At 36.7% G+C, this 144,179-nt stretch overlaps 5 protein-coding genes across 13 annotated transcripts; 2 read left to right on the forward strand and 3 right to left on the reverse strand.

Moving 5' to 3' along the window:
• The first annotated feature begins 18,660 nt into the window (after window positions 1-18,660).
• Window positions 18,661-24,565, forward strand: LOC117335899. Its single transcript, XM_033896167.1, has 2 exons — window positions 18,661-18,793; window positions 19,909-24,565. The coding sequence occupies exon 2, from the start codon at window positions 20,063-20,065 to the stop codon at window positions 20,804-20,806; it is 744 nt and encodes a 247-aa protein (XP_033752058.1). The 5' UTR covers window positions 18,661-18,793; window positions 19,909-20,062; the 3' UTR covers window positions 20,807-24,565.
• On the reverse strand, window positions 24,343-65,047 carry LOC117335897 (nucleobindin-2-like). 7 transcript variants are annotated; one of them, XM_033896163.1, is made up of 13 exons: window positions 64,893-65,033; window positions 63,494-63,615; window positions 62,195-62,302; window positions 55,419-55,581; window positions 47,944-48,035; window positions 47,299-47,484; window positions 37,017-37,107; window positions 34,530-34,588; window positions 33,696-33,878; window positions 31,797-31,922; window positions 31,270-31,375; window positions 30,764-31,212; window positions 24,343-30,281 (listed from the first exon to the last, which is right to left on the reverse strand). In XM_033896163.1, the coding sequence occupies exons 2-13, from the start codon at window positions 63,599-63,601 to the stop codon at window positions 30,054-30,056; spliced, it is 1,899 nt and encodes a 632-aa protein (XP_033752054.1). In that variant the 5' UTR covers window positions 63,602-63,615; window positions 64,893-65,033; the 3' UTR covers window positions 24,343-30,053. The 7 variants fall into 7 exon arrangements, with proteins under 7 accessions (XP_033752054.1, XP_033752051.1, XP_033752055.1 ...); XM_033896160.1 differs by having other exon boundaries at window positions 31,255-31,375; XM_033896164.1 differs by having other exon boundaries at window positions 30,764-31,170; window positions 31,243-31,375.
• A 113-nt stretch (window positions 65,048-65,160) lies between these two features.
• LOC117335898 (COMM domain-containing protein 9-like) lies at window positions 65,161-76,170 on the forward strand. 2 transcript variants are annotated; one of them, XM_033896166.1, is made up of 6 exons: window positions 65,161-65,326; window positions 70,915-71,046; window positions 71,359-71,443; window positions 72,536-72,625; window positions 73,699-73,802; window positions 75,713-76,170. In XM_033896166.1, exons 1-6 carry the CDS (start codon window positions 65,318-65,320, stop codon window positions 75,851-75,853), a joined length of 561 nt encoding a protein of 186 aa, XP_033752057.1. In that variant the 5' UTR covers window positions 65,161-65,317; the 3' UTR covers window positions 75,854-76,170. The 2 variants fall into 2 exon arrangements, with proteins under 2 accessions (XP_033752057.1, XP_033752056.1); XM_033896165.1 differs by lacking the exon at window positions 65,161-65,326 and adding an exon at window positions 68,811-68,991.
• Window positions 66,845-68,817, reverse strand: LOC117335900 (protein hemingway-like). The gene is made up of 4 exons (XM_033896168.1): window positions 68,690-68,817; window positions 67,829-67,922; window positions 67,583-67,691; window positions 66,845-67,189 (listed from the first exon to the last, which is right to left on the reverse strand). Exons 1-4 carry the CDS (start codon window positions 68,701-68,703, stop codon window positions 67,044-67,046), a joined length of 363 nt encoding a protein of 120 aa, XP_033752059.1. The 5' UTR covers window positions 68,704-68,817; the 3' UTR covers window positions 66,845-67,043.
• An 11,794-nt stretch (window positions 76,171-87,964) lies between the features above and the next one.
• Window positions 87,965-110,575, reverse strand: LOC117335557. 2 transcript variants are annotated; one of them, XM_033895633.1, is made up of 5 exons: window positions 110,462-110,575; window positions 96,031-96,188; window positions 94,318-95,571; window positions 91,095-91,276; window positions 87,965-89,102 (listed from the first exon to the last, which is right to left on the reverse strand). In XM_033895633.1, the coding sequence occupies exons 2-5, from the start codon at window positions 96,128-96,130 to the stop codon at window positions 88,752-88,754; spliced, it is 1,887 nt and encodes a 628-aa protein (XP_033751524.1). In that variant the 5' UTR covers window positions 96,131-96,188; window positions 110,462-110,575; the 3' UTR covers window positions 87,965-88,751. The 2 variants fall into 2 exon arrangements, with proteins under 2 accessions (XP_033751524.1, XP_033751525.1); XM_033895634.1 differs by lacking the exon at window positions 110,462-110,575 and adding an exon at window positions 98,337-98,533.
• Window positions 110,576-144,179: the final 33,604 nt, after the last annotated feature.

The following is a 144,179-nucleotide window of genomic DNA, read 5'->3' on the forward strand; positions in this document are numbered from 1 at the left end:
TCAGTGTGTTCTATTAATTCTTTTCAGATATAAACAATCCGTATGAAAACCATACGGCATGTAATAAGTAACGTTACCAGCCGTACTGAAAGTTCCCATTCATTATTTCTCCTGCATTATCGTCGGTTTCCACCTGCTGCACCGTTTGACAGCTACTCCATTGAATCACGATGTACGTCCTTACCAGTACTCACCGAGTGTTGTCCTCACACCTATAGACTTGTACGATGGTAGTAGTGTCAGTCTAGTTCCTCTTTCCCAGTAGTTTGTTCCGGTGTTATTAAATCCTATGACAACCGCTGTCCTACGCACAACCATATTTCCAATACAAAGTTGGTGCACAGAACCGCGGCTGCAATAGGACGTTAAAGATTAAAATCCGAGAACTTGATGAATGAAGATGTCACAATTGATTTATCATCTTCAAAAAACGATCCTTGATGTATCAGGAGACATTAAAACGTGGAAAAACACCCGAGCTTTCATACCTTACCTATCCAAGTGTTCAGAGGAAACTGAGAGAAATTCCAACATGTGTTCGTTTATATACACCAATGGAATTCTTGGCTATTTATATCGACGTAATCCTGCGTCATCAAAACGTCACAACATTCAGGGAAAGCCCTAGAATATCTTCTGCTGTTGAATTTGCCTTTTTTTAATTTGAAGATGTTGGATTTAAAGATCAGATGTGTAAAATGTCGATTTTATTCATACAATAATCTTGAAATGCATCTTTTTCTTTTCTTGTACAATAGAAAATCTGGGAGTGTCCCTCTTTTGATAGAATGATCTCTGATAAGTGACGTCAAAAGTGTTTTAAAATAGATACTCTCGAAGTGAGGCAGGAAACGACATTCCATATATGGACATGAGTTGGCAGCGACATAAAAACATGAAAAAATGCCTTCTTGTTAATATAAGAAATATCATTTGTTTCAAGAACAGGGCTAATTGATTTCTGTTAATGCATCGAAGCATTCAGATTCTAGTGTTCCTACCTGGAATAAACATACTAAGAGCTCGACACCTTAGTTTTTCATCGGCGCATTATTGAAAATAAAATGGAGGGATGGGACTGGGCGACATGTTTGATAACCACTAGATACTGATCTTAATCCATTCAGTTAAATGTGATTATCTTTGGAAACATTAGTTAATCATCACAAGGTAAACCAAGAGTCAAGTATCATTTTATAAGGTTAGCATTAAAGAAAATCAGTTGCAATTACAGCTTCTATTTCATATCTTTCTTATCGATGCATCTTCTGCAGTCAGTCACGTGACTAAGACACGGATCGATAAGTCTATAGCATGTGGTCGTTGACACTGTTCCAGTGTTCGACTGGCTTCATTTTCTGGTCCTTCTACCAATCTAAAAAATCGCAAATTTGCCATTTGTCTAGGAATTCACTATTGATACATGTTTACTCCCATTTCCCCCTCATAATCAATAAAATTATTGTAATGAATTATGCAGATGTGACAGAATTTGTTATTGATTTTTGAGTATGTGTTTTATTACGCCTGTATTATATGACAACTGTCACCGCTCTCCACCCACATCCCCGCCTCCAGTCTAACCCCTTCCGGTAGATAGATTTCGTGGATGAAGTCTACCCGTGTCAAGGATGTTTACACACTCACAAAGCAGAAGTATTGTCTTTTTTATTAGTGACAAGACAGCGGTCAGTATTAACCAAAGTCACGGTGACTGCACATCCTAAAGTCATTGTGGTTTGATCACTACCTCATTCATGACATTCTGTTTTGTGATCAGTTACAACGTGAGTGACTGACATTATTTAATAATGCACGTGACATGCACGTGATCGGAAAACACCTATTAGTAGTGCAGACATGATGGAGGCGAATGTTATTGTATTATTTACCGGACCATAATGAACTGCTTGTACTTCGTGTTATTAATACATATTAAAATTGCACACCATCATGGTGACAATGTAACACAAATAAATATTCACAATTTATAAACAACAAAGGATCAGTAATAAACGAGTTCAGTATAACTACATACCGCCGATGTAAATCAGATATAAATCGATGTAAAATATTGAATAACTTATAACAAGTGATTCGACCTTTTATACATGTTTTGATGCTTTCCATGATCGTACTGTATATAGATATTAAAAATAAATTCAGTGAATGATACAGTAAATAATGCAGTAAATGATACAGAAAATTATACAGTGAATGATACAGTAAATGATACAATAAATGATACAACAAATGATAAGTAAATGATACAGTAAATGATACAATAAATGATACAGTAAATGATACAATAAATGATACAGTAAATGATACAGTGAATGATACAATAAATGATACAATAAATGATAAGTAAATGATACAGTAAATGATACAATAAATGATACAGTAAATGATACAGTAAATGATACAGTAAATGATACAATAAATGATAAGTAAATGATACAATAAATGATACAGTAAATGATACAGTAAATGATACAATAAATGATACAGTAAATGATACAGTAAATGATACAATAAATGATACAGTAAATGATACAATAAATGATACAGTAAATGATACAGTAAATGATACAATAAATGATACAGTAAATGATACAATAAATGATACAGTAAATGATACAGTAAATGATACAGTAAATGATACAATAAATGATACAATAAATGATAAGTAAATGATACAATAAATGATACAGTAAATGATACAATAAATGACACAGTAAATGATACAGTAACTGATACAGTAAATGATACAGTAAATGATACAGTAAATGATACAATAAATGATCAAGTAAATAATACAGTAAATGATACAGTAGATGATACAGTAAATGATACAGTAAATGATAAGTAAATGATACAATAAATGATACAGTAAATGATACAATAAATGACACAGTAAATGATACAGTAACTGATACAGTAAATGATACAGTAAATGATACAGTAAATGATACAATAAATGATACAGTAAATAATACAGTAAATGATACAGTAGATGATACAGTAAATGATACAGTAAATGATACAGTAAATGATACAATAAATGATCAAGTAAATAATACAGTAAATGATACAGTAGATGATACAGTAAATGATACAGTAAATGATAAGTAAATGATACAATAAATGATACAGTAAATGATACAATAAATGACACAGTAAATGATACAGTAACTGATACAGTAAATGATACAGTAAATGATACAGTAAATGATACAGTAAATGATACAATAAATGATCAAGTAAATAATACAGTAAATGATACAGTAGATGATACAGTAAATGATACAGTAAATGATACAGTAAAGGATAGAGTAAATGGTACAGTAAATCATACATTAAGTAATAGAGTAAATGATATAGTAAATGATACAGTAAATGATACAGAAAATGATACAGTAAATGATACAGTAAATGATACAGTAAATGATATAGTAAATGATACAGTAAATGACACAGAAAATGATACAGTAATGGTACAGTAGATGATACAGAAAATTATACAGAAAATAAGAAGTAGATGATACAGTAAAATAATGAATGAACATTCTTCATAATGTTGTGTCGTCTTTCTCTACTGGAGGAGATGTTTGGCTAAGGAATATCTTTACAGGAAAGTTGAATTCTAAAAGAGTACACATATCCACTTGGCACAACACTAGTCACGTGATATACCAAAATGTTTGTCTGGACATGTGGTGTCTCAAAATCACCAATAATGTGGATTCTGGCATTGTCTTTTGTAAAGTTACTAGCAGGGAGCAATTATAAGTCACACAAATAATCTTACCTGAAAAATAGCCATGCCGTTATACTTACAACTTTTATAGCACGCAATAGGAGCATTTGTTTGACCGTGTTTGACTTTATATATGTATCAACACTAACTGTAACCTTGAAATACAAATGGTGGTTGTGAACTTTTGAATGATATTAGCCAAAAATGGCATAAAATGAGGCATTTCAGACAAAACATCTAGTCAAAGTAAGACGGTTGTTTTCAAGGCATATAGTTAAAGTGCAGAATGTTTGGACTGGTAACTCAGCGATTGAACATTCAGAGATTTTAATAGTGTATCAGAACATTTTGGATGTGTGTATTTGCCATATTTGTCATTCCCAACTGCCATTTGCATTTCAAGGTCGAAATAGAATCAGTGTTTATATGTATATAAAGTCGAATTCAAGCAATTCTCCTATTGCATGTTATAGATACTTATCAGTATGACGGCATGGTTATTTTTTCCAATATATAATAGGCATGAGCTAACATGTGTTAACATGTAGTTTTCGTATGTTTTGTACTAACAATTTATCAAGTTACTTCTGTTAAATTACATTATAGTAGTGATATCTAGGGGTGTAGATGACCCTTAAGTGATAATTGAGGAAATCGGATGAATGTACAAAGATAGATAAAGTAGGTGTGTTCACGTGACTATTGAAGTAACTAGATTGTACAAAGATAACTTATGTGTGTTCACGTGACTATTGTAGTAACTAGATTGTACAAATATAGATAAAGTATGTGTGTTCACGTCACTATTGAAGTAACTAGATTGTACAAAGATAAATTATGTGTGTTCACGTGACTATTGTAGTAACTAGATTGTACAAAGATAGATAAAGGATGTGTGTTCACGTGACTATTGAAGTAACTAGATTGTACAAAGATAAAGTATGTGTGTTCACGTGACTATGTAAGTAACTAGATTGTACAAAGATAAAGTATGTGTGTTCACGTGACTATTGAAGTAACTAGATTGTACAAACATAAATATGTGTGTTCACGTCACTATTGAAGTAAATAGATTGTACAAAGATAAAGTATGTGTGTTCACGTGACTATGTAAGTAACTAGATTGTACAAAGATAGATAAAGTATGTGTGTTCACGTGACTATTGAAGTAACTAGATTGTACAAAGATAAATATGCGTGTTCACGTGACTATTGAAGTAACTAGATTGTACAAAGATAAATATGTGTGTTCACGTGACTATTGAAGTAACTAGATTGTACAAAGATAGATAAAGTATTGTGTTCACGTGACTATTGAAGTAACTAGATTGTACAAAGATAAAGTATGTGTGTTCACGTGACTATTGAAGTAACTGGATTGTACAAAGATAGATAAAGTATGTGTGTTCACGTGACTATTGTAGTAACTAGATTGTACAAAGATAGATAAAGGATGTGTGTTCACGTGACTATTGAAGTAACTAGATTGTACAAAGATAAAGTATGTGTGTTCACGTGACTATGTAAGTAACTAGATTGTACAAAGATAAATATGCGTGTTCACGTGACTATTGAAGTAACTAGATTGTACAAAGATAAATATGTGTGTTCACGTGACTATTGAAGTAACTAGATTGTACAAAGATAGATAAAGTATTGTGTTCACGTGACTATTGAAGTAACTAGATTGTACAAAGATAGATTAAGTATGTGTGTTCACGTGACTATTGAAGTATCTAGAATGTATAATGATAAAGTATGTGTGTTCACGTGACTATTAAAGTAGCTAGTCCAATACCATCGGGTCGCTTTTCGTTCCTCCGAAAAAAATGTATTCATTGGACCCAATGGCATCGAAGAAAATTTGTTTCGGGTTCATGTTGCCTTGAGGTAAAGCATAGTGGAAGCATGCGACTCTTGTCGCCTTAAGTTAAAGCTGGGTGGAAGCATGGGTCTCAAGTTGCCGAGTTTGTCAAAAAACAATCTTCACAACGTAATATATTATGTAATGATAAGGCTCTACAATATGTATTCATGAAGTATCAAACAAGCGATCTAAGTGCACAAAACGAGTCTGAATAATGTTTCGGTAATTGATTTGACCAACTGTAAGGAGCAAACTTTAATTATATTATTTTTCGCGAAATTTAAGAGAAAGGATTATCATTTTCTATATATTTTTTTATGGCATTGTAATTGAACATTTAAACATTTATTCGCAAAGACAAAACCGACTGAAGTTAAAAACATAACATGCACAGAACCAAGACTGACTTAGTATAAAACAAGCAATCTGAGTGCACAAAACGAGTCTGAAAGATTTTCGGTAATTGATTTTACCAAATGTTAAGAGCAAATTTGATATTATTTTTTTGCGAAATTTCGGGGAAGGGATTATTATTTTCTATTATTTTTTTTCATTGCATTGTGATTGAACACTAAAACATGTATCCACAAAGACAAGACTGACTGAAGTAAAACGGAAAAACAGGTCATGCTGAAACAAGATAAACCGAGGTTATAAAACATGACATGCACAAACAAATGATGTGATATTCTACATTTTAACTCACTCTGCTAGAACAAGACATGTCCCACTATTCACGAGTCTGAATGTATGTATATTAAATCATTCGTGTGTCAAGTCACGAAGATTTTTCAAGTGATTTTCACAATTCTGAAAGTAGGAACACCAAATTCCTATTTACGCTCCAAACGTACTTTCAAGATTACTGTAATATCAGTTTGCGTATATGTGTTTCAGGATGGAGTTTTGGTATCGGTTATTATGTGGGGTGTTTGTCGGTACTTCCTCTCCATGACTTCATTTTGTCATACTTGTACAACACTATATTCTTGTTATACTACGGACAGTCTGAGCTCCCACAGCACTATACCCTCCAGCTACCCAGCACTTAATAAAATGATCGTAGTGCAGTATAATACTCCTACAATCTCTTGAAATACAGGTTTTTTGTCTGTCTGTGTGTCTGTCTGTCTTTGAGTCTGTCTGTGTGTCTGTGAGTCTCTGTCTGTCTGTGTGTCTGTTTTCCTGTCTGTCTGTGTATCTTCCTGTCTGTACCTATGTGTGTTCGCACTCGTCCGTTTTTGCGTGAATATGCTTGCGATATCCAACATGACTATTATGCATATACTATATACCGTATTTCATAGTTGCTTAGATTTGATTAATGCGATACAAGTAGTCAAAAATGTTGTTAAGTCCCTAATAGGAATAAATGTATAAATATGTTATGGTTTTTGCATCAAACCTTTTAAATATATCGTCCGGTCCGTAAGTGATTAAATATTTCGGTCGGATAAGGCAGGTTTTATTATACATGTATGATAGTCTAAATGTTAAAATACTTACTTTTATGTCTTATGACATTGATAACTCTGTTTACCAAATACTAGCTGTACGATTTAACTTGTGGATAGGACAATGTTGACTGGTGTATTATTCCGCTGATAATGTCAACTTCTCCATCGTGTTTCTCAACGAATCTCATTGTATACACACTTATATAACACATAATCTCCATCTCTATATATATAACTAGTCGATGTATTTTATTTATTATTAGTACCTTTTCTTTAGCTCAGACATAAATGACTTTCAAAACGTCTACTATTGGAAAATTCGAGTAGATGTATGTCCCTTACTCTTGTGTGAGACTAATCATTATTATGTTCTAAACCCGAACACAAATGTACATAATTATTATGCTACAAATTAGTCAAATGTTGCTCATGGCTATTCTTATCGTGATGTGTATCAATATTAATTACAATGTAAACGTGGAAGACACCGGTTTTAGATTCATCTATATCTTCTACGTTTTTGGCCTTACTTGATGCCATCAAATACAATAACTCACAGATATAAAACCGGTCTCTTCTACAACAAATCCGTTAGATTACCATGTATTTACTTAAAACAGTTGATTTCTGAACCTACTAATTTCACAGAAAACTCTAGTACACTCTTAGATGTCTTCTTAGTAAATAACAGTGACATTGTTGAAAACTGTTATGTTGGAGATCCATTTCTTGGGTGTAACCAAAGATACCATTGTCCAATTTATGCAAAATTAATATTTACTAAACCACCACATGTAAAATGTCAAAAACGCGAAATATTTTTGTATGAAAAATGTGATTTCGTTGACTATCGCGGCACGCTATCAGCATTAAATTGGGATACTTTGGTTGAACAAACTGTTAATAACGCTTCCAAATTTATTGAAAATGTTATTCTTGAAACTGTGTCTACAACCATACCTCATAAATCAGTCGTTATACGAAAGCATGACCCTCCGTGGATGCATAATAACATACGTAAACTTATTAGACGTAGGAAAAGAATTCACTCTAAAGCTAAAACCACACAAAATGCTAACAAATGGGAACAGTACAGACACATTAGAAATCGATGTATCGATGCAGTTCGTAGCGTTAAGGAAAGTTATCGTGTCAAGCTTACAAATGAACTTCAGAATAAAAATACGAATCCGCGTAATTGGTGGAAAATTTTAAACAAATTTACAAAATTTTCTACAAAATCTACTTCTATACCTATACTAATACATAATGGTAAAGAATATTCAGAAGACAAGGAAAAGGCTACCATATTAAATAATTGCTTTGCTCAACAGAGTCAACTCGACGACGAGAACAGCTTTGTTCCTGACGTACATAATAACACTCAATACAAATTAGATAATATAACTATCACTAATGAAGATGTTTTAGATGCAATAAATGTTCTTGAACCATCAAAATCATCTGGTCCTGATCGTATTAATGTTAGGTTATTAAAGGAAGGAAAACATGAGTTATGTCCCTCACTTTGTGATTTGTTTAATAAGTCATTACATGAACAATGTTATCCAGAGGCTTGGAAGCTTGCAAATATATCCCCTGTTTTTAAAAAGAACGACCCTAGTAACGTATCTAATTATAGGCCCATATCATTAATAAGTATTTTGGGGAAAGTCATGGAAAGATGTGTATTTAAGTATGTGTATAACTTCCTTCGCGATAGCAACTTTTTTACTATACATCAATCTGGTTTTACTAAAGGTGGTTCAGCTGTCAATCAATTATTAATTTTAACGAATGACATATGCAAGGCGATTGATAATGGGAAAGAGGTGCAAGTAATATTTTGTGATATAAGTAAGGCCTTTGACCTCGTCTGGCACAAAGGGCTAATTCATAAATGAAAATTGGCAGGAATTTCAGGAACTTTACTGGGATGGTTTAAAAATTATCTTTCAAACAGACAGCAACGTGTAGTTTTAAATGGAGAATTTTCAGACTATGTAAATATTAAAGCAGGCGTTCCTCAAGGTTCTATCCTCGGACCGCTGCTATTTTTAGTGTATATAAATGACATTGTATCTAATATAAATTGCCTTATAAAATTGTTTGCCGATGATACCACTTTGTATCTTGTCGTTGATAACCCTATAACATCGGCAAATATAATAAATTCCGATCTCTCTAAAATACAGGAATGGGCAACGAAATGGTTAGTTAATTTTAATGCAGATAAAACCGAATCCCTACTGGTAAGTAGAAAACATAATAAGTGTCATATGTCTGCTTTGTCGATAAATAACTTAGCCGTTAAAACTGTAAACATCTCGGTGTCACACTGAACTCAGAGCTTAGTTGGATAGATCATGTAGACTCTATTATTTCAAAAGCATCCAAGCGACTCTCAGTATTACGCAAATCAAAATTTATTCTTGATCGCAATTCATTAGAACAAATTTATTTTTCCTTCACTAGGCCAATATTAGAGTATGCTGATGTCATCTGGGATAATTTACCATTGTATTTGATAAACAGAATAGAAGACATTCAGAAAGACTCCGCAAGAATTGTTACCGGTGCTACAAAACTTGTCAGTATTGATTTATTGTATAAAGATGTTTGCTGGGAAACTCTCTCTGATCGTCGTGAAAAACATAAAATCATTCAAATTCATAAGATGATACATCATTTAACCCCCTCTTACCTGTCAAATATCGTTCCCCCCAAACAATCTGAAATACATACTAGAAATACTAGACAAGCAAATGACATATCTATGATTATAACCAGAACTACATTTTTCAAAAATTCTTTTCTTCCGTCGTCCGTTAGTTTATGGAACAAATTGCCAAATGAAGTAAAACAAAGTCCACCCTTTCTGTATTAAAGTATCACCTTAACAAAACTAAAACAAAATCTCCACCATACCGAAATGTCGGAAATCGTATAGCACAAATACACCACGGTAGGATACGACTACAATGTAGCTTCTTAAAATCTCATCTTTTCGAGAAAAACATTATTGATGACCCGTTCTGTAGCTGTGGATATATTGAAGACAGTTTTCACTATTTATTACAATGCGAGAAATTCTCAGAAATAAGAACTCGTTATATTTGGTCTCTGAACTATAATTTTGATTTAGACACACTGCTATGGGGAAACCAGTCTTTGAATAACCAACAAAATGAAGAAATTTTCATTGCAGTTCAAAACTTTATTATTAATAGTAAACGTTTCGAGTGACTTCCAGATTTTAAATATCAAGTTATCATTGAAATATACCTGTATCATTACTATTGTAATACTTAATATTGAATTAATCCATGAGCAACATTTGTTTTTGTTTTTAATTTAATAAGTTTATCAATTGTTTAAATACCAATTCATTCATTTGTTTAATTGTATGTTTAATTAATATAATTCACAGTTGCAATGTTTAAAATACCACTGACTCATGTAAACGCATGCTGAACACAAACAAAGGGAGATGACTTACATAAGCTGTAAGCTTGCTGTCAAATCCCTATTCATTTGGAATTATATGTATATGTTTATTGATGTTTCCACTGAATAAAAATATTGTTTAAACTAAACAAAGAACTGACTGACAATTAAAAATAATATGACATGCACATGCAGTTTTATTGAAAAGTTTGGTATTATTTCGACTACAGAAGTCAAAATGACATTTGAATAAGATTTAAGTAGCGTTGCCGTCCCTGTTGCTGTTCCCATCATGCGAGGTGCTCTTCTAAAGAAAACTTGAGATAGACAGCCCTCTTCATTATTTGTTGTGATGAAAATGAAAAAAAACCCATATTTCCTAGAACTATAATCACAAGAAAAGTTGTGTCGTTATATTAAACTAGAATAACGTTTGTACATTGCTGACAAAAATATGAACTTTTTTTCCATTAGTACATAAGACATGACATCAAAGCACAAGGCATTGTTATGGTACAGACACCACTAAAACTGTACATCTCGGTATTATAATGGTACAGACCACTACTACTGTACATCTCGGTATTATAATGGTACAGACCACTACTACTGTACATCTCGGTATTATAATGGTACAGACCACTACTACTGTACATCTCGGTATTATAATGGTACAGACCACTACTACTGTACATCTCGGTATTATAATGGTACAGACCACTACTAGTGTACATCTCGGTATTATAATGGTACAGACCACTACTACTGTACATCTCGGTATTATAATGGTACAGACCACTACTGTACATCTCGGTATTATAATGGTACAGACCACTACTACTGTACATCTCGGTATTATAATGGTACAGACCACTACTACTGTACATCTCGGTATTATAATGGTACAGACCACTACTACTGTACATCTCGGTATTATAATGGTACAGACCACTACTGTACATCTCGGTATTATAATGGTACAGACCGCTACTACTGTACATCTCGTTATTATAATGGTACAGACCACTACTTCTGTACATCTCGGTATTATAATGGTACAGATCACTACTACTGTACATCTCGGTATTATAATGGTACAGACCGCTACTACTGTACATCTCGTTATTATAATGGTACAGACCACTACTTCTGTACATCTCGGTATTATAATGGTACAGATCACTACTACTGTACATCTCGGTATTATAATGGTACAGACCACTACTACTGTACATCTCGGTATTGTAATGGTACAGACCACTACTACTGTACATCTCGGTATTATAATGGTACAGACCACCACTACTACTGTACATCTCGGTATTATAATGGTACAGACCACTACTACTGTACATCTCGGTATTATAATGGTACAGACCACTACTACTGTACATCTCGGTATTATAATGGGACAGACCACTACTACTGTACATCTCGGTATTATAATGGTACAGACCACTACTACTGTACATCTCGGTATTATAATGGTACAGACCACTACTACTGTACATCTCGGTATTATAATGGTACAGACCTCTACTACTGTACATCTCGGTATTATAATGGTACAGACCACTACTACTGTACATCTCGGTATTATAATGGTACAGACCGCTACTACTGTACATCTCGGTATTATAATGGTACAGACCACTACTACTGTACATCTCGGTATTATAATGGTACAGACCACTACTGTACATCTCGGTATTATAATGGTACAGACCACTACTACTGTACATCTCGGTATTATAATGGTACAGACCACTACTGTACATCTCGGTATTATAATGGTACAGACCACTACTACTGTACATCTCGGTATTATAATGGTACAGACCACTTCGATCGTAACCTGACCAATAGTCACCATTGCAACAACGTCATTCTAATTATGAAATAGCTCAGCTTCCAGGTACAATGCAATATTCATAGCTCGGATACTGGTCTAGTGATGACGTCACTTATTCCCAGGAGACTGTTAATCCTTAGGCCTGTCCGTCAACTGTTGTGCTTTACCGAATCACGGACCGAAAGTGTACTGAATACTGAAATCGAAACGCGAAGTAGAAAATTCTCACAAACAGATGTATGTATATAAAAAGCATAAGCTAAGGTAAGACCAGGTTCGCTTTGATTTAATATTTGTGAGAAAATTCACAGCCAGGCGTCTAGCATGTTGATACCGAAAGGAATGAGATGAAGTAATTGTAGGATATTAGACATTGTCACCTGTAACATATTGGAAATAATAGTGATATCACTTTATGGTACAGTGTTATATACAATACAAACATAGATTTCCTCAGCTCTCGGCATACCTTCATGTTACATTGGTCCCTGAGGTTTATTTCCTCATAAATATAACAATAATACATACAACAATAATATAACAATAATACATACAACAATAATATAACAATAATACATACAACAATGATATAACAATAATACATACAACAATGATATAACAATAATACATACAACAATGATATAACAATAATACATACAACAATAATATAACAATAATACATACAACAATGATATAACAATAATACATACAACAACGATATAACAATAATACATACAACAATAATATAACAATCATACATACAACAATGATATAACAATAATACATACAACAATAATATAACAATAATACATACAACAATAATATAACAATAATACATACAACAATAATACAACAATCATACATACAACAATAATATAACAATAATACATAGAACAATGATATAACAATCATACATACAAGCATTTAAACACAATAAAAATTAAACACAATTAACGAACGTTTATACACAACGAAAGTTTCATGTTATACATTCTCATCTATACGAAAAATTAAAAATATTGTGTAAAAAAATATAAAAAAACTTGAGACTTCTTCACATGCAAGGATAATAAAAAAAAATAAGGGGTGGGGGGGTTGGGGGGGTTGGGGGGATTTATTGCCTGCTTATTTTAAACCAAATTTGTTCAAATTGGCCTTTTGTCCGTCCTTAAACAATTGCTGAAATTCCACAACTTTCTTCCCCATGATATGAACATTATATTGTGAGATTCATCTGGTGGAACCAATATGGCCGCTAGGTTAGCAGTATTTTTTTAAGAGAAGAAACTGTTTAGCTCTACTTCTCACACATTACCGAGGGTCGGATACCAAGATGGCCGACTGACAGCAATGTTAGATTTTGACAGTTTATTGATATTCGTTAGCTCTAACATTACTGAATGGATGTTTCTCAGTATTGCTGATACACGGCCATCTTGGATTTCATCTGAAGTTGATATTGCTATTTCTCATTGTAATGAATAAAAAATTGAAACGTTCGCATATTGAAAGTGTACAAGTTCTTAAGTGTTATACAGAGTGTTCAAACTTAAAGATATACATGCTAGGCGCTGTAGGTGCTAGGACAAAACCAGTATTAACTGTTTACATTGATAAATACAATGTTTCCTGGTATATTGATAACTTGATTTAAGAATTATTTAAGATCAGGGTCACTGTACCACATTATTAATATGCAAGGTCTTGTCCCACACGAAATTAAATTGAACTTGATTTTGTGAACACTTTGAATTAGACCACTAACGTAGTAAAACAAAGTTTTGTTCGAAATGATATTGGAGATCGCTAAAGGATGATGGGATAGTTTAGTTGGAAGCTGACGATGTCGTGTCCGCTGCTCAACAGGTGTCACCACTGTCCATCAGATAACTATAGCTATGACGTGTTACATCATCACTCGTATTTTGTGTAGATTGTAAATGATGTAACGGCCAGTCCAATGTGGACGATGTTGTCATGGTGACGTCAGCTTGTTCACTCCCCCGCTCGCGACAGATGGCTGGAATGTATGCAGTTTATGGTGCAGTATGTCACAGTTGGCGCCAACCGCGTGTCATTTACTGCGGTGTAGAATTAAAAGCTTCAGAATGCACAAAACATATATAGTACTAATCAATATACGAGAGGTTTATACGCCGTGTCCGATATACAAGGATCACATTCAGCTATAAACGAAATGTCAAAATGGATCAGTTGGACACAAGTTGACAGGAAAGATCCAGGGATACAATATGTGCGCCCCCTTTCAACAATATTTCTGGAATAAAGATTTATATCTATATATATATATCTTTTTATTCACGTCAGAGATAACTTTATTTTGACATGGCTGATTCATTCTGTCCTAGAGGAGATCAAGAATACAAATGCTATTGATAAAAACGGTTTATTGGATGTGTATTGTCAATAGCTTAAAGTTGCCGTCGGTAACAAACACAATGCAGTACTGTATATATATGTTATGGTGGTTCCTAGCAGAAAAATGTAGGCTAAACGATTTTTTCACTGAAAGTTATAGAAAGTTGAACATATCCCCATATCCGAGAGACATCCTGATGACCCTCACTATTTCATGTATATTTGTGTCGAAACTGTTTTTGAAGGTGAAGCATCTTATAGTTGGCAGGTGAGTCGGTCAGTAGTGGGAACAAGAAAAAAAAAGACCAACAAAATGTCTTCGGCCAACCAAAAAAGGTAAATGTGTCTTAGAAGTATTTTATAACATTTAATATGATTTAAAACTCAACCAAGGGACCTATCTTTACGTGAATTAGTTCGCGAATTTGGGTCGGCCATGCGCAATAAGCAAAATGGCGGTTCACCTGACACGCGCCAATTTATTCTGCGTCACATGACAAATGGCAAATATTTCACGTCACATGACACACGCCGAATATTCCGTGTCACGTAACACACACCGAATATTCCGCCTCACATGGTACATGTCTAATATTCCTCATCGATAATTTGTTAGGTTGCTAGGGATGAGATTAATAGAATCTAACTTGGGTCTGTTCCGTGAACAGGGATATCTCAACCCGAGTGTAAGAGTTCGGATGGCCAGCACTCGGCAAGCCTCGTGTTGGCCATCCGAACTCTTACACGAGGGTTGAGATATCATTGTTCGCGGAACAGACCCATGTTTGATTATTTTTCGCACATACTTGCAACCAAATGTAAGATTTTATGAAAATTTTGCATCGCGCCATCTTCAATATTCCTTGGAATGTGCATCAATATTAATGACGTCATCATTTACGACTTGGTTACTCAACGTAAGATGATGACGTTACGTTATTGTGAGCAGCGTCATATAGCGCGTGCCGATTGTCTTTACCCCCTGTGTAAGGTTGATTTTTCTCTTACCCTGGACAAAGATATCCGCAGTTTTACCGGGGTGAGATTTTCGTTTCTCTTTCCCTGTCACGTCAACATTTCCTTGCATTGATGTAACGTCAATATTAGATACATAAGACGGTAAACAGTGTAAGAGAAAAATAATCATTCACCACCATGGAAGTGAAACAGGGGAATCTCAACCCTCGGGGTAAGATAATTAAGCTGCCAAACACTCGGCAAGTCTCGTGTTTGGCAACTTAAGAATCTTCCCCTCGGGTTGAGATTCCCCTGTCTCACCCCCACGGGGATGAAAGATTCTATTAATCTCACCCTAGGGAAAAGAAAAGCTACACGTGCTCTTTTCACGTTCTCAGCAATTGCATTTCGTCACGTCAACAATACCATGACGTTACGGCAACAGTAAAATGGCGTCACGTCGACAATATCAATCACGTCACGTTATCATTTCCTTGCATTGATGTAACGTCAATATCAGATGCATAAGAAGGTAAACAGGGTAAGAGAAAAATAATCATTCACCCCCATGGAAGTGAAACAGGGGATTCTCAACCCTCGGGGTAAGATAATTAAGCTGCCAAACACTCGGCAAGCCTCGTGTTTGGTAACTTAAGAATCTTCCCCTCTGGTTGAGATTCCCCTGTCTCAACCCCACGGGAGTGAAAGATTCTATTAATCTTTTCCCTAGCAACCACCGGATAACCCTGTGAAGTATGTGAGAGGAATCGATCTCATACGTGGCAAGAAGACAGCTGGCACGCGCTATGACGCTACTTACAATAGCGTAACGTCATCATTTTATGTAGCGTAACCACGTCGTAAACTGATAACGTCATCAATGTCGACGCACATTTAATGCGACAATGATGACGCGATTAAAGGGTTTCGCAACTTAAAAGCACCTTACCTTATAGTTTGTTGCTTTTTATGTATTTGAGAAAAATAACCGACCATCGGCCTGTATCGTTGACTATGACACCTGGAAAAAACAGATTGGCTAAATTTAAATTAACGACGAAAACGTCTTGTCACGAAAGTGTTGCCGACGGTTGGCAGTCAGTCGAAGTGTGTAACATAACCTCCCTAACGACGGTTGGCAGTCAGTCGAAGTGTGTAGCATAACCTCCCTAACGACGGTTGGCAGTCAGTCGAAGTGTGTAACATAACCTCCCTAACGACGGTTGGCAGTCAGTCGAAGTGTGTAACATAACCTCCCTAACGACGGTTGGCAGTCAGTCGAAGTGTGTAACATAACCTCCCTAACGACGATTCCGATAATGATCAAGAGTGTAGATGGATATAAAACGGCCGCTAATGAAATGTTTAGATGTAAATATTAAAAAAAAAAAAAATACTTAGAAATCTCAATTTTCTTTTCTTTTTTAATTGACGAAGACAGAAAATCAATAGGCTGAAACAGATATGAATGGGAGGTCGCCCTATTGACCATGATAAACTTTGAGTTGCCAAATGATTTTTGTAAAAAAAAACACAAAAAAAACTACAAAATAAGAGACTGCGTTATAATGGAAAGTTTCAGGGATAACATGGCGATGCGGAGATACAACAATAGATACAATTATTTTCTTCGGTGATTACTTACCATTTTGACGAACGCTCACGTAGAATGAAAATAATTTAGTCTGTAAAGTCAGTATTGAATTTGACCAATTATCAAGAAGTTGTCGGTTTATCATTTCATCTAATTATTTATTTTATGTTGAATAAATTGTGTATAGTTAATTTATTGTGTTGATGAATTTAAAGACTTGTAACCATGGATGATTACTCAGTTGAACGAAGCACTTCCCAAAATACAAATGTACACAAATTGGCCACACAGTTTTAATATTCACATCAATGATGTCAACTGTAAGCTCTGATGTTTAAGATTTTACTAAAATGGTATGACAATATTAGTTATAATACTCAAAACTTCCGCAAGGGCCTCTGGGTTAAAACGTGATCACAGCGATAAAAACGTGTACGAAACTTAAACGACAGTTTTAATCCGACACTCGCCTCGCGTCTTACCGTGTTACACGGCAATATACAACTACTTCTGTAATTAGATTAGTGGATTTCGGATTATCGGCGTAAAGGATTAGTGGAGAATTAGTCTCTAACGAGTACTCGCTATGTACTACATTGCCGGACAAGTCTGTTGCTCAGGCCAATAATCCCCTACACACATTACCTCACATAACTACAATACATGGCTTCTCAAACACATACTTTTTAATCTTCAGATATTAATAATGGTATCTGGCAACGTATACTGTGTAATATAAGCTGGTACCCCAACTGACCTTTTCTTGTACAGTGTTACAGTGTTAACAACTTCATGCGAGTTTCTTCACAACATAGCCAATTTAACTCCTGTCTGTCTTCAATGTTGTGTTCTTTTTACGGGTAAGGAAGTGATTATCGTCCTGCAGGACCATCTTGGTGTTCCACAATATCAGGAGAAGTCGAATCAACGACGGAAGTGTTTTGCCTAGTCGGGTTTCTTTGTTCTCTGGTAGGCAGCATTTATATAAATTCCACCATGTCTTGCAGTCACAATGCCTTCGAAGGACACCACAATACCACACTTTCACCGTGACCATGGGTATGGCAAAGTGAAATATGGAATTTTGAGAATTAATACTGGAAACTTTTTTTTCTCTGCTAATTCGTTTGTTGTCTTAAATAATGGATGGCAATAGGAGGGAATTAACAACGTAGAATTTATATTTGTTTTACCTGTAGACTGCAACCATAGGTGTGACTTGTAATATTGAGGATTTATCATGGATGCCTCAGAGTATCGGACTCTGAATGTGATTGGGCTGGGAACCTCAGGGCGTGGCCTCAAAACTCTCAACAATAAGAACAACCTGGAGGAATTGTACCTGAAGAAGAAGCTCGACCATTACAAAGCGAGAACACACCTACTGCATATCACACTTGGACCGTGATAAATTTGATACCCACGACTTCCTCAAACATGTATGTCAGATCGAGTCGGACTCGCATCCTGCCGCTATCCAGTAAGTATCGAGAGTCTGGGTCTTTTTAAAGACATTGTATTTAACATGTTCATATTCTCCGTCATCAGAATACAAATTTACCTTCATTTAAATGATGTTATTTAACTTTGCAATTCGTTTGTCACGCATGAGAAACGTGACTATTGTTCTGTTTATTAACATTTACGATTTGTAGTTAATATAAAGCTTGGGGGTTAATAAAATAGAATGATATGTACCTGTCTTTCGTCACAACAGCTTCCCGTAAAATACTCTGCAATAAGAGGTCCCTCCAGATAAGGATTGTTACTGCTGTCCTAAACGCATGGTTTTAAGAGGCGACTAATGTGGGATCTTCTCTATCCCCTCCTTTTTAAACAACTTCTTCCTAATGTCTCTCTTGACACTACCTCACTTCTGCCATTTGGCGTAAGAATTGTACTTGATGCTCCATTACTTAGTTCGAAAGTGGCAACTTAAGTTGGAATCTTATCTTTTCTTTCTAAACAATCCTTTTCTTCCTAATGTCTCCCTTGTTTCGGACACATTTGTTTAGATAAGCATTATCCCTTGTAAAGAATGTCCTGGCTTATCTCCCCTAGTAGAAACAAGCCAAAATCCATAAAATTTGTGTCTGGTCTCAGATTGGCGTTTAGCTTTAAAGGTTGACATGAATGACTAGTTCACCCGTTGTCAGTACTACCGCGTTTCGGTGTGGCATTTCAGTATGGTGACACTATAAAAGCGTAATCAGTTACCGTCATCCGTGGTACCAAGGTCCACATTTGGGTGAACCTAACATGCAATATTATTGTTGCCTAATTGCTTCCAATGTTTATTCTGATCAATGCACACGAAGCATAATCTGTTGGCATTTTACTGTGTTCACATCTTCGTGCGAACAGGTTTATTATTTTATCATTTTTGCAATTAATAAATAGGATTAACAAACATAGCCAATATCCATTTAACTGTAGAGACACACTGTGAAATTCGTTACTATCAATGCAGACACGTATGAATCATATTTACACGTCGTGGCTCCATTAAATATGAGTGGAGGTTTAGGATTCGATTTATGTGTTGGTTAAGAGTGTCCGCCAGCTTATGATTTTTATTCTTCATTTTCCGCACAGATATCTCGGGAGGGACCCCAAGAAACCGACCCGCCAAGGCCCAAGGCGTCACCGGACGGCCCCGGGCGATTCTGAACAAGATTCTGACAGCGAACATCAGCCATCCCCCGTTCCAGTACGGACACCTAACTTCAACCAAGCTCGTAAATCTCTTATGCTTCCACCTACCACGCAAATAGTGCTGCCAGAGAATCGGACTCGGGAAGAATCGGTGGCCGTAGAGGATCAAAAGTGTACCATCAAAAAAGAAAGTCTCCCTTCTCTGGACAGGAAGAAGTCTATATACCTCCAGATCGCGGCAGTGACAAGTAAAACAGAAGATAACACGTGTGCCAGCAGTGACTCAGAGTCGGAACACGACTCCGACAGCGATCTGTTCCATACCGATGGAAAAAACAAATCGTTCATGGCGTGGATGCAAGATCAGAAAAGCGACAAAGACAAAATTGCCCTGGCACGAATTCAATTTAAGCGAGTAGATCCTCTTGTACATAGAAGAAACGAATTCCACAAGTGGTTAGCAGATAGAAAAGAGCGAAGAGATCGAAGTGAACGTAAATATTCTCATCTTTTAGAACCGAGCGGCCATGGCGACGTGAATCATTTGTTAGTACCTCAGAACCTGGCCACCAGCAATGGGATGTCTTCCCTATCACCAACGGTCAGGCAATTGCCATCTTTTCACAGTGTCGGCAAAATGGTAGGTAACATGGCAAACATGAAAAAGCGCCCAATCAAAGACAGAATGAGTGAATTCTGTAAAAAGTGTGACGATCTGAAACTAGAAAACGCAAATGTCGAATTGACGGACGCTCAAAAAAAGAGGCGCTGGAAAATGATGACCAAAGGAGTGCGAGCCGCTCTCGCCGAATCTAGTGATGATGATGACGAAGTGTAAATGGTGTTTGATTAAAATTCTCTGCGGATATAAGTGCTTTACAGAATGCTTTTAATGGACCACGTCATGGTATTGTTAGACGAACCGTAAAGTGTTCCGTTGTAAAGTGAATGCAATACATTTGAGATAAATGCCTTACAATGACCATCAATTTGTGTAGTACTTTGACGTTACGGAAAACAGTGACGTTACAGTCTACGACAGTAAACAATGACCTTACAGCCTATAGCAGTAAACGGTAACGTAACAGTCGACAGCTGTAAACAGTGACGTAACAGTCTACAGCAGTAAACAGAGACGTTACAGTCTACAGCAGTAAACAGTGACGTTACAGTCTACAGCAGTAAACAGTGACGTTACAGTCGACAGCAGTAAACAGTGACGTTACAGTCTACAGCAGTAAACAGTGACGTTACAGTCTACAGCAGTAAACAGTGACGTTACAGTCTACAGCAGTAAACAGTGACGTTACAGTCTACAGCAGTAAACAGTGACGTTACAGTCTACAACAGTAAATAGTGACGTTACAGTCTACAACAGTAAACAGTGACGTTAGTCTACAGCAGTAAACAGTGACGTTACAGTCTACAGCAGTAAACAGTGACGTTACAGTCTACAGCAATAAACAGTAGCGTTACAGTCTACTGCAGTAAACAGTGAAGTTACAGTCGACAGCAGTAAACAGTGACGTTACAGTCTACAGCAGTAAACAGTGACGTTACAGTCGACAGCAGTAAACAGTGACGTTACAGTCTACAACAGTAAACAGTGGCGTTACAGTCTACAACAGTAAACAGTGACGTTACAGTCTACAGCAGTAAACAGTGACGTTACAGTCTACATCAGTAAACAGTGACGTTACAGTCGACAGCAGTAAACAGTGACGTTACAGTCTACAGCAGTAAACAGTGGCGTTACAGTCTACAGCAGTAAACAGTAACGTTAGTCGACAGCAGTAAACAGTGACGTTACAGTTTACAGCAGTAAACAGTGACGTTACAGTCTACAACAGTAAACAGTGGCATTACAGTCTACAGCAGTAAACAGTGACGTTAGTCTACAGCAGTAAACAGTGACGTTACAGTCTACAGCAGTAAACAGTGACGATACAGTCGACAGCCGTAAACAGTGACGTTAGTCTACCTCAGTAAGCAGTGACGTTCCAGTCTACAACAGTAAACAGTGACGTTACAGTCTACAGCAGTAAACAGTGACGTTACAGTCTACAGCCGTAAACAGTGACGTTAGTCTACAGCAGTAAACAGTGACGTTACAGTCGACAGCAGTAAACAGTGAAGTTAGTCTACAGCAGTAAACAGTGACGTTAGTCTACAGCAGTAAACAGTGACGTTACAGTCTACAGCAGTAAACAGTGACGTTACAGTCTACAGCAGTAAACAGTGACGTTACAGTCGACAGCAGTAAACCGTGACATTACAGTCGACAGCAGTTAACAGTGGCGTTACAGTCTACAGCAGTAAACAGTGACGTTACAGTCGACAGCAGTAAACAGTGACGTTACAGTCTACAGCAGTAAACAGTGACGTTAGTCTACAGCAGTAAACAGTGACGTTAGTCTACAGCAGTAAAGTGATGTTACAGTCGACAGCAGTAAATAGTGACGTTAGTCTACAGCAGTAAACAGTGACGTTACAGTCTACAGCAGTAAACAGTGACGTTACAGTCTAAACAGTAAACAGTGACGTTACAGTTTACAGCAGTAAACAGTGACGTTACAGTCTACAGCAGTGAACAGTGACGTTAGTCTACAGCAGTAAACAGTGACGTTATAGTCTACAGCAGTAAACAGTGACGTTACAGTCTACAACAGTAAATAGTGACGTTACAGTCTACAACAGTAAACAGTGACGTTACAGTCTACAGCAGTAAACAGTGACGTTACAGTCGACAGCAGTAAACAGTGACGTTACAGTCTAAACAGTGACGTTACAGTCTACAGCAGTAAACAGTGACGTTACAGTCTACAGCCGTAAACAGTGACGTTAGTCTACAGCAGTAAACAGTGACGTTACAGTCGACAGCAGTAAACAGTGACGTTAGTCTACAGCAGTAAACAGTGATGTTACAGTCTACAGCAGTAAACAGTGACGTTACAGTCTACAGCAGTAAACAGTGACGTTACAGTCTACAGCAGTAAATAGTGACGTTACAGTCTACAGCAGTAAACAGTGACATTACAGTCTACAGCAGTAAACAGTGACGTTAGTCTACAGCAGTAAACAGTGACGTTAGTCTACAGCAGTAAACAGTGACGTTACAGTCTACAGCAGTAAACAGTGACGTTACAGTCTACAGCAGTAAACAGTGATGTTAGTCTACAGCAGTAAACAGTGACGTTAGTCTACAGCAGTAAACAGTGACATTAGTCTACAGCAGTAAACAGTGACGTTAGTCTACAGCAGTAAACAGTGACGTTACAGTCTACAGCAGTAAACAGTGACGTTAGTCTACAGCAGTAAACAGTGACGTTAGTCTACAGCAGTAAACAGTGACGTTAGTCTACAGCAGTAAACAGTGACATTAGTCTACAGCAGTAAACAGTGACGTTAGTCTACAGCAGTGAACAGTGACGTTAGTCTACAGCAGTAAACAGTGACGTTAGTCTACAGCAGTAAACAGTGACGTTACAGTCTACAGCAGTAAACAGTGACGTTACAGTCTACAGCAGTAAACAGTGACGTTAGTCTACAGCAGTGAACAGTGACGTTAGTCTACAGCAGTAAACAGTGACGTTAGTCTACAGCAGTAAACAGTGACGTTACAGTCTACAGCAGTAAACAGTGACGTTAGTCTACAGCAGTGAACAGTGACGTTAGTCTACAGCAGTAAACAGTGACGTTACAGTCTACAGCAGTAAACAGTGACGTTACAGTCTACAGCAGTAAACAGTGACGTTAGTCTACAGCAGTGAACAGTGACGTTACAGTCTACAGCAGTTAACAGTGTAATATTTTTGAAGATAAAGATTCAAATAGAGCTGAGAAGACTTTGAATGATTTGTCAAATATTTTAGCTTCGGCATGATCAGGATTGTGTACACCGATTTCTACATTTTATACGAGATTAAGTTAATTTTGATGTTGTGATATTCTCACCTTTGTCCGGATTGACTGCAGGAAGAACGCTAACAGTAGTGCCACACATCCATTATATTTAATAGTTCAAATTGCTTTATGGATAAGACAATTCACCATATATCACAGTTGTTTTGATCGGTCAGTCATGAGTGTCTTAGACAATGGACAATTCATAAACAATGAGCTGTTAGTCTTGCTCTAGTGTTAGGATATGTTTATAAGAATCGGTTGGTCGATTTCTGTACATCTCATAACCCGGTGAACTGTCATTGAGGTAATGTATTACCTTGCATGGTTCAAATTTATGTTATAGTCAGAGAAGTTTCAATTTGTATGCACTAATTATCAATAAAAACGTTCAGGCCACAGATCATGCTTGGTTTAGGGTTTCTTTAATACACAACAAGAAAACTAATATATAACTAAAACAACCAGGTATTTATCACATTTTATTTTTCTTTTACATTCCGTTATCCAAGCCAATGGATAATACACTGAACATTTCACATGAGACGAATTCAACAAAGGGAGATAATGCTTTATGGAATGTTTCCGTTTCCCATGATTAGAATTTAGAAATTCAAATAAAATAGGGCAAAATGAATCCTTACTTGGAAATCGTAATGTACTGATCATTTAAATGGTATGATTGGCAAAAAAAGAAAAAAAAGAAACAACACTACTGTGGGTTGAATTATCAAACACAAGAGACACAATTTTCGCACAAAAAAAAGAGTAAAATTATATCAGTTGTATTATCTACAATTCAAAATACTGAAACAATTTATCACAAAACAAAATGAACACCGATACTTTGGTCTGTTGCTCTAGTAAGTATTTTCCTTTGCCAAGTTTGTATGAATCAACTAAATCAATTTAACATCTCTCATGGTTTAAATCCACTTTAAAAGTTCACTGTGTTCCAGAACAGATCATGAACAAATAGAATCTCAACTTAATTGCATTAGAAGGATGTCACAATCATGCCTTGTATCGTACCGGTAACTAAGGTTTTTATAACTTTCTATTTCCACAGTTTCTTTCACAAAATGAACACATGTAATTTTTGGGTAATACTCTCTAATATATTATCTTTGAAAAGGACATCAAATTCAATGTCTCTTTGCTACAGTATCACCACAATATGTTTGGTGATACATGTAGCCAAAACATGTCTGATTTTAAATGGTGCGATTAGACACCAGTATATTTATTAGTAACAAATTCTAAAATAATGTTGCAAAATAATTGTGACATTATAAAGTAAATGTTTACCTCGTGATTGTAATTCATTACCTTCATAAAAATACAAATACTCAATACTACATGACATTACAATACTGCTGTTTTACCAGTAACTGGCACAACACATTGTAATTTAGATGGGAGGCTGTTTTTTTTACATGAAGTTGTAATAAGGAAACCATGGAGACTGAGGAAGATAAAAAAGCTACAATATTACCTGATCCAGTGCCATAAGATAAAAATAATAAATATTCACAAAAGAAGGTGAATGCATTTCAAATGAATTGAAATTCACCAATATGTACATACCTGTCAAGTCTCAAGATTTGGATCAGAGCCTCTAATTTATTTCATTATCAGTCTCCTACCTGTCAAATCTGAAGTTTTGGATCAGTCCCCAATTTGTTTTATTATAAGTCTCCTACCTGTCAAATCTCACATTCTGGATCGCAGTCACCAGTTTATTTCAGTAAATTTGACAAATCTCACATTCTGGATCGGAGTCGCCAGTTTATTTCAGTAAATTTGACAATCTCAAGTGCAAAAGTTTGGTCCCAAACTTTTTTGAAAATTAATTATGTTATATTTTCTAGTCTTATATGTTCTTTATCCTTAAAACTGAGCTGTTTACAGCATGTTTAAGTGACAAAATAATTGTCAATGTCGACTTTCCATTCTACAGCCCTTGACAAGTATGAATACATCATTAAGTGTTGCTTATACAGAATTGTGGAGATTTAATTCTATCTAAAAAGATCATATGAAGTGTCCATGCTTCACAATAAGAACCTCATCAATGTAAACTTACAATACCTCTATAAACTAACAACTGTTAATTAATTAGAAATCATCAAGGGTCTTAAAGTAGAATTGATAAAATTAGATATCTTGATAGATTTTTAGAATAAGAAATGAAATGCGTATACATACAATATGTAGGCACTTTATAATGGGCAAGACTAAAAGTAGCACCAGTGTGTTCACTCACAACTGAGCCGATGATACATGACCGTACCACACTGGTTAGTGGGAATCTTTCTGGCAGTGTTACTCAACATGGCAATGGGTATTTCAAATTACACAAAGTTATATATTCTCACAGCTGAAAATGCTCTGTAATATGACAATAGCGTTATTAAAGTGATCACAGTGCACATCTAGATACCTGCTTCAGTTTATATGTATTTTTTATCTATTTACAGAAATGTCACATATGTAATGTATCACATTAGTACAACGAATGTTAAGAAAGGACATATATCGGTAAACACAAATTACCCTGTAGAGTTTAATATTGACACCACAGATGCCCCAATATTCCGTCACTCCTTAACTATCACTGATTACAGCCTTACCAGGGGAGTCCTTAACTATCACTGATTACAGCCTTACCAGGGAGTCCTTATCTATCACTGATTACAGCCTTACCAGGGGAGTCCTTAACTATCACTGATTACAGCCTTACCAGGGGAGTCCTTAACTATCACTGATTACAGCCTTACCAGGGGAGTCCTTAACTATCACTGATTACAGCCTTACCAGGGGAGTCCTTAACTATCACTGATTACAGCCTTACCAGGGGAGTCCTGAACTATCACTGATTACAGCCTTACCAGGGAGTCCTTAACTATCACTGATTACAGCCTTACCAGGGGGTCCTTATCTATCACTGATTACAGCCTTACCAGGGGAGTCCTTAACTATCACTGATTACAGCCTTACCAGGGGAGTCCTTAACTATCACTGATTACAGCCTTACCAGGGGAGTCCTTAACTATCACTGATTACAGCCTTACCAGGGGAGTCCTTAACTATCACTGATTACAGCCTTACCAGGGAGTCCTTAACTATCACTGATTACAGCCTTACCAGGGAGTCCTTAACTATCACTGATTACAGCCTTACCAGGGGAGTCCTTATCTATCACTGATTACAGCCTTACCAGGGGAGTCCTTAACTATCACTGATTACAGCCTTACCAGGGAGTCCTTAACTATCACTGATTACAGCCTTACCAGGGGAGTCCAGCAGCCTGACTGATAGTACTGTCCATATGAAGATGGAAAGATCCATTGTTGTACAGACTATTGTGTATTAGCCATAACACAATACATTACACATTTCTCTACCGACATACAATGGATTAATACCAATTAAAGGTTTAAACATAAATATATTTCAACTTTTATTGAGCATAACAACTCTCTTTCATCCACACATTTAAAACTAGGTTTCAGACATAATATCAAATATACAGACGGGAACTTCTACTTCAAACATTTCCTAGAACATTTTCCTTTTTTGATAATAAATTACTAAAGTTTAATTTTTGTGTTAGTACTCTATAAATCAATATGAATGACTCAAAATGTACTAACAGTAAAAATGACTAGTGTATGCATAGATTTGTTCATTACAGAAGTCTACTGTACTATGGTTCTATACAGGAACTAATAAAATTAGTTTAGTTTTTTATATGATGTCCGAAAAACTGCAAAAACTCAACAAAACTACAAAAAACAGCGTAGGAATACTGATATATGATCTACATAAAAATACTTGTAAACAAATTTCAAACAAAGTACAATAAAATATAATATTTTTGAATAATTTAATTACCTATATGTGTTCTATGTAAATACCTAGTTACTGTGTTAACCTTTCCTACCATTCTATCATGTAACATGGTTTTAAAAAATACACCATCTTGATTTTAAATCAAAAGATTTTGTCATATCAGTTAATATCTTACAATAATTTTTTATCTCCCCTGATATGTAAAACCACATGCAATTTCTCACCAGGCATCATAACATTTTCTTCCAATTTATTACTATATCATTAATTTTCTACATTACTTAATAAAATAATTGATAACATATCTATTTAGAATCTTAAAAATAAAAATATAAATACATAAAACTCCCGCGAAGCAAAAATAGTAATGTTATGTAATTATAAATAATAAAGCATCTAGTGAAACAAAAAAAGTGTGGCAATGTCATCATAAATAAATAAACATCATATAAACATCTGTAGCAAGTTCTACAGGACTCGGACACCAGCTACCATATAACTAACAATATGTCTCTAACATTACCGTAAATGTCCCCATACCAATCCTTTCAGAAATGACTAGAACGGTTGTAATAGCACTTCAAATAACTATTCAGGAATTGTTGTAGTTAAAACCTGTTTTGCATGAAGTTTTAAATTTCATGAATGAAAGATTGTTATCAATTAAAAGTTAACAACTGTGCTATTGTGTACATTTCCTTTTTGAATTGGCGGCAATAAATTGCAATGTATCTTTTTCCCTATCATTAAAATTTCTGTCTTTTTCAGAGTGTCAAAATTATTTCCTTTTTTACATCTTTAAGAGCAAAGCAGATTATTTTCTTTTATTTTTTCATATTTAAGAGCACTGTGGATTGTTTTTACCAAAATATTTATTTGGAATATATAGCATAAGAAATATTTGATTCAGTAAATAGAGAGCGTGTAATTTAAGCCAGTTTACAGTGGAAGGCACATTGGGATATATACGGTAACAATTTAAATCAGCTAAGTTATTTTGGCAGTAAAAGTAATATGCAACTTCAACACAACAAAAAACAGTTTTAGTAGTAGCAAACGAAAATGAAAGTCTATATAATATCTAGTTCCAGGGATATACTAACATCCCTTCAGCCTTGATATGGTTTAACATTGTAGAATACATTTTCATTCTTAATACAGAAATATCAACATCAAAGTCTAATACAACAGTAAATTTTGATTTGCTGTATTTTATCGTGGCTTTATCATTTCATGGAAGTTCAAATCTATTATTTCTACATTAAACATCTCTAAATTGGTTCTTGACATCATGAACCAGAGCTGTTCATGACATCATGAACCACAGCTGTTCATGACAAAGAACCAGAGCTGTTCATGACATCATGAACCACAGCTGTTCATGACAAAGAACCAGAGCTGTTCATGACAAAGAACCAGAGCAGTTCATGACATCATGAACCAGAGCTGTTCATGACAAAGAACCAGAGCTGTTCATGACATCATGAACCACAGCTGTTCATGACAATGAACCAGAGCACTAGTCTTACAACTAGACTTCTGAACTAAAATTCACACTGGTTCACACTATCAGGAGTTAGCACACACAATTTGTTTCACGCTAGAATTTAAAACAAAATCTTACTCACACTCTATTACTGACCAACTACAACCAGGTGTTCGGTTCTCAGATTGTTAAAAGTTGTTTTTGGAAAGGGTTCAATTTTAGCTGTTTTGAAGCAAAAAGGATATATATTTTCCCCAGAAATATTGAAGCGAACAATTTTTTTGTTCTATTTCCCAATTTTTGTATTCACACTGTCTAGCAAAAAAACTGAAATATTGTCATATGTAGGTACATGCAGCAAAAATATGAATAAATGTAAGACCAAAAATAGGTATACAGGTTAACATTGGTTATTTTTAAAGAGACAAATGAATGGCCAACAATTTTGATGTTGTTTTTTAAGACATCTCTGATTTTATAAAATTGTAAGCTCAAAAGTAAATTAAAGCAGATGAATATTTGTTTTATAGCTTTTTATAGTAGCTTTGTATTTCCTACAGCTTCCTCATAATGTAATGTTCTATATTAAAACAGCTGTATAAATCTATTAATTAACAGAAAGTAGTCAAGAGTAGATCAATGTAGAATCAATCTTTAAAGAAAAAAAATCTAGTACAAAGTCCAAACAGTTAATATCCAAAGAATAAATAGTCAGATTCTAACAGACCTTGTTATATAAGCCACTTCCTAATTTAACAAAAATAATCGACCTATTATTAGACTGGATAGTTCATATTTAAAACGATAGTCATCCTAGTAATAATTATAATGTCAAAACTGATCAGTGTTTTGGTTGCTGGGCTTGTGCTTGTCCTGCTTGTGCTTGCTGTCCTGCTTGTGCTTGTCCTGCTTGTACTTGTCCTGCTTGTGCTTGCTGTCCTGCTTGTGCTTGTCCTGCTTGTGCTTGTCCTGCTTGTACTTGTCCTGCTTGTGCTTGTTGTCCTGCTTGTGCTTGTGGTGCTGCCTGTGCTTGTTGTCCTGCCTGAGCTTGTGGAGCTGCTTGGTTATTCTTCAAAATTAAGATATATGATTTTATTAGTCACCTAGGACAACACATTAAAATGTGTAACATGGGGTATAAATGATACACTTTAAACAACACGTGGCAAGGTGGACAGATATTCTTGTCAATGTCAACTTATATTATCATGGATAATACACCCTGCCAACAGCTATGGTAATTTAAGGACAGTCAAGTTATTGGGAGTTCCCCCTGTCATGTCAAGTTATGAGGAGTTGTTTCCCCATGTCTTAGATCATGCCATGCAGAGTTATTTCCCCTGTCATATGGCCATTTCAGAGGAATTATTTCCCTGTCATTACCATGCTGTTTCCTGGTGCCCCTACATCTATTCTCAAGTCAAGATATTAAGAGTTGTTCCCTTGTCCTTCACCATGATATACAACTAAGACAACAAGTGCTTGAAAAGTTCACGCTCAAAGATGGTTGTTATGTTAAAATCTGTATAAGATGGTTTATCCTCCTCTTACCTGCACTGGTACCTGACCTCCCACTACAGGTTGTCCCCCTGCAGCTGCTGGTGCCTCCTGTGCCTTTTGCTGCTGAAACTGGTTTGCCTGATGTTGTGCTTTGTTCATCATATCACTGGCTTGCTGCTGTAGATCATCTATGGCTTTGCCCATATCAGCTGGAAAACCCTGCTGCGCTTGTTTTGATGCCTCCAAATGAGCTGCTCCCTGTTGTGGCAATCCCTGCATGTGTTGTTGTTGCTGCATGAATTGCTGTTGTTGATGTTGTGGCACCTGTTGTGGCATTCCCTGTTGTGGCATTCCCTGGTGTGGCATTCCCTGTTGTGGCATTCCTTGCTGTGGCATTCCTTGCATATGTTGTGGTATTCCCTGATGTGGCATTCCTTGTTGTGGCATTCCTTGTATATGTTGTGGCATTCCCTGATGTGGCATTCCTTGTTGTGGCATTCCTTGTATATGCTGTGGCATTCCTTGTATATGCTGTGGCATTCCTTGTTGTGGCATTCCTTGCATGTGTTGTTGCTGCTGCTGCATGAACTGCTGTTGCTGATGTTGTGGAATTTGTTGTGGCATCTCCATTTCATGAACATTGGGGTGTTGTGGTGGGTGCATCTAAGGAACACAAAACACAGATTTTACAGTTACATAGTTTTACCATAGCAACACAAAGCATACATTTTACAGTTACATATTTTTACCATAGCAACACAAAGCATACATTTTATAGTTACATAGCATTATCATAGCAACATAAAACACAGATTTTAAAGTTACATAGTTGGCCCTTTCCTGGACTTAATTGGTATGCTATTATTGTTTACAGTGATTTTAAAAGTTCACCCGAAGATTTGTTCATTCATCATTCAAGAAACCATGTATTTCAACAATTATACAATTCGGAAACCAAGATGGAGTGTATTTCATGTTTGTCAGTGACATTGTGTTTACTTGAAATCGTTTTATCAGTTTACTGACATGAGACCAATTGCAATACTGAACAAATGATGAACCTCTCTTATTTGTTTTAATTTACCACAACTCCAGGTTGAGCATGCCCATCCAATGATCCCTGTTGTCTCCGCATATCCTCCTCCTCCCGAAGCATCTTCTCATACTCAGCAAATTCTTCATCAGTGTATGGTTCCTGTTCATCCAAAGTCTACAACAAACAATTTGTTCTCCTTTAGTTTCATAATATCTTTCTATGTTTAAAATATCCAAAGGCAATTATCTTTTTCTAACATCCAACTCAGATACCCTAGCCCTATTTATCATCCTTATTTCATGGTCCATTGTTACCTCCCCTTATACCCTAGCCCTATTTATCTCCCTTATTTCATGGTCCTTTGTTACCTCCCCTTATACCCTCACCCTAACCCTATTTATCATCCTTACCTCATGGTCCATTGTTACCTCCCCTTATACCCTAGTCCTATTTATCAATCTTACCTCATGGTCCATTGTTACCTCCCCTTATACCCTCACCCTATTTATCATTCTTACCTCATGGTCCTTTGTTACCTTCCCTTATACCCTAGTCCTATTTATCATCCTTACCTCATGGTCCATTGTTACCTCCCCTTATACCCTAGTCCTATTTATCAATCTTACCTCATGGTCCATTGTTACCTCCCCTTATACCCTCACCCTATTTATCATCCTTACCTCATGGTCCTTTGTTACCTTCCCTTATACCCTAGTCCTATTTATCATCCTTACCTCATGGTCCATTGTTACCTCCCCTTATACCCTAGTCCTATTTATCCTCCTTACCTCATGGTCCTTTGTTACCTTCCCTTATACCCTAGTCCTATTTATCATCCTTACCTCATGGTCCATTGTTACCTCCCCTTATACCCTCACCCTATTTATCATCCTTACCTCATGGTCCATTGTTACCTCCCCTTATACCCTAGTCCTATTTATCATCCTTACCTCTTGGTCCATTGTTACCTCCCCTTATACCCTAGTCCTATTTATCCTCCTTACCTCATGGTCCTTTGTTACCTTCCCTTATACCCTAGTCCTATTTATCATCCTTACCTCATGGTCCATTGTTACCTCCCCTTATACCCTCACCCTATTTATCATCCTTACCTCATGGTCCATTGTTACCTCCCCTTATACCCTAGTCCTATTTATCATCCTTACCTCATGACCCTTTGTTACCTCCCCTTATACCCTATTTATCATCCTTACCTCATGGTCCATTGTTACCTCCCCTTATACCCTCACCCTATTTATCATCCTTACCTCATGGTCCATTGTTACCTCCCCTTATACCCTAGTCCTATTTATCATCCTTACCTCATGGACCTTTGTTACCTCCCCTTATACCCTAGTCCTATTTATCATCCTTATCTCATGGCCCTTTGTTACCTCCCCTTATACCCCAGTCCTATTTATCATCCTTATCTCATGGCCCTTTGTTACCTCCCCTTATATCCTCACCCTATTTATCATCCTTACCTCATGGACCTTTTTTACCTCCCCTTATACCCTAGCCCTATTTATCTCCCTTATCTCAACTCTCCTTGTTTTATCTGCACATACTGGTGCATGCAACTTTTCAATGGCCCTGGAATTTGTTTTACAGCTGCTAGCCCTTAATGGCATGGTAACCAGAAATCAGAAACTTTCAAATGATATTTAAACTCCCAATGTTTGGACTAAACTATTACCAACATCATCCAACACGCCCATTTTACTACCTGAGCCTCTCATTCCTGTTAACTCACCTGAGGGTTCTTACTGTGGTAGCCTCTCATTCCTGTTAACTCACCTGAGGGTTCTTACTGTGGTAGCCTCTCATTCCTGTTAACTCACCTGAGGGTTCTTACTGTGGTAGCCTCTCATTCCTGTTAACTCACCTGAGGGTTCTTACTGTGGTAGCCTCTCATTCCTGTTAACTATCAATATCTTGTCCCCTTACCTCCCAGCCTTCATCCTTTTTGAATTCCTCCCCGTGTGTGTAGGCCAGAAACTCATCAAGAGACACCAACTTATCCTTGTTGTGATCAATCTCGTTGACAACATGTTCTCTCATGCGTGCCATCTCTTCATACCGCTCATTCATATCATCCTCTGGGGCATTTTCATCATACACACGGTCAAGCTAAAATACAATGTAGATATAATCATCAATGTTTATCAAACACACGGTCAAGCTAAAATACAATGTAGATATAATCATCAATGTTTATCATACACACGGTCAAGCTACAATACAATGTAGACATAATCATCAATGTTTATCATACACACGGTCAAGCTAAAATACAATGTAGATATAATCATCAATGTTCATCATACACACGGTCAAGCTAAAATATAATATAATCATCAATGTTCAAAACAAGCATTTTTGTGTCTCTTTACAAGGAATTATCTAGTTTCAAATCAACATAATGCATCAAATAATATATTATCTTATATGTTTCTATTAAACTAAACATAGAAATATTTTTTCGCATCAAAAAAATATCTATTACAATGTTCTTGACAACTGACATATTTGACTAAGTTTGAGAGAAATTAATTCTATAAATATTCTAGCATTGACAACAGCACATTTATTTCATCAGTGGCTAATACAAAGTTTGTCAAAGATTCTATATGACATCAGAAACAACTCTGAAACTTAGAAATTCTTAATTATCTCACTGGTTCATAACACAAAATATTAATGACTGTTACACCTTTGATAAAAGGATATTTCTATGTTAGAACAAAGACAAAAATAAAATCAATTTAAAACAAATTTTACCTCTTTTTGGAATAGTGCTTCCACCTCATCTTCATCCAAGAAACCATTTCCGTCAATATCTGGGGGGACAAACCATTGATTAATTTTTTAACTTCATATTTATGTTATGCAACAAGAGATTCACAGAACAATTAAGTCTTTTTGTATTAAGATATTGAGAATGTACTTTTGAACACACAGGATCTATGATATTTACTCACAAAAGCATGTTTTTAATTGATATTACTTTATAATGTACATGTGTAATGAAAACGAAAGAAAATTCCTTTTTTCCATAATCATGACGCGAAAAAATGCAAATTTTAGTGTTGAAAAGGTAGGTAATTATAATCAAAACGATAATAATGAGATGGCGAAAAACGATTGCAAATATCTCCTTGATTACAATTGTGACCTTGAACAAGTTATTTGATGTCATATGGCCATGGCATAAATATTGTGATGTCGTCAATTGCGTAGGTGGGCAAATTATCAGGCCTAGGTTTTATTATCAGATCAATGTCAATTTCTATTTAAAGATGATTCCAAAAAAGTACAATCATATTAATGCTCATTACAGATACAATTTCTTTTATATTTCTAGTGGTCTGAATCTTTTCATCAATTTTTAATAATCATTTTAAATATTTATGAGTTATAAAACTAGATCTATATAAACCTGTAGTTTTGGTGATATAATCTATTATATCTGTGTATTTTGTTTAGCGTCTATTGATACAGAACGTATTGTTTCAGTGCCAACAACACATTCAACATATCCTCTGTTTGTCCTACACAACACCTAACAAATCCCAATCAATATCTTATCCTGATGATGACGAAGGCACATATATACCTCATAAATGTCTGTATCACATATCACCTGTTATAGAATAGTCCTGTTAATGACATGCCATTTCCGTACACTGTAACTTCCTGTTTAGGGCATCCTGGGGATAGCACTATGTCAGTAAAATTGGTCTGGTTAATGACGATGCAAGCTGATCAGGCTCCCATCATTCACTAAGTTTTCTAGCATTTTAGATGGGGGGGGGGGGGATCTCTCTATCATCATATCCTAGGGTGTGACAGATTGCATGTGTTGACCTTTTGAACTGGAAATATGTGACATCACAATACGAGTGACATCACAATTCACAAAGTACATGGAAGTGCACTTTCCAGAATGATCATTACACTTATCAAAATTACACTGTATTGCAAGAGAGTTACATAATATTACATTTTTTTGAAATCATGAATGGTGTTGATTGTACAAAATCAAACAAGGAGCCGCAAAGCTTAGCATTATCCCCCGCGCCCCGCAGTTGGTATGAAAACCCAAATACATGTATATATCAAGCTCAAAGTAACTGTTATTAAGGAAACAGTAATTTGGTATTTTTGATTAAGTCTCCATGGTGACAGAAAAAATACCGAAAATGGAAGGTCCGCAATAGCAAAAGGCACAACTAGTCTGATATATTCAGAAAGTTTCAAGCAGCTGCGTTGAACAGTTTTGGAGTTATAGCCCAGAAACAAAAGGAAACAGAAATTTGGTATTTTTGATTAAGTTTCCATGGTGACAGAAAAAACACCGAAAATGGAAGGTCCGCAATAGCAAAAGGCACAACTAGGGCACTAGTCTGATATATACAGAAATTTTCAAGGAGCTGCGTCGAATGGTTTTTGAGTTATAGCCCGGAAACAAAAGGAAACAGTAATTTGGTATTTTTGACTAAGTTTCCATGGTGACAGAAAAAATACCGAAAATGGAAGGTCCTCAATAGCAAAAGGCACAACTAGGGCACTAGTCTGATATATACAGAAATTTTCAAGGAGCTGCGTCGAACGGTTTTTGAGTTATAGCCCGGAAACAGTAATTTGGTATTTTTGACTAAGTTTCCATGGTGACAGAAAAAATACCGAAAATGGAAGGTCCGCAATAGCAAAAGGCACAACTAGGGCACTAGTCTGATATATACAGAAAGTTTCAAGGAACTGCGTTGAAAGGTTATGGAGTTATAGCCCAGAAAAGAATCTCGGACAGATACACGGACGCACAGAGCCCAATTTAATATCCCCCGCAAACGCGTTTCGCGGGGGATAATAAAACTAATGGAACTAAGAGGTTCCAATTTAATGACAGACCCTTTTTCTATCGCGTGACTCTATCAATAAATTTTGATAATAAAAACCTTTGAATAATTTGAGTAGTTGGTTCACACCCTTTATTTACTTCATTTATGAAGCAAGCCCTTGGTCTGGAATCCTTTATACTAACAATATAATTACTGCTATCATAGTATGAAAGGGGTAAGCGATGCTGTGCTGGCCCATGTGTTAATTCCCAATCTTATCATCATAATAAATTCTCCTAGAAATAATCAGTGACATCAAGAAGGTGACAGGTGCTAGATGATGTGTTATTTGCCAATCTATTCATTATGATAAACTTTCCTAGATATAGTCACCTTTGACCCTAAGTAACATCAGGCTTGTGCTTACCATGAAATTTGAAGAAAGTTTTGGGTTCAAAAGAGTCTGGGTCGAGGTGGTCGGTATTCTCCCATACATCCTCCAGCTGTTTCTTGCTACCCTAAAAGGTGAAAAGCAAACACTATAGGAAGTTGATACACTCATACAATATATAAATATTCTTATTACTATTAGAGCTGAATTTGTCTCAACAACTGTCAATGACTAGTGTTTAGCTAATTTCTCAAGCTGGGATCCTAGTATGGCCCAATTTTCAATTTTCTCTTATGATAGTGTGCTTGACAAATCCTTGTTTCAGGTTTTGGGTGTAAATAGATTTGTCTTCCAAACAAATTTTCTTAGATAAGCCAGTTGATAATCGGTGATTATACAGCTTACTGTATTTGACCTAATAAGGGCGCAGGGCGCGGGTAATTGACAGTGGAGGCGCCCTTATTAAGATTAGTTATTCTGAAGTTTTATGAAACAGACTATACCTTATAGCAGAATACCCAAGGCTGTGGAAACGGTCAAATATTCAGTCATAAAAATATTCCAGATGAAGATATCTATTCATTATCATATATTAAGCTTAAACATCACTTGAATATTCCTGTAAACTTGTAAACCGTGCCAGCTGATCTTTAGACCAGAGAATGTGTGTTCCACCATCTATGTTCAAATGGAACTCTTTAGTGTTCTATATATAGACACAGGTGATATCCCAGATAATATCCGACATCGTTTTCTTTGACCTAATAATTGATTTACAATGTCTCTTACTAGCTTTCTGTTCTGAACAAAAGTTATTTATCAACAAGCATGAAGTCTTTTACTTTATCTTCAAATAAAGATGGTAGGTTATTTTTGTATGTGTGTTTAGTTTCGTGTGCTCTTTGCACTGACATGTCATCTGTAGGAATAGACAAAATGTGGCGAAAACTTGTGTTTCAGTTACTTAATTTGCTGAAGAAAATTGAACACATAAAGTAGCAAAACTTTTCACATTAATTATTACTTTTGAACACTTTTTGACACTCAGTCAGATTTATTTCCTTGAAAAAAGGTAGGGGCGCCCTTATTAGGTCAAATACGGTATTTAGTAAGGACTTCAGAACCTTGGAACCCAGAACTACAAAAACTTATGGTCAGGGTTTTGTGTATAAGCAGCTGTATGTTGTCTATAAACTTGATTTTTTTGTATTAATTTCCATCAAAATCTATCAAGAATTGATGTTGTTTTTATGATGACATTGAATTGGTTGATGATTTTCTATAAATAGCATCAGTGACCTTGTACTTGAAACCATGAAACACAACAATGTCAGATGTATACCCTACTCATAATCGTCATATATAGTCAGAAGTATACTTGTACTTGAGATATGTTGAAAGTTTGATGAAAATCTATGAAAGAATTTTACTAGGTGTTAAAACTGAAATGGTTGATGATTTTCTATATTTTGCAAAAGTGACCATGGCCTTGACCTCTGAATCCTGAAATACAACAAGAGGCCCATGGGGCCTGTATCGCTCACCTGGTTGGATTAGACCAAATGTCAAAATAATGTTCATATTCAATTTGTTTTATTTGTAAATCTCTAACAATGCTATATATGGTTATAGTGTGGGAATCCGAACTGCTTTAAAGATTAATGAAGTCCAGACTCTCTAAGGTCTGAAAGACCTCAAAAATTGTTTTTAGAACATGCATGCATTCATCACTTTATGACTAGTAGCGATTTAAAGGAATTACCTCTATTTCCCCTATTGGGCCCCACCCTTTTGGCCCCTCGGGGGTCAGAGTCACCAATTATGCAAAATCTGTTCGCCTTCCCCCAAGGATGTTTATGACCAAATTGGGTTCAAATCCATTCATAACTTTATGACTAGTAGCGATTTAAAGGAATTACCTCTATTCCCCTATTGGGCCCCGCCCCTTTGGCCCCTTTGTGGCCAGAGTCAGCATTTATACAAAATCTATTCCCCTTCCCCCAAGGATGTTTCTGACCAAATTGGGTTCAAATCCATTCATAACTTTATGACTAATAGCGATTTAAAGGAATTACCTCTATTTCCCCTATTGAGCCCACCCCTTTGGCCTCTTTGGGGTCAGTCACCATTTATGCAAAATCTGTTCCCCTTCTGCCAAGGATGTTTCTGACCAAATTGGGTTCAAATCCATTCATAACTTCATGACTAGTAGCGATTTAAAGGAATTACCTCTATTTCCCCTATTGGGCCCCACCCTTTTGGCCCCTCGGGGGTCAGAGTCACCAATTATGCAAAATCTGTTCGCCTTCCCCCAAGGATGTTTATGACCAAATTGGGTTCAAATCCATTCATAACTTTATGACTAGTAGCGATTTAAAGGAATTACCTCTATTCCCCTATTGGGCCCCACCCCTTTGGCCCCTTTGTGGCCAGAGTCAGCATTTATACAAATCTATTCCCCTTCCCCCAAGGATGTTTCTGACCAAATTGGGTTCAAATCCATTCATAACTTTATGACTAATAGCGATTTAAAGGAATTACCTCTATTTCCCCTATTGAGCCCGCCCCTTTGGCCTCTTTGGGGTCAGTCACCATTTATGCAAAATCTGTTCCCCTTCTGCCAAGGATGTTTCTGACCAAATTGGGTTCAAATCCATTCATAACTTCATGACTAGTAGCGATTTAAAGGAATTACCTCTATTTCCCCTATTGGGCCCTGCCCCTTTGGCCCCTTTGGGGTCAGAGTCACCATTTATGCAAAATCTGTTTCCCTTCCCCCGAGGATGTTTCTGACTAAATTGGGTTCAAATCCATTCATAACTTTATGACTAGTAGCGATTTAAAGGAATTACCTCTATTTCCCCTATTGGGCCCTGCCCCTTTGGGGTCAGAGCCACCATTTATGCAAAATCTGTTTCCCTTCCCCCAAGGATGTTTCTGACTAAATTGGGTTCAAATCCATTCATAACTTTGACAAGTAGCGATTTAAAGGAATTACCTCTATTTCCCCTATTGGGCCCCGCCCTTTTGGCCCCTTTGGGGTCAGAACCACTATTTATGCAAAATCTGTTCCCCTTCCCCCAAGGATGTTCCCGACCAAATTTGGTTCAAATCCATTCATAACTTAATAACTATTAGCGATTTAAAGGAATATATCTATTTCCCCTATTGGGCCCCGCCCCTTTGGCCCCTTTGGGGTCAAAGTCACCATTTATGCAAAATCTGTTCCCCTTCCCCCAAGGATGTTCCTGACCAAATTTGGTTCAAATCCATTCATAACTTTATGACAAGTATCGATTTAAAAGAATTACCTCTATTTCCCCTATTGGGTCCCCGCCCTTCTGGCCCCTTTGAGGTCAGAGCCACCATTTATGCAAAATCTGTTCCCCTTCCCCCGAGGATGTTTCTGACTAAATTGGGTTCAAATCCATTCATAACTTTATGACTAGTAGCGATTTAAAGGAATTACCTCTATTTCCCCTATTGGGCCCTGCCCCTTTGGGGTCAGAGCCACCATTTATGCAAAATCTGTTTCCCTTCCCCCAAGGATGTTTCTGACCAAATTGGGTTCAAATCCATTCATAACTTTATGACTAGTAGCAATTTAAAGGAATTACTTCTATTTCCCCTATTGGGCCCCGCCCCTTTGGCCTCTTTGGGGTCAGAGTCACCATTTATGCAAAATCTGCTCCCCTTCCCCCAAGGATGTTCCCGACCAAATTTGGTTCAAATCCATTCATAACTTAATAACTATTAGCGATTTAAAGGAATATATCTATTTCCCCTATTGGGCCCCGCCCCTTTGGCCCCTTTGGGGTCAAAGTCACCATTTATGCAAAATTTGTTCCCCTTCCCCCAAGGATGTTCCTGACCAAATTTGGTTCAAATCCATTCATAACTTTATGACAAGTATCGATTTAAAAGAATTACCTCTATTTCCCCTATTGGGTCCCCGCCCTTCTGGCCCCTTTGAGGTCAGAGCCACCATTTATGCAAAATCTGTTCCCCTTCCCCCGAGGATGTTTCTGACTAAATTGGGTTCAAATCCATTCATAACTTTGACTAGTAGCGATTTAAAGGAATTACCTCTATTTCCCCTATTGGGCCCTGCCCCTTTGGGGTCAGAGCCACCATTTATGCAAAATCTGTTTCCCTTCCCCCAAGGATGTTTCTGACTAAATTGGGTTCAAATCCATTCATAACTTTGACAAGTAGCGATTTAAAGGAATTACCTCTATTTCCCCTATTGGGCCCCGCCCTTTTGGCCCCTTTGGGGTCAGAACCACTATTTATGCAAAATCTGTTCCCCTTCCCCCAAGGATGTTCCCGACCAAATTTGGTTCAAATCCATTCATAACTTAATAACTATTAGCGATTTAAAGGAATATATCTATTTCCCCTATTGGGCCCCGCCCCTTTGGCCCCTTTGGGGTCAAAGTCACCATTTATGCAAAATCTGTTCCCCTTCCCCCAAGGATGTTCCTGACCAAATTTGGTTCAAATCCATTCATAACTTTATGACAAGTATCGATTTAAAAGAATTACCTCTATTTCCCCTATTGGGTCCCCGCCCTTCTGGCCCCTTTGAGGTCAGAGCCACCATTTATGCAAAATCTGTTCCCCTTCCCCCGAGGATGTTTCTGACTAAATTGGGTTCAAATCCATTCATAACTTTATGACTAGTAGCGATTTAAAGGAATTACCTCTATTTCCCCTATTGGGCCCTGCCCCTTTGGGGTCAGAGCCACCATTTATGCAAAATCTGTTTCCCTTCCCCCAAGGATGTTTCTGACCAAATTGGGTTCAAATCCATTCATAACTTTATGACTAGTAGCAATTTAAAGGAATTACCTCTATTTCCCCTATTGGGCCCCACCCCTTTTGCCCCTTTGGGGTCAGAGCCACCATTAATGCAAAATCTGTTTCCCCTTCCCCCAAGGATGTTTCTGACTAAATTGGGTTCAAATCCATTCATAACTTATGAACTAAGTAGCGATTTAAAGGAATTACCTTCTATTTCCCCTATTGGGCCCCGCCCTTTGGCCCCTTTGGGGTCAGAACCACTATTTATGCAAAATCTGTTCCCCTTCCCCCAAGGATGTTCCCGACCAAATTTGGTTCAAATCCATTCATAACTTAATAACTATTAGCGATTTAAAGGAATATATCTATTTCCCCTATTGGGCCCCGCCCCTTTGGCCCCTTTGGGGTCAAAGTCACCATTTATGCAAAATCTGTTCCCCTTCCCCCAAGGATGTTCCTGACCAAATTTGGTTCAAATCCATTCATAACTTTATGACAAGTATCGATTTAAAAGAATTACCTCTATTTCCCCTATTGGGTCCCCGCCCTTCTGGCCCCTTTGAGGTCAGAGCCACCATTTATGCAAAATCTGTTCCCCTTCCCCCGAGGATGTTTCTGACTAAATTGGGTTCAAATCCATTCATAACTTTATGACTAGTAGCGATTTAAAGGAATTACCTCTATTTCCCCTATTGGGCCCTGCCCCTTTGGGGTCAGAGCCACCATTTATGCAAAATCTGTTTCCCTTCCCCCAAGGATGTTTCTGACCAAATTGGGTTCAAATCCATTCATAACTTTATGACTAGTAGCAATTTAAAGGAATTACTTCTATTTCCCCTATTGGGCCCCGCCCTTTGGCCTCTTTGGGGTCAGAGTCACCATTTATGCAAAATCTGCTCCCCTTCCCCCAAGGATGTTCCCGACCAAATTTGGTTCAAATCCATTCATAACTTAATAACTATTAGCGATTTAAAGGAATATATCTATTTCCCCTATTGGGCCCCGCCCCTTTGGCCCCTTTGGGGTCAAAGTCACCATTTATGCAAAATTTGTTCCCCTTCCCCCAAGGATGTTCCTGACCAAATTTGGTTCAAATCCATTCATAACTTTATGACAAGTATCGATTTAAAAGAATTACCTCTATTTCCCCTATTGGGTCCCCGCCCTTCTGGCCCCTTTGAGGTCAGAGCCACCATTTATGCAAAATCTGTTCCCCTTCCCCCGAGGATGTTTCTGACTAAATTGGGTTCAAATCCATTCATAACTTTGACAAGTAGCGATTTAAAGGAATTAGCTCTATTTCCCCTATTGGGCCTCGCCCTTTTGGCCCCTTTGGGGTCAGAACCACCATTTATGCAAAATCTGTTCCCCTTCCCCCAAGGATGTCTCTGACCAAATTGGGTTCAAATCCATTCATAACTTTATGACTAGTAGCGATTTAAAGGAATTACCTCTATTTCCCCTATTGGGCCCCGCCCTTTTGGCCTCTTTGGGGTCAGAGTCACCATTTATGCAAAATCTATTTCCCTTCCCCCAAGGATGTCTCTGACCAAATTGGGCTACAATCCATTCATAACTTTATGACTAGTAGCGATTTAAAGGAATTACCTCTATTTCCCCTATTGAGCCCGCCCCTTTGGCCTCTTTGGGGTCAGTCACCATTTATGCAAAATCTGTTCCCCTTCTGCCAAGGATGTTTCTGACCAAATTGGGTTCAAATCCATTCATAACTTCATGACTAGTAGCGATTTAAAGGAATTACCTCTATTTCCCCTATTGGGCCCTGCCCCTTTGGCCCCTTTGGGGTCAAAGTCACCATTTATGCAAAATTTGTTCCCCTTCCCCCAAGGATGTTCCTGACCAAATTTGGTTCAAATCCATTCATAACTTTATGACAAGTATCGATTTAAAAGAATTACCTCTATTTCCCCTATTGGGTCCCCGCCCTTCTGGCCCCTTTGAGGTCAGAGCCACCATTTATGCAAAATCTGTTCCCCTTCCCCCGAGGATGTTTCTGACTAAATTGGGTTCAAATCCATTCATAACTTTGACAAGTAGCGATTTAAAGGAATTAGCTCTATTTCCCCTATTGGGCCTCGCCCTTTTGGCCCCTTTGGGGTCAGAACCACCATTTATGCAAAATCTGTTCCCCTTCCCCCAAGGATGTCTCTGACCAAATTGGGTTCAAATCCATTCATAACTTTATGACTAGTAGCGATTTAAAGGAATATATCTATTTCCCCTATTGGGCCCCGCCCCTTTGGCCCCTTTGGGGTCAAAGTCACCATTTATGCAAAATCTGTTCCCCTTCCCCCAAGGATGTTCCTGACCAAATTTGGTTCAAATCCATTCATAACTTTATGACAAGTATCGATTTAAAAGAATTACCTCTATTTCCCCTATTGGGTCCCCGCCCTTCTGGCCCCTTTGAGGTCAGAGCCACCATTTATGCAAAATCTGTTCCCCTTCCCCGAGGATGTTTCTGACTAAATTGGGTTCAAATCCATTCATAACTTTATGACTAGTAGCGATTTAAAGGAATTACCTCTATTTCCCCTATTGGGCCCTGCCCCTTTGGGGTCAGAGCCACCATTTATGCAAAATCTGTTTCCCTTCCCCCAAGGATGTTTCTGACCAAATTGGGTTCAAATCCATTCATAACTTTATGACTAGTAGCAATTTAAAGGAATTACTTCTATTTCCCCTATTGGGCCCCGCCCCTTTGGCCTCTTTGGGGTCAGAGTCACCATTTATGCAAAATCTGCTCCCCTTCCCCCAAGGATGTTCCCGACCAAATTTGGTTCAAATCCATTCATAACTTAATAACTATTAGCGATTTAAAGGAATTACCTCTATTTCCCCTATTGAGCCCGCCCCTTTGGCCTCTTTGGGGTCAGTCACCATTTATGCAAAATCTGTTCCCCTTCTGCCAAGGATGTTTCTGACCAAATTGGGTTCAAATCCATTCATAACTTCATGACTAGTAGCGATTTAAAGGAATTACCTCTATTTCCCCTATTGGGCCCTGCCCCTTTGGCCCCTTTGGGGTCAAAGTCACCATTTATGCAAAATTTGTTCCCCTTCCCCCAAGGATGTTCCTGACCAAATTTGGTTCAAATCCATTCATAACTTTATGACAAGTATCGATTTAAAAGAATTACCTCTATTTCCCCTATTGGGTCCCCGCCCTTCTGGCCCCTTTGAGGTCAGAGCCACCATTTATGCAAAATCTGTTCCCCTTCCCCCGAGGATGTTTCTGACTAAATTGGGTTCAAATCCATTCATAACTTTGACAAGTAGCGATTTAAAGGAATTAGCTCTATTTCCCCTATTGGGCCTCGCCCTTTTGGCCCCTTTGGGGTCAGAACCACCATTTATGCAAAATCTGTTCCCCTTCCCCCAAGGATGTCTCTGACCAAATTGGGTTCAAATCCATTCATAACTTTATGACTAGTAGCGATTTAAAGGAATTACCTCTATTTCCCCTATTGGGCCCCGCCCCTTATGCCTCTTTGGGGTAAGAGTCACCATTTATGCAAAATCTATTCCCCTTCCCCCAAGGATGTTCCTGACCAAATTTGGTTCAAATCCATTCATAACTTTATGACAAGTAGCGATTTAAAGGAATTACCTCTATTTCCCCTATTGGGCCCCGCCCTTTTGGCCCCTTTGGGGTCAGAGTCACCATTTATGCAAAATCTGTTTCCCTTCCCCCAAGGATGTCTCTGACCAAATTGGGCTACAATCCATTCATAACTTTATGACTAGTAGCGATTTAAAGGAATTACCTCTATTTCCCCTATTGAGCCCGCCCCTTTGGCCTCTTTGGGGTCAGTCACCATTTATGCAAAATCTGTTCCCCTTCTGCCAAGGATGTTTCTGACCAAATTGGGTTCAAATCCATTCATAACTTCATGACTAGTAGCGATTTAAAGGAATTACCTCTATTTCCCCTATTGGGCCCTGCCCCTTTGGCCCCTTTGGGGTCAGAGTCACCATTTATTGCAAAATTCTGTTCCCTTCCCCCGAAGGATGTTCCTGACCTAAATTGGGTTCAAATCCATTCATAACTTTATGACAAGTATCGATTTAAAGGAATTACCTCTATTTCCCCTATTGGGTCCCCGCCCTCTGGCCCCTTTGAGGTCAGAGCCACCATTTATGCAAAATCTGTTCCCCTTCCCCCGAGGATGTTTCTGACTAAATTGGGTTCAAATCCATTCATAACTTTGACAAGTAGCGATTTAAAGGAATTAGCTCTATTTCCCCTATTGGGCCTCGCCCTTTTGGCCCCTTTGGGGTCAGAACCACCATTTATGCAAAATCTGTTCCCCTTCCCCCAAGGATGTCTCTGACCAAATTGGGTTCAAATCCATTCATAACTTTATGACTAGTAGCGATTTAAAGGAATTACCTCTATTTCCCCTATTGGGCCCCGCCCCTTATGCCTCTTTGGGGTAAGAGTCACCATTTATGCAAAATCTATTCCCCTTCCCCCAAGGATGTTCCTGACCAAATTTGGTTCAAATCCATTCATAACTTTATGACAAGTAGCGATTTAAAGGAATTACCTCTATTTCCCCTATTGGGCCCCGCCCTTTTGGCCCCTTTGGGGTCAGAGTCACCATTTATGCAAAATCTGTTTCCCTTCCCCCAAGGATGTCTCTGACCAAATTGGGCTACAATCCATTCATAACTTTATGACTAGTAGCGATTTAAAGGAATTGCCTCTATTTCCCCTACTGGGCCAGCCCCTCCGGCCCCTGCGGGGTCAGAGCCACCATTTATGCAAAATCTGTTCCCCTTCTGCCAAGGATGTTTCTGACCAAATTTGGTAAAAATCCAATAATAACTTTATGACTAGTAGCGATTTGAAGCAAATGTTGACGGACGGACGCCGCGCCATGACATAAGCTCACCGGACCTTCGGTCCAGGTGAGCTAACAATGTAAGAAAGTATGCTCATACTTGACTTTTGTATAAAGTTTGATGAAAATTTGTCAAAGAATGAAGTTGCTAGGTGTTAAAATTGATGGGACAGACATGGTGGAGGCATAAAACAGTCAAATCATAATTCTTTTCAGGGAGACACAACTTCATATCATGATCATAATATATGCAAAATTTGGAAAAGAACGGTATAAAAATGTAGAAGATTGCCGCCGAACTGAAAGTTTACGGCAGCCGGCTGGACAATGCCATACCATAATACTCCTGCCAAATTTGATGGGCTTACAAAAATCAAAACTTTGTATATTTAAGACCATTCAATATTTCCCTAAAATACATTTTTCTTTATATTTGTGACATTTTTTCTTTTGTATACATTGGTGACATTTACCTTTCATAGGCAGTGGTACCAGAAAAAAATATTTCCTTTTAAGTTTTCCAATCTTCATATCCAGTTAAATCACTTCTTAAAAGTACCACTATATCCAAAGGAAAGTTAATCTAAACATCAAATATACAAAGACAGTGTACACATCGGTCAATGGAAAAACAGTGTATAACTTACGGGATGGTGAAGTTTGGGGTGATCTTTATGCTTTTTCTGCAGTTCTTCATAATGTTGTTCTTCCTTTTTCTGTTCCTCTTCTGACATATTGTGTAATTTTTCCTTTCTCTCATGTTCCTTTGCCATTTCATAACTTTTGAATTCCTCTCTCCGCTGTTTATCAATGGCTTCTAAATCTTTGGTAGCCTGGAATGTTGATACAACATATTTTTTACTGTATCATTTGGACTTTAATTACATGTATATTAGTTCCCTTATGACACAATTACAAGAAGCTTACATATCTACATGGCACTAGGTTGTTCCAAGAATTACGTTGGTAGTGATGATACAGTACATCTGAGGTCACAAATAGTACAGAATACTAAATGGTTATAGAAACATTAACTACAACAGTCAAACCTTGTGATCTTGAAAATCTGCTAACTCGGAAGACTCTGCCTAACTCAAAGTAAAAATTCAGATCCAACAGTAAGTTTTTATGTAAAATAGACTTGGTTATCTCATGGCCCCGATTACTTCGGAATAACAAGGTCAGACTGTAGCTATGGAAAAAATATATTGATATTCATTTAAAAAATTCTGCTTTTTTTCCAAGCATGTACTGCATTTGTACACTAGCAAAATAACACATTGTTTTCTTACTTTTAATATAAGTTTTTCTAAATCAGATACTTCAAAGGAATGCTGATTATCTGTATCAACATGATGAGCTGCAGCATCCATCTTCTGGATTCCTGAAAATATCAATTGTTATGGAAACAATTAGATTCTGCCTTTTGTATACGCAAGACCAAAGTATCAAGATGAAATTAAAATACAGTTGAGAAGAATAAAGTCCGATAGCATGCCATTTATCATGAATATCACATCCATTTAGCGGTATAAAAAATCTTTTCTGAAAATAAAACAGTATTCGTCAATATTTTCAAGAGCAAATTTTTTTTGACATACAATTCATCTGTTATGTGTTCAGGCTACAACTTACACACAATTATTATAAATTATCTTATGAAAAAAAAAAAAAATTATTATAAATTATCTGATGTTATAAAATTTAAACATTATACACAATTAACTGTATTAGAGTTTATACTGCATTATTATGTACCAACATGTTTCATGTATAGATAAGATGTAATATGGAGATGAGAGAAACCTTATACATATAACCTTTGAATGACCTTCATCTGTTAATCCATGTTAGCAGCATCCAAATACAATATTAATTGTTTTGTTATGACAGAGAAAATGATAAGTTTGATTACATAGCTAAGTAAGATTTAGGAACGCAATGTGTAGCTATATGATTGACTATTATTTCTATTAATTAAGCATTCAGAATATTGAAATCTGATCCTCATTTGCAGTATGTGGGGACAGATTACAGAATTTATTCTACTGGCATTTGATATAGTAAAATGGGGTGTGGTAAGATGTGTCTGTCTGGTGTTAAAAGTTCATTTGTAATAGGTATAATGTTACCATTCACACATTAGGTTATAACACCCTTCATCACCCAGCAGTCCCCTTGAGGAGCCCCAAATCTTCCCTCTACTCCAGTCAATCTGGGTCAGTTGTCAGTCACTTCCACATGCCTGTCTTATCTTAGGGAGTAGGAGGGGGCCCCATATGGGGAAATCAATCAAACTATGAATAGGACAGATGACCATACTTTAGTAATCTGCATGAATCACCTGCCATCATTAAAACTTACTCATCTTCCAAATGTTTAAAAATATACTAGAACCTGTCTGCTTACTGTAACTGATATAGATATTCAGCCACAGAGATGTATCATTACTACAACATATCGCACACCTAACATATTTACATTTAAAATTATTTCTAGTATCTAAAATGTCGAGGTAGGAAATGTGAGTCACAAAGACCTGGAGTTGACAATTAAAACACTTGTTGAATAATTATCGTGGTGTGGTACGGTTACCATGGCAATCATAATTCATATTCACCATGTTAATCAAGACGAAGTCATAAATATTTTGCAAAGAAGATGCAAACAAAAACTTCCTGCTTTAACAGTGTCAAGGGCAGATGGCTAGCATGCAGCTCTGTGTGTACCTAGTCAACTACCCGCTTGTATAAAGTTACAGCCTTTTATCATACAACTCAAGTGTTTTATTCCATCCCGAAATCATAGCAGGAATAGCACACCTTAAAAAAAGCTTGATGACAAACAATTACAAATGATCACTTTCAGTTTAAATTTTAAAATTTGATATGCTATGTATTGATTAAACACACTCCGAAATTAAAGTACATACACCAATCGCTGTCATGGATTGAGTGACGCATGAGTAAGTTTTAACGGTAAGAATTTAAATGTGGACTCCTCTCTGTATTGGGAAGAAATTCAAACAATTGCATCTTCATCCCCATGATCAATAACCAGATTCATTCCATCTGGCAGTGTGGCTGTGTGAGAGGAGAACCGGGGATTTATTTGTCTTGTGTGTACAGTCAAGCCTAGCATGGATAGGCTGTTTCTCCAACACAGCCACACAAAAAAAATCAATCAGGGGCTAAAAATAGAGTAGAGTCAGGTGAATTGAAGACTGGGTAAATGGACTCATACTGTAGTTTTCAGAGGAGTCCCGATACCAGTCATCACACCCCACAGTGTTGTACTGTTTTTTGTCATACAGAAAATGAGTGGATATCATGAGGATGATATATTGTGTGGATGAGAGTGTGAATGATAGTGTAGATGATCTAGTGTAGATGATAATTATGATTATATACTGTGTGTGGGCAATCTAATATGGATGATATTGTGATTCTAGTGTAGATGATATAGCGTGAAAGATATAGTGCGGAAGATATAGTAAGATATAGTGTGTGGATATATAATAGCGTGGATGATCTAATGTGGATGATAGTGTGGATGATCTAGTGTAGAAGTATGGAGTCTTTAGATCACACACATTCTCACCAGGTGTCAGCACCTGTATACACCTGTATACACCTGGGCACACAATAAAATAAATTTCCATCTACAGACAATGGGGTTTATAACCGAGATCAGTACAGTGGAAAGAGGTCATTAACAGGGATGTTCAAATTGATCCGATTAATTTTTATAGGGGACTTTTATGCCATTGATTTATAGAACAGAATCTAAATCTTTTTTGACTGTATTTGACATTTTCATAAATACAGATTCAGAGTAAGCACCACAAGACAAACACGATCTATAGAAACCACAAAAGAGGAATAACTCAAGCAAACCATAGAACAAAAAATAAAAGGTGAATGTTTTCATGTTTCAGTAGAAATGATATAGAGAGGGATCAGCTTCTACATTACTATAGATAAACCATCATCTATTGACAGACACATCCTCAGATCCTGGCACTAGCTCTGTGGTTTCATGGATTGGCTGTAGATAATATCATTGTGTATCTATCAGTGTGTCCAGTGTTAAGGGTGTCTGGCAGAGACACACAGACAGACATTGTGTCCAGGTTGGAGGGTCTCTGATATGGACACACATACAGACATTGTGTCCAGTGTGGAGGGTGTCTGGCACATACACACAGACAGACATTGTGTCCAGTGTGGAGGGTCTCTGATATGGACACACATACAGACATTGTGTCCAGTGTGGAGGGTGTCTGTTACAGACACACATACAGACAGTGTGTCCAGTGTTAAGGTTGTCTGGCAGAGACACACAGACAGACATTGTGTCCAGGTTGGAGGGTCTCTGATATGGACACACATACAGACATTGTGTCCAGTGTGGAGGGTGTCTGGCACATACACACAGACAGACATTGTGTCCAGTGTGGAGGGTCTCTGATATGGACACACATACAGACATTGTGTCCAGTGTGGAGGGTGTCTGTTACAGACACACATACAGACAGTGTGTCCAGTGTTAAGGTTGTCTGGCAGAGACACACAGACAGACATTGTGTCCAGTGTGGAGGGTCTCTGATATGGACACACAGACAGACAATTGTGTTAAGTGTGGAGGGTGTCTGATACAGACACACAGACAGACATAGTGTCAAGAGTGGAGGGTATCTGTTACAGACACACAGACAGACAATTGTGTCAAGTGTGGAGGGTGTCTGATACAGACACACAGACAGACATTGTGTCCAGTGTGGAGGGTCTCTGATACAGACATACAGACAGACATTGTGTCCAGTGTGGAGGGTGTCTGATACAGACACAAAGACAGACATTGTGTCCATTGTGGAGGGTCTCTGACACAGACACACAGACAGACACTGTGTCCAGTGTGGAGGGTCTCTGATACAGACACACAGACAGACATTGTGTCCAGTGTGGAGGGTCTCTGATACAGACACAAAGACAGACATTGTGTCCAGTGTGGAGGGTGTCTGATACAGACACAAAGACAGACATTGTGTCCATTGTGGAGGGTCTCTGACACAGACACACAGACAGACATTGTGTCCAGTGTGGAGGGTCTCTGACACAGACACAGACAGACATTGTGTCCAGTGTGGAGGGTCTCTGACACAGACACAAAGACAGACATTGTGTCCAGTGTGGAGGGTATCTGATAAAGACACACATACAGACATTGTGTCCAGTGTGGAGGGTCTCTGGCACAGACACAGACAGACATTGTGTCCAGTGTGGAGGGTCTCTGACACAGACACATAGACAGACACTGTGTCCAGTGTGGAGGGTGTCTGATACAGACACAAAGACAGACATTGTGTCCATTGTGGAGGGTCTCTGACACAGACACAGACAGACATTGTGTCCAGTGTGGAGGGTGTCTGATACAGACACAAAGACAGACATTGTGTCCAGTGTGGAGGGTATCTGATACAGACACAAAGACAGACATTGTGTCCAGTGTGGAGGGTCTCTGATACAGACACAAAGACAGACATTGTGTCCAGTGTGGAGGGTCACTGATACAGACACAGGCAGACATTGTGTCCATTGTGGAGGGTATCTGACACAGACACAGACAGACATTGGGTCCAGTGTGGAGAGTCTCTAATACAGACACACAGACAGACATAGTGTCCAGTGTGGAGGGTCACTGACACAGACACAGGCAGACATTGTGTCCAGTGTGGAGGGTCTCTGATACAGACACACAGACAGACATTGTGTCCAGTGTGGAGGGTGTCTGATACAGACACAAAGACATACATTGTGTCCATTGTGGAGGGTCTCTGACACAGACACATAGACAGACACTGTGTCCAGTGTGGAGGGTCTCTGACACAGACAGACACTGTGTCCAGTGTGGAGGGTCTCTGACACAGACACACACACAGATGTCCACATTCTTATCATGCATGGTCCACCTACAGTCTACAAATGATCAGGGGCAGTGACTTCAGGGTGACCTTTTTATAGCATGTTTATAGCTAACTATTACTAAGAGGAAATGTAAAGAATGGCATCTGGATGAGTAAATATATTCACTGTCTGTGTGTAAACAGTTTCAATTAACATGAAAGGGTTTGATCACAGATCCTGGAAATCTTGATACCTGATGAGATAGAAACAATATTGCTGTATATTGGTGTATACTCTAGTGTGACCCGGAAGGTGTGTCTCTCTTTCTTTAGTACCCACCACTGTATTGTAATAATTCATGCCATGAATTTTCCCTCCCGAAAAAGAATATGTTGACCACCTGTGGTCACTTGTACACCTTTATTCTATGATTCACATCGGTTTCCATTGTAGTAGGGTCCATTCAGCAAAGGGCAGATGTTTTCATCGCTATTCATAGCTTTTGAATATGGCTTTTCAAAGGAACCCCCCGTCACATCAATTTCATAAATAATGATCTAAAAACATTTTAAAAGTTTTTGTTTCTAGAACTAAGTGGTAAGGCATTTTATGTCATAAATCTTTTCCCATTCCATATGTTATCTAATTATCCTGCCCGCTGTACAGCAAGGGTGTTATCATAGCAGTGTAGTTAAGGATTTAACAAAGACAGGAAGGTAAAGTAATCTGATCAACGTGTAGGAATGAAATAGGGAAGTATTGTTAGGTCACAGAAATTATATTGTCCTGAATTAATTCATAAGAATTTCTATTATTTTACACCTCTGATGTCACCATACCTTTAAGATTTTGCCTATTCTCTATACTCCAGGGCCAGGGTAAAGATCAAATATGATCTCTTCACCACTGGAATCTCTCATGAGAAGAGCATAATTTTAATGTGGTCCCGGGAATATTAAGGATGTATTTTGCCTATTGTGAGAGTTTGAAATACATTTAATTTTGTTTAAAAACTGCAGGTCATTATTAAGATTAACTTAATGATGAGAGGAATGTATATGGCCAACTTATAGGAAGGACAGGAGAGTATATCAACTTATAGGAAGGACAGGAGATTATGTCAACTTGTAGGAAGGACAGGGCAGTATGTCAACTTGTAGGAAGGACAGGGCAGTATGTCGACTTGTAGGAAGGATAGAAGAGTACCGGTATGTCAATTCACAGGAAGGACAGGAGAAAAGGTCAACTTATAGGAAGGACAGGAGAGTATGTCAATCTATAGGAAGGACAGGAGAGTATGTCAACTTGTAGGAAGGGCAGGAGAGTATGTCAACTTATAGGAAGGACCGGAGAGTATATCAACTTACAGGAAGGACAGGAGAGTATGTCAATTTATAGGGCAGGAGATATATGTCAATTTATAGGGCAGGAGAGTATGTCAACTTATAGGACAGCGAGTATGACAATTAACTTATATAGGAATTACAGTGATGGTTTAATTGACATTCCTCATCCATGTCTATATATGTCTGTCTAGCATATTTGAGGTTTGTACCCTATCAACAAAAGTAACTATTATTATTGCATCATCAAATCCTTCTGTAACATTATAAACTATCTAGATTTTAACTCATTTTAATGTTCTCTCACTTCAGGAAAATTGTCTTTATAACATAATCGTATAATTTTGTAAATCTGCAGCCTTATCTGTGAAAATTATACATCAACATGGAAATTCAAATAAATGATATCTATACGTATTTAACACTACTTTTTAATGTAGAAAAGACCTTTAACAGGAAATGCCTTGTACCAAACCTGGCATGTGTGATATGCTACAGCCCACTTTAATCATTACTGTAAAATGGTGTTACATAATTACATAACTAGTATCCTAGCAACCAGGCAATGATTGTGTAAACAACATTGGCAGGGATAATTCCTTTATCATTACAAGAATCGTAATTTGATATGTAATGGGTTTAATCTCGTTCACTGTCAGACAACACAATTGAGTCTACCTGCATTACCATACAGGGGACTGTGAAAATATAAAAAATAACACAAAAGCAATGAAATCAAACAAAACAAAAGTGAAAAGAAACTGTACAATATTCTAACTAAAGTACTAGTGTCAACATGCATGCTTTCTTTTGATATAAGACAGTAATATTTCAAAGCTTTCTCGTAAGCTGTGGATATTAGAGTACTGCAAAACTAGCAAGAGAAAACAGAATTAATCACAGAACACAAAAGCTCCTGGTGATGGAGGTAGTTAAAAAATCAAACACATGCAAAAAGCAGCCATACATATACAGACAACAGCCAGATCGTCAACTTTATCTGTCATATAGTGTCATAACATTAAGCTACAACACACAGATATTTCAAAATATCAAAATCATTAAATTTCATAATGAATTCAATTTAAAATTCTTTTTGCTGTTCCAGAGTATGGATACTTTTACCAAATTATGAAATACATGTTACAGTAAAGCTGGATATGAAATAGAAGAAATTTTAGTCCATCAGTTCAAAACCTCGTTATTAAACAATTCTTCATGTGAAATTAAAAATGCATACTGTTCAGAAACACTAGTAATAAGGAAATCCATAATGATAACTACACCCTGAGTATATTTGCAGGTTTAAATCAGATTGATAAAAAGCTTTAATATTTTTTATATCATTATTATTTTGAATTGAAACCAAGTTTGTTGCCATGGTAACAAGGTTTTGAACTGGACCTACAAGTTAGCAGTCTGATCTGGTCAAGCTCCGAGTACAGTGTACTGTGTAGTGGATAGGATTAAGTCAACGCCACTACAAACTGAAAGAGACAACAAACATTGATATCATACCTCCGAATTGAGCAATGTATTTCAATACTTGCGTACCATGCATGGTCTTCATCTTTTCACGAGCCAACGTTTTTAGTCGGCTGATTTCCCTTCTCTTTATTTCGTCTAACCTTTCTCTTACATTGTGTGCCACCATGTTTAGATGACTTGCAATTTTTCCACTCTGAAAAGGCAGAATTTATAGATATAAGGATATTTCATACACATGCATCCTTCATCAGAGGCAAATTATTTTCAAATGAAAAGAAGAATAACAATAAGAAGGAATTGTATTATTTATTTTCCCTTGTATATTATTAGTCTGCAGATTTAGCTATAATGAACCTAAATTCAGGAACTGAACTGATAACACAACATGTAGAATATATTACTATTCACTTTTTTTGAAAAAAAATATTTATATCTCAATTACCAGCTTAAAAAAAAAAAAAAAAAATGAAATAAAAAACAAGCAAAACAAAATGTCTAAGGGACATAAAACTTAAATCACATTTTTAAAACCTTATTTTGAAGTGAAAGAGATATATCAACATATTATTTAGCCAATGCTTGGAGGTCACAGATAACTAGGAAATTAAGGTGAATGCCATACAATCTTGCAGCTACATTTAAAGTCCTATTGAGGTTAACCAGTAGCCAGTTTCATGTAAAATCTACTCTTAAACTTCATACAGTGCTCTTCATTGTGAAAGCATGAGAGGAATTAAAACGACCCTGACTTCAAACATGCTGAAAATCACATTTTAATTGAATCTTTTCCTTGACAGAGATATTTCGTGAAGATTTTCGTTCAAACTATCCCAAGCGAAATTGCTGAATCTAACAAAAGGGAAGAAACGTTGAAGGAGTTTAAATGTAAATCCATCACCTTGCATGCAATTTTATATTTGTACATAAACATTTAAATCAAAGGTAAAGTTAAATTTGCGTTTTTTTTTCTTTTTTTTTTTTTAATATCTGGTATCTGCATATGTTTATGTGAACATTTAAAGGAAAACTATAGGTAACCATGAGTTTATGTGGACATTTCAAGGAAAACTACAGGTAAACAAGACAAGCACCTCTTATTTAAACCATAATATATACACTGTACCTGTGTCGAGTAGACGAGTCATAAATATAAAAACACCACACGGAAGTTCTTTAATAACAAAATCTGCATATCATAAATTAAACACATCAGACACTGAATTAAGATTTTAGTTTTTTTTATATATTTTCTCAAATCAATTTTTCAGAACTTAATTGTACACAGCGAAATGATAACGTATATTGATGGTACATTTTTACTTTTTCATCGTTCAGAGGGTAGGGCTGGGGGTAGAAACAAAATCAGTGTTTCAATATATAATTTTATTTCCATTGCCATGTTTATTTGTATTTTGTTGGGAAACTTTTACAGAATAATTCTTTGATGGTATAACCAAGCAACAGCTACATTACAATATATATTCTGCTTAGGTGAAGATCTGAAGTGCTAGGTTCGACGTTAGCTACCCTTGTCTGTTTGTGTTTCTCGGAAATCTGAGCGGCAGGCTGGTCTGTGCTGTCATGATTTTGTCCTTGGGAAAGACACTTTAACCTAATTATATAAAATTGCTCTGGATAGCATGCAACGAGTCTTCCATATGTTGTTGATTGAGGTAGTCACCAACTACTACAAGGATGCCACACCTCAAAATAACACTGGCTGCATGTTCACAGGTCGACAGACTCAGCAAACATACAAACAACATACCTAGTAACTGAAACACACATACAGCTAAAACTATATCTATGAGATGTAGAATCTCAAACAAGAACAGTCCCAGACACCAAATTCATAATTTGTGATAAAATTTATGCTTACAGCTCAATACCTAAAATTATTGTTTAAGTTTGATGGTGGTTTCCCGTTACCTGTAACCAGTTTGTAACTGATAGTTCAAAATTTACCTGAACAAATAAGAAGGAAGATAACGGTGGAAATGGATAGCAAGGAATAATGTTAAAATGTTTTAAAATCTGGGATAGTCATTTGATAAATACTTACATATTTCTGAGACATGAGAAAAAATGTATAAAAATCAGTACAAAATAGCACACAATATGACAATGTTATTTGTATAACACATAGTACTTTGGCTGCTATACATTGATAAATGTATCGGTGTATTGTAGTGTGAATTTACAGATTTTTCTTACATGTGATTTGAAATAATCTGTGGAAATATGATCGTGTAGACAGAGAGGGACAGACAGACAGCTGACAAATAAACAGACATTGGCAGACAGACAGGTGAGAAATACCTCGCAGGAGTTTCAATGATCCAGGGCCTTATAATACCTATAGGATCATGATGTGCATTTGCATATCAATGATTGATCATCAATCGTTTGAGAAATGTCGATGATCAGTCATAAATATGGAAGTGATTTTACCAGCAGTATTGTAACAATCAAGCTTCTGTCACATTGAATCTGATATATACTGTTTCACAGTAAACATATACCATTTTACAGGTAATGTTGTATTCAGTAAAACCCTACCTGTATTTATTGAGCATAAATACTATTGTTTTCTCGATAGGATCCTGTGGCTATCAAACACTATGTAATGTGACAGGTATATTTGCTGTGATGTTGATAACCACAGCCAGTTTATAGGCCTCAGGCCTTTTAGCTCTAATAATAACACATGATAAACGACTCTATAATTAATGGATGGACCTGGAGAATATCCACAAATCTACCTCTACCTGTGTACACAACAGAAAAATTCCCATCGGTGGTCAGAATATTGCCATATCTATTGATTATATATGCTTACACTACTATGACATTACAGGTGCCCCCACTAATTCATCAATTAAATCACTTTTTAATTGTCCTATCTAACGTGTGTCTATATATCTATCAGGGCTTCTACAACTGTACACTTTTGAGTACAACAGCTATAACAAGTTCTGTAATTGCGGGACTGACATGGTGATGTGAACGCTGTGCTCTGTTCTGACACCACGTAAATGTGTTAGCTGTAAATCTATGACAAGATCAGTGATTGGGACCTGATGAAATATGGAAATGAAGCATTTTACACAACAGATTTCCATCTGATCAAGTCTAAGTGTCGACCTTTCCCTTGTCTTGTGGGATAAATGTTGGGCCAGGCCTAGATCAATTCTATTTGAGCACTAATTATAATATAATTGTAATACCCTGTATCTACATAGTTTTACAGCAAACTAGAACTATACACATTCATAAACATACCCCCCCCCCCCTTTATTTTTTTACAAATTGTTTTGAACCTGAAAGTTTGCTTCCTGTAATGGGGATATATCTATTGTTTTTGATGTTTTCAAATACTTAGGTCAAGCTGTACAAATTTTGGACATTTATTCTCTATATCTATTGAATCAGACACCATATTACAGCTAGTTTATAATTATCTCAGAGTAAAATATCACTGACTATAATGAGCTATACCTATCATATCAAAGATGAAACAAATTTTAAGACGTCCAGGATACATGGATGGACCAATTAATTAATGGCAACACTGGGAATGGGCAGTTAGAGAGAGGAGACCAGTCACACTGGGAACAAATCGGCAGTTATACAGAGGCTACAAAGTGTTGGAGATGATCAGATACCATCAATGGGGTTCATCTCTCTGTCAGGAATGACTTGTTAACTTCACACATCAAGCTTCCTGTGTATGAATCTCACACACTGACAGAAGCTAACTGATTAACTGCCCAATATCTGGGATTTAAACCCTGACAAAAGATTTTATAGAGCTGGTTTGTATTACACACCCATGTCTGATTTAGTTTGTCCAGCTTATAGACTCAGTGACAGTACACAGGAAATTATCTAATAGAGGAGCTACCTCATGGGCAGCTGGTATAATATGTTGTACATAAACCCACAGATAACATTTCTCTACCAAGATTAACATACCTTCACCAAATACCTGTTAATAATTATATAACTTATAACTGCATTACAGTAATAAACTTTGAGGAAAATGAACAATAAATATATTGCACAACTTACTGATCTTGATTCCGTATTTTTAGTGACATTATTTAATTTAAAGAAATTCTGATTACTTTTCACCGAAATGAGACCGTTTGCTTTGTATTATTTGTATAATATTTTTCTCACATCTTACGTAAGTATATATAACTGTCCACTTAAGATATACATACATGTTTAAGTGTATAGAGTACCGACAGACAGAGTGGTCTGCGTTGTAACAGGAAAAGTATTAGGATACAACAGGTCTAGTCCTTAGAATGTTACATGTAAACAAGATGTAGGACTAAAAGTTTGTTAATTTTTATATTTCTACCTTCCTGTTTCAATAAACTATCACCATTTATCTTAATAAGCACCAACTGTTTTCATTTTTTAATTACAAAATCATCATTACTGTGATAACAATTGTTAATTTTACAAATACATGTATAAGAAGAACCTGGTTGTTAATTTCAACGAGCCAATAAGTGTTGAGATTATATGTGTAACAGTGTTACACAGGTTCAAATAATAAGTTGGGCAGGGCAAGTCACAAGGAGTTTTGTAGATATTGATTAGTATAAAGGTAAGTTTGTTTCCTACGTAAGTTGGATCATTATGAAGCTGAAGTGCTGACTTGCTGTATTTTTGAAGCTACATGTACCCAGTAGAGACTTTGTGTATTATTTGCTGGACAGTAGAGCGTAGGTCCAACTTACTGAAACCTCACCATTTTCTGATGTTTCATGAAGCTTAGCAACAGCTGTACAGTATGATATATATTACTGGGTAAATCATAACAAAACCAAATCACCAGGCCGATGAAGTTATTAACCTGGATTATATACTGGGTGTATTGACAGACTGGGGTTAGTACCTGTGAAATAAATGTGTATTAATATAAGATTCATAGGCTATCTTGAACACAAACCTTTTAAATTTTTTTTTGAAAGTGGTCAAGTACGAGCTTTGACCACTGACCATGACCAATGATCACCAAATTCTAATCGTGTTTAGAACTTGATGGTGTGACATTATTGTTGAATATTAGATTTCTTTTTATGCAAGATTTACATGAATGTACACAAGCACATGAATGGTGACAGGAAATAAACAATATCTAATATCAAAGGATACTCAGTGTTGCTGCTTCCAATGCTCTAATATCTAGGAGGAGGATATAGGGATTCACAGAATCAGTCTCACATTTTACCACCAAACAAAACTTAAATTTTAAATTTTAAAACCAAATTAATTTTGTTCCAGTACATAAACTTACAGCTATAATGTGGTCCCATATCTTCAAGTTCATTTTTGTTGAATCGTGTTTATGTTTTTTTGTTTTTACTAAAAGTAAATTGGACATTCTTTATCTCACTGTGTAATGAATAGATAATCAGCCATCAAATCAAAATCATGAACTTCAAATCATTGAACTGCTGGTACATATAACCATTGATCAGCCCAAATTAGTTCATCTTTCTTTCCAAGGGTCACGATCCTATCATGATTCCACCACATTCCTTTTAGGCTCAATTTGGAAAGAAAATAAGTGCATTCAATGGGAAGAAAATTTTCATGATTAAAATTACAATTTTGTGAATTTGGTCTATACATGAAATGATTTTGATTGATAGTTGGACTTATTATCACTCCTAAAAAGCCCTCAGGAACAACTGTGTGTGACCGTTACTAGTTTGATTCTTACAATTGACAGATAGACAAACTGTGGATCACACTTCCCTGACATCAACTTATATGTAATCCAGTCAATTAGCACTGCTCCACAATTCATCGCTGAATTATCATATCCATAGTGAAACTGTACATGTATAGATATGACTGACGTAGATTGTAATCTGCCATGTATCACATTTCTATTTATAGTGGCAGCCTCGATAGTCTGTTAAAATTACATCCATCAAAATCTGCTTCTAATCTTATTCATCTATAGATTTTCTAACTCTACATGTAATAGGGAAAAAAAACCATTTTAAATTGTATCAGCTGGATATAAAAAATCTACTGCTTTTTGATAAATAAAAACCTTTGAATGATTATAAGTTGTGTGATACACAAAATATTTATATAAGTTTTTGTTGATGTTAAACACTGGTTTTAATTTGATTACATATATAGATGCCAATATTCATTTACTTTCTCATTTTTATTACCAAATTGAAAACAAAGTTTAAAAAATTTCCACAAACAATAGGGTTTTGAATTGTGTTTAGATTCTTGAGGCTTTCATGCAAAGTAAGGTTTTGCCACAAAGTCTAAAATCTTAATACCTATTTTTTCAGATGTTCTAGTAGGTTACTCTACTGATAAGTTGCTACAATCCTTATGTATCTCCTTCCATCTTCTACTAATGATATTTTAGAACGATATCCTTGTCCATAAAGGGAGTGGGAGACCCCACGTTCGTGCAAAAAGTTCAGTAGAGTTCTGTGACACCCAGCAGACAAGATTCCATAAGGAATTTAAAGTGTCCAGTCATAGTTGCAGATCTAGATGAATCAATAGGTTGAGAAGACCATAACAATGTCTTACTTGGTGACGACACCCATTAGTGTTGAAACTAGCCAACACTTCATGTATTAAAGCCAAACTACCCAGCAAGATGCTGTTAAGTTTATCTCTATCTATCCATATATCCTTGCACACTTTATTTAGTGATAGAGCTGTTGCTCCTTAACTCATATTAATTGATAATAATATGGTAACTTATACGAGATGATACACTATATTTTTGCTGTTTAAACACTTACCTTTATGTCTGTAACATTGGCCTCCTCCAACTTCTTCCTAAAGTGGGGATCTTCTTCAAGTACCATAATAATCTCCTTCAGATAGCGATCATATTCCAAACCTGTGTGCTGCAAAGGTAAAAAAGTTCAACATAAATTGAAGTTTTTGATCAAATTCTTAAATAATTGGCAGGCAATTTGATAATAGCTTACCTGAATAATAATATTATACAATATTATTTATATACATGTATATAGAAATCATGATCACATGCCACAGAGTCATTGTGGTCTAGTGGTAGGGCTTGAGTCTACGTGACTGAAGGGTGAACAGACTCTAGTTTGAGTCTTGTTACAGACAGTCAACTCAGCTGTAAATCAGCATGTTGTAGGGCAGTACAAGAAATGTCAAGTGTAAACTGATTGCGCTGAAATGGCAGTTCCAGTTGTATGGTCCCCGGGGATTTGAGAATGACAATGGGTGGCTGATGAATACCAAATAACCAATAACTAACTATTGCTGTGATATAGTCATATCTTAATCATTATTATATTATCATCCTTTAAGCTTTGAAATTTAGAAAAAAACCCATTTTATTTGAATACTGAAGTTTGTCACTAATAGTACATGTATTTTGTATAGAATTTATTTCACTTAATTGATATCAGCTTCTGTCTTTGTATACTGTACATAATTACCAAGTTTTCTGATCAATTACGTGTACAGTATGTAATAGACTTTATTCAACTTATTAACAAATTGACAAACAGTTAGACAAGGAACAATATGCTTTGTCAAAATTTTGATTGATGTGTAAGGTAGGGACATAAACATGGGAGTTTTAATTACATCTGTCAAGGGTAAACACAGGAAAACTGACGATCTCCAGCTTTGAAAGCAGTCTGTTATGTTATATAAATTTTACCATTATTATTATAACCTCATGCACCACCAAAGTTATAGAATTTGAAACCCCCCAAAGAATGTTACACTATAGCTAGATATTTTCAAATTTACTGAAACAAGTCAATTCAGCGAATCACAGTCCCCATCAGATGTGAAATTACATGCCAAGAATGTACAGATAATTACTTTGTGTTGCAACTAATTCTACAAACTGATTGCTTGACAAACAGTATTTGAATTGCAGTTGGTGGTGGTGGTGGTGGTGGTGGTGGTGGGGAGACTTATATACTGGAGGTTTTTACTTAAAATGGGAGACTTGACAGATATGGTTATTTTAATTGGTTTTGACACAGGAGATGACTCTAGATGGAACAGGAAGGCTGAACTAGAAAAAAAAAACCAATGTTACTTACTTCATCGTCATTCTCACTTCCACCTTCTTCTGGCTGTGTTTGTACAGGTGGACAGATTATACCAGATAAACAAGTTAATCCCAAAAATAACACCAATAGTGTTTTCATTTTGGCAGCAACGTCTGAAAATGAAAGTTATGAAAATTCATAGTGAGTAAAACAACAGGCTATAGATGAATTATTGCCCCCCCCCCCTTTTTTTTTATCTAACTTAAAATTTTTATTTTCCAGATATGGTACATACATTACACTTTTTATTTACAGTGACCATATAATAAGTTACTTTGCTGAAATATCATGCTACTATTAACGCCTATAATCTTGTTTAATTGCAACAAGTATCCACAGACCGTGCAGTTTGATCCTCACATTACGAGATATTTCACCACTAAAGCATTCTTTTGAGTACCCAAACCCCTCCCATATCATAACACTATTAATTTACTTATTAGATAAGTGCATGTGGCTTGTACATAAGCTATTACCAGCTGTCCCCAACTGGCAATTGATCATGACTGAACATGCTTCTATTATGCTGGGGTCACTGGATTAGCATGCTGCAATCTTGGATTTGATACCAGAAATGGTGTTCCACAGTCAGTTAGTGTGTTAGTAACTTGGTTATCATTACTGGTTTACTGCCTACATGATTCCTCCTTTTGCTAGGTTTTGTCTCACTGACTAATCATGTTCTGTCAGTGTGGCTTATACTAAAGTACATGTATTCATATATACTGAGCATGCATGCTTTGATATAGCCATTGAATGATTGTCAAGCCGAGGACCTAGGTTCGATTCCTGGCAAGTCTTATAAGGCAAGACTTCAAAGGTTTCTATCATGATTTTGAAAATTGACTATCGGATCTTTACATCTTTTTTTACTTGTCAAACCTCTTCCTGTTCCATGAATAACAAAAATGTAAATATCCGATAATTAATGTTGAAAATCTCTATATGAAACTTAAAATCTTATATTTAAAAGACTAGATTACATGCCAAATATTTGACATGTCCATCCACCTACTACAGTGTATACAGGTATTATGCTATCTCTATCTTTATCTTCTTACAGTGAATGCAACATTAGCTTATAGATATAAATATACTTTATTACAGGTATATGGAACACACCATCACTTATAAATATCTATACTTTGTACAGAAACCACTGAAAGTTGATTTAATTTTACGCTGATTCTCTATAAACTAATCCAGCAAAGCAAGTCGTGTATTGTTACATTTGGATCATTTCTGTAGCAATGCACGGATTGTACAATTGTGATTACAGGGTCCTACATGACCAGAGACAGGGTTATGTCAATATTGGTCTTCAACTCACAAACTGGACAGCTGTCTCTATATAAACACACAATTCAATCGATCTCGAACCCATTTTTACCTGTCTACGCCTCAACTTCTGATATTCTTTGGATTCACTTCTTGGCTTCTTTATCAGATTTCACTATTTACAGATATCCATACGGTTACACTCGTGTTGACAACTTTTAGTGAGACGTGTACATGTTATTCTGTACAGGATGTTGCTCTTGTCGGTGGTTATGTGAAACCTTCTTTTTCATTGGCAGCAGTGTAACAAAATCAACCAATCATTAAACGACTTATAAAAACGACTAAGGGAAGCCACTCTGCGTGACGTACTTCACGCCTGAGGCAGCCTCCGGTGTTGTTTCTGATAGATTATCCTGAGGCTGTAGGCGTAGCAGAATCAGTGATGTAAAACGGATTTGATAATGGATTTGGTTTAATGATGTTGTTTCCCATTAGTCAACAGTTTATTTACATGATTCAAGACAGCGACACGGCATGTTACCGGTGCATTTCCTGGACAGCATTGTTTTACAAGACATCTAATATTACCAGTTCATTTTTCATTCAGTAATGTTGTGGAACAAGCCTATTTCTCACATCACCTGGTTGGGGTTTTCCCAGTTTACTCTTTCAAGGTCTTGGTTAATATTCATGTTGTGTCGTTGAAAACTTAATTGAACGAAACGGTGTAATTTTGTGATATCTATTTTATTATTGGGTGCAATCTATATAACTTTTTTTCTCTCTTTTTTTTTTTTGCTCCCGATAAAGGAATTATTTTATAAGTTGGTGAATTTTGTTGTATTTAAAAAACCTTTAAAACCGACTGAAAATGTTTTTTTTAAATGGAGAGAGACTTTATATACAATGTATATCTAAAATAAAATCTTCATCATGGCTTATTTGTTTGTAGAGATGATTTCTACAAAGTATCAATTTTCCAATTCAAATACATGTAGTCCCAATCTATTAATTAAAATCTAGATGGTCATTATCACTACGTTACATGAACATCTAACAACATCCCATAAGGGGTCACGTTCTGATGACCTTTGAGATGTGTGTATTTCACTTTCAGGACGAATTGTCAATTGTCGATGTAATTGAAGCAAAACATTTCGTCACAGTATGCATCTGAAGCAAACCATTTCAGCACAGATGTATATATTTGTGGGACGAGATGACTTGAAACAAATTGACATTATGCAAACTATGTACTCTAGTCATGCCAATTCGGACATACAAAATTCACTTCCAAGATTCTGGAAGTAGAAATTTGATTGGCTAATCCAAAAGGTCAACCTGACGTGACCCCTCATGGGATGTTAGATGTTCATGTAACGGAGTAAGTGACCATCTAGATTATAATTAGATTGAAATAGTCCTAGCAATTGAGGTTTCAAAAGTAGCCATAAGCAATTCCCAGTTTAAATGTATTTTTGAAATAAAAAGTTTTTGTTCTTCGGAGCCTTTGAATAAATTAGAACTCTATGCTTTGTTCATCACAATGGTAATGTATCTATAGTAGATGCGACTGGTAATGTCACAACAAATTGCTGTTAAACAAGCACAAGGTTATTGGATCAGAAAATATATTGGCAACTATGTTTTGAACCCTTGAATCTTGATGATACAATGCTAGATTCAGCAATTGATGCATTATTACAAGTAGATATTGGAAAAGCTGGATATCTTGAAGATGACCAATAAATTAAACCCTTTGGCATGACCTATGACCAGGCCAGAGCAAAACAAGCTTTGCTTTGATCAGTCTTGCAGGGCCATTCCAGTAAAATATCTGAGGACTCCCAAAAATATGGAAAAGCTTTACCCACGAGAAATTTCTCTGGGTATATTTTAAATTCATGTTTTTTTTTTATTTCACATTCTATAGTCCTCACATTAGTTTGATTTTTAACAGGAATAGCCCCATCCAAGGGTTCATAACAGTGACAGGCTTAGTAGGTTATATTCACCTTCGTTTTGAAATACTTCAGTAAATAATTAAGAACAACGAAAATAGTAATGAAAATAAGAGACGATATTTATTACAATATAAACACCAACAATAATCACCTGAAACAATTTCTCCTCCTGATTCTTAATTTAAATAAGCATAGTGTATTGTATGATTGAGTTCACTATGCTACAATAGATTTGTCACATGACATGATGTAGTGGTCTATACAATGAATGAATGTTACTAATGATTTGCACATTTTTATGCTGATGCAGCTTCCACTTGCTGTGCCTGATTGTCATTTGATTCAATTTTTGTTGTTTCATCAACTTTGACTTTCTTGGTCGGACTTGCGTCTTCCGATTCCTCTTCAGTAGACCTCTTCTCTGCTGTGTTCTCATCTGCCTCTGTAAAAGAATTGGATTAATTAATATGTTGTACCATTCCATACTAATTTATCTGACTGCAGAACTGGATTGAGTGGCATTATTTTCCTGTACATATTTGGGTTAAAAGTTGCACCCCCTTTGATTTTTTCATACACTTGCGCAAGATCCAGTAAGCAAACAAGTAAGCAATTGTCTACAATTACAAGGAAAGAAATGACATTCAATAGTCAATTTGTTTGGTCTGGCCACTAAGACGTTATTTACTTTTTGTCTGTGATCACAAACCTTCAGCAAAACTTATTTGTGCAGAAACAGCCATTGCTGAATTTCAGTAAATGGCTTTAATAATATTGACCATTATGTCGACTTAACTTGTTGGAAGTATTGCAGTAGAAACTGATTTTTAATTACCTTTTGTTTCAGACTCTTCTGTATTGGCATTCTCATTGGTGTTTTCTGTTGAATCTGCAGATTCTTCTTTGTCTGCTGCTTCATCTCCATTCTCAGCCTCTTTTTTCTCCTATAAAATACATTTTTTATAAATTATTAAAATGTACTGTAGAACAAGTGATTAAAAAAAATTTCCACTTGCGTGTTTTTCTTGTCTGAATATTGTTGGAAAAAACAACTTGTTAACATTTATAAGCCAGGTCCTACCGTAGATTCTGTTGTGGTTTCTGGCTCTTTTGTTGCCTCTTCGTCTTTCTTCTCTGCAACCTCTGGGGTTTCTACAGTCTCAGCTACGGTTTCCCTGTGAAATAATAGTCGTGTTAATATCTTTATATTGCAATAACTATAGTCTATTTTAAAGAATTCAATTAGTTTCGAAAAATGGCCTAGCAGACGACTCGAGACTACCTCGTCATTTCTTTTTTGTCAAATCAATGTGTACATATCACTTTTTCAACTCAATTTGTTCGAAGTATCGGTCTCTACCTTTGTTGAACATTCCTCGTTATGAAAACATTCCTAAGGATTTGAGCAAAAATCTTTTGTGATCAGAATTTGTTGTAAAACAGAAAAGACATGATATTTTCATTAAAAGTAGCGTATTTCAACAACACAAAGAAAAAAATCTTCATCTAGATCAATCGCCGGGAATCAAAATAGCCAAAGGTAAAACGAAACTGGACTCTCCATCAACCGGCATGGCCGCAAGCATGATGGCGCCATCTTTTGCAATGGTGTTCATAAATTATCGTAAGTGAGCTTTATTCGATCAAACACATTTGTAGAAAATACAACACTACATGTTTTTCTTCCACTATGAACTAGTACATTTGAAGAAAAAAATGTTCTATACCAGCCATTATCAGGAAACATAGACAATGAACAAGTGGTTTTTCCGTACTTTCCATAGTACAGAACAAAGGCCTCATTCACTTTGTGTAAACGGAAACAGTTAACAGACAAAATCCTTGTTAGATTTTCAATGAAACACTCTTAATATTAACAAGAAGTAAGAAACTGCAAATACGATAATATTTTCATACACATTTACAGTAGTTTAACACTTACTTTTCACCTGGCATGTTGATAAATTAGATGAGTGATACTACACACGGAGATGGTTTGCTTCTTTGTCACCGGTACGCAGACGACTGAACTTCCCGCCGATGGGCAATCGGTACTACTTTGCACGTGACAAAAACTGAGCGGTGATTGGCTGAAGGAAAAATTAGCTCAGTTGTCATCTGACCATATTTCTACTTTCTTATTGGTCGAAACATAAGAGTATCGATTGAGATATAAACAGATGTCACGTGATTTACAAAATGGCGACACACTGTGATTTTGACGCCCTTTCGGCCCTTCTTCAGGTAATGCAAGTGTTTAATTCAGTCATTTCGCAGACGAAACATGTTATTGTAAACAACACTCTGGAAGGACTCACTCCTGATAGCTTATTACCTGGGTTGTTTTGTAAGATTTCTTGAAAGCTATTGTGTATCGTCAGGATTTCAAGCTTTGAGGGACGTGCGACTCCCCCCCCCCCCCCCCCCCCGTAGTGATTTAAAGTGGATCATGACACTTGTAGTTCCCATATTACGCCAACATAGATATTCAACATCATCAAATATAATAACGGAATCTTAAAAGAGTATATACTTATTGTATGACTGGGTGTCGATGAGTAAAATTAAGCTAACAACTCTTGTATGCAAATTTGAGGAAAGTTGACTAGTCGACGAACGATTGGACTGAATGGCAACGCACGTACACAGGTAACGGTTTGTCTGCGTCAAGACACACATGGAATAAGTCTTCATCTGGTTAACTTACACGCCTTTTTGTGTGTAATGTAAAACTGTAAAGATTCAGAAAGCTTATCTAAGATATTTTGTGTGTGAAATAGTTGCAATAATATCATTGTATTAGTGTTTATCTATGTCAAGCAAGACTTTAAAAAAAACAATATCAAAAAGCTCAAATAAGACAGTTTATATGGTTTTACAACATTAATATAAATATCCATTTTCATCATGAAATCATCAATACAACATTATTTTGACTATTTGAACAAAAACAATGTAAGCATGGCATGGCATAGATGAACACTAATTGTAACTGTTTCACAATCAAATATTTGAGATAATATGAGCTCTATGAATTCTATAGTTTCTGAGCATATACCAATTATAAACAAGGTCATTTAATATAATTCAAATAATTTTATATTGAAATATCTGTTTTTAATGTTTCTGTAACTATCTCTTCATCATCGTTTCGTTATTTCACAAATCTTACTCAGCACAAGTGTACTGAAGCACTTTAAATAAAGTGAAGGGGTAGTTGCCGGATGCAATGTCTGACACCATCAGATGAATTTTGGCAAAACTGAAATTTGTCGTTTTCATTATAAGTTATCACATACTTTGTCGGTGTTCACGAGCTCGAGGCTGCCATGTTCTCGTTTCAAAAAAGATAAATTATTTTCTTACTTTATTATGCATTATGTAAACCTATCAATTTTGTTTTGTAAAAAACTGCAAGAAACATTACAAAATCACATTCATTTCCATGTCCTCAATATCCAAAGTATAGTAGCTGAGGTGACAAGGCACTGAGTAGTTACTATCTGTCAATAGGTGGCTTCTGAGCTATATGAAGGTGTGCTCATGCTACAGGTATTTCTGAATAATCTGTTTCCTTAAGTTTATTTCCAGTACAGGGTTAAATAATCCTCTTCACTGGGCTTGAAATCATATACAATACAATGTCTTGGTTTTCCCAAAGTTTAACTCTATAGTCTATTTTTGAAACGGTTCTATTTGGTGAGGATATCACAGACTCTGGTAGAGAGTTCCAAATTTTCTTCTTTGTACTGAAGTTGCTCAATGTGGAAACAGTTTTTTGGAATTTCCTCTTACACTAAGTGTGACATCATAGCTTCCCACCCAGATATAACAGAGGGAGGGAGACTCATAAGTGCTTATCTTAAATTACTTGGTGTTAAGCACTATATAGAGATCATGCTTTCTTCCAGGTGGTTGCTCAACATATTTTTTGCCCATCTTCTTCAGATGGTGGGATGTTCGCTTTTTCTTTACTGGAAGTACTGAAGTACTAGAAGGATATCACAACAAAAACTTGCAATATCGCTACAATAACATCATGGTGCATGCTTGCCTCAATATGCTGAATGAATGTATCACACTGTGCTTTAATCAGTTATATTATGATAAAATATATAGATTTCTTTCAAGAAACAAAATTGTAAATTATTGTTCTTTGATTTACAGGCATCTTCTAAGGATGTGGTGTTACGGATCTGTAATGAGTCCTTTATACACAGAGACAAATCCCAATGTTCTGACAGTGTGTTAGCCAGTGTGGGGGACGTCCTCTCTATCGACCCACACAAGAGTAGACAGGTACTTAAACTGTTAATAAATTCTTATGAAAAACAAATAAGTAATTTCATTTATGAATAGGTTAAAATTTGTCAATAATATTTTTGGAATAACAGATAATGTTATGGTCATTTAAACATACTGTATATGTATCCAGTAAGTAGCTTAGAGAGGAGTTATTATTCAGATGTCCCCTTACTCGGACTGATATCTAGATAGTTCCCTGGATAAATGTACAATTGTACTTCTGTTGCAAATTTTGTTGCTTGATACAGTTGTATTTAACTTACAACCATACTGGTGCATTTCAAGATATTTTTTTTTATTCTCTAGTTGGTGCGGTCTCTTGGTGCCTTGTTAAAGACAGCAGTATTCCATGGAGACACGACCCCCTCCAGTCTACAGGCTCTATTTCCCAGTAAGTCCCAACATACAACATCAATTGATTACTGCAGCTAGTTAACAACTTCGTCTGTTTAGAATTAGGAGGTCCTATGGTCAAGTCCAGGTCTGGTTGTTGCATTTTTTCTTTTCTGTTATGATTGATGTTCAACTAAAATACTCAAAATAGGTGGTATAGGGTCTTTTGGATGCCTTCGGAGTCCATGACTTTGGTTAAGGAGGGAGGAATGTAGTGGAACTGGACTGGGCTGAATGCCATTGCCAAGGTATATATAGCTCAAACGGTTAGAGCATCCATCTGAGTTAGGAGGTCCCAGGTTCAAGTCCTGGTCTGGTCGTTCTTCCTGTCCTGTTAAATTTGGTCCCCAACTAATTATATCAATACCCATGGGAGGTGATATAGAGTCTCATGTGTCTTTGGGGTCAGTGTCTTTGTTGGAGGCGGCCTAGGGATGAATGCAGTGGAACTGGAATGGGATGAATGCTGGTGACCAGCATCCATCTGGAGTTTGTAGGTCACAAGTTTAAGTCTCAATCTAGGCCCATTTGTTCAAAAGGTGATTAGGCTAATCACAGTTTAAGAACAATTTTAAAATCCTGATAAAATTATTTGTGGTAAAACTAACTTGACCAATTAGATGAAACACTCGTCAGTCAAATCCTTCCTGTCTATTTTAAGGAATACACGTGCACACACTCAGGTTCTGAAGTGAAGGAGGATTCATTTTTTTTTTACTAATCATTTGATTAATCTTATCACCTTTTCAACAACTGGGCCCTAGTTGTTACAATTTGTCCATTCCTGTTGCACATTTAGGACCCTGTTGGTAAGCAATAACACTGAAGTAAGCCATATATGACCTGCCTGGAAAATTGTGTTGATCATGTAAAAATCCTTACCATTTAGGTTAGATAAAGAGGAGGAAATACTAGCTCTGTTGTTCATACAAATGCTTTATCAATTTGGCAGGACTGGTATGATGTGTACTCAAATATTTGACATTGTGTTAAGACATGGAATACTAAAATTACTTCAAGGCCTGTGTCTAATTCCATGGCATAACCTTGAGAGATGGCCTACATAATCATTTGCATATGATCTTTTCAGGTAATTTTCACAAAAATCTGAGAGATTTGTTGGTAAAAACAATGATGGAAAATATGAACAGCTGGAGAAACAGTGCCTTAAATAACCAGGGTATGTATTGAACAGAGTTGTCTCTCACTGTTGGTAATTTTACTATTATATCTACCATTATTTCACGCACTTAGGTTTAAGCACATTACCAATTCTTAACAGATCTGCTGATAATGGATTACCACACCATTTTGAAACCTACGTGGGGCAGTTGCCAGGTACTGACCGTAGGCAGGTGTTTTTTCCCCCGTGTTATCTCGGGCTTTCCTCCACCTCCAAACCTGGCACGTCCTAAATGACCCTGGCTGTTAATATGACATTAAACAAAATAAACCATATAAACCAAACCAAACCAAACTGCACCAGTATTATCTACTATAGATCTGAAATGCTGCAGTATATAGATATAGATTTACAGCAATGCTTCCAGCAAAGCGCTAAAATGATTAACACTAAAGTGAACATTTCTACAGTCATCCAGTACATTGATCAAGTTTCCTTTTCTGATGCTTTGATTGTAAGTCAGCCATTCTTCAAAACAAACCAGACATATTTTCTTTGACTCATTTACATATAGAGAGTGAAGCACCACATTAGAGATTTCCTATAATCAGTGGGTAATTTCCTAGTTTTAATTGCAATTATAAAAAACTACAGTATTGATTCTTACATTGTATCATCATTAGGGTATATGTTCTATCATTAAACATATTTTTGTTTTTTTGTCGTAATTTATATGTTATGAAAACTTAGACAGGCTTTAATGTGATGCTGATTAGGGGGGACAGGATACATAACCCAGCAACGTTCTCACTCTAGTGACTTTATTTAATTGGATGGCCATGAAACTTCATACACTGGTTATCAAAAATATCAAATGTTGTAGGAGTCCACACCTCGGGTGAAAACTTGTCGACATTACTACAAGTTGAATCTTCCACATCATTGCCCTACCTACCATTTTCATATCAATAGAATCTTGCATGGTCCCTCTCTTCTGACTTTATGTTAGATCTGATTCCCATAAACCTTGTTTTCTATATATTCCAGATAAGTTCCTTATGTGAGAGATTGGTATCATCTGCAATGATTTATTTAATTACTGATGATATAAATATTCGACGTAATTTCAGTGTCCTTGCCACGCCTGGTAGACTTCGACTGGAGAGTTGATATCAAGACTTCCTCAGACACCATCACAAGGATGTCTGTCCCAACATGTGTCCTACAAATGAAGGTAAGACTTCCTCGGACATTATCACAAGGATGTCTGTCCCAACATGTGTCCTACAAATGAAGGTAAGACTTCCTCGGACATTATCACAAGGATGTCTGTCCCAACTTGTGTCCTACAAATGAAGGTAAGACTGCCTCGGACATTATCACAAGGATGTCTGTCCCAACATGTGTCCTACAGATGAAGGTAAGACTTCCTCAGACACCATCACAAGGGTGTCTGTCCCAACATGTGTCCTACAGATGAAGGTAAGACTTCCTCAGTCATTATCACAAGGATGTCTGTCCCAACTTGTGTCCTACAAATGAAGGTAAGACTTCCTCGGACACCATCACAAGGATGTCTGTCCCAACATGTGTCCTACAAATGAAGGTAAGACTTCCTCAGTCATTATCACAAGGATGTCTGTCCCAACTTGTGTCCTACAAATGAAGGTAAGACTTCCTCGGACACCATCACAAGGGTGTCTGTCCCAACTTGTGTCCTACAAATGAAGGTAAGACTTCCTCAGTCATTATCACAAGGATGTCTGTCCCAACATGTGTCCTACAAATGAAGGTAAGACTTCCTCAGACTCCATCACAAGGATGTCTGTCCCAACATGTGTCCTACAAATGAAGGTAAGACTTCCTCGGACATTATCACAAGGATGTCTGTCCCAACTTGTGTCCTACAGATGAAGGTAAGACTTCCTCAGACTCCATCACAAGGATGTCTGTCCCAACATGTGTCCTACAAATGAAGGTAAGACTTCCTCAGACTCCATCACAAGGATGTCTGTCCCAACATGTGTCCTACAAATGAAGGTAAGACTTCCTCGGACATTATCACAAGGATGTCTGTCCCAACTTGTGTCCTACAAATGAAGGTAAGACTTCCTCGGACATTATCACAAGGGTGTCTGTCCCAACATGTGTCCTACAAATGAAGGTAAGACTTCCTCAGTCATTATCACAAGGATGTCTGTCCCAACTTGTGTCCTACAAATGAAGGTAAGACTTCCTCGGACATTATCACAAGGATGTCTGTCCCAACTTGTGTCCTACAAATGAAGGTAAGACTTCCTCGGACATTATCACAAGGGTGTCTGTCCCAACATGTGTCCTACAAATGAAGGTAAGACTTCCTCAGTCATTATCACAAGGATGTCTGTCCCAAGGATGTCATTTAGAGCAAAATATACAGCATTATTTTTTCATATCATATGCATATTATCATTGGACAATTCAATCACACGTGACAACCTGTAAAAAGTCGTATTGACTCTATACCAGCAAAAAATTGCAGAACAAAAAGTTGTATTGACTTGATGACGTCATAATGATTTCGTACTCAATTTGATATTACTGACCTGAGGTCGATAAAACCATGTATCAACCTCATCAACATGTGATAATTGTACATTATTGACCAGTCACAAAAATGGAAATATTAATGAATTATGCATTACCTATACTAAGGTATTTTCCCAATAAGTTAATCAGGGAATGAACTTAAAATGTACATCCAGATAATCAATATCTATTAGTTAATGATAATTGTGCTGGTTGTTTATGATAAAGTACTGAAGGGAATACCAGGTTTGTCTTATCTTCGATATTAAAGGAAATATGTCTTGTATTCAGTAATAAAGGAAATATGTCTTTTTCAGAATTTAAGGACAATTTTATTCAATTTTGTTTGCTGTAATATAATTTCCTGGTCTTTTAAAATCCATTCCAAAAATCTTGTTCTATAAACAATGCATTTTGCAAATCCTTTTCCATGGAATTGACATTGAATATACTGTATAGTGTTTATGATTATGATTATGATTAATACAGGAGTTACTGCGCTTTTAGAAAAAAAAAAAAATATATACATATATATATATGTGTATTTTAAGTTGTTTTACTTATTTCTCCCTCTAGGTACAAGAAAATGCTACAGAAGTGGATCAAATCCCAGAGGTTGAACATGTTAATGTAGAACTGTCTAAAGAAACACTGGACACCATGTTGGATGGACTATCTAAAATTCGTGACCAGTTGTCCTCAGTAGCTAAACGGTGACACACCCTCACTTTCATGACTCATCAAGTTGTCACCAAAAATCATCTGTGTTGAATATTCATGTCTCCAAAGAAATATGGAAGTGCTGAGAGGACAGAAAAATTCATGTTACAGAACTTGATGGCTGTACACTACAATCACATGTATTTGTAAAATTGGAGAGCATAGGTCATCTTACTAGCTCAGGCTAGCGTGAATTTCTCACCAGTCTAATGGTTGGATGTTGGTTCAGAGAGCGAGAGGTTGCTAGTTCAAGTCCCAGCATGGACAGGACATTTTCCATCACTCATTCCTATTACACACTCATTATATGTGGAGTTGATTTAAACAAATTGGAGTTGTAACAGAAAGAGCAGATACACGTATATCTGTTGTACCATGAAAGTGTAAAGTTTCTATGATGATTACATAGTTACTTTGTTTTAAGTATGTACATATTTATTTATCCAGTAGTAATCCAGACCATGCTATGTCTGTTATACTTCAGCTACACTGTAATGTAACGGGCAATACTGGCCAAAATCTGATACGTAACTTAATTTTTTTTCTGTTATGGTTCCTAAGGTTTTGAAGGTGTTATTTTTAGTTGGTCTTTCTATGCATATTGCCATAAAATACCCGGGTCATTTTAAATGATAAAACTAGTATTTGGTAGTAGGGTTCTAGAGACCTAAACATTTTTTTAGCTCCCCTTGTCCAAAAGACCAAGGTAAGCTTATGTCATACTGTGGCATTCGGCGTCCGTCCAGCAGTCCATTGATGTACAATACCTTGTGCACACAATAACTTCAGTAAATATCAACCAAGGCTGTTGAACCTTTGGGTGTAGCCATTATCGTCAACATCCCGGATGAGTTCAAAGATGGGAATTATTTGACCGTATACGTAACTTACAGAGTTATTGCCCTTCAATAATATTATCATTGGGCCTTGTGAACATGATAATTGGAGAAAACCAAATTTGGTGAAACTTTGTACGCAGCCATATATCAACAAGATATTGGACAAGTTCAAAAATGAGTTTTTTACAACTGTAGCCTATAAAGGGCAATTGCCCTTTGTAATAATATTATTGTTAACAATTTTTAGCTCATCTGGCTTGTCAACATTTCATTTTAAAGTCCTGAACGCCTGAATGGATTTTGATGAAATTTGGTCTGAAGTATTATTGGGCAAAGGAGATCAAATATTGTATAAATGGAGGGTGTGGCTACCCATGGGTCAGAGGGGCGCCAACTAGACATGAATGCCTGAATGGATTTTGATGAAATTTAGTCTGGAGCATTATTGGGCAAAACAAAATATAACAATGTATAAACAGAAGGTGTGGTTCCCCTGGGGCTGGAGGGGGTTGGGGGGTGGGGGGGGCTAATAAGGGAAATTGAGGTAAATCCCTACAAGTCTGGAATGCGTGAATGGATTTTGGAGCATTATTTAGCAAATGAGATTTAATGGTGTATAAATGAAGGATGTGGCACTCTAGGGGTAGGAGAAAGGAGGGTAAATACAGCAAAAAAATAAACAACTTTAAAATATTTGTTCTTTTTTAAGAATGACAGCATAAATCCACATGTAGTTTGAACCATTGTTAGAAGAGACGGTTCAAAAGTAGGAAAATATTTGAAATATAACTTCAATTACCATATTTTGGCATATTTACTAAAATATCCAGGTGAGTAATGTAGGGCCTTTGGGCCTCTTATAATTATTCATTAATAAAATACCAGCTTCTGAAGTGATATGTTTGTACAAAGCACTTTGTAGCCATACTAGAATCCCTGTAGAAATGAGAACTGTCACCATGACCATTAGTGTACTAGTACTACATTCATTTTGTCTCGTCTTAAAACAAACATTTGACGCTGAATGCATGATCACAATGATAGCGTAACTATTGAGCTCTTGTTTATTGTATATCTCATTTAATATTGATATTAAACATTAGTAACATTTTAAATACGATTTTCTTTGAAGTTTTGTTTTGTGAACTCAACTGAAGACTTTGTTTAGTGCTGAACATTGCAGTCTAAGGGAGATAACTTTACAATTGTTTCTCTTCTCAGTGAAAATTGAAAGATATCTAACTTTAATCATTGTTTAATATCATCAACAAATTACTTAGTATAAATCAGGTCCCAGTTTCATCAACATTCCTTCAAGTTACTACTTTAATTTGACATTTAATGTGGTTCATTTTTTGGAGTGGGCTTATAGAGAAACAACAGTAACCTGGAACTCGCTTGCAAAAAAAAAGTAATATCCTATAAACCTTACCAATGTTTGGTTAGTTGGTTTGGAAATAAGAATTATATTTACTTATTGAATTCATAGCATCCTAGTTACTACTACGAAACACATTCACACAAACAATTAACATTAATTAACATTATAATAGTATAGGTCTCAAGGATATGATAAGTGACAATTGATGGTTGAAAATATATAGTTTTCCTGAATTAAACCATATTTTGGTTTTATCTGTTTACTGTTTAAATTGCTGGGATTACTTTTCAATATTTTTTTTTATTTCACATGCATCTAAAAATCATATTGTAGCCAGATTTGAGTTGACTATTACTGGTGGAACTTGAGAAGAATTGTTGGAAGAGGTGTTGTTCAGGAAAACCATGATTACACAATCATGTTACAAAATGGCTGTTATGGCTGTAGTTTTTCCACTTATTTGGCTTCCCTTCCTTAACATCCTCACCAACTTCCAGCTCAATGGCACCAGTAGATCTGGAAAAGAAGTTTGAAATGTGTTTTTCAGGATCGCGATCATCTTGGTTGGTGGCCATCTTGGATTTTTGAATGGACCCAAAAATAACAACACTTGGTTAGGACCATCTAAGGATAATTTCTGGTAAGTTAGAGCTGAATCCCACCTGTGGAACTTCGGGAAGAAGCTTGAAATAGGTGTCATTCAGGAAAACCATGATTGCGCAATCATGTTACAAAATGGCCATTGTGGCTGCCAAGTCACAGTTTTTACGAAACTCAAAAATAACAACACTTTGTTGGCTCCCCTTCCTAAACATCCTCACCAATTTCCAGCTCAATTGCACCAGTGGAATGGCAGATGGTGTACTGCACACAGCGGACTGCAGATGGCGTATGACAACAAAGCACAATCTGACTAAAAATGGAAATATATATAAACAAAATAGTTAGAAATACCTGCAGTCTATACCACTGCCCCACATCCACACCTTTAAAAGGAATGTCCAATGGCGCAGTAATAGTCGGCCGAATAACCCGACATGATCATAGTGACAAATTGTCTATTAGACGATATGAATGACTGGATCACAATGTATGTTTAAGCAATGAGTTAAGATTCCCATGCTGCATTTTCCCACCATATATCTTGCTGTCATACCGACTATAACAACATTAAAACCACTGTTCAATACTTAAATTTACATTGTCTTGCCATTTTCGTCAACTTTGAAAAATACTGAAAAATACAAAAAAAATTGTTTTAATGTCACATGACCCACTGGATGTTATAGCCTGAGGCACTGGGTGTGATAGGCTCAAGGCTTATGGTGGCAACTGCCTCTTAGCATTGTGTCAGTGGGAAAATACAGGGTAAATGTTAATATACATACATGGATGCGAACAGTTCACATGTTATATATATTTAACAGTACAATTATGATAGGAAATTCCAATCTGGGGGTGGGTGGCTAGTTTTCCTCTCTGTCTTGTATATATGTTGTCTGTCAGCATTCTCACGGCTTCATTCCTTGAGGGATTTTGATCACACAAATACAAAAGACCATGATGCCTCGGACAAGTTCGGGTTGTTGAGTCAATATCTAATTGTATAAGTCCCTGACTATTTTAAGAAAAGTATTGTCAGCACCCTAGTGTCTTCATTCCTTGAAGAATTTTGATCAACTTTAATACAAAATCAATCGACCATTACATCTTGGACAAGTTCTTATTTTAGGGTTGTCAGGTCAAGGTCACAGTTACTATCTTCTTAAAAAGTCCTTGGCAGCACTTCAGAGGCTTCATTCCTTGAGGGATTTTGATTAAAATACACAAAAATACAAAAAGTATCTTGAATAAGTTTGAGGTTCAGGAATTATGGGCCAAGGTCATGGTTACTGTTTTAGTGTTTTGTCAATACTGATGAGGATACAGCTTAGGCATTTAGGAGTGTTCCTTGTGACGAGCCCCATCCATTGGTACTACATGTAACCCTGGTAAGCCAGGATTATACCCTCGGGTAGAGCAGGGTTCATACAAATGTTTCATATCAAACTTCAAGCACTTTTCCAGGTGCATTTTTGGTCTAAACTTGTAGGGAATTGAGGTAATTTTTGTCTTTAACATGATAGAGTAAATGATTGTCATTTAAGTTAAGTGCTCAAAAGACTGATTGTAACCAAACATCGCAATCTGGATATTATTGAATAAGTAAATAATACTGATGATCAATATTGTTTTATAATTTTCTTGTGATAAATTACTTATTTTTAGGAATCTGAAAAAGCATTTTTACAGCAAGTATGAATTCCAGTACTTTCCAAGCTTTCATGAGCAAATTCCAGCACTGACCCCAAATTCAAGCACTTTTCCAGCACTGACCCCAAATTCAAGCACTTTTCAACATCTGTACGAACCATGTAGAGAGATAATCCCTCTAGCTTGATTGGTTCATTGTAAGACTAGTAAGCCAGAGGTCCTGGGTTTGATCCCTAGCAGAGGCAGTGATTTAAACTAAATGCCTATGTTTGTGATCTGCCATTTTGCCCCCTTTTACTTTACAAGTGTTAAGGGCAAAGTGGAAATTCAGGTGGATCCTGCAATCTGTTTAAAATCAACTGTTACATGGCTACGTTTACTACGTACTATGCCAGAACAGCCATATGTTACAGCTGATTTTAATCAGATTCGTCATCCTATATGAACAACAAACACTGAGGTTTAACTGTGTAACCTTTTTAATGGCTGTACATCAATGTAATTTTTATCACATATGGCACATAAAGCTCTGTATATATATATCCAGAACAAAGATTGACAACAATAGTATTCCATAACAACAATGATCGTCCACAGAACTGTTATGTAGCAACAATGAATGGCCATAGAACTGTGATGTAGCAACAATTATCAGTCACAGAACTGTTACCTAGCAACAATGATCAGCCACATAACGTTTCCCTAGCAACAATGATCAACCACATAACTTACCTAGAAACAATGATCGGGCACAGAACAGTTGCATAGTAACAATGATCGGCAACAGAACTGTTACCTAGCAACAATTATCAGCCACATAACTGTTACCTTGCAACAATTATCAGCCACATAACTGTTACCTAGCAACAATGATCAGCCACATAACTTACCGTATTTGACCTAATAAGGGCGCCTGCCCTAATAAGGGCGCCCCTACCTTTTTTCAAGGAAATAAATCTTTGACCGAGTGTCAAAATGGTGTTCAAAAGTAATAATTCATGTGAAATATTTTGCTACTTTATGTGTTCAATTTTCTTCAGCAAATTAAGTAACTGGAACACATGTTTTCGCCACATTTTGTGTATTCCTAGTATAATCCTACAGGCTACAGATGACATGTCAGTGCAAAGAGCACCCAAAACTAAACACACATACAAATAATAACTTACCATCTTTATTTGAAGATAAAGTAAAGACTTCATTCTTGTTGATAAATAACTTTTGTTCAGAACAGAAAGCTAGTAAAAGACATTGTAAATCAATTATATAGTCAAAGAAAACGATGTCTGATATGATCTGGGAAATCACCTGTTTCTATAAATAGAACACAAAAGAGTTCCATTTGAACATAAATGGTTGAACACACGTTCTCTGGTCTAAAGATCAGCTGGCATGGTTTACAAGTTTACAGGAGTATTCAAGTGATGTTTAAGCTTAATATATGATAATGAATAGATATCTTCATCTGGAATATTTTTATGACTGAATATTTGACCGTTTCCACAACCTTGGGTATTCTGCTATAAGGTATAGTCTATTTCATAAAACTTCAGAATAACTAACCTTAATAAGGGCGCCCCCACTGTCAATTACTCGCGCCCTGCGCCCTTATTAGGTCAAATACGGTACCTGGCAACAATGGTTGGGCACAGAACAGTTGCATAGCAACAATGATCAGCAACAGAACTGTTACGTAGCAACTATTATCAGACACATATCTATTACCAAGCAACAATGATCCACCACATAACTGTTACGTATACCTAGCAACAATGATTGGGAACAGAACAGTTTCATAGCAACAATCATCAGCCACAGAACAGGTGATGTAGTAACAATGATCGACCATAAAACAGTTACATATCAACAATGAGGATCAGCCATTAACAATATATACAGCAACAAGAATCATCCACTGATCTGATGTAGAAACAAATATAAGGCACAAAACTACACCGCCTAGTACATAGCAACAACAATCAACACACTATTACTGTATATTTTGGCGCACTCAGAACCAAATTAAAACCCATTAGCATAATAATGAATGATTGCCATAGAAACCATGTACAGAAATTACTGCAATCTTAAGTGCGAAAATCTCTTAAAATAACATTTTTGCAAAAATATGTAAGTTTACAGTAGTACTTTTGATTAGCCACTAAATCTTTTACCAGAACAAATATCTATCTGCAGAATTCCATTAAACTCAAGTTACTGAGCTGTATAAAATAACAGTGATCTATGATGATATATATATTCAGTGACAACTACCTATCACTACACAATAATTTGATACTGTAAACCACAACAAATATTTGGTAACACATCACTGACATACAGCTTCATCTGAAAATTGGTAAAGATATACAGTTTTTCAATTTGTATGCATGTTAACATAATTTCACTTTCATGTGAATCAATGGAATTTTTCTGGTGTACCACACATTGCTAATGTTACACACACCTTGGTACAACAAATAATAATATCACTGTAGTCATACAGACATACAGACACTGTCCTTGAGCAATATGTATTTCTAGTTATTGCTGTACAACAATAAACATAAATGGGCAAACTATGTTTAAACAACTCTTAAACAACAATCTTACCATTAAAACAGCTAGTATCAGACTAGGGAGGAGGGGGAGGGGGGACAAAATCACATTTAGGACTATTCCATAAACTCACAGAAGGGGGGGGGGGGGGGTTATCAAATGGTACTAGTAGTCCATTTCACAGGGTGTTGACAAATTTCCAACCCCGCAGCTCATATGAGTGTTATAAGTATCTGGTGTTTGTACCAAATCTCTGGTCCCTGAGTGTCAAACCTGGAGTGATCCAGTTGAAGTATGTGTAAGATAAACTTTGTGTCAAATAAATTTGACATTTAAAATCAGAATGTTGGGACCACCACAAATATATCTACAATTAATTTTCCATTGTTTGAGTGCAGCTTTCTGATTAGTTATACATGTATTTGTTGAGTTTTTCTTTTCATACCTCTACCGTAAACGTGGTTATTTTCGCACTTTCGCAATGAAAACTATACGCGTTGGGGTAATTTTTGCGATTGATCCACATTTGTTTGTAGTTCGAGATTACACAAATTAGTATCAAAATAATACGCGTGGTGGAAATTTTCGCGATCAAAATGGAATCCGTGTAATTAGCATAAATTTCCCCCTCGTGTAAATTTCCACATTTACAGTATGTTAAAAAGAATGTAAATGGTGCGAAAAATGTGATGCGCACATTACGACCATTGACATTGCATATTTATTTGTTCAAAAGAATCCCGTTACAAATAAGTAAAATTGTACATAAAACATGTTTTAAATTTGAAACGGATTCAGAAAAAAGTTAGAAGCATTAACGTAAATAATTTTTAGTTTTATAGGGGTATACAAAAAATTGTTTGCAAACTGTATAAATCTGCATAACAGATTCTTACAAAACTTTGCAAATTTTTTTTTTTCATACCCCAGCTATGAAACTGAACAATATTGACATCATTAATGCTTAAATAACTTACAGGTGACTTATATATGATGTGAACAAATGCATTCTTATTTCTAGAGATACAATTATTACTAGGAATGTACTATTTTCTGTGTAATGCCAAATTATAAGAGATAATAAGAATTGACACACCCTCATAATTATCTACTGTAGAAAACAGTTCATGTATATAGAAAGTGCAATTAGCACAATCAGAATTTAGTGCTGCAAGCACTATAAATAAAGTTACCACTAAAATATGTACATTTACAGTAACTAGAATGTACCTTGAAGGAATCAAAATTATACTTCCAGCAAAACTCTACAAGAACTTGCATTAAAATAATGTTTATTCTGGAGACTAGATACACATATCACTTTACAACATACCTCCACATTAAACCCTTGTATAGCTACAGTAACAAGTTTAGGGCAGAAAGTACATCTAAAATTTGCATCACATGAATTAAATGTTCCATACTGTTTCATACATTCAAGATTATCAAAACTTGCAAAAATACTTAAAAACACATTTTTACTCACTAAAACACACACACACAAATACAGGTAGGTTACACATGTGTATTGTATAATACATTAACTACTGTAACCTGTATAAATTTACCTGTATTTGTATATACATTGTAGTACAATGTGTACTTCTACAACATGTACACCCATAACATTTTTATTTTTGTAATAGTTACTGCTCTTATTTCTTCGAGCATTAAAACAATATTTGCACATTAAATGTATACAAGAAATTTGAATATCTTTTTGACATACAGATTTTGAAGACTAAATCCGAATTCCACAGTGACTATTGAATATTAAATTAAGGAAGTTGATCATTTTAACTATTTAAAAAAAAATAAATACCAGTGGTAAAATTTGATAAACTTGTTTGATATGGATACCCCCACCAGTGGAACTTTGTTTATAGAATGAACTAGTCACTGTTTCATGTGAGACTATCAAGTAGCCTGGTCCCATGAGCCAGTTACATCAATATTCCTAAACTTATGAAATTCCTCTTGAATAAAATTTTCCTTAAGAAAACATTACAGAATTTAAGGAATGTTCCCAATAAAGTTTATCTATGGAAATTTTTAAGTTACAGATGAAACTAGGGCCTAGTATGTCTTCTTGCTGCTTTCCTATTCAGCCATTTTACATTTTATTTCCAGATTCTCACAAAATACATACTATCTTTATAATTATTTTTTTCAAGATTTGTCTGTCAAAGAATCTAATAGAAAATAACTCATTAAGTGGAAATGTTGTTTTAATGTTAGTGTCTGAGTCAGCCTCTACACAACTTCGTTGATGGCACTTGTACTTATAATTACATTGCACGTAATCCCTTTATCCTTATCTTTCTATTTCACTCATTCCAAATGTATTCATATAATGACTGATGATGATAAGCAAATTAAATATATATAGATATTATAAGGTTCAACAATAATTTTCTATAAAATGTTTAATAACTTTTTCACTGCATATGTAAGTGTGATGATGTTATGTATGTAAATGGGATACAGGGCCATTCGACTCCGGCTGATGAATTCCGTATTTCCTATATATTTACATTATAATTACCATATTTATCCAGCAATAATGCTCCAGTCTTGTAATATTCAAGTCCATCATTATCTATTGCTGTTCTGCAGTAGAATTAACAGACATTAGGTGGTATTTCATTGCCCTGTAACAAGTCCAGCTGCTGACTTTGAGTCTGGGCAAGCCATGAGTAGTAATAAATAGAATCTTCTCCTACCATGAAGGTGTGATAGAAAAACCTCCAACCCGAAGGATGATATTCCAGGTTGTCTAACTTGAGGCTTTGTTATAAGGGTTGAACATTCAAGAATATCATTATGGAGATTTTCTGGCATGTCCTCAAGGAAGGGGATGATTATATTTCTCCCATCTGACAATTTTAATTCCGCATGGACCAGTTGTTCCAATCTTGAAAAAAATATTGCAATACACCATAATAATGTGACTGAATTGGTGCTGTGACATCATTGTATTGTTGCCGTGACGTCATTGTATTGTTGCCGTGACGTCATTGTATTGTTGCTGTGACATCATTGTACTGTTGCTATGACGTCATTGTATTGTGGGCAAGAACATGTGATTAGTCATACCCAAACGGTTGACAGAGATATCACACCCGAGAGAAATCTTGAACAAGTAAAATGGGAGACAAATCTTTGAACAATGGGAGAAAAGCCCTGTTGTTCTAACCATTCCATCCACCAGAGGTCAGAGGTTATACAGGGCTTTTTGTGGTACATAGATATGTACATGTTAGTGCATCACATTCCTGAACATAGAATAATCCTTGGGAAACAACAATATAACATATGTGCTGTTATCGGTTTACACTTCACAAATACATGGCCACAAAACATCTGCAGTCAACTTTGGTCATGTTGACAAAAGTTGGCTGCGGCATATAAATGTAATTATTTTATGTTTAGATTTAGAAGCTCTTAAGTACATCCAAGTAAATAAAAAATTTTCATTTATTTTTCAATTGTAAAACAAACCACTTTATTAATCACTTTTGTCAACCAAGATAGAACACTTGGGATCATAATATGGATGGGAACTGGAGTACCCAGATAAAACTTCGGTGACCCCATATACCTTTTCACATCTGAATGGGGTAATTAACCCCAGGCGCCTCGGTGATTAGGTGAGCAATTTATCCACTCTGCCATGTGCACCCGACTACTACAAATATTCGTAAGTAGCTGCAGTTCAATATGAAATAAATATGTTACAGTAAGATAAATCTCCAAAACATCACTTGGTGATGTCGAAGCAATAATGTACATCACAATGTTGCCCTAATTGACAATTGTCAATAACAGATTGGATAAAAAAAACAACTTAAACCGTCAATAAAATCCAATAAAATATCAACAGTAATAAAACCATACTGGGTCATATATAATACAACATTCATATAACAATATGTATCACCTAAGGATACGTTTCTCTAGAAAGTTAATACGTTTTCAGATGATGAATGTTTGAATTTACATATCAAAATATTTTCCAAATAATATATATAAAAATATTTTCAAAATTCAGTCAAATTCAGTCAAACTTCTAAACAATATGTCGGTGAGATGATGTACAACTGACTTATATCTGTCAATCTCTGGAATATTCAACAGAAATTTTCACTTTATAGTCAGTCAGTGACCTCAGAACACCTAATTTACATGTCCTAAGAGTTTATTCTGAAGACTTCTGGGGCCACGATTGGTCCCATTTTCAAGTAAATCATGTCATAATTGAAAAAAAGGAAAATGCCCAAACTTTGAAGTTAGTGAGCTCTAAAACACCTTTATGTCTATAAGGGAGCTAAGGAATACCCAAATGAAATGTGACAGAGTGAGCTAAGAAATTGTTATATGAAAAGTGACAAATTAGATTTTCAATTACCAGGTAACATATCTGAATATCACTTCACATACTGAGAAGATTGGTATGGCACTACATACTTAACCCATATACACAGTTTTCAAACATAAGATGGCATTAACTACTCCATATACATCTCCCCAACAGTTTGATCACTTAAGTTTCCACATACAGTAAAACTCACTTGTATTGAACACGGTTGAATCGAATACATCGGATGAGTCGAACGTTTCGTTCGGTCCCGATTTTTTCCCTTCTTTATCTTAGTAAATTAAGCACGGATGATTCGAACACTGTTGAATCGAATACTTGTGTCGAATATATTTTGTGGTCCCTCCCTTCTAAACTATACCAAAATTTCCATTTTTGTGTCGAACATCGAGGCGCCATGCTATCTCAGGTAAAATCTGCTGGCTTCGCCTGATTGACCGAGTGTGACCGATCAGCTGTAACAGTGTTACCAGAGCCTATTGTTAGGTTTCGGCTGTCGGTCGTACATCATCCCATTGTTTATACAGGTGCACGGGTGAAGGTATACATAACTAAGAATAAAATGTGCACGTTTTAATGTACAAACCAATAGGCCTATATGTTTTGTTTACTGTTTTCATACACATGGCCGCCAAATAAAATAAGGAAAAAGTAAACAATAAATTACATATCTTCCATCGAAAAATGCACAGAAATACTTGTATGTCATTGATTTATTTAGATATGCCTAAATTCTGCATGCGACGATGCAATAGTAACAATGATATGCGGGATGTTTTTTAACTCTATTCAAAAGATCGTGGCAATGCATGATCATGCAGCTGATAAACACTGGCCGCGGCCTTCACCTTTGATACAAAATCAGCATGCGTACGGTCGATCAAATTTTCCTGAACTGTTTATTGTTTAAATTCATATTGTTAAATTGTAAAACAATATAAATGGATTTTAAGATAAATAATATGAGTACACTGTATACATTTATATTCTTATAATGTATCATCGTTTTCGTAAAATATTATGCTGTCATTGTACGACTCCCGTGTGTAAATCGCGTATCTATGTCAAAGATGATTTTACGCATGAATTTTGTTTTGATCCGTAACTGTGCACAATATTGTTTATTAGATAAAGGAATAAGTGTTATCATGTACAATTAATTAATTTCTTTGTTATCATTTATTGCTTATTTTCGACTATGTTATCAAGCACCAGTTCTGCATGCATACAAATGATGATAGTCGGGTGTTTTGTCTCCATATACAAACGGACACGGATAAGTCGAACCATCGGATAAGTCGAATATTTTGCTCGGTCCCGTCGACTTCGACTTATCCGAGTTTTACTGTATACACTTTGAACACTATTCCTCTTAAATAAACTCCAGGTGTTTTGCACCACAGATGTTGTCCAACACAGATGTTTTCCTCACACAGGGCACTGTCACCTACAAACCTACAGAAAACGGTGTCAGAATTAAGGTGTTCATGTGGGGATGTTAGGTGACTTCGGTGATCTGGGACACTGTTCCACATAATTACTGGCTTTGGTCTTCGTGCGAGTCTCCGGCTTGGTGAGGTACCACAACAGATCACGGTACTGTTTAGGCCAGAGATAGCAGAGTCTGTGATGCATTACCTTTGGAATATCCTCGGGGCGAGCCCCATCAAACATGACTGGGATAAACCTTGTCTCTATGTCTGCACCACCATTTTGAATCTCACTTTCCATGAGCTGATAGATATATGCAGTATGAAGAGCACTCTCGTTGTTCTCCACAACACAAGTAGCCTCTGTCAGGTAATTAGGGGACACACACACTAGTACAAAGTCAGCCTGAAGTAGAGAAATACATAAAGTCAGTATACGTATATAAACATTTATCCTGCAACTGCCACCGCATTGTCGGAATACACCCACCGTATATATTTTTGCTGTATACGGCAGTGACGGAAAACAGCTGTATTTTGGAATCTTAGCACGTGCGTCAGTTCGACTGACCTACTTCAAAGTGAAACTATGTTTAAAAGGCGAACATATTTCTGTCATTTTTGACACCGTTTCACTTCAAAATGATTATTTTTGATGATTATTTTTATGACTGTTGCAGGATAAATAGAATACATGGTCAGTGTCTTAAAATAGAAGCTGTATTTTTGGCTCGGGACAGAAAGACAAAAGTGGCTCGCCAAGGCTCGCCACTTTTGTCTTTCTTTACCCTCGCCAAAATACAGCTTATATTTGAAGACACTGATCATGTATTCTCTATAGATACACAAACTATATATCAGGTCTGCAATACATAACATAGTTGGACCTGGAATCACTTGTGACAGAAAATATCTCTACAGGCTGATGGAAGCAGATTTTCAAATGTGAAACAAGTTCCACTGTAAGTCAAATGATAAGCTTGATCCACCAAATTTGACCCCTGTGACCATGAATATGAACCTTTCAGCCAAATTTCATGACTCTTGGAGTCTTAGACAGTGAGAAGAATTAATTTAAAGGTTAAAGAAGTTTTACCACTGTGGCCTTAGATATTGTTAATGATCATATCTTTCAGAAAATTTTATTTGGCCTCATCCAAGGAACCTAGCAGCTAATTATAATATCATGACTCTGGGACTATTGGTCTGTGAGAAGAAGCTGTTTAAACAGAAAAGTTGACATGTGATGGTCATGATGGAAGGACAACAGAAGTACTGTTGTAGTACTGTCAATAATCACCAGTAGTACTGTGGTAGTACTGTCAATAATCACCGGTAGTACTGTGGTAGTACTGTCAATAATCACCGGTAGTACTGTGGTAGTACTGTCAATAATCACCACAATACTGTGTTAGTACTGTGGTAGTACTGTCAATAATCACCAGTAGTACTGCGGTAGTACTGTCACTAATTACCAGTAGTGCTGTGGTTGTACTGTCAATAATTACCAGTAGTACTGTGGTAGTACTGTCAATAATCACCAGTAGTGCTGTGGTTGTACTGTCAATAATTACCAGTAGTACTGTGGTAGTACTGTCAATAATCACCAGTAGTGCTGTGGTATTACTGTCAATAATCACTGGTAGTACTGTGGTAGTACTGTCAATAATCATTGGTAGTACTGTGGTAGTACTGTCAATAATCACTGGTGCTACTGTGGTAGTACTGTGGTTGTACTGTCAATAATTACCAGTTGTACTGTGGTAGTACTGTCAATAATCACCAGTAGTACTGTTGTAGTACTGTGGTAGTACTGTCAATAATTACCAGTAGTACTGTGGTAGTACTGTCAATAATCACCGGTAGTACTGTGGTAGTACTGTCAATAATTACCAGTTGTACTGTGGTAGTACTGTGGTAGTACTGTCAATAATTACCAGTAGTACTGTGGTAGTACTGTCAATAATTACTGGTTGTACTGTGGTAGTACTGTGGTAGTACTGTGGTATTACTGTGGTAGTACTGTCAATAATTACCAGTAGTACTGTACATGTGGTAGTACTGTGGTAGTACTGTCAATAATCACCAGTAGTACTGTGGTAGTACTGTCAATAATCACTGGTTGTACTGTGGTAGTACTGTCAATAATCACTGGTAGTACTGTGGTAGTACTGTCAATAATCACCAGTAGTGCTGTACAGTACTGTCAACAATCACTGATAATACTGTCTATTACCATTGGTACAGTGAATAATTACTGGTAGAAATTACTGTTTTATTATTGTAAATGATTTCATCTATGATATGTATAGATGGTCCAACTCCAGAATGGAAGAGACTACAAGAATAGGCTTTATAATGAGTTGTCAATCGAGGTACATTTGTACTTTATACTGACCTCAGAAAACCGCTGGTTACACCACTCAATTTTGTCAATGCTATCAATCATCTTGTGATCATAAACATCCATACAGCATGTGAAACCGTTCTTCTCCAGACAGCGACACAGGTTGAGTACTCTCTGGATGTGGCGTTTACTGTCGTTGGAGTATGTCACAAACACCTTGATATGCCAGAAGTCTACAATACAAATAATACAACACAATTTTAAACATTGAAATATCGGTATAACGAGGTGAGGAATGTGACTTGGTACTGAACCAGCTATACTTTAATTAGACCTGTTTTCTCTGATATTGAATACTTTAACAAGACCTATATTCTCTGGTACTGAACAGGCTAAACTTTTACAAGGCCTACTTTCTCTGTTACTCATGAACAGGCTATACTTTAACAAGACCTATCTTCTCTGGTACTGAACAGGCTATACTTTAACAAGACCTATCTTCTCTGGTACTGAACAGGCTATACTTTAACAATAGACCTTTTTTTTCTCAAACCACTAGCAAATAATAAAGATACCACTGAACAGTTATAAAGGAGTTCACCTTCAGAGCTGTTGAGGTAATTTAGTATTCTTGTGTTACAAATGTATCATTATTTTAACTGCAGCCCTTGACATAGACTTCCTCTTTCATTTGGATACTGGGCACTTAATTATTACCTATTTATCTTTCTTGTTGATTTTTTAGTTCAATTTCATATACCGTATTCAACCTATTAAGTGCACTGTACGCTTACAAAAACACAAAATAGAGATCTAGATGAAGACCTTAATAAAACCAAGTACAGGGAATTCGAAACCTGTATGTGAACAAGAGATCCCAGAGGGATCTTGGCGCCCACCATTGAATGATCTTTATAGGTTCCATGTCAGATTGATCTTTTCTCTACTTTTCCCTTCCTCTAAGTCTTACTAATCTGTGTATTTTCATAAACAGCCCTCTATAGCTAGTACATTTCAAACAAGGGGAACCTATATATAAAATTTAAGATTTAGCGATAATGACTGTCTGTCGGCCATGTTGTTTTCGGATTGGTCCCAATATGCATAACTAGGCACCGAGAGAAACCTACATATGAAATTTGAGAAAGATCCCTTCAGTACTTTCTGAGAAATAGCGATAACAAACTTCAATTGTCAATATCCAAGATGGCTGCCTGTCGGCCATGTTGTTTTTCCGATTGGTCTCAAAATGCAATATGCATAACTAGGCAACCAAGAGAAACCTACATATGAAATTTGAGAAAGATCCCTTCAGTGCTTTCTGAGAAATAGCGATAACAAACTTCAATTGTCAAAATCCAAGATGGCTGCCTGTCGGCCATGTTGTTTTCCGATTGGTCTCAAAATGCAATATGCATAACTAGGCACCAAGAGAAACCTACATATGAAATTTGAGAAAGATCCCTTCAGTGCTTTCTGAGAAATAGCGATAACAAACTTCAATTGTCAAAATCCAAGATGGCTGCCTGTCGGCCATGTTGTTTTCCGATTGGTCTCAAAATGCAATATGCATAACTAGGCAACCAAGAGAAACCTACATATGAAATTTGAGAAAGATCCCTTCAGTGCTTTCTGAGAAATAGCGATAACAAACTTCAATTGTCAAAATCCAAGATGGCTGTCAGTCGGCCATGTTGTTTTCCGATTGGTCCCAAAATGCAATATGCATAACAAGGCACCAAGGGGAACCTACATATGAAATTTGAGAAAGATCCCTTCAGTACTTTCTGAGACATAGCGATAACAAACTTCAATTGTCAATATCCAAGATGGCTGCCTGTCAGCCATGTTGTTTTCCGATTGGTCTCAAAATGCAATATGCATAACTAGGCACCAAGGGGAACCTACATATGAAATTTGAGAAAGATCCCTTCAGTACTTTCTGAGAAATAGCGATAACAAATTTCAATTGTCAAAATCCAAGATGGCTGCCTGTCGGCCATGTTGTTTTCCGATTGGTCTCAAAATGCAATATGCATAACTAGGCACCAAGGGGAACCTACATATGAAATTTGAGAAAGATCCCTTCAGTACTTTCTGAGAAATAGCAATAACAAACTTCAATTGTCAAAATCCAAGATGGCTGCCTGTCGGCCATGTTGTTTTCCGATTGGTCTCAAAATGCAATATGCATAACTAGGCACCAAGGGGAATCTACATATGAAATTTGAGAAAGATCCCTTCAGTACTTTCTGAAGATTAGCGATAACAAGAATTGTTTACGGACGGACGGAGGGACGGACGGACGGACGACGGACCACGGACGCAGGGCGATTTGAATAGCCCACCATCTGATGATGGTGGGCTAAAAATAACATTTTTTATTTGTTTTCATATCTTCATGTAGTGGAAACAATCAGGAATCCTTTGGTTAAAAGACTGAAGATTATATTAACAGCTGAGTGAGGTTTAGGAACTTTTCGTATGTTTGAATTAGGGCACCATTCTCTTTTCCTGGAAAAAGTTAAGGGTGCGCTCATTGGGTCGAATATGGTAATAAGTGTATGTACCTGCCTTTAAAAGCACACCATCAACATTTTTCTTGATAGCCCTTTACCGAAGCATGTTATAGGCCCAATATCAGGTCTCTGGGGCTCTTGATTAATGTGAAGAAAGCGTTTAGAGATTTTAGCATATTTGACCCAGGTGACCTTTAATGTAGATCAAGGTCATTCATTTAAACAATCTTGATAGCCCTTCACCTCAGCAAGCTAAATGCTTATATCATGTCTCTATGCCTCTTGGTTATTGAGAAAAAGTCAAAATGTAAATTAATTGTTTACATCCCATGACAGGCGACAGTCAAAAAGCGATTAGAATAGGCCACTTGAGACTTTGTAAATGTGTAACAAAAAGTATGTGCAATACATCCATACAAAACTACTTAGAGATTTTCTTCAGACTTTGTAAATGTGTAACAAAAAGTATGTGCAATACATCCATACAAAACTACTTAGAGATTTTCTTCAGACTTCGTAAATGTGTAACAAAAAGTATGTGCAATACATCCATACAAAACTACTTAGAGATTTTCTTCAGACTTTGTAAATGTGTAACAAAAAGTATGTGCAATACATCCATACAAAACTACTTAGAGATTTTCTTCAGACTTCGTAAATGTGTAACAAAAAGTATGTGCAGTACATCCATACAAAACTACTTAGAGATTTTCTTCAAATTGGAGATTATTGAATACTATACATAAAAGACCTACTTTTTCTCTGGTACTCCACAGGTTTCATATCGTCAGGCATGGACTTTGACTTCGTGAGCCCTGACATACATTCCAAGGGCTGGTTGCCTTGTGCTCCCCCGACTGCTGATATACAATGCATCGTTGATTTGGCTCGTGGGAATGTTTTTGGGGGTTCTTTATTCGCAGCAGACTTTTCCTTTGCAATACGTTGATTTTGAAGCTGTTGCTGTTGGTCAAGCATACCTCGATGGTTTCTGATCCCTCCATTAAAATTGAATATCCTTCGAAAATCCTCTTCCGTATGTGGGTCTCTATGAACTACACCCTGGTCACTACCACCACGAAGGCGGCATTGCACTTCCTCTAAATTACTGCGATTATAAAGCATCTCCTCACGGTTTTTGGCAGCCATGATTGAATTGTATTCCTCATTAGGCATATAGGATTCAGAGTTTGTAAACTGTTGCAGTTTTGCGAGAGGATTCCCATGAGTAGTTGGACTTGGACTACAGAATTTCTTTTTGTCCGCTGGAGTATGTTGTCCTTTCATTGGGCGAACCTGTAAATTAAGTCCAAGGTTAGCACTAGATCGTGCTGGCATTCCCTGTGGGTCAACTAAAGGCTGGTTTGTATTCATTTCCTCCGACACTTGTCGACCAAATTGAGCAGGAGTATGTCCTGTCATACGTTCTGAAGTCTCCACCACTTCCTCGTTACCTACCTGCATGTCATTATAGTTGAGCAATGGCGGGACTCGACTGAGGGATGGAAGATAGTGTGTGGCCTTGAATATGGTTCTAGGTAGGGCAGCCTTCTCGTCATGTGACCAACCCATTGAATTTGATTCTGCTTCACTCTGGATACTGTCATGGACGTAGCGATCAGCCACGTCAATGTTTACCTCCATACTCTCATCTGTGACACTCGAATCAGTGTAAGATGACATGTACTGGGAGGAATTAGATAGATGGACCCCAGAATGTGGTACACTTTCTGTTGAGCTGTAAGACTGATAATTATGAGGCATGGTGTTAAGTTCCTTGGTGACATGCAACGAGTGCGAAGACATGTCAGGGCAGCCCTGAGAGTTAAAGTACTGATTGGGACACACGTTCATGTTGTGGTGCTGGGAAATCGCGGAATTCGCTACAGAAGAGCTTCCACAACTCCCAGCACAACAACCAGAGGCAAAGTTGTAAGAGTTTTCTCCAGGTTCAATCTTCACTCTCGGCCTCCTGTTCCTTATAGCAGCAGTGTATTTTCTTTCAATTTCTGGAGGAAAAGGGCAAAAAATATAACACTTAAATCTTTGAAAGGTTGCGTAAAATTAGAGGTAAATCCTTTGCTATCACTTAAGCTGCAATAGTACTCCTCAAGAAACTGTTGTAAGCACAACTTAAACATTTTTTTTTGAAAAGAAACATTGTGGTCTAATATTGTGGAGATCAAGACAATTGTTTTTAGTTCACTTGACAATATCAACCTTATCATTATTCACAAAAAGGTATACTTTAACAAACCACTGAACTAAATAACACAGCCATTACCATATAGTATGTCTGGATATCGGAACAGGGCACATGGAAAAGTTCTTAAAACATTCAAAATGGCAAAAAAAACCCAACAGAAAGCAGGAAATAGACTGATGTTCACTCGCACCTTTTGCCAAGTGAACAAGCCAACAAAAATAATTAAAAAAAACAACAACATGAAAACACAGCAAATCTTTACCTGGTATTGCATCCAGCAAAACATCCAATGCATCGGGACGCTCCATGCTCTCCAATGACTTTTTCAATTTTGTTACATGAGTTTCCAGGCTTCTTAACATAGTCCTCAAATAGTTTCACAGTGTTGCGACCATGTGGTGTTTGGCGACACTCAATATTCTGTAGAAAAGAAGAAGGGAAAAGCAATGACACTTTTGTAGCGATAGTTTCTGAATGTACTCAACGTCTCTGGGGACCAGCATCATTTTTGTAAATTTAGTGTTTATTGTGTTGATAGTCTTTTAATCCATTCTCCACAATCCATAATTCATTAACTAACTTCTAATTACTGCATGTACAATTCAAGTGCTGAACAGATATTGACAGTAACAGTTTAATCTCCTGTCAATACAATTCCATTGATCTGTCTGCTAGCACTACACTTTAATGTGCAAGTTCCTGACTTCCTCTTTCAAACATTGCATTTTAACGCGTTTGGCATCTCACATATCACTTACTAGCAGGTGTCTTTGACAAATAACTGATACTATAACACATTGGCTCACAATCTTCTCTATATATGCATTTTAATCTATAATTATCACTTATAAACCAAAGTACATTTGAATAGAGTGAAAACATTCCGTTTCATATTGCTATCTATTGGATAAGTCTCCAAAAGATTTTTTTTTGTACAACAAGAGATCCAAGAAGGATCTTATAGTCCACCATTGTATTATCTTTATTAGTCCAATATGAAAGGCTGATCTTTTCTCTATTTTCCCTTTTTTCCTTTCTTCCTCGTATTCATTTGACAACATGCTTATCGGGAACCTGCATATGAAGTCAAAGCTAAAAAGATCTGAGAAGAACTTTCTGAAATACATAAATAACAAATTACAACTGTCAAAATCCAAGATGGCTGCCTATCAGCCTTTTCGTTTTCCCAATCAGACCCAAAATTGAATGGGCACAATTAGGGACCAAGAGAAACCTACATTTGAGGTTTGAGACATATGCTTCCATTAGTCTCACGAAATAGCGATATCAAACTTCAACTCTCAAAATCCTAGATGGCTGCCTGACGTCCATTTTGTTCCTGATCAGACACAAAATTGAAGCAGCACAACTAGGGACCAAGGGAAAATCTACATGTGAAGGCTGAGAAATATCCCTCCAATACTTGTCAAAATCCAAGATGGGCATCTATCAGCCATTTTGTTCGTTGGATCATGATCATACTCTAAATCAAATGGGCACAACTATGGACCAAAGGGAACCAACCAGTTTAATTTGAGAGAAATCCACCCCGTACTTCTCCAGAAATAGCAATAACAAGGATTGTTTATAGAAGGATGTTAAGCGACGGTTTACGAAGGCCAACATTCAACGGATGCAAGGTGATATGAACAGCCTACCATCAGATGATGGTGGGCTAAAAATATAAGATATTATTTGTTACATGGAGTCAAGCCTTTGCATCATCACGGTCAATGTTGGCTTCATCCAGTTAGACATAGTCTAGTAATCACCATCCTAATTCATTCAAACTAGACATCATCATCTTTACCCAAATCAAATTAAAGTTAGAAATCATCATCCTACACCAAAATGTAAACAAGAAATCATCACTCTTCCCCAAATTCAACATAGATATCACCATCCTTTTACTTAAATCCATGATAGAAATCACCATCCTTACCCAAATTAACACTAGAAATCATCACTCTTACCCGAATTCAACATAGATATCACCATCCTTTTACTTAAATCCATGATAGAAATCACCATCCTTACCCAAATTAACACTAGAAATCATCACTCTTACCCGAATTCAACATAGATATCACCATCCTAACCCAAGTCAAAGCTAGAAATCATCATCCTTATACTAAAATCCATAATAGAAATCACCATCCTTACCCAAATTTAACATAGAAATCATCACTATTACCCAAATTTACACGACAGTAATCATCATCCTTACCCAAATTTAACATAGAAATCAACATCCTTACTCAAAACTAAGCTGAAATTCATCACCCTTACCCAAATTCATACTAGTAATCATCACCCTTACCCAAAGTCATACTAGTAAACATCATCCTTACCCAAAGTCATACTAGTAATCATCACCCTTACCCAAAGTCATACTAGTAATCATCATCCTTACCCAAAGTCATACTAGTAATCATCATCCTTACCCAAAGTCATACTAGTAATCATCATCCTTACCCAAAGTCATACTAGTAATCATCACCCTTACCCAAAGTCATACTAGTAATCATCATCCTTACCCAAAGTCATACTAGTAATCATCACCCTTACCCAAATTCAAGGTAGAAATTGTACTCCATCATCCTGATTCAAATTCAACCGAGAAGTTACCATCCTTTACTGAAATGCAAGCTAGATATTGAACTTTTTAAATCCCAGTATGACATATAACTATATAGGTCCTAGAATTCCCAAGAGACTTGTCCACCTGTACGAGTTACCTGTACGACTTCCTGGTAGAACAATAACAGCTTGGTGTCCAAGATGTCCAGTAAGGCTATGACTGTCTGTGTAGTAGCCTAGGGCACTCCATTGTTTGTACTTATCCATGTGTGTATCACTATATATGTTAGGGGAAATGTTTAGTCATCATAGCACTTCTCTCCGTCATTAAAAACGTGTGAAAGTTTTATATAAATCAAATGCACAAGAATGGAATTGATTAATTACACAAGAAGTCATCTCGTAAATCATGACAAATGCGGATGAAATTGCAAATGAAATGTTTCACTTTGATAGATCTGGTAATTACAACAACTGGTTATAATACAAAGTGGTGCACAATGCACCCATGATTGATTAAAATACATGATTATTTGAAGGTTAGTGATGAAAACATCAAACTAACGGAACCTAAATAAGACTGTAGAAGACATGAATTGTAGGAGCTTATATAATATTAATCCATCAATAATTGCTGACTTGGCATTTTATTGCCAGGAATCAGGACCCAAACCAAGTGAGATATCGAAGAAGTTTACAGAGGACTGCTTATTTTTGGAGAAATAAAGAAAAAAAAATTCCCATCCCAAAAATCTGTGACCTGCTATTTACTTTATATGGATACCATGTCAAGTCTCCAGCCTACAGTTAATTTCATACAAATCTACCAATTTTAAATTTTTTTTTTATTGAAAATAAAATCTTATATTACGCAAATTTAATAATGTTCTGAAAACCAATTTGTACGCAATTTAATACGATGTCTGAGCAACAAAATAATTGAATTTAAGTACCTTATAGCTAAAAATATTTCCAGTCTACTAATGCTTTCCCAACTTCAGCTTTCCAATTTTCCCATTATGATTCCTTAACAGATATCAGACAGAAGGGTTTTCTTTATCAGTGTTTCTGCTGACCGCTTAATGTACAATGTTTGTCAAATAACCATGTATTCTCTTTCTGGACCCCATTTCAATAATGAGACATTGCAGATGACACCAATCCGTTCATGCCAACAATTAACAAATCACCAATGTTAATCTATTTATAGTAAGTGACCTTAATTTCAACCCTGAGGACTGAAATGCACACTAGTATAAGAGATCGATGGTTGAGTTTCACGACAATTGGATTATTAATGAAGTTCCTGGAGCAACGACAATGAACATCTATTTATGCAATGACCTCAATTTTAAATGCAGTTTGTTGAAATGCATAACTACTGTATGAAGTTTCTTGGACAATCGGATTACTGATGAAGGCGGTAGGCAGAGAAATAAAAAATCTATTCAATGTACTAGTTGTGACCTTAATTCTTATCTCTGGTGGAGGAAACATGTAAGAGATACAGTTAGATGAATGTATAATGAAGATTCAGGACAATTGGATGATTAAGTCGGTAGAGAGAGGACATTGTTTGGTTATACATGTGTATGGATTATTCCGGCCAGATGATAACTGGTTCAGTCACATCATTTGTTTATGGCCCTATACCCTTGTATATGCTGTCCATCCCACCATCATAATCTTCAGTTGTAGCTTTGAAAATTTCGGTTGCTATAGCGATGCCGCACTAGGATCCTGTTAAAACATTAAAAATTTTCTTCAATTTTTTGCAGATTTGAAAACCAAATTTTCTCTGCCAATATCCGCTGTCAGCAGGGGATTCTAGCAGTGCTGAATGTTATTGCAATAAAGAAATATTTTTGAAATGTATTTAAAAAATAGTTTACATAGTAAGTCAACAGCTGTCTGGTGAGTGATTCATATAGGTTATATGCTAAAGACTAAAACAAAAGTCTGACAATTAATTCAACAAGCATTGTGATTGGCTGAAGATTCTGTTGGGGAATCCCCAGCTCAAGACTTCCTGGTCTGTTAATAAATTTGGATACAGATACATGCTGTGTGCCATGTGCATATAACTGGCTTCCGTCTGCATCAGCCAATGCTTGATTAAGGGTGATAAGATCAGAAGAGTGGAGAGGGAGGGGTGTTAGTCTGTCCCTAAGTTGATCCTGAAGTAACTAATGATGTACCCGTGTTTAACTTCTGTTTTCCGGGATAGAAAACTTCAGTGAACAGTGAAACATGGGGTGAGGTTGTATGATACTGATGAAAAAGTACTTGTTTTCCTCATATAATTTAATTAATCAGTTCAGATTCTCATTGCAAAACTCCAGTGTTACAAAGGAGTATAAATGCAAAACAGACAGGGTCTCCATGTATCTACCTGAAATCTATCGTTAAGGGAATACACATCACTGCATTTTCAAACAAAATTTTTAAAAAAAAAGTCTACTATTAGTGTTTTCACTTTTATTGAAGAGCAAGAAGCATGGTACTTCAGACCATTCTTGAATCTTACAAACTATTATATTACTTGACCACAAAGGTGCACTGTGTGTTTACAAAAACACCAGAGGAATGTGCTTAATAAAACCATAAATTTTTCTGTATAGATCATTGATTAATAGGGAAAAGTTTCCATGCAAAATAAGAGTTTATTTTTCTGAGAAATAGTTATTTTTTGTTTCTTTGGAAAAATTAAGCCATGTCCTTTTTTACTACTGTATATACATATACAAATGTATATACATAACATAGTAACACAATTGACGAAGGAAGACAACTTTATGACTCGTGACCAGGCCTCGTATATGTATATATGCAGTATCTTTTTGTTTCTTTGTTTACATTTACAAAATTTGTCATTATTGGGATCGTCTTTCCTCCATCTATAGTTTCAAATCATGGCAAAATATCACTGATGTGTTGTACCAGGTAGTCCTTGTAAAATTTTATGTTATGTCATCATTTTCATCACAAACCAAACCATTTGTTAGGATTTGAAATCCTGATAAAAAGTGTAACATTCAAACACCAATATGCCATAATCTCCCTGCTGCATGTTTTCCTGCAGGTAAGACAATAAATGAATCCAGGAAACCCAGACAAAATTTGATATTTTGAAAATATTTTTACCACACCAAGGAAGGCCTGCTCTGAATTGACACATTGTTCTGAGAATCTTTGTTTTAACCATTTTTTTTTTCATCAAAATTTTATTTGTAATTGTGACTATAATCTAAACTGTCACATACAGAATAGTTTACTTTTATAAATCATCAACTTATAATTAAGTGTCTCTTATAAACCAGAAAGCTGTCTAAAATCTTAATATAAACCTGCCACAGGTAACTTATCGGACACATCCGCCATGTACAGGTAACTTATCAGACACTTACAGGTAAATCCAATACACTCCTGGAAATAAAGTACAAAAAGAACAAGAGGATACCTGTAGACTCGTTAACTATTGTCTCTGATCTGTTGTTTGTTATGTACACTATACTTGTCTATGATAACTCTAGAGAACATGATGTGGAATTTATTACATAAGTGGCCTTTGACCTTTATTCCTGACCAACAACCATCAAAATCTAATTAGGTGTACAATTTCAAGCTGTGATGTCATGGTGTGAATATGAACTACATGTTCAAATTTATTTATTTCAAAAGTGGTCAAGTGTGACATTTAACATGAACCTTGACTGCTGACCACCAAAATTTAATCAGGTGCAGAACCTGATGTTGCTGTGATGTTATGGTGTGATATACGTGTATATATATGCAATAAATCTGTCCAGGTCTTAATAAACATGATATATTGTGGATGCAGTGGACAAAGTGCCCCCTTACTCCCTAAAACAGATCATACAACATGACAAGGCAGAGTCACATGACAAGGCAGAGTCACATGACAAGGCAGAGTCATGTAGGTGGTAAACCATTAACTACCTAAGTACAACATAACTAACTACTGTATCATCTGTTGGAACCAGTTACATTTTACTTACTACAGATCACAGTAAAACATTGTACTACTACATCATCTGTTGGAACCAGTTACATTTTACTTACTACAGATCACAGTAAAACATTGTACTACTACATCATCTGTTGGAACCAGTTATATTTTACTTACTACAGATCACAGTAAAACATTGTACTACTTTATCATCTGTTGGAACCAGTTACATTTTACTTACTACAGATCACAGTAAAACATTGTAATACTGTATCATCTGTTGGAACCAGTTACATTTTACTTACTACAAACCACAGTAAAACATTGTAACACATCACTACAACACAATAAACATTACCCTCCATTATAACCTGTTAGGTCCAGAATATAGTTAGATGTAACTTACCACAGATCACAGTAAAACATTGTAACACATCACTACAACACAATAAACATTACCCTCCATTATAACCTGTTATAATTAGGTCCAGAATAGTTAGATGTAACTTACCACAGATCACAGTAAAACATTGTAACACATCACTACAACACAATAAACATTACCCTCCATTATAACCTGTTATAATTAGGTCCAGAATAGTTAGATGTAACTTACCACAGATCACAGTAAAACATTGTAACACATCACTACAACACAATAAACATTACCCTCCATTATAATCTGTTAGGTCCAGAATATAGTTAGATGTAACTTACCACAGATCACAGTAAGACCATGTAAAACACATCAGGATAAACACTATCCTCCATTATAACTTATGTCCAGAATAGTTAGATGTAACTTACCACAGATCACAGTAAAACATTGTAACACATCACTACAACACAATAAACAATACCCTCCATTATAATCTGTTAGGTCCAGAACTGTTAATGTTACTTACCACAGATCACAGTAAGACCATGTCAAACACCACTACAACACTACCACACGTCCAAAATGACTTTATGTCATAACAACAGGTATCAATATAATAATCCATTAAAATCTGACACTAAGCCTTAGACATAAACAAAATTAACCTCAGGCAGTCTTTTTATCATATTTAAATATTTATCTCATTCATTGCCTGAAACACTTTTTTCCAGTGTACCTGTCCAAGTAAGGTATGGTTGCCCAAGGCGATATCTTACAGCTATCAAATGGTTTACCTACGAGGCTCCAACAAAATCATTACTTCAGGCGACATCACAATTCATATCATATACACAATTGTAAATGATAAGACACCTTTGCCGCTTTTATTGAACAGATATAACTGGTAAACAATCCTTTAAAATATTTGTAAAGAGATGGCAGATACTATTTATGCAGTAATTCTAATACAAATGTATCTAGCATATACATGTCCCTTTTACTTTTGAGACACTTTGCTATAATTTGTTTCATTCTTTTATGTGATGTCATTTGACAGATGTTTATTAATTGCCCAGGGCTCTTAAATTTCATCACAGGATCACTCTGGGCAAGTTTCAACTGGTAGAACTGGAGAAGTTGAAAATGTGTTTTTAACAAGAATTTCACGAAATTGTATGTCTTTCCTATCACACTTTGTCAGCACAGTAATTTCTTAGCAATTCACTCCAAAACTCTGGGTCGACCACGACACATCTCTGTTGAAAAGGGCTTCTCTTGAAATTTCAGGATTTAATAAAAAAAACAACAACAAACAAACTTTCCCCTTGATAGTATGCAAGCATCCTGTATACGTTATAGATGTGTAAATATTGATGCATTGCAAAAAAAATCAAAGTACTGGAAGTACTGTAAACGAACATTATTGTTTAATGCAAAATCAGTAATCTTCTAAGTTTAAAGTCGATAAATTTACTGATATTGGTTTGGGAATTAATTGCAAATAATTTGAAATGTTTGCAGCTGTTCTGATATGATTGGACACATGCATGTTTCTGTAAGGTCCTAATTGAAATTGGAAGTTTGTTGATCTATCTTGGATGGATGAAAATAAAATATGTCTTTCTTTCGGGAAGGCATCATCAGTTATAGTACAGCCAGGACTCTGTGACCTTATTGATGCCAACTTCTAATATGCACTAAATTTAGGCTAGTTCCATCGTTGGTTTAGCATATTTCAACTTAATATGATGAAACACACATAAAGAACTACTGAAAACCAAAACCAGAGCTGCTAATCAAGGCTCGAAATAGGAATGTATCCTATTGAAACTGTACTCAAGCATGTATGGTACTTCAAAACAAAAAAACTTGACTCCTTTTGTTCAGGAATCATTTGATGTTAATAAATCTTTATATGAGAAGATATACTTCTGGTATAATTACAGTATTGTACACAATGTGATAAAGAATAACAACCATACAAAGACTATCTTCATCAAATAATTCAGCAAACAGGAAAAGAAAACTTCAAGCTTCATTTTCAACTTCAAAGCTGATAACGGTTACAGTCCATTCGATGGGATGACACATTCCCTATTTATTGTCCCTTTCCAATGTTGATCATCCAATCATAGTGAACCACACAGTTCAGCAATGTTATTGCACAAATCACATCCTGTATGTGGAGAGAACAGTTTTCGGGGGGGTTATAAGATTCCATAACTGTGTGCAAATTTGTGAATCATTCCATATCTATATCTATATATATACCGTACGTGTATATATTTACAGGGGTGTACAATTCTAAAAAAATTCCACTAGCCCAAGGGCTAGTAGCTTATTTTTTCCACTAGCCCTGATGAAAATTCTACTAGCCCTGCACTTTTGATATTTTTCAATATATGTATTCCATTTAAATATTGTTTTCCGAAATGTACCTTTTCCTCAACATAATTGATCAGAATCTTGCCATTTAACAAAGAATTCAATAATTTTAATATTGCTTAGAATGTTATATGGTCTGTTTGTGAAAATAGTCATAACTATTGCGAAAGATATTAACTGTACAGTAAAATAAGTTTACACACTTCAAAACAATTAAGAGTATAAAAATATGGATTATATTTTACTGGTTGTAGATAAGAGTTAAAACTTTCTGACGGTTACATGTACCTATACAACGATATGTCAATATTGTATTTTGAATAGTTAATCTGAAATATACTTCAATCTAAATTAAATGAGAGGGAATAATTAATTTTTTTTTAAAATCTAAAGCTGCTAATTTCAATAAACCAACCCATTACCAACTCAATCACTACTATAAAAAAAGTTCTGGTTTCATGTCAGTGAACTTGAAGTTGAATTCATTCTGATCCACTACTTTCTAGATATTTTTGTTCTCCATCTCATTCCTGAGGGATAACTTATAGCTAGCAAATTGTATTGGATTGGAACTAAAGGTGCCAATATCAATGAAATCAATATCATTTTAACTTTAATCATAATCATAGGAAATTATTATCATGACAATTCAAGTAAAGTTCAAATTTTAATTTATAACAATGTTAAGTAGAGTTTTTCAGATGAAAATGTTGTGAACATCTGTCAAATATACATCTACAAGATTCTCCTACTTTATTTAGAAACCAACAGCTTAAGAAATTTAGTGTCATCACGCCTGTTTTTGAATATAACATCTGTCAAAACAGACCTGTATATATAACAGCACCAACGATCTAATTTCAATTTTAACAGGAAGATTAACTCAACTGATAATAAGATCTATATATCCCAACAATAAATGTGATATGATCACTAACTGTCACTTCACAATTAAATTCCTATCTTAATTATCTCTGTAACTATACTGAGATGTCGGCAGACCGTGTTTGCATCTGGGTCACTCGTGTTTGCATCTGGATCACTCGTGCGCTTGAATGCTATCAATGGCATACCTAAGCATTTGATAGACCTAGATGAAGATATTATTTACGTTTGAGAAATGTGTTGAACCGATGTCAACCACCTGTGGTTGAAAATTTTTATTAACTTGACCAGTTATACCATGTTTACAACTGTCAGAACTGTATACAGAAACAAACTGGCTTTTAATGTAGATTTATTAACGAAAATTTTGGTACAGAAGCAATTTGACGTTTCATGCAGATTTATGAAGAAGAAATTTTCACTAGCCCACGGGCTAGTCAGTGCCATAGAGCAGCTAGCCCTGACCTGAAAACTACTAGCCCCGGGCGTCGGGCTAGTGGAATTGTACACCCCTGATTTACACATATCAAAATTGGAATGACACAGGAGATTTGCAAGTTTAAGTTCTCCATCAGTCATAGGAGGTTTATGTAAAATGTTATATTTATTGGGGTAATTAGTAATTTTGATAATATATTTATGAAGCTCTATTCTGTACTTTCTACCAGTGCTTATATTAGAGAATGGACACAATTATATGTTCTCCAATGTCAAAATTAATAATATGTAAAATATTAGGGGTTTATTTGACCGAGATATATTTAAAATTTTTGTAATTATTCGCCATTCGAGGCCTGATTGCCGTCATAGTTGAATTACCATGAAAATGGACCTGAAATCAATATTTTTAAAAGAGAATGATCTGTGACTTGAATATTTCATAAAAATAATTTAATACATCGTTTATTCACTTCATTCAGATCTTCAGACACAACATAATTTGTGAAGTCATATATAGAAATATATGAACAATTTTGTTATTGATTTATAATTCACACAAGTAAGCACTAGATGTAAGCAGTAAGTATATGTACCGCTATCTACTGGCATGACTGAGTACAGTAGACTACACTCGCTTTGTGGATATTGACAGTATATATAACATATATTTACATACTAATTCAATTTTAGAATTGTAACTGAATCTTGTAACAGCATGGCACAAATAGTCATCTGAACATATGTTGTATATTGAAAAATTATTTAGGTAAATATTAACTCATTTGCTTGACTTTTAGAATTGTAACTGAAATCTTGTAACATCATGGCACAAATAGTCATCTGAACATGTGTTGTATATTGAAAAATTATTTAGGTAAATATTTACTCATTTGCTTGACTTCAATTTTCAATTTATCAATTCATTGATTACTGTGTTTGAAGTATGGTGTAGCGAGAATTTCAAGTCTTGATCATGACTTGATGAGCGTTCTAAATTAACAAATTATCAAAATGAATTTGTTTGAAAAATAACACAAGTTCCACAGCAATATTATATAGAGAATCGATCACACTATTTCAGAAGTTATAAAACTACAAATAACAATTAATGGCTGAATATCAAATTAAGTGAATATCACAAGTCTTTTTGCATTTGTTTTTAGATAATCCGGATTTCCGTTTTCCGTCTTTGAAAAAAAAAATACGTGGGCGTATTGCATAGTAAACGTAGCCATATGTACATATGTAACAGCTGATTTCAATCAGATTGACTTAACATGAACTTAACACCGTCTCAGTAGTTCGTCACAATCGAAAATTTGATCGTGAATTCGGTATTTTGCAAATTCGTTCATAATACTTCCAGGTAAATGAAAAAAATGCATATGGTCTCTATACACACACCAAAGATTAATAGATCCTATATTGGGTCCATTCTCTCGTTAAAATATCGATTTGGGTCCACTATCGACCATTTCGGTAATTCAACTCTAACGACAATCGGGCCGCGATTCGCAAATGAAAAATTAATTTAAAATTCGTAAACCTCTAATATTTTACATATGATACAATTAGGCATTGAAAAACATATATGTGGGTCAATTCTCTGAAAATAATGCCAATTTATATTATAATTAAGCCCCATTTTTCTTCGTTTCGGTATTTCCAAGTCTGCTTCACCTGTGGTCCGTTTCAGTAAATATTCTCGACTTTGCCGAAATAAAAACAAGCTATATAATTGTTCATTTTAAACATGACAACTGCCGACCACACGCATCTAAAAAGGTTATTGTTGATATCATCTGAATATTGCCGTAGTTATCTGTCACTTCGATTGTAAACCCATTGCCAAAGTCATGGAAGAATCGACCAATCAAATTGGTTTAACGTTTGATTTCCGTAATCTTGCAGTTACCTCCCTTACAACAGTAAATACGTTCCAAGTATCGCCTACAACAACCAATCCCGTGCACATGGCAACAAGATATTATCATTTGCATTTGATTTATTGGTCGTTTTCGTCAAAGGAAAATGGAATATGGAAATCGATGACAATGTTAACGCTATGACCAGTCACCCTGACCACAAATGCCACCTAGTATCTACCTTTCTCGCAAACATGTACAGTAACCTATAGTATGATACAATGTATCGTCTCGTACCTATAGTATGATACAATGTATCGTCTCGTATGCCGTTATTGATATATTTTTTTCTCTAAATTATAGAAATACTCATCTAGTTGATAATGATGTAACATTCTAGAATATATATATTACACATTTAAGTAAATCACGGACATATTTGCAGACCTATGCTATAATGTCAGCCGTTTTGGAATGAACACGGAAGAGGAAAACTTTCTAAACATCCGGAGACGAATGCGCCTGCGCAATATTTGTTTACATAAATATATTGGTTTGACCTGGAGTTATTCGCAAAGTTCAGGTTCATTTAGTCTTCACATTTCGCTAGCGTTATGTATTTTTCAAATCGTATGCATCTTGAAAACATCTACTGAATACATTTCAACATTTTCGGTAAAACTACTACATAAAACGAAGATGTTTTTGCCAGTAAATTATTTGAAGCTTAAGGCAATGGGGGCAGCCATATTTCATTGAAACAGACAGTAGATGGCGTATTGGTGAATGTGGCTACCAAATATGGTCATATTTCTCAGTCCAGTTCTTGATGGCAATAACCGAACATTAATGTTCGTTTAAAAAACCTTAACTTATGTTAAGTGACCACCTGTCTCATGTGACCTTTTTGACCAGTTTCCTTGGAAAGTCACATAAGACAAGTTTGACTGTTCTTAACTCAAATAGACAGCAAAAAATCAAAACTCGTGTAATCTGTAGACTGTGTTGATATGTCTATACTACATTTGTACAATGCAACTATATTCCAGATTTGGTTGAAATAATATTGATACATTTGAGAAACTGAACTAAACACAAAACTTTAGAAGTTGCTGGACCATAAGTTCTGGAAAATATTTTGCAAATGAAAGCTGTATTGAAATGTCCACTGCTGTAAACGTTGAAATTTACGCGAGGGGGAAATTTACACTAATTACGCGGACTCCTTTTATTCGTGAAAATTTCCCCCATGTGTATTATTTTTATATCAATTTGCGTAATTTTGAACTACAAGCGAAAGTGGATCTATTGCGAAAATTACCCCAACGTGTATAGTTTGCATATTGAAATCGCAAAATAAACCCCTGCGAAAATAATCACGCTTACAGTATATATGATCTCACAATATACCAAATATGGTTAAAGTTGGATGAATACGATTTGATTAACAGATCTAAACACAAAACTTTAAAGTGAAATGTTGATGCTGTCGCCGATGGAAAAGTAACACCATAAGCCTCACTTCTTGCAGGCGAGACAAAAATGGCAGCCAAAGTGTCCATCTTTGATTTCAAAATGACCCAAAAAATACCATCTCCTGCTCCTTTCAGGTAAGTTTCAGCTAAATCTCACCAGTGGAATTTGAGAAGAAGTTTAAAATTTGTTGTTCTTGATGACGAATATCACTGCCATCTTGAATTTCAGAGACCCAATAAAATAACACCTGTCACAGGTGACCATCTCAGGTTCATTTTAGGCAGGTTTGAGCTGACTAGTACTCCCACTAGTGAACTTGAGAGTTTGAAATGTGGAAAGTTTAGTGATGGTGGAAGGCGCACGGAACACAACGAAGGACAAAACACAATGGTTACAGGTCATACTGACCCTTTGGTTAAAATGACCTAATAAAATGAGACTATTCAATGTTCTGAAGAAATGCAATGCAATACATGGCAGTTGAGCTTTGGTAACCAAGTCACCTTGCACGATCGGTTCCCAGCCAAAAGCAAATGAAAAGTGGTAAGTGTTTTAGAAAGTGTTTCTATAAGATAATTTTCTTTTCAAAACATGTTAAAGCTTAAGCATATATTCTATCAATGTTTTATATAAACTTTATGATGTTCATATCCAACAACACTCTAACTAAACTAAATATGTTTTTGACAATATTGAACATATCTAAATTTACCAAGATGTCTTCCACTTCATATCCCAATTTTTCTGCGAGCATCTTCCAGTTGTTGCCCATCATCGTGTCAAAATCAAGCTTGTTAGCAAGCTGGATCCAGGTGTCCTGGCTGACATACTTAAATGGGATTCCTTCCAACATGGTGATAAATGTTGGATCAAAATGTTTGGTCCTTAAGCTCTGCAATCCTCAACTGTGATCAGTTGACCCTCGACGGTCTTAATCTCTGATCAGCTGGTCCTATGAGGGCCTAAAAGTAAGAGGCCTTATAACTCTCCCAACCTCCTGAATGTCAAGGTCAGTGTATACGTACAGGGTACACCAGCAACATCATTTTCTTAACCTCCATTTTCTGAAAGGTAAAAATAAAACATATATAATAATTAACTGCATTTAATAAAACATTCATGTTGATCTAAGTTAATTAAAACCTTTAATTACCTGTCAAACCTTTACCTTCATAAAACCTTCACCTTTATGAGTCCTGCAAGTAGGCTTCCTCTTTTACATGATCGTTAGAGGTGACTGAATTTGGGATTTTATCTTTGCTCTTCTTTCTAAAGAACTTTCTTCTTCCATATGTCTCCCTTGCCTCACATTTGGCCTTTAGTTGAGTGTTAGCCTCTGTGAGGAAGGCTTTTGGGTTAAAATTGTTCCCATGCCGAGACATATACCTCAGTCTATAAAAATTCTAGTTGCTACTCCTGCTTAGCAGTCAGTATATTTAGAGTGGTATGACTTGTTTCTTTTATCAGTATAATGTGACTAGGAGGGGGGAACACTGCTAGGGGGGGGGGTCCTTGGCAGTATACTTCAGTGAGGTAGCACTATAATTCGGCAAAAGTTCAGGACTATCACAAGGAGTCATAACAGGAACATATACACTGCAGTCTCCTAAAACATACATACACACTCACAACATGCATACATGTCACAAGCATAGGGGGTCATCCTTAAATGACCTTAGCCGTTGAAGGACTTTAAACAGCAATAAACCTATTTACCTGTAAATTGTTGCCTGTCAAACCTTTCCCACTAAAACTTTTATCTATAAAACCTTTACCTAGATAATAGATATAAAACCTTACCCATAAAAAAATTACCTGTAATTCCTTTAAAAATTACCTACATATGTATATAAAACTTTTACCTGTAAAACTTTACCTGTAAATCCTTTATCTATATTACCTTTGCCTGCTGATTTCCATTGTTGATAGTTTTTTAGTTTTTATTTCATCCAAATGCAAAACAAGCATATAGGGAACAGTACAACCATTTTCATAATTATCATGACATAGACAAGCATAAGATAGCAGTTGTTTCTCTGCATTACACACATGATTGGTTAAGGATAACGGAATATAACTTTTCCTTTAAATAATAAGGTACTTGGGGTCAGTTTGCATGTACTATCAACAGGTGTGGTCACAATGACCTGTATATGTTTGATGTGTTTTGGGAGGCTGCAGCATGTTTGTGTTTGTCTCCTTTCCAAAGGAACTGATGCCAACTTTATAGTGCTACCTCACTGAAGCATACTGCCTAAGAAACCCAACGGGACACTTCACCTGGTCACATGATACTGAAAATGGGTGCATCGTGCAGACACCCGGAAAAATATACTCCTAAAATGGAATTTTAGAGACTGTCTACAGTATTGGCCAAGGGATAGAAACAAAAGCCTTCCTCACAGAGGTGAATGTTCAACTTAAGGCTTAAGATGAGGCAGCATCATTGGAGACATCAGGAAGAAGAAAGTGTTTAAGAAAGATGAGGAAAGATAAGATCCCAAATTTAGCCACCTCTTATGATCATGCAATGGGACAACAGGTAAAATTCTTTTGTCCTACCTGCAAGTCATCACATCACAATATACAATACATGTATATCCGTAATACAACAATTATTTTATAACTTTATAAGAAATATTCAGTAGAGAAACTGTTCATTTAATGCCTAGACAAGTGGGGATTGGACCATTCCAATGACCTTGACCTTTGGCTCGACCTTTAGACACAGCACCTGACATCATCATTTGACATATAGTCTATTCATTATACATGTACCAGTAAGCTATAGATATTTGACCTTTAAATTCCTTATTTCTTGGACAGGATGATCAGTCATGCATGGACACACTCCACTGCACACCTAATCCCCTTTCATGGCCAATCATGATCATGATTACATGACCCTGAAAAGGGTGTGTGTGCAGTGGACTGTGGTAACAAATATTAATCAATAAAGTGGAAAAGATAAAGTCTATGGCAGTCAATTTAATTTAGAATTAACAAAAAATTACTAATGAAGTCAATATAGATGAAAGGTTATGGTAACTTAATATAATGACACATTTAAAATAAAGTTAGGAAAAATAACAATATAAAATTTGAAACAACAATTTCTTGATTTCAATAAAAACATTTCCTGGAAAAGTTTAAAATCTTGAGGTTCCGTTTCCTTACACAAAATTACACATTGAAATACATGTATACTACTTCTTGAAAGATACAGATGGAAATTACTAAAATTCTTTATAGGGATTTCTTACATTCAATTTTTTTCAATACAACAAACTTTATTCAACGTCACATATAATGATACAATTCAAAACAACCTAATCTGGATAGTAATCCAAAAGTTAAATACTGTAGAATTTTCCAAAACCTCTAGTTCCAGTTTACTTTGTAATACAACTATAATGGCGGCAATTCACTCCATATGAAAATATCCTTGTGTCAATTAGGATGCATATTGACAGACTGTGTTGTTAGTATTAAGTCAAGATTCCTTGGAACTGAGAAATACTTGTATAGGTAAATTTTACAGAAATCAATGAAGAGGTGGGGTATGGGGACCAACAAAGTGAGCTTTTTCCACCCACTCTTTCTGTTTGTTTAAGGTGAGACGTATGCAGTAAGTCAGTTATTGCAAGATTTCTCATCACTCAGGACTTTTTATACCCAAGCGAAGCAGGGGTGTAATAAATCCCTTATTTCTCGAAAGCCATACCATAACCATATATACTTACAGAGTGAACCTCTGAATGTGTAAAATGTCATTACCAGGAGATTGTAGAGGTGGTATCATGATCATCAACACATATTAAACCTGAACATTGTTCAAAAGGAGATTTATAAGCTTAATCACTTGATTAGTGAAAATTCTCATATTTCCTTTACTTCAAAAATGTGTGTGTATATCCTTTAATTAGGCCAGTAGGAAGAGACAGAGGAGCGTTACAGCTTCATAAAGTTTTGTTAGGAAGAAAGAGACCGAGGAGCGTTATATTATATAATTACAGCTTCATAAAGTTTTGTCAGGTAGAAAGAGACCGAGGAGCGTTATATTATATAATTACAGCTTCATAAAGTTTTGTCAGGAAGGAAGAGACCGAGGAGCGTTATATTATATAATTACAGCTTCATAAAGTTTTGTCAGGTAGAAAGAGACCGAGGAGCGTTATATTATATAATTACAGCTTCATAAAGTTTTGTCAGGTAGAAAGAGACCGAGGAGCGTTATATTATATAATTACAGCTTCATAAAGTTTTGTCAGGAAGAAAGAGACCGAGGAGCGTTATATTATATAATTACAGCTTCATAAAGTTTTGTCAGGTAGAAAGAGACCGAGGAGCGTTATATTATATAATTACAGCTTCATAAAGTTTTGTCAGGTAGAAAGAGACCGAGGAGCGTTATATTATATAATTACAGCTTCATAAAGTTTTGTCAGGTAGGAAGAGACAGAGGAGCGTTACAGCTTCATAAAGTTTTGTCAGGTAGAAAGAGACCGAGGAGCGTTATATTATATAATTACAGCTTCATAAAGTTTTGTCAGGTAGAAAGAGACCGAGGAGCGTTATATTATATAATTACAGCTTCATAAAGTTTTGTCAGGTAGAAAGAGACCGAGGAGCGTTATATTATATAATTACAGCTTCATAAAGTTTTGTCAGGAAGGAAGAGACCGAGGAGCGTTATATTATATAATTACAGCTTCATAAAGTTTTGTCAGGTAGAAAGAGACCGAGGAGTGTTATATTATATAATTACAGCTTCATAAAGTTTTGTCAGGTAGGAAGAGACAGAGGAGCGTTACAGCTTCATAAAGTTTTGTCAGGTAGAAAGAGACCGAGGAGTGTTATATTATATAATTACAGCTTCATAAAGTTTTGTCAGGAAGGAAGAGACCGAGGAGCGTTATATTATATAATTACAGCTTCATAAAGTTTTGTCAGGTAGAAAGAGACCGAGGAGCGTTATATTATATAATTACAGCTTCATAAAGTTTTGTCAGGTAGAAAGAGACCGAGGAGCGTTATATTATATAATTACAGCTTCATAAAGTTTTGTCAGGAAGGAAGAGACCGAGGAGCGTTATATTATATAATTACAGCTTCATAAAGTTTTGTCAGGTAGGAAGAGACCGAGGAGCGTTATATTATATAATTACAGCTTCATAAAGTTTTGTCAGGTAGAAAGAGACCGAGGAGCGTTATATTATATAATTACAGCTTCATAAAGTTTTGTCAGGTAGGAAGAGACCGAGGAGCGTTATATTATATAATTACAGCTTCATAAAGTTTTGTCAGGTAGGAAGAGACCGAGGAGCGTTATATTATATAATTACAGCTTCATAAAGTTTTGTCAGGTAGGAAGAGACCGAGGAGCGTTATATTATATAATTACAGCTTCATAAAGTTTTGTCAGGTAGAAAGAGACCGAGGAGCGTTATATTATATAATTACAGCTTCATAAAGTTTTGTCAGGTAGGAAGAGACCGAGGAGCGTTATATTATATAATTACAGCTTCATAAAGTTTTGTCAGGAAGGAAGAGACCGAGGAGCGTTACAGCTTCATAAAGTTTTGTCAGGTAGGAAGAGACCCAGGAGCGTTATATTATATAATTACAGCTTCATAAAGTTTTGTCAGGTAGAAAGAGACCGAGGAGCGTTATATTATATAATTACAGCTTCATAAAGTTTTGTCAGGTAGAAAGAGACCGAGGAGCGTTATATTATATAATTACAGCTTCATAAAGTTTTGTCAGGTAGAAAGAGACCGAGGAGCGTTATATTATATAATTACAGCTTCATAAAGTTTTGTCAGGAAGGAAGAGACCGAGGAGCGTTATATTATATAATTACAGCTTCATAAAGTTTTGTCAGGTAGAAAGAGACCGAGGAGCGTTATATTATATAATTACAGCTTCATAAAGTTTTGTCAGGTAGGAAGAGACAGAGGAGCGTTATATTATATAATTACAGCTTCATAAAGTTTTGTCAGGTAGAAAGAGACGGAGGAGCGTTATATTATATAATTACAGCTTCATAAAGTTTTGTCAGGTAGAAAGAGACTGAGGAGTGTTATATTATATAATTACAGCTTCATAAAGTTTTGTCAGGTAGGAAGAGACCGAGGAGCGTTATATTATATAATTACAGCTTCATAAAGTTTTGTCAGGAAGGAAGAGACAGAGGAGCATTATATTATATAATTACAGCTTCATAAAGTTTTGTCAGGTAGGAAGAGACAGAGGAGCGTTATATTATATAATTACAGCTTCATAAAGTTTTGTCAGGTAGAAAGAGACCGAGGAGCGTTATATTATATAATTACAGCTTCATAAAGTTTTGTCAGGTAGAAAGAGACCGAGGAGCGTTATATTATATAATTACAGCTTCATAAAGTTTTGTCAGGTAGAAAGAGACCGAGGAGCGTTATATTATATAATTACAGCTTCATAAAGTTTTGTCAGGTAGGAAGAGACCGAGGAGTGTTATATTATATAATTACAGCTTCATAAAGTTTTGTCAGGAAGGAAGAGACCCAGGAGCGTTATATTATATAATTACAGCTTCATAAAGTTTTGTCAGGTAGAAAGAGACCGAGCAGCGTTATATTATATAATTACAGCTTCATAAAGTTTTGTCAGGTAGAAAGAGACCGAGGAGTGTTATATTATATAATTACAGCTTCATAAAGTTTTGTCAAGTTAGTTTTAACTTGAAACGATTTGATCAGGATTTTAAAATTGTTGTTAAACTGTGATTAGCTTGTAATCACCTTTTGAATAACGGAGTCCTGGTCACCTGTATGTGTACACTAATATAGTTTAAGAACATGATAACATACATATTCATTGGTTGTCTTAATACTGTTGTCAGGGTATATAAATCATAGCCGTGATTTCATTAGTCTTTTATTACTCCCTTCTAGCCTAAGGGCAATATTAGAAAGGTGTGATGAGGTACTAAGGGCAATATTAGAAAGGTGTTATGAGGTACAAGTGTACATTGTGTGTACAATGCTGCGGACCACCACACTTCTCACAAAAACATTGTTTTAATTGATATAAATCCATTATCATGCTTTACATACAAGTAATACACTTGTGATTTTGTACGGTAATTAATATAGCCGCTGAGAAATGAGCATGGTCACAACAAAAAATCAGCACTATTTCATAAAGGGCCAGCCTCTTTAACGAACAATACAATTTTGCCCACGAACCAATTTGACCAAAACCAGATGTTTTTTGTAGCACCCTTAGATTGAACACTTGAAATAGGTCTCAAAACTTCAAAAGACCCCAGGGGTCTGTGATATGGCCAAAATTATTTCGTCCATCAGAGGTGTATGACTGGGTTCACTTTTCCATCCAAAACACTATCAAAACACTATTTTATTTGGTCAAATGATCCTATTTCTAAAGAGTATGATTTACTGCAAATTTTAATCCTACATATATAGCTAAATATTAGGGGTGAAACGGTACACTTTCAGCAGGGTTCGGTTCATATTGCGGTATAGTGTTTACAGTTCGGTTTTATAAACCAAAATACAAATAGATGAATAGCTGATGTGGAATATATGTTAAACAAATTTGGCATGAAGGTGCCGTTGCATTATCATCGGAAACCAAAATATTTCTATACGGAAGATCGATAGGAAGCCAGGGAATCCCTTAGCACTATCACCATTTTCCCCGTCAAAATATCGCTTTAATGTAAGGCCTCTTCCGATCGGGACTCATCAAATTCGCTTAACCAATCAGAAACCAGCATTTATATATATATCGTCGGTCTACCTTCCGCCGGCACATAGTGGAATAGACACCCATATAAAATTTACCGCTCACGGTGCATGTACCGTAAATTGCTGTTCCTATTATATACAGAGTACCGAACCGAAAGAAAAATATTGTGGTTCAGTTACACAGCGGTAAACCATTTTACCCCTACCTATTATAGTGATGAACATGTAACTGCGCCATAAAATTATGCAGAACATTGCAAGCATTTTCTTTGCATTATTTTCACTGATTCTGGTCTGCGTCATAGTGAGTATTAATTCATTCACATAAAAAAAAAGCTTCTGGTCACATTATAAATCGATCTGATTTTTCCATATCCTGCGCCATTTTACGTCACTGTAATATGTAGGGATGCAACAATTCAAGTATCCTAAGGTTCGGTTCGATTCGATTTTCAATTTTTAGCTCACGATTCGATTATTTTCGATTTTATTATATATTAAGCCAAGAATTTATTTTTCACAAATAAAACACAAACAAAAGGTTAACAAAAATTCAGCAGACAGTTGTGTTTTTGTGTGCTTTCCCTCCAACTGATTGAAAGCCGAAGGATCAACTAGAACTGGTCTGTGATCCATTATAACGTTATATTGTCGGATTCATGTCACAGCCACTGTGATTGGTTGAGCTGGAATTTGTTTACTCTACTGTACTGTCAGTAAATGTTAGGCCTACTCTGTAACCTGTGTATTTGGCAGTTGGGAATTGGCTCTTAAATGAACGAATATTCGGTAAAAATGACACCCCTTGATGTTCATATAAAAATATTTATTTTAATTGTAACTCAGAGTCTCTGTTTGTGTAGAGTAACCATAAAAACTAACTGTCATCCTAGCCTTTCAATATGATCATCGTTATTGACTGACCTACCTTCGTCATTCAATCAAGACAACCGGTTAAACACATATAATCCTATGTCATAGAAAAGATCGAATACTCGTATAGAGTCACTGTTCGCTGGTTCACACACAAAGTTGCCAAAATCACAGTGAATTTAAAATTTAAAATTACCAGCCACGAAACATCGCCGCGTCATGGCAATCGAGATCGACATCATTCTCAATATCCTTGAACTATGAATGGAATTCCAATGACAGTCGTGACGTCATGCAGTGACGTAGTATTTTATAAAAAAAAATTGACTTGGCATTTAAAAGTACAGTGTGTTCTGTGAAATGAGTAAATATGTCGAGGTGCAAATCAAATTATATGTAACTCGGCAAGCCTCGGGTTTCACCACATTTTGTGACCCCTCGGGTGGAATATCCCTATCCTACATATACACATATGAAAGAGTCTTATATTCTTACTCAATGTGATGCTAGGCCCTATGTACAGTAGATATGTCTATAACGTTACTATTTACCTAGCCCTATCGGGAAAATACAAAACAGCTATGACACCCTTGCAATAGATTAATTAATATTTCGTAACCATATGCTACCAGTGATATAAACTGAATATTTAACCAATACGTCGAAAAGAAATCCTTTTGGTTACTGAACATAAAGAGTGAATTTAATGACGTGAGTAAAGATTTTCAATCAATCGCTGAATCTAAGTTAGATACTTTTATCTGTTTATAAAATGTCTGACCCACATAAACATACTAGTAGTGTGGCCACCAGTCTCTGACAACAGGTGAGGTCGCACACGGAATATTGGATTGACAGGTACTTTAATTACCACCGGTCTGACCACTTGCCTGATAGTGTTGTTAGATGTGAAATTCAGCCGGGGATGAGGGTCTAATGCTCCAGGCCCTGTTCCAAACTTCCTCCATTGAACAACAGCAGCGACGCCTGGTGGTGACAATTCGCGGGAACACCTTGTCGATTGGTAGCCCGAGTTAGCAACATTGACACTGGCACTTCGTATTAAAAGGAGGTGCGGTATCTTCCCGGAATTGTCTATGTAGATTGTCAAACTGTTAACGCACTGATCTTCAGATGATCACCAATAACTTCATGTCTTGGACTAATCAGAGACCTTTAACTATCATAGGTCTCTATAGCTAGACTGATACAAGTTGTAGACTAAATACCTGCACATAGTACGTCCTTAACTGAAACCAGAGACCTATATACCAGAGACATATATATACAGATAATGTATATATGTCTCTGTATATACTAAGTATATAGGTCTCTGCTGAAACTAGATGTACTCTCTTGACTAAAAATGACACACGATTGCTTATCACCAAAATCAGAGACGTGTAGAATATCTATATCTCTGTCTATATAAAATAAAATTCGAATCGAACTCTGGTATTCTATTTATGTTGCCCATATATCGGGTTTGATTCGTCTTTCTTGGAATCCGGACTCGCAACCGACCGCTGTTCAATAGAGTTATGTTACGGCAAAGTTTAACACCTAAGATTTTGGTTTGGTTTATTTTGTTTAACGTCCTATTAACATCTAAGGCCTCCCGTGCGTGCGACATGCATGCGTGTGGCAGAGACCTAGTATATAGGTCTCTGCGTGTGGTGAGTGCGTATGTGTGTTTTGGGAGGCTGTGGTATGTTCGTGTTAAGTCTCCTTGTGATAGGCCGGAACTTTTGCCGATTTATAGTGCTAACACCTAAGATACGGACTAATCTTATTACGGCAAACTTGAACACTTAAACTAATGCACGGACAAATTAATGTTGTTCTATGGGAACCCACGGTAATCACGGACTTAGTCGTTTAGATGATAGCAATTAATTAAACGACTAAGTGATCACTGATTGAATGGGAATAAAAAGTAAAACGGGGTCCCTTACGTATGCATGTATGGACCATGGGTTGGGGATTTGTGCCAGGTTCATGGTAACTAATGGTTATGTGGTCCAGTGATAAAGACACTGTAAATATAAGATAAGTTTATTTCTGGTTCAGGACATTTTATAGTCCTCTATACCAGACTCCTACACCCCCCCCCCCCCCCCCCCCCCTCCAGATATTTATATACATATATACATTACACATATCAAAAACATGTCCACAAATACATTAAGATTAAATTTCAGTCCAGTATATTACATTATGTTTTATATGGTTATTTCAGCTTTATAGTTATAGAAGATTTCTTGTTTTTTTCCCAATGATTATACTGGGCGCGGATACGATTATTTCAGGTAGACTGTTCTAATATTTTACTGTCCTTATTGAGAAAGATTTTTTCCTAGCTGCTGATGTTGCTCGCTTCGGGTAGATTTTCTTCCGATGTGTCTCTGTGACGCGTCTTCCCATAACACCACGGTATTACAACATTCCTTGTTGTATGTACCATTGAGTATTTTGTATAACTCAATCATATCTCCTCTAACTCGACGAAAGGACAATGTTGGAAGTTAAAGTTTTTCCAATCTTTCGCTGTAGCTGAGATTTTTCATCCCCGGAAGACACTTTGTAGCCCTGCGTTGGACGCCCTCTATCATATGTATATGTTTGCTTCGGTATGGATACCATACTGGGCTAACATAATCAAGTTGGGAACGTACAAGGCATTTGTAAAGAGGAACAAATGTTTTTGTATCCATAAATTGGAATGTTCTTAGGAGAGCAAACATATGGAATTTTTTTAAAAAACTTTTTCGCTGATGTGGGCTCAGAATCTATTATAACGCCAATATCTTTTTCCTGTGTTATTGTTTGAAGTGGGTTTCCTTTAAGATTGTATGTGACATCTTGGTGATCTTGATCCTTTGATATCCCTTTGCCTATTCTCATGTGCTTACATTTGTCTGGGTGCATTTTGAGAAGCAATGTATCGGTCCAGTTGTACATATTGTTTAGGTATATGCCCCTAAATATAACGCGGTCTGGGTCTTCATTAAAATAAGCAAAGATAATTTTATCTAATGGGGAAATTTTAATAAAAAAAAATTGTAACGCGTCACTTTATGCGATGGAAATAAAAACAACAACTTCATTCATGCGGGTTTCATTATCGCTGCACCATTTGTCCCACTTGGTGTCCAAAAGCTATGAGGGTTACCTCCCTTCCCCCAATGCAAAGCCAGCTTAGTAGATGGTGAGTGGGCCAATGGTGGATAACTTTATAGGATGACGTGTACCTATGTAAAGTGACATTATGGACCCATGATCATGTTAACGAAACTTTATATGTATATTTTTATTTCTTCAATCTATATGTATACATATGGTATTCTCTATTTGTGATTTTTTCTTCTGGATCGATAGTTTTTTTTACCGCATTTATCAACTTGATATGCGGTATAATTTAGAATCTTAAATATATTGGACGATATGATCTCATATGACATCAACAATATGATATAATAAAATAAAATAAAATAAAATAAAATAAATAATTAACAACGCCAGAAGTCAGAAGAGATAACAGAGGAATCATTTTACATTAATGAGAATCCTTTTCTAGTGGTGTTGATCTTATTACCATCGCAGACTAAAACAAATCTTTGGATTAAACAAGATAAAAGGGTATTTGTTGATGGTAAAGCTAACTATCTTTGTACAGTTTCTATACCTCCTGCCATATAATTAAGTTATGTTGGTGATCACACGGGTCTAGAGACAGCCAAAGCAGTATTCATAGATACTATACTTACTCGCGATGATCAAAACCCCAAACTGTCCAGATTTCAACAATCACGATGATATGTCTCCGCATATAATAAGTATACTACCATGTAATAACCAGGTAGATGCGTCCATTGAAAGAAACTCTGTTGATAGTTTAATTAACCAACAAGGTAAACAACTACTAAATATATGTGAACTTCAACTGTGATAAGAATTTTGAGAGGCAAATTCCTTAGTAATTTGTAGTTTAATTTTACCTGCGTTAAACGTTCTAGATGTAGTGTTGTTGACTGTGTTATCAGGGATGTTGTCCTACTTTCCCACGGAAATGATATCTTTTAAGTTTATATATCTTATACAATTTGAAAAAATCCTGGATCAAAGTTGCTCTGTGAATAAATGACAACTTGGCTTGTCATATGTGTACAGTGTACCTACGTCAGAAGTTCATTGTACTTCTCTCACGTGGTGTGTGTCTTGGGTTCGACGGAAGACTGGGTTTCGACGGAAGACTGGGGTTCGACGGAAGACTGGCGTTCGACGGAAGACTGGGGTTCGATGGAAGACGTGGGGTTCGACGGAAGACTGGGGTTCGACGGAAGACTGGGGTTCGACGGAAGACTGGGGTTCGATGGAAGACGTGGGGTTCGACGGAAGACTGGGGTTCGACGGAAGACTGAAGTTCGACCGAAGACCAGGATTAGACCGAAGACTGGGGTCTGACGGAAAACTATCTACAAACAATTTAATGGTACACTGGGAACTTGGTCGTTTCACTTTAGAATATTCCAGAAGGTATAGAATAATTAAATTTTAGTTTTTACTACTCAACAGGAAAAATATATTTTGGATAATGCATATGGTTTTGGTGATAAACGAGAACACCGGTTTATGCTTCAATTGGGTACACTGACTATGCGAAAACGACTGTTCGGGATCTATTGTTACAGATTTACATAGTGTTCTGTTACTCTATATAGACTAGATATGTCCCTCTCATATGGCCGGATACAATACGCACCCGATTACTTAATAAATGTATGACTGTACGACAGGGACTTCACACGTTCCTATGACTCAGAAAGTGATCTAATGGTCGGACCCTAGGGTTAAGTTTTCAGTCTGGGTCCTCGGAACGTGTCAAGGCCCTGTGGACTGTACTTGTCGATGTGATAGTACAATTTCATTGAAAACGAGCGCACTCTAGTGATCGGAGATTTTACATCCCGTCTGTTTTTTTTTTTTTTTTTTTTTTACATTTCTCTCTCCTGTTGTAACAACGTTATCTTTGATCAGAAGGCGTCAAAATAATACGAATCTGATATCTCCCGTTAATGTCATCACAGCACTACAGACATTGTCATCTATATATCATTTTTAAGATCCAAACAAATGTGTTATATACAAAACTGTATGCAAGTAACTCGGCAGATGGAGAGACTGCATGTAATTTCACTTCATTGTACATTATATTAACAAATGATACATCACAGTCATAAAGCCAAATAGAACTCAATACAGCAATTATAGTGTGTAATTACAGTCTACAAGAGCCATTTAATTAGGTTAATGCCATAAATTGAATGTATCATTTATATTACGGAAATATTCTATTACAACCCCTCAGACTTTCTAGTCCTTTGGGCTACAGGACTATCACAACACCTAGCTTACTTCCGGAGGCATGCATCCCTCCATTAAAAGTCACATGAACTTAGGTATGGATACTAGAATGGTTGGTTAAAACGCCTGTACGATATTACTGTTGTAGTGTGAAGCGATGTTATAAATATTTGAACGCGTTATTAATGTAGGTATTTTTTTTCCTTATGTTTTGATGTGTCTATATAACTGGGTATTGATAGTTTTCCTTTCAGGTTTTACTGCGCTATCACTGGGATATGTCCAGCGCTATGTCTAGTCTGGCAGAAGGTGTTATAATGAAGACATTTCCCCATAGGATGCAGCAAGCGTTGTTTTGTCGATATGTGTGGGTTGTAATCGAGACAAGTGTGATTATCATGAATACGTAAGATAACAATAAAATAAAATGATGAAATTAGCTTCACAATCAAAATAAATGTCAGGGAAATTTTACGATAAATCATGTATTGAAAAGTTATCTATTGAACAGGGATCTCCAAATATAGTTTTAGCCTAGGAAAAGGTTCTCTGTACTTTTTCTCTCTATTACAAACACTGCATGGCGTTCTCTGGCGTAGAACTAAATCGAAATAACAAAATTTATATACAATTATGATGTATTTTAAGGGAATATGACACGATCAGGAAATAATGAACCGATTGTAATGAAAATTGACATGAATGATCTTTGCACCGTCATTTGCTTTGTTGCGAAACATTACTCTGCCTTTCTATGTTAATTTTATCTATATCTAGACTTTTTGAGAGAAAACATGCAATTTTTCAAGAAAGTGATTATTTCAAAATAAGGGGAAAAATTGCATTTTTTTGGTAAATGTTTAGTGTTTAAAAGGATAATCCTATTTTACTGAGAAACTTTACCTACAAGAATTGTATTTTGGGGACATTTTTACTTCACTCAAATATGGAAATTCATTTGGTCGATAAACCCAACAAACAAACAAACAAAATCAGCCTCATAATTGATGGTTGTTTTAAGCCAATTCATTATTAACGTACCGATGATAATTACCTACCGATTTTCAAATAGAAAAAACCCGCTTATCTCGCGTAATCAATGGAAAACGATGTTTGTGAATAGAGCCGCTATGACAAGACGTCAATGGGAGTTGTCTCCCTTCGTACATAATATCATCGGTTGGATAGAAGTTACTGCCCTTCATTTTGTTCAGTTCTGTTTAATTTTTCCGGTACCTGGTCTCAAGATCCTCTACAGCGATCTCGACCATGATTTCATAAAATATAAACAAATATACAAGTATATAAACATATTATGTTTAATATTTTATGTTAGCTCTGTAATTATAGGTTATTTTCTGACCAATTCAACGTTTATCAAGTCTGTTTTTGAATGTTCTTCTGGAAAGCTTTTCCTCAATCTTACTACATGTAAAGAAAAAAATGTTCCCTTATTTGAACATTCGAATGTCGTGGACACAGTTTTTTTAATGACCTCTGTCTTCCAGTTTCAGTAATTAGATCTGATGACCATTGGATGCAAATCAGATTACTGATAAATCTACACGCGTACATGGTAAGATTAACATTCAACTATAAAATGATTTAATGGAATCTTACATGGGTCTGTTCCGTGGACAGGGATATCTCAATCCGAGTGTAAGAGTTTGGCCAGTCACCACGAGGCTTGCTTAGAGCTGGCCAGCCAAACTCTTACACGAGGGGTGTGATATCCCTGCCAACGGTACAGGCCCACATTTCAGTATTTTCTCACATACAGTACTTTACAATAAAAAGTAACAAATTGTAATGTGCTGTGATTTTTTTTTCATCGCACTATCATCAATATCCTTGAATTGTGCGTCAAAATTGACGACGTAATCAACTTCCAACATTGTTACGCTACATAAAGTGATGACGTCACGCTATTGTGAGTGCCGTCATAGCGTGTGCGGGCTGTATTTTCCCAACCCTGGTAAAAGTCATAGCTATCTTTTCGCTACTAAAAACGGAAATTCACCTATGAAGTATTGGACAAAACAGAATACAAACCTAACCAATCAGAGAATTTTATTGATGCATTTATGCTGCTACATTTATTACAATATCCGTATTTCTTAAATGTCAAATGTACTGTATTTTGTTTGCGAAAAACAATTGATTGAACATTTTCATTTTCTCCCTAAAGGATTTTAGCCTTTTACCTCACCCGAGCATCTGTGATTTGGAATAAAGTAATTTGAGAAAGAAACAAAGTACGAGTCATTACCATCATTGTGTTTATATCATTTCCACCGGTATTAAGGCTACAGTACTCCCTAGAAATGATAGTTAGAAACATACCATTGATTTATGGGCAATGAATCTAGGATTTCAAATACTATAGTAGTTCACACATATGTTAGCAGGATCCAGACTGGCAACGGTTACTGGCAACCCAAAGCAGTACAACCAGCGGTTACTGACTCTGACATCCACACGTGTACAACCAGCGGTTATTGATACTGACATCCACACCTGTACAACCATCGGTTACTGACACTGACATACACACCTGTACAACCATCGGTAACTGACACTGACATCCACACGTGTACAACTATCGGTTACTGATACTGACATCCACACCTGTACAACCATCGGTTACTGACACTGACATCCACACGTGTACAACCAGCGGTTACTGATACTGACATCCACACGTGTACAACTATCGGTTACTGATACTGACATCCACACCTGTACAACCATCGGTTACTGATACTGACATTCACACCTGTACAACCATCGGTTATTGGTACTGACATCCACACCTGTACAACCATCGGTTACTGACTCTGACATCCACACCTGTACAACCAGCGGTTACTGATACTGACATTCACACCTGTACAACCATCGGTTATTGGTACTGACATCCACACCTGTACAACCAGCGGTTACTGACTCTGGCATTCACACCTGTACAACCACCGGTTACTGACACTGACATCCACACGTGTACAACCAGCGGTTACTGACCCTGACATCCACACGTGTACAACCATCGGTTACTGATACTGACATCCACACGTGTACAACCACCGGTTACTGACCCTGACATCCACACGTGTACAACCATCGGTTACTGACTCTGACATCCACACGTGTACAACCAGCGGTTACTGACACTGACATCCACACCTGTACAACCATCGGTTACTGACACTGACATCCACACCTGTACAACCAGCGGTTACTGACAATGACATCCACACCTGTACAACCATCGGTTACTGACACTGACATCCACACGTGTACAACCAGCGGTTACTGACACTGACATCCACACCTGTACAACCAGCGGTCACTGACACTGACATCCACACGTGTACAACTATCGGTTACTGATACTGACATCCACACGTGTACAACCAGCGGTTACTGACACTGACATCCACACCTGTACAACCAGCGGTTACTGACCCTGACATCCACACCTGTACAACCAGCGGTATCTGACTCTGACATCCACACCTGTACAACCAGCGGTTACTGACTCTGACGTCTATGTACGTCACTGCATCAACAATTTGGGTTATCGATTAATACCGAATATAGTGCTACCTTACTGAATTTTACAGTTGATACCCAGCAGACCACCCTACTCGTTAGATTAAAGTTATTCTGATCGTATTTATATTGAATGGCAACGGAATGAATGAGGTTCTCAAACTACTGTACGTGTGTCTCGTGGTCTTATAGAACAATGCGTGTACTAGTGTCACCACAGCTAAGTATTAACGTGACATATCTTCCATTGATTTCGACGAGGCGTTGATTTGTTATATCCCAAAATATCACCATGTGTATAATCTCTAACGTTATGCGTTCTTTGCGGTTTTTTTTTGGTTTTGAAATGAGCTGTATGGTTCGGAATTAACCACTGGATAGAAATTTCCGGAAATATCAGGATAATAAGCATACGACTTTGAGACAATTCCAGTGTGTTCTAGCGAATATAACAATAGCATGCAGTTTTTATGTACTGCATTATCGAATAATGAATATTTTATTTCTCGTTTTCTCGAAACTTATTTTTTTCACACGACTGCACTGAATCAAGGTAACGCGGTTCAGGTATTCGCACTTCGTCAACAAGGTTAGAATGTCAAGGGTAACATTACATGTCGCATACACTCTGTTAGAATGACACAGTATATGACCGTGTTAGATGAATCCACACTCCTATCGGAAAAGGTTTATTTAAACCCCCAAATTTAAAGTGTAAGTTCCCCGCGGAATTTAAAGGGTAAGTTACTACGGAATAAAATTTTTTTACCCCCAGCGGTGAATTGTAGTGTTTTTCCCATCAAAAAATTTTGTTTTCCCCCCCAAAAAATGTTTTTTTTTCCCCGGGAAAAGTTATTTATTTAAATTTAGGTTTAAATTTTTGGGGAGTTATCTAAATTAGGGTTGTGTTATTAAACATCGGAAAAAATTTTTTTTATTCCCACAAATTTGTTGGTTTTTTGTTTGTAAAAAAATTTTTTTATACCTAGTAGGTTTGTGGGTTTTTTTTTTTAAAATCAGGTTTTGGAGGGATGGGATATCGGGAAAATTAAAAGGGGGGTTTTTAGCCCCACAGGTTTTAAAAATTGGTTTTTAGTACCATAAAATTTAAATTTTTATTTTTGCCCTCACAAAAAAGGAGGGATTTTTATTTAAAAAAGGGGTTTTGGAAAAGTTGTTTTTTCCAAATTAGGGGTTTATGTTTATCTTTTTTGGAATTAAAGGGGGTTTTATTAAATTTAGGAAAAAAAGAATTTTTAATTAGGGGGTTTTGGGTTTGGGTTTTTACCCAGTGGGAAATTTGGTTTTTGTTATACCCAGTCGGAAAATTTAAGTTTTTTTAGCCCAGTGGGAAATTGGGGGTTTTTTTTTAAATTAGTGGATTGGGGAAATTTTGGGTTAGTTACATAGTCGGAAATTTGAGATTTTTGGGTTTTTTCTCAGTCAAATTTTAAGATGTGTTTTTTCCCCCGGGAATTGGATGTTAGTTTTATTCCTCGTCGGAAATTAGAGGTTTTTTTAGTACATTATAGGAATTAGAGATGTGTAGTGTTAGTTACCTCAGTCAGGAATTAGAGGTTGTTTTAGTTCCCTGGGGTTAGAGATGTTGTTTAAAATTTTTAGTAAAAAATTTTTTGGGGAAACCCTCAGTGGGAAATTTGGATGTTAGTTTAGGCCCCAAAGGGGGGAATTAGAATTTGTATGTTGGGGCCCTTTTAGGTTAGGTGTTTATTTAAATTTGGGTTTAAAGGTTTTATTTTTTAGAATTTTTGGGGGTATTTAGAAATTGGGGGGAAAAAAAGGGGGATAGAAAATTGGGTTTTTTTTATTAGAAATTGGAGATTTTAGGTTTCCCTCAGTAAAAAATTAAGATTTTTTGTTGGGTCCCTCAGAGGAATTAAGATTGTATGTTTACTAAGTCAGGAATTAAATGTGTAGGTGGGGCCCTCGTCGGGAAATTTGAGAGTTGTGTTGTTACCCCCGGGAAATTAGAGATGTTTAGGTTTTTACCCTGGAAAAGATGTGTGTTAGTCCCTCAGTCGGTTTTAAGAGTGTTAGGTTAGTTACCCCAATTGGGGTTTGGGAGTTTTTTGGGGGAAATTAGGGGTTTGGGTTTTGGAAATTTTGTCAGGAATTAAGATGTGTGTTTTTTTAAGTAATTAAGGTGTTTATTATATCGGGTTAGGAGGGGGTTTTTGTTTTTTGGGGGAAAAGGGGGGTTTTTTTTTAAAGGGGGTTTTGGGAAATTTGAAAAGGGGGTAAAGTTTTTGATTAAAGGGGGGAATTTTTAAAAGGGGAATGGTTGGTTTTTGTTATCCCAAAAAAGATTTTTGTTATAAGGGAAATTAAAATTTTTAGTGTTAGTACTTTAGTCCGGAATTAAGAGTGTGAGTTTTTTCCCATAGGGAATTAAAATGGTAGGTTATTTGAAAAAGGGTATTTTTATCAAAAAGGAAAAGGGTAGTGTTAGTTCCTCAGGGGGAAAAAAGATGTGTATTTTTAGTTCCTCAGTAAAAAAATTAGAGATTTTTTGGTTAGAAATAAAAAAAAAGGGGGGTGTTATTTTCCCCATAGGAATAAGTGTTTAGTGTTAGACCTCAGCCGGAATAAGGTTTTTGTTTAGTACCTCATGGGGAAAGAGTGTAGTTAGTACCTCATCGGAAATTGGTTTTTGTTTAGATTAATTTTAGAAAAAAATTGGTGGTTATTACCTCATCGGAATTAAGATGTTATGTTTTTACCCACAGGAATTTTTTTTAATCAGGGGGAATTAAAAAGGTGTGGGTTTTTTGGGAATTGGGGAATTTAGGTTTTTTCGGGAAAAAAGGGGGGTTTTTTTTTCCGAAGGATTGGATTTTGTTTTAAAAGGATTAAGATGTGGTTGGGGTAAAAGGGGATTGGGGAGTTTAGTTAATCCCTAGGGAAATTTGTTTGTTAGTTTACCTCGCCCGGAATTGGGTTTTAGTGTTGTTACTCAGTAGGATTTAGAGATGGTTTGTTTTTAGTACCTAGGGGAAAATTAGGTTTTTATTTTTTTAGTTCCCGGGGGTTAAAATTTTTAGTTATTAAATGGGTTTGATGTAGTTTTTTAAAAAATTAGAGATTTTTAGTGGTAGTTTCCTCGGGAAATTGAATGTTAGGGTAGTACTGGGGGGGAAATTAGGTGTTTTAGACCTCAGTCGGATTAGAGAGTGTAGGAAAACCCCCGGGAATTAGAGTTTTTGGTTTACCTCATAAATTAAATTTTAGTTTAGTTTCCCTAGCAAAAAGAGATTTTTGGGGCCTCATCAGGAATTAAAATTTGTTAGTGTTAGACCTAGGGGGGGGAATTAGAATTTTTTTAGGTTAGTTACCTTCAGAAAAATTTTGTGTTGGGCTCGTCAAAAAAATTTTTGTTGTTTTCCCCTTTAAAGGATTAAAGAGTTAGTTAGTTCCCCCCGGGAAAATTGAGGGGGTATTTTTTTTAGGGTTGGGGTTTTTTAATTAAGGGGGTTTAGGTTTTTTATCAAAAAAGGTTTTTATTTTTTTCCCCAGTCAGGATTAGAGAGTTTTTATTTCCTCTCAGGAATTGAGGGGTTTTTAAGTTTTTTTTATTTCAGAAAGAGATTGTAGGTTATTTTGGGGAAATTAGAGATGTTTAGTGTTAGTTACCTCAGTCAGGAATTAGAGATGTGTAGTGTTAGTTACCTCAGTCAGGAATTAGAGATGTGTAGTGTTAGTTACCTCAGTCAGGAATTAGAGATGTGTAGTGTTAGTTACCTCAGTCAGGAATTAGAGATGTTTAGTGTTAGTTACCTCAGTCAGGAATTAGAGATGTGTAGTGTTAGTTACCTCAGTCAGGAATTAGAGATGTGTAGTGTTAGTTACCTCAGTCAGGAATTAGAGATGTGTAGTGTTAGTTACCTCAGTCAGGAATTAGAGATGTTATTTTGTTTTGGGAAAAATTTAGTTTTTATAGAAAATTGGGAAGGTTTAGGTTGTTTTTTTTTAAAAAATTTTTTTAAAAAACCCCCCAAATTGGGGGTTTTTTGTTTTATTTTGGGGGGTTTAGGTTTTTTTGGTGAATGGGGGTTGGGGGGTTTAGAATATAAAAATTGAGTTTTGGGTTTAGTTTTAAAAAAAAAAGGGGGTGTTTAGTGGGGGTTTGGGTTTTTTGGGATCGTCGGGAATTAAGATTTGGTTGTTATTTAACCTGTAGGAATTAGAGAGTTTTGTTATTTTCCTCATGGGAATTAAGGGTTTATTTGTTACCCAGTCGGAATTAGAGGTTATTTAGCCCCATTAAAAAAAAGGGGTTGTTAGTTATTCGGGAAAAAGGGGGTTTTTATTCAAATAAAATTAAATTTTTGGTTATTTCGGGAATTGAGTTTTTTGTTTATTCCTCAGTGGGGTTTTAAGTGTTAGTGTTATTTACCTCATAGGGGAATTAAGATGTGTAGGTTATTTACCCATCGGAATTGGATGTTAGTGTTAGCCCAGTGGAAATTAGATTTTGGGTTTAGTTTACAAATTGGGGGTTGGTTTTTTTAAAAAAAGGATTTAGGTTTTTTTAATTGGGTTAGGTTGGTTTTTGGGTTTGGAAGGATTTTTTTGGAAAAAAATTTTTTTTTAAGTTTTAAATTGGGGGGTAGGGTTAAACCCCCATAAAATAGGTGTTAGTTTTAAAACCGCAGAGGAATTTAGAGGGGTTTATTTGTTATCCTCGTGGGTTTTTTTTGGGGGTTGGGTTTATTTTAATGGGAAATTTAAAGGTTGAAACCCCGGGGAATTAAGAGGTTAGTTTTATTACCCAGTGGGAAATTAGATTTTGGTGTTAGTACCTCAGCGGAAAATTAAATGGGGAAAAACCTCAGTGGAATTAGAGATTTTTTTGTGTTAGGAAATTTTGTCCCTCAGTCGGAAATTAAGTGTTTTTTGTTCCCTCAGTGGGTTTAGAAGGGTTAGTTTTTGGGAAAAATTGGATTTAGGTTTTTACCCAGTAGGATTTTGGAGGGTGTTAGTTACTTAGTCGGGAAATTTTAAGATGGTAGGGGCCCCCGTCAGGAATTGAGTTTTTTTAGTTTTATTACCTCAGTGGGGAATAAGATGTTAGTGTTAGTCCCTTAGGAATTAGAGTTTTGGGTTTTTTATAAGGGTTAGAATTTAGGTTAGTCCCATCGGGAAATTAAAATTTTAGTGTTATTTCCCTCTAGGAATTAAGAGTTAGTGTTACCCCCCCGTCAAAATTTTTTTATTAATTCGGTTTAAAATTTATTTTGGGCCCCCCGGGATTGATTTAGTTTCTGTCAAAATTGTGTGTATTTACCCCCGGGTTGTTTTTAGGTTATTCCTCGTCGGGAATTGGTTTTTGGGGGAGCCTCGCAAATTTAAATTTTTAGTGTTTTTTACCCTCAAATTAAGTTTATTTTATCCTTAGAAAAAAGGGGTTTTTATTTAAACCCAAAAAAAAAATTTTTAAAAATATAAAAGGGAATTAATGTTATTTGTTACCCAGAAATTAAGGGGTGGTTATTAACCTAGTTTTTTTTGGGGGATTTTGGGCCCAGCCGGAATGGATTTTGTTTTTTCCAAATAAAAATTGAGGGGGTTTTTTGGAAATTAGGGAATTGGGGATTGGGGGGAACCCGGGGTTGGGGTTTGTGTTAGTTCCCATCGGTTTAGAGGGTTAGGGTTACCCCCAGTCAGGGAATTAAGTTTGTGGAGACACAGTCAGGAATAGAGGTTAGGATTACCCAAAAGGTTTAGGGGGGTTTGGGGGTTTTACCCAGTGGGAGATGGTGTTTGGGGACCCTCGGTTAAGAGTTTTAGTTCAAAAAAGGTTTTGTGTTGTCCAAGGGGAAAAGGGTTTGGGGTTAGATAAATTAGTTTTTTGGGTTTAGCCCTGTGGGGGTTTTTTAAGGTTAAGTGTTAGGACTGTCAGGAAAAATGGGTTTTTTTAACTTCAGGTAAAAATGGGGTTTTAGGGCCTGGGGAAAAATTTTAAGGTTTTATAGGGGGGGGTTTAAAGGGTTTTTATTACCTGTTAGGTTGGGTTTAGGAGCCCCCGCGGTTAGAGTTTTAGGAACAAGGGGAAAGGGGGTTTATGGACCATCGGGGGTAGAGATGTGTAGGATTCCCCAGTCAGGAATTGGGGGTTTTGGACCTGTCGGGGAAGGGGGTGTTACCCTGGTTAGAGACGGGGGGTTTGGACCCAGCAGGGGAAAAGGTGTTAGGGTTAAAATTAGGGGAATTAAGAGGGGGTTTGGGTACCCGTAGGTTGAGGGATGGTTAGTACCCTCAGGTTTAGAATGTTGGGTTTTACACCCAGTCGGGTTGGATTTAGGGGGTTCTAGGTTTTAAATTTTAGGGGTTAGGACTGTCAGGAAAAATTTTTGGGTTTAGCCCCTGTGGTTAGGGAAAATTTCCCCCCGGGAAGGGAAAGGGGGTTTTTTATTAAAAAGTCGGAAATTGAGGTGTGGTTAGACCTCAGTCGGTAAATTTTTTAGTTTTGGGGGAATAAAATTAAGTTTTTGGGTTTTTTTCCCAGGGAAAAAGGGTGAGGGTGTCTGGAAAAAAAATTTGGTTTGTTCCCGTCAGGAATAAGGGGGGGGGTTGCCTTGTGGATTAAAGTGGGTGTTTTAAGGACCCAGTCAGGTTGGAATGGGATGGTCCTTTAGGGGAAAAGATTTTTTGTTTGGGATGGAGGGGGTTTTTAAAATTTGTTTTCGTCGGGGAATTAGAAAGGTAGTGTTTTTCCTTAGAGGAATTTAAAAGGGTGTTAACCCTTCGGGGGAAAAAAAATTTTAGGTGTATAGTCGGTTTAGGTTTAGTAACCTCAAAAAGGGGTTTTGGGACCCATGGGAAAGGTGTGTGTTAGAAAAGTCAGGTTTAGGGGGTGTTGTTGCCCCCCTTCGGTTTAGAGTTTGGGGGGGGAATTTTTCCAAAAAGGGGTTTTCCCCCGTCAGGTAAAATTGTTGGGGTACCCAGTGGTTTAGGGAGTTTAGGGAGCCCAAAAAGGGTTAAGATGGGTTGGGGGGGGGAATTGGTTTTTATGAGACTTGTGGGAAAAGATTTTGGTTAGACCTCAGGGAAAAATTAGGGTTTTATGTTTTTACTGCAAAAGGGTGTAGGTTTTTCCCCAGGGAAAAAGTGTGTAGGGTTGTCTTAGGGAAAAAATTTGGGAAAAATTTTTGGGGGAAAAAGGGGGTTAGTAAAGGTTTGGGGGGTTTAAAATTTTTAAAGGGTCGGAATTAGAGATGGGTAGGTTAACCCAGTCAGGTTAGGATGGTGTTAGACCCAAGTTAGAGTGGTTTTTTAGGCCCGGGGGTTAAGATGTGTTGGACAATCGGGGAAAAAGGAGGGGGGTTTGGGCAAGTCGGTTGGGCGGGGTTGTTAGAAAACCCAGTGGGGTTAGATTTTTGTGTGGGGACCCAGTAGGTTGGATGGATGTTGCTCCCCGGAAAAGATTTTTGGTTTAGTCAGGAATAAAGTTTTTTTGGGTCCTTCAGGGGAAAAATTTTGGGTTGTATAGGGTGGTGTTAGGTTAACCTCAGTGGGATGAGATTTTTTTTTTCCCCAGAAATTTTTTTTTTAAAATTGGTTTGGGAAAGGTGTTAAGGGAAAACCCTCGGGAATTAGGAGTTTAGGGTTAGGTCTAGCGTTTAGGGACCAAAGCAGATGAATGGTTTTTAAAGAAAAAACCCCATTTAATGCATGGTAATTTTTTCAAGTTGGTAAAAAAGAAAAAAAAAAAAAATTTTTTCAAAATTTTAAGGGCTGGGCGGTGTTTGGGAAAGGCCCATCCCCCTGGAAAAAATCGTGGATCCTTTTCCCCTTCCCACAGGGTTTCCCTTTTTTAAGGATCAATTTTTGGTAATTTTCAAAAAAAAAAAAAAGGGAAATTTTCTAAGGTTTACAATAAATTTTTTTTAAAACGTTTCTGGGAAAAAAAAATTTTTTGGCCCCCGTATAACCTGAAGTTTTAAATCCCGGGGAAAAAAGCCGTAATTTTGTAAGTTTCCAACCCTTTATAACATTGTTTTTTGGGCCCCCAACAAAGTTATGGGGGAGGGTCAGGGGGCCCAACTCAGGGTTATAGGTGGTGTCTAGGGGAACCCCAACAGCCAGGGGGTTGGGGAAATGGTGTTGGGGCCACCAACGCCAGGGTCTAGGATGGTGTCTGGGGGGCCCCCAACATCCGGGTATAGGGTGTTCGGGGGAAACCCCAAACCCGGGGGGGGGGGGGTCTAGGGGAAAAAAAAATCGGGTCTATGGGGACTGGTTCTGGGCCCCAAAACAGTAGGGCGATGAGGACTGGTTCAGGGAAAAAAATAATTGGGGGGTGTTAGGGGGCAGGGGGGCCCAAAGTGGTCTGGGGACGGTTTTGGTTAGGGGGGTTAAAAAAAAGGGGTGAAGGGGGGGGTTAAAAAGCGGGGATGGGCTGGGGGGGGAACCAAATTTAGGGTTTTGGGGGTGTCTGGGGGGGAAACCCAACAGTCAGGGTATGGGGGGTTTTGGGGATCCCCCCCGTAGGGTCGTAGAGGGGGGGTTTGTCGGGGGATACCAACATAGGGTTATGAGGGGGTGCAGGGGAAAACCAAAAAGGGGGTTGAGGGGGTTAGGGGGCCCAAACAGTCAGGGTCGTATAGGATTTTTGGGGGGGGGAACCAAAGTCGGGAAAAGGGGGGGGTTAGGGGAACCAACTAAGGGTGATAGGGGGTGTCTAGGGGAACCACATCGGGTAATGGGTTTTTTCTAGGGGGACCCCAAAGTGGGTTAGGGGGAGGTCGGGGGGGGGAAAACCCCTGGGGGAATTTGGTGTTTAGGGACCAAACTAGGGTGAAAAGGGGGGTTCTAGGGGAAAAAAAAGGGGTCTGGGGGAGGGGTCTAGGGGGGAAAAAAAAAATTTGGGCGGGGGGGTTTTGGGGGAAAACAAAGGGTTTGGGATTGGGGGGGAAAAAGGTGTGTATAAAGGGTTCAGGGAAACCCCATGGGGGAAATGGGGGGCTGGGGGGGAAACAAAAGGGTCTTTGAGGAATGGTTCGGGGTACCAAGTCAGGGGTATGAGGAGGGGGGCGGGGGGGCCCAAAAGCGGGTTAGGGGGAAAGGGGTGTCGGGGGGGGGAAAAAGTAGGGTGTATGGGATTGTTGGGGCCCAAGGGCGTGGGGACGGGTTTAGGGGGAACCCAAAACAGTAAGGGTCGTGGGGGGTTGGGTCTGGGGGAAACCAACAGTCGGGGCTTTAAGGAGGGGAGGGGAACCAACAGAAAGGTGTTTTGGGGGTTTTTGGGGGGCCAACAGTCAGGGTTAGAGGACGGGTCTAGGGGCCAACAGTCGGGTCGGGGAAGGGGTTTTTTTAAAGGGATAAACGTGGGTTAGGGCTTTAGGGGTAAAATGGTCTAGGGGACGGTTTAGGGGAAAAGCGGGTTAGGGGACCGGGTTGGGGGGAACCCAACAGCAGGGTTATGAGGATTTTTTGGGGGAAACCCAACAGCAGGGTCGATAGGTCGGGTGTGGGGGACCCAACGTCGGGTTTGGGATGGTGCTAGGGGACAAAAACAAAAAAGGGCGTTGGGACTGGTGCTGGGGGGGAAAAGTAGGGCTTGGGGGGAGGGTTCTGGGGGGAACCAACAGAAGGGTCTTTGGGGGGGGGGCCTGGGGGAAAAGTAAGGGTTTTATGGGTTGGGCTGGGAAACCAAAGTCGGGTTCGTAGGAGGGGGTTTTGGGGGGGCCAAAGGGGGTCATGAGGACTGGTTTAGGGGCCAACAGTCAGGGCTTAGGGGTTGGGGGGAAAAAACGCAGGGGATGGGGGGGGGTTGGGGGGGGAAAAAAGTCATTTTGGGGTTGGGTTAGGGGGAAAAACAGTCAGGCGTAGGGGACTGGGTCTGGGGCCCACCAGTCAGGGCAAATGGGTTGGTGAGGAAAACCCCCGGGGCTGGGGGGTTTTAAAAGGGGGGTTTTGGGAAAAAGGGGGAAAAGGGGGGAAAAAAAATTTTGGGGGTTGGGGATAAAACAGGGGTTTAGGCTGGGTCTGGGGGGACCAAAAGGGGGGTTTTTAGGCGGGTTGGGGGAAAACCAACAGTCAGGGGTTTAGGAGGGGGTCAGGGGACCCCCTTCGGGTGGGATGAGGACGGGGTCGGGGAAACGGGGTGGGAAAAGGGGGTTTAGGGGGTAAACACGGGGTATGGGAGGGAGGGGAAAACGTCAGGGCGTATGGGAGGTGTTGGGGGTTACAGTTGGGTCTAGAGGGGGGGGGGAAAACTCAGGGTCGTAAAAAAGGTTTGTCAAGGAAAATTTTAAAAATTTTTTCAAAAACCACATAGAAGGGTGGGGAAAAAACCGGGGCCCTTGAACAAAGAAAAGGGGGGGTAATTTTGTCGCCCCCCACGAAAACCCCCCAAAAGGGCGGTTAAAAAGAAACACCCCCGGTCCCCTAGAAGGGGGGGGATAAAAAAGGGGGGGAAAAGGGAGTCCCTTCCCTTAGAAAAAGGGGTTTAACTTTAAAACCCCCAACGGGGTTTTATTGGAAGGGGGAAAAGGGAAGGTTGGGGGTTGGGGTCCTGGCCCAAAAAACGGGCCTATCCCCCAACCGGGTTTTGGGTTGGACAGGAAAAACCAAGACGGGAAATTTTGCCGCCCCCGCCAGGGGGCCCATGAAAATTAAACGAAAAGCCCCGTTGGGTAAAGTTGGGGAAAAATTTATTGTTTTGTGGCCGGGCCAATGAGGATCAAAACCCCTTTTTTTTGGACCTTTTTGGGTAGAAGAATTAATGGCATTTTTCAAAACCCGGGGAAAAACAAAAGGTTAAGGGGGGCCGAACCCGGGGCCCCAAAAAATATCATTTATGATTCGTTTTGAATGCCAAAACCCGAAAAAAATTTCCAAATTTTTTTTTTAAATTTCAGTTTCTTTTTGTATCAATTGAGACCACTTTTAAAGATTGCTTGTCCTGTGGAACATACAGCACACAATGACAAAGATTATAAATCATGTACACTGTTGCTGTACAAAAAAATGAGATAGCAACAGCTTTTGATTCTAAAACTTATTATTGGTTCGAAAGATGGATTTCCAAGTCGTAGGATACTTACAGTGTGGTTAGCAATCCTATGTGAAGACCATTCCTTTCTAAAAAAAGTCAGAGATAACGAAATTGAGAATTATTGGGATCTACAGTCTCTTATGATGTTTTCTATGAAATTCCAATTTTCTTACTTAGAACGAAACAAGAAGAATTTTAGTTGGTATACATTTTATTTTCGTTTCTCCTAAATACTTATGTTATGTTTATAGTATACATACAACAATTAAGTGTAATATACATAATGCACACGGGCCAGTACATTATGTAGACTGGCCAGCAGGTAATTAGAGTTTACAAAGAATTGCTCAGTTGAATTCTAATGATATGTTATCTCTCTTTAGTTTGAAACTTAAGGTCTCTAGAATCAGACACACCATTGAGACAATACTAGATTATCTCCCTTCAGTTGGAATCTTTGGGTCTCTAGAATCAGAAATAACGAAGAGACAATACTAGATCATCTCCTCCTGGTTTAAAACTTATGGTCTCTAGAATCTGACACAGCATAGAGACGAAAATCATCAAGCTCAATTTTATTTATAAGATTGATATTCTAAAGACAGGACGCCAGTCTATACACTATTGTTAGATTTCTGAATATACCTGAATCTACCTGATCAGAGAAAATTGCTTTATTTATGTTAACTCCCGATACGGATCTTACCAACATTATTTACCAATACTAGACCTGTCTGTAGATGTTCACGAGTCCCGGAAACGGCTTTATATTCTACTTCCGCTCTGTTGGATGTCACAGATAATTGACATTTGAAAACGTGACGAGGCTATGCGTCCCCTTTCGTGAAATATTGATGCAATGATGAATAACATGGTGGTTGATAATGTGATTAGTGTTTTTATCTGTACAAGTTGTGACCGAGTGGAAGGTTAATGTTTTGACACCTAGTTCCATTTGAATCTCAAGTACAGTGATGATCTAATTAGGGTGTCTCCGGCATGGTTTCCATAACTACCCACCTATCTATCATCCCAGGTACGATTCTCCTTTAACGCTGATAATTCTATCGAAAATCATTTAATTTGTAAAAGAAACGTCTGGTCTTTATTCAAACGCGATGAATTTTTCATAAATTTTCCGGAAATAAACGTCCATAATTTTTCCTGTTAATGGCGCTTGGCAAACCAATCAAACATTTAGAGGGGAAATTCAATACCGAGCCGAGATAATCCTTCTGAAATTAGCTGGAATGAGTTTAAACTGTATTTGACAGACTACCCCGTCGAATCTATCAGTCACTTGCGCCATATTTGTCAGACAATTCGCACGTAGTTCCCAGGCTTCCCAATCCCGTATTTGTTTTACACTCTCCCATAAATCCAGATTTCCCTTGTCCGTATGAACGTTTTATAAAACCAAGTCTGATGTATCTGGAAACCTTCCCATTTGAAATCCTTCGCTATGCGCAATCAACTTCGAAAATTGAGAAATAAATTTGGTTTGAATAAAATATATGTCACAGATCCTTAATGTTCCGATACGAGATGACGGGGCAGCCTGTTGTTACTGGCGGACATGTTGATGGCTTCATATGGGAATTCAATAAGCCATGACGTCCACTAGATCCGAGAGCTTCTGATGAAAACGTGAGTCAGAGACTAGTTCGTGAAGGAGAGGATTGGATCCGACCCTTCCATTACCCAGTCATTACATCACTGCAATTATTATGTAATTCTAACAGAAAACCTGCAATAAACGATGAAATGTGAATTGCATTGAATTGGGCAGTGGTACAAAACATAACGAACACGAGATCCTGTATTAATTAAACCTCGACCATGGTCGTCCTGGGAGGGGTCGCTCTCTGGTTAGTGCTTGATCACTCCATAATCAGCGACATAACTTTGGTCTACACTGACGTCTATCGAGTATTGTTAGACTTTTAGGGATGGTGGTTAATGATGATTGTACTGTTTTAAATGGAATAAACAGCACTAAATAGCAAACTGCCTGTTTACATTTCTTTTTACACAAGACTGTCAACTATACCCTAGCTAACATTAATGTCAACAAAACACTCTAAACTATAAATACACAGCTGAATTAAGAGCATAGCTGGTGTAATACGTTATACACCGATACCATAGGCCAGAGAAGACGTCTTCTGAAAATATGTAAAATCCTGCGCATGAACACTTCGGACCGTTATCAGTTTCTATCTTTTTAACCGTGTGATTAAGCTTTTAACAACTGCACACTTCTAGCAATTCCAAGGAAAAATACATTTCTCTGAGTTCAACTTAATCATGTCACTATTTCCTGGTATTTCCAAGGCTATAGGGGCTGTGCTATATAAGCTGTGTTTTGGATACTTCTTAATCACGCCTAAGTAGTAAGGATGGATTTAGTTGATAAGCACTTGTCTAGGCGTATTTCGATATCTTGTCCCTCTGGACATTATATATACTATATAATAATATCCAATATTAATGCACGCAATTTAGTCTCGAAGATTACTCTTAAACTTATCAATGTATGCCTTCCCTCGTGGTAGGTCAACCATCTAACATCAGTTCTTGCCATTTTTTCAAGCTGGTGATATCTAGCATTGGTGTGTGTGGGGAGGAAGGTTTACTTCCCTCTATAGAACATACATTGCATTAACGTACCATTTAAACTATTGCCATTATCAACACATATTGATGTCCACTTTTAATCATTTCCATTATCAAAACATGTTGCTGTCTAATTTTAATTATTGCTATTATCAAACATATCGATGTCCAGTTTAATTTATTCCCATTATCAACACACATTGGTCTCCACTTTTACATTATTCCCATTATCAACACACATTGGTGTCCAGTTTTACATTATTCCCATTATCAACACACATTGGTCTCCACTTTTACATTATTTCCATTATCAACACACATTGGTCTCCACTTTTACATTATTCCCATTATCAACACACATTGGTCTCCACTTTTACATTATTCCCATTATCAACACACATTGGTGTCCACTTTTACATTATTCCCATTATCAACACACATTGGTGTCCAGTTTTACATTATTCCCATTATCAACACACATTGGTGTCCACTTTTACATTATTCCCATTATCAACACACATTGGTGTCCACTTTTACATTATTCCCATTATCAACACACATTGGTCTCCACTTTTACATTATTCCCATTATCAACACACATTGGTGTCCAGTTTTACATTTTTCCCATTATCAACACACATTGGTCTCCACTTTTACATTATTCCCATTATCAACACACATTGGTGTCCACTTTTACATTATTCACATTATCAACACACATTGGTCTCCACTTTTACATTATTCCCATTATCAACACACATTGGTGTCCACTTTTACATTATTCCCATTATCAACACACATTGGTGTCCACTTTTACATTATTCCCATTATCAACACACATTGGTCTCCACTTTTACATTATTCCCATTATCAACACACATTGGTGTCCAGTTTTACATTATTCCCATTATCAACACACATTGGTGTCCACTTTTACATTATTCCCATTATCAACACACATTGGTGTCCACTTTTACATTATTCCCATTATCAACACACATTGGTGTCCACTTTTACATTATTCCCATTATCAACACACATTGGTCTCCACTTTTACATTATTCCCATTATCAACACACATTGGTCTCCCCTTTTACATTATTTGTTTTGCCTATACATCAGACACGATGTACTGGTAATTGACTAGCAGTACATCTGTACATCGCTATAGCCACTATCTATAGCATATATCCCCTTTGACAGACACATGTAACGAGGTCAACTTGGAATAATGAAAGTGACGAGGTGGAAGACATTCAAATCCGACCGAATCGTGTAAAGCTTCAAAAAAAACTTTCAATCTCAAAATTTGAAATATAATCCTCTTCACACAGGGAAAAAAACTATTTTTAAGCTAACAAAGCAGATGCGTGCAATAGCGGGGGTTACCCTATCCCAGCTCACCTAGTCCCTAAGAACAATTTTCAGAAACGAAAGGTGCAACCTAAAGATCAAAACGTACGTGGCCGAACATTCCATTATTATCCATAGAAATCTATGTTATGATCTGTTTTCCCAAGCCAAATTATCACTATGTATGAAAAGTTCAATCAAAACTCGACCATTTTGCCCAAAAGCGCAAAGCACCAATTCATCTTTCATCATAATTGGTGGTTTCCTTGGTCCTCATGTATTTGTTCACATCATCTCATAGTGAAAAATCTTAACCCTTACGTTGAAATTTGTAAAAATGAAAGAGAAATGTTGACTTCTCGGCTACTTTCCAGATCAAAGGAACTCGTCAATAATCTTTTGGAGATATCACATGTGCTATTAATGTAGGAGTCTTCATTTATTTCTGTGTTTCGACTCAGGATGATGCAGATTGTAAAGCCTTGACAGGCTGGACAAGAACACAGTTTCTAGAAATTCTTACACGTTGTTGTTCGTCCTCTATTGACACTGGTATTTACACCCCAAACAACGTGAAGATGCACCGATGTGATGGATATATCCTGGAAACAGTGTTTAACTCTTTTAACATGTCAGTTTCCAGTATATCGAATACATTTGATTCCATATTAAAAGCCATAACTATTGTTCCATTGTTCCTTGGACGTAAACATCTTACAAGAGAAAACATTCTGGAGTACAACAAAGTGTTCTCCGAAGCATTTTTGACAAGCGGGGGACTGTCATAGTTGACGGTACATATAACTTTATTTTGATATAGCTTCTGATCACAAGCTCCAGAGAATCTACTGCTGTGACTAGAAGAATCGAAACTATTTGAAGTTCAGGAGCATAGCCCTACTTAATGATTACATTCTGGACAGTAGGACCTTTTTTCATGGAAACGATAATGATGCGAAGATTTCAAAAGTCATCATGGATGAACTCTTCTGGCTGGAGAAAGATGAGCCAGATCTTACCAGAGAGGCCAAATCACTATTTGTCCAACTAGATGCAACTGCGGATAGTTCTGACTTTCCAAAGTTAGTCATGGAATACCTTCGGAGAATATCCCTTGGCACATACCAAATATCGCTGGTAGCTGGCTACATCAGTGGGCACCTCAGAGATGATGGTAACTACGAGATATGGATCTATCTGCACTCTAGGGACATTGTACGATACCAGGTCCACTCGAGGCATATGAGCAGAGTAAAGTACAATATTTGGATCCAGCATGACAGCTCCGACACCCATAAAGGTTTTATTATTGCCTGTGTTCTGCTGGACCGAGAATCGTGGGGGATGTGCTCACGTAGCCAATATTTAGCATAATGCATGCATTTGGAAACCAGTAAGCCTTTGCATAAAAAATCAAAAGGATTAAAGTAATGAAGATTTCGCTATCAAACCGTCATATTCCAGTTATTCTATATGGTCGACATGGACAATTAGAACCAATACTGACAAGGCCAGTCAGATTCTAGGACGAAGAAGCCATAATGGATTCCAGATTAGATGGTATAAAGTGTAAACCAACAAAAATCTACCAGAGTGCGTTCTTGTCAGATAAGTGATTCAGCAGTTATAAGAACATTTAATATTTGTGTTTATCAGGGAACATGGCGGCCATTTCAAAAGTGGAAAATTTCTCTTTTGTTGGTTATTAGAGTAGGTGTCAGTCCCTGTGTATGCATGAAACCAATTATAAACATTTTATTTCAGTCCCTTTTACAATATTTCAATGCAAAACACATATCCCCCTTTCCCCTATGCTCGTTTTTCTTTTAAAAAATACATAGCAATATTATCAATCAATTTTGATTACTTTGTACATGTGTACAAAACTCATCATTTTA

This window comes from Pecten maximus, chromosome 10 (genome assembly GCF_902652985.1).
Source record: "Pecten maximus chromosome 10, xPecMax1.1, whole genome shotgun sequence".
Lineage (NCBI taxonomy): Eukaryota > Metazoa > Mollusca > Bivalvia > Pectinida > Pectinidae > Pecten > Pecten maximus.

Coding starts and splice junctions, on each gene's coding strand:
- LOC117335897 (XM_033896157.1), bottom strand. CDS start 63,601: ATGAAAACACTATTGGTGTTATTTTTGGGATTAACTTGTTTATCTGGT. Junction 37,108..47,298: donor ACCCCAAACTTCACCATCCC/GTAAGTTATACA, acceptor TTCACCTTTTAG/GGTAGCAAGAAACAGCTGGA. Junction 31,923..33,695: donor AAAAGGATGAAGGCTGGGAG/GTAAGGGGACAA, acceptor TGTTTGTTGTAG/ACTTTGGATGAACAGGAACC.
- LOC117335557 (XM_033895633.1), bottom strand. CDS start 96,130: ATGTTAAGAAGCCTGGAAACTCATGTAACAAAATTGAAAAAGTCATTG. Junction 95,572..96,030: donor TTTGCTGGATGCAATACCAG/GTAAAGATTTGC, acceptor CTTTTCCTCCAG/AAATTGAAAGAAAATACACT. Junction 91,277..94,317: donor TGTGGAGTACCAGAGAAAAA/GTAGGTCTTTTA, acceptor TTTGTATTGTAG/ACTTCTGGCATATCAAGGTG.
- LOC117335898 (XM_033896165.1), top strand. CDS start 68,947: ATGGCGACACACTGTGATTTTGACGCCCTTTCGGCCCTTCTTCAG. Junction 71,047..71,358: donor ACCCACACAAGAGTAGACAG/GTACTTAAACTG, acceptor TTTATTCTCTAG/TTGGTGCGGTCTCTTGGTGC. Junction 72,626..73,698: donor CAGTGCCTTAAATAACCAGG/GTATGTATTGAA, acceptor ACGTAATTTCAG/TGTCCTTGCCACGCCTGGTA.
- LOC117335899 (XM_033896167.1), top strand. CDS start 20,063: ATGCTTCCACCTACCACGCAAATAGTGCTGCCAGAGAATCGGACTCGG.
- LOC117335900 (XM_033896168.1), bottom strand. Junction 67,692..67,828: donor AAACCACAACAGAATCTACG/GTAGGACCTGGC, acceptor TGTATTTTATAG/GAGAAAAAAGAGGCTGAGAA. Junction 67,190..67,582: donor AGAAGAGTCTGAAACAAAAG/GTAATTAAAAAT, acceptor ATTCTTTTACAG/AGGCAGATGAGAACACAGCA.